The sequence below is a fragment of the Lycium ferocissimum genome, chromosome 2 (genome assembly GCF_029784015.1).
Source record: "Lycium ferocissimum isolate CSIRO_LF1 chromosome 2, AGI_CSIRO_Lferr_CH_V1, whole genome shotgun sequence".
Classification (NCBI taxonomy): domain Eukaryota; kingdom Viridiplantae; phylum Streptophyta; class Magnoliopsida; order Solanales; family Solanaceae; genus Lycium; species Lycium ferocissimum.
Genome location: NC_081343.1, coordinates 61,942,723 through 62,086,901, shown reverse-complemented (window position 1 = coordinate 62,086,901; position 144,179 = coordinate 61,942,723). Strand labels below are relative to the sequence as shown.

At 34.5% G+C, this 144,179-nt stretch overlaps 9 protein-coding genes across 12 annotated transcripts; 2 read left to right on the top strand and 7 right to left on the bottom strand.

Annotated features, from left to right (window-relative positions):
* Window positions 1–19,813: 19,813 nt before the first annotated feature.
* On the bottom strand, window positions 19,814–21,211 carry LOC132047845 (uncharacterized). The gene is made up of 3 exons (XM_059438824.1): window positions 20,952–21,211; window positions 20,633–20,894; window positions 19,814–20,422 (listed from the first exon to the last, which is right to left on the bottom strand). The coding sequence occupies exons 1-3, from the start codon at window positions 21,209–21,211 to the stop codon at window positions 19,814–19,816; spliced, it is 1,131 nt and encodes a 376-aa protein (XP_059294807.1).
* A 3,961-nt stretch (window positions 21,212–25,172) lies between these two features.
* Window positions 25,173–27,622, bottom strand: LOC132046611 (3-ketoacyl-CoA synthase 6). The gene is made up of 2 exons (XM_059437295.1): window positions 26,260–27,622; window positions 25,173–25,688 (listed from the first exon to the last, which is right to left on the bottom strand). The coding sequence occupies exons 1-2, from the start codon at window positions 27,524–27,526 to the stop codon at window positions 25,465–25,467; spliced, it is 1,491 nt and encodes a 496-aa protein (XP_059293278.1). The 5' UTR covers window positions 27,527–27,622; the 3' UTR covers window positions 25,173–25,464.
* A 12,915-nt stretch (window positions 27,623–40,537) lies between these two features.
* LOC132046610 (probable dolichyl pyrophosphate Man9GlcNAc2 alpha-1,3-glucosyltransferase) lies at window positions 40,538–47,532 on the bottom strand. Its single transcript, XM_059437294.1, has 6 exons — window positions 47,008–47,532; window positions 46,520–46,703; window positions 46,311–46,418; window positions 44,413–44,574; window positions 41,345–41,597; window positions 40,538–41,238 (listed from the first exon to the last, which is right to left on the bottom strand). The coding sequence occupies exons 1-6, from the start codon at window positions 47,397–47,399 to the stop codon at window positions 40,796–40,798; spliced, it is 1,542 nt and encodes a 513-aa protein (XP_059293277.1). The 5' UTR covers window positions 47,400–47,532; the 3' UTR covers window positions 40,538–40,795.
* A 4,369-nt stretch (window positions 47,533–51,901) lies between these two features.
* On the top strand, window positions 51,902–56,628 carry LOC132046608 (ubiquitin receptor RAD23d-like). Of its 2 annotated transcripts, XM_059437291.1 has the most exons (12): window positions 51,902–52,089; window positions 52,905–53,066; window positions 53,253–53,306; window positions 53,682–53,758; window positions 53,863–53,919; window positions 54,028–54,205; window positions 55,075–55,242; window positions 55,322–55,387; window positions 55,462–55,509; window positions 55,594–55,700; window positions 55,884–55,962; window positions 56,317–56,628. In XM_059437291.1, exons 1-12 carry the CDS (start codon window positions 52,024–52,026, stop codon window positions 56,431–56,433), a joined length of 1,179 nt encoding a protein of 392 aa, XP_059293274.1. In that variant the 5' UTR covers window positions 51,902–52,023; the 3' UTR covers window positions 56,434–56,628. The 2 variants fall into 2 exon arrangements, with proteins under 2 accessions (XP_059293274.1, XP_059293275.1); XM_059437292.1 differs by lacking the exon at window positions 53,253–53,306.
* On the top strand, window positions 56,508–59,704 carry LOC132046609 (uncharacterized). The gene is made up of 6 exons (XM_059437293.1): window positions 56,508–56,647; window positions 58,161–58,391; window positions 58,478–58,581; window positions 58,679–58,850; window positions 58,955–59,117; window positions 59,235–59,704. Exons 2-6 carry the CDS (start codon window positions 58,221–58,223, stop codon window positions 59,312–59,314), a joined length of 690 nt encoding a protein of 229 aa, XP_059293276.1. The 5' UTR covers window positions 56,508–56,647; window positions 58,161–58,220; the 3' UTR covers window positions 59,315–59,704.
* Window positions 59,705–59,965: 261 nt separating this feature from the next.
* LOC132046607 (NADPH-dependent diflavin oxidoreductase 1) lies at window positions 59,966–68,722 on the bottom strand. 3 transcript variants are annotated; one of them, XM_059437288.1, is made up of 14 exons: window positions 68,574–68,722; window positions 68,052–68,238; window positions 67,604–67,681; window positions 67,379–67,483; window positions 66,814–66,905; window positions 65,517–65,701; window positions 64,952–65,046; window positions 63,652–63,726; window positions 63,459–63,569; window positions 62,369–62,506; window positions 62,029–62,148; window positions 61,156–61,372; window positions 60,509–61,048; window positions 59,966–60,388 (listed from the first exon to the last, which is right to left on the bottom strand). In XM_059437288.1, the coding sequence occupies exons 2-13, from the start codon at window positions 68,187–68,189 to the stop codon at window positions 60,519–60,521; spliced, it is 1,884 nt and encodes a 627-aa protein (XP_059293271.1). In that variant the 5' UTR covers window positions 68,190–68,238; window positions 68,574–68,722; the 3' UTR covers window positions 59,966–60,388; window positions 60,509–60,518. The 3 variants fall into 3 exon arrangements, with proteins under 3 accessions (XP_059293271.1, XP_059293270.1, XP_059293272.1); XM_059437287.1 differs by having other exon boundaries at window positions 59,966–61,048; XM_059437289.1 differs by lacking the exons at window positions 63,459–63,569; window positions 63,652–63,726; window positions 64,952–65,046; ... (4 more) ...; window positions 68,052–68,238; window positions 68,574–68,722 and adding an exon at window positions 61,837–61,903 and having other exon boundaries at window positions 59,966–61,048.
* Window positions 68,723–69,597: 875 nt separating this feature from the next.
* On the bottom strand, window positions 69,598–101,881 carry LOC132046606 (protein SWEETIE). The gene is made up of 48 exons (XM_059437286.1): window positions 101,463–101,881; window positions 100,230–100,437; window positions 99,482–99,588; window positions 97,610–97,846; window positions 97,435–97,524; window positions 97,131–97,215; window positions 96,147–96,211; window positions 94,341–94,445; window positions 93,270–93,359; window positions 93,073–93,153; window positions 92,497–92,565; window positions 90,740–90,865; window positions 89,131–89,234; window positions 87,728–87,860; window positions 87,550–87,656; window positions 85,818–85,928; window positions 85,557–85,724; window positions 85,324–85,410; window positions 85,021–85,114; window positions 84,809–84,877; window positions 84,602–84,724; window positions 84,448–84,516; window positions 84,254–84,358; window positions 83,970–84,058; window positions 83,360–83,516; window positions 82,506–82,655; window positions 81,653–81,702; window positions 81,386–81,485; window positions 81,224–81,280; window positions 80,309–80,376; window positions 79,413–79,506; window positions 78,794–79,017; window positions 77,307–77,451; window positions 77,143–77,211; window positions 75,815–75,868; window positions 75,573–75,659; window positions 75,365–75,493; window positions 75,067–75,270; window positions 74,489–74,932; window positions 73,691–73,756; window positions 73,204–73,301; window positions 73,025–73,115; window positions 72,756–72,891; window positions 72,318–72,628; window positions 72,116–72,250; window positions 71,823–71,981; window positions 71,625–71,750; window positions 69,598–71,081 (listed from the first exon to the last, which is right to left on the bottom strand). Exons 1-48 carry the CDS (start codon window positions 101,628–101,630, stop codon window positions 69,921–69,923), a joined length of 7,005 nt encoding a protein of 2,334 aa, XP_059293269.1. The 5' UTR covers window positions 101,631–101,881; the 3' UTR covers window positions 69,598–69,920.
* A 3,377-nt stretch (window positions 101,882–105,258) lies between these two features.
* Window positions 105,259–106,600, bottom strand: LOC132048287 (probable carboxylesterase 17). The gene has a single exon (XM_059439194.1). The coding sequence runs from the start codon at window positions 106,590–106,592 to the stop codon at window positions 105,498–105,500; it is 1,095 nt and encodes a 364-aa protein (XP_059295177.1). The 5' UTR covers window positions 106,593–106,600; the 3' UTR covers window positions 105,259–105,497.
* Window positions 106,601–115,696: 9,096 nt separating this feature from the next.
* LOC132046604 (T-complex protein 1 subunit zeta 1-like) lies at window positions 115,697–122,576 on the bottom strand. The gene is made up of 15 exons (XM_059437285.1): window positions 122,378–122,576; window positions 122,230–122,293; window positions 121,212–121,347; window positions 120,644–120,795; window positions 120,497–120,544; window positions 120,051–120,143; window positions 119,162–119,268; window positions 118,971–119,085; window positions 118,801–118,884; window positions 117,596–117,800; window positions 117,374–117,468; window positions 116,792–116,860; window positions 116,570–116,677; window positions 116,333–116,451; window positions 115,697–116,111 (listed from the first exon to the last, which is right to left on the bottom strand). Exons 1-15 carry the CDS (start codon window positions 122,509–122,511, stop codon window positions 116,036–116,038), a joined length of 1,605 nt encoding a protein of 534 aa, XP_059293268.1. The 5' UTR covers window positions 122,512–122,576; the 3' UTR covers window positions 115,697–116,035.
* Window positions 122,577–144,179: the final 21,603 nt, after the last annotated feature.

The following is a 144,179-nucleotide window of genomic DNA, read 5'->3' as shown; positions in this document are numbered from 1 at the left end:
AAGTACCGAGTAGGATTGTTTAAACATTTGATAAAAATCACATTATATATATATATATATATATATATATATATATATATATATATATATAGGAGAGGTGCTTGCAATATGGTTAAGCCAAGTGGCAAGCTAATAACAAGCCACTTGACAATTTTAAGACAAAGTTAATGAGAATCAGGACAAAGTAAATTTAAAAGATAAATTTTTTTTAAACAAAAATTGAAAAATAAAGTTATTAAATTTGAATTGAAAGATAAGCACTAACAACATTAAATTCAAATTCAAAAATTATAAATCACCTCAAACCTTCTCCAATTTTACAAAATTCTATACGAATGAAAATAAACTTCAATTTTAATTAGAAAATATAAATTGAAATACTTAGACTATAGCCAATAAAACCCACGTTTTTGGCTCCTTTTTATAGCAATTAAATCACAAGGTTGTGTCTCCTTTTTATTTTGTTTTTTAGCATTGTAGTTATCCAAATCAACACAATTGAAATTTTTGAATTTGAAATACTTAATTTATGATATTATTTTTTAAAATAAGTTTAAAATTTTCAATTTGAAGACAATTATTTTAAAACAGGTAATAACAATAATAAACTAGATACTGTCATATAAATGATAGATGTTTATTTAATATTTTAAATAATTTTATTTTGAGATCAATTTAGATATTTGATTTGATTTGAAGTATACCAGTATTTAAATTTACAAAAGATATAAATCTCAATTGGGCTTGAAAAGTAAAATTGAATATGGATAAGCTTTGCTTCTTTTTTTCGTTAGACGAGAAAGAAAGAGAGAGGAGGAAAAAAGAAGAAGATAAAGTTGCACTTTGCGCACCATTTTGCTTGCATCATAGTATTGTGATAATCTTTTGATTTACATGTTAATTTAACTATATTTTTATATGTATCTATAATAATATCTTCTTTCCTTCACCTATTTAATCCCCTAAAATTTGAAGTACAAGCCGACATTTACAAAGCTCACTACGTTATTCATTGAAATGAGTATGGGAATTTTAGTTCTTATTGATTTATTGTTTTCAGTATTTACAAAGCTATTTGGTTATGCTTCTCATCAATTTTTTTGTTTGTTTGTGATATTCTCTTTACATGTGGCTTAATTTGGAATTCTTTTTTGGTCTATCGTGTTACAATTTGCTTTCCTTATTATTCATGTTTTTAGTTACTGTACTTTATGTTAATTACCTTATTGTTGCTTTTGGTGGTGCAGTTTAACCTTTTTATGTTAACTTTTCCCGCTTCTTCTATATGCAGTCATGCAACAACATCAAGTTTATTGTCAGTTTCTTATATGACGGTATATTAAATCTGCTAACTCTCTCTAAATGACTTTCCTCATATTTTGAATGCTTTTTTAAACTTGAAGAATGTTGCTCTATATTTTAATTTTCAGTTTTTTAAAAAAAAAAAAAATTAGAGTAGAGGCAAAAGGACACAACAAAAGGCAGAGAAGAGTACTTTTCTCTTTCGGCATATGAGATCCAACAAAAGGAGATGACACAAGCAAAGAAAATGATATTTTTTTATAGTGTTATTATGTATAACTGTGTAGATTCTATTTTCTTTTCAAGAATAAAATCTTTTTTCTCCGTGTATATTATATTGTCTATATGATCTTCACGTTAATTGTTGAATAAAAATATCAATACCATTGTTGCTAATGTTAAAAAGCTTTATTATAATATGTTTAATGGTTGTTTTTAATTAGTTGTAAATATGTCAAATTGGAGATGATAAAAGCATTAGTTTTACTAAATCAAAGTTTAGTTATATTAATATTTTATAAATTGAATATTTTATATATGTTAATGGGATATGATAGAAATGTTAGTTTTATTAGATGGAACGTGTAATGTAATTGCAACCGAGATATTTAATATTGAATTCTTTAATTGATAAAATAAAGTCTTAAAATTTAAAATGAAAGCTACTTTTCTAAAATGTTTTTCCTTGAATCGAGAGTTTATCGAAAAGGTCTACATATACTCTACCCTCTCCAGATCCCAGTTGGTGGATTATCTTTGGGGTTTTGTTGTTGTTGTTGTTAGATGCTAAATGTTTTACAATCATCAATACCGAAGAAATTAAAAGATGGCATTATCTTGAAACCTATAAATATAATACGTAGGCGGCCTTAAGTTTAAGCAACTCCACAATTTTAGGGCAGTATTTACTGTGGGTATTAGTAACATAAAATTTAAACTAAGAAATAAAGATTAAACTTCTCACATAGAAATTAAATAATTAAAATCAAAACTCAAATTTTATATCAAAAATAAAAGAGAGCATTTGAGTTTGAAATACCTACATATACGTTAAGATATTTGTTCTACTTTATTTATTATTTTATTAGATTTTTCTAGTATAAATCAAATATTTTATTAATTTTAGGAGTTAGAATTTAAAATTAGTTTGGTAATATAGTTCATACTAGTTGAATAAGATACAACTCTATTGGTCTATCCTCTTGAGAGTTTGTTTACCATTGAAACTTATATTATAATCTATTTAAAGTATTGAGTTGGCGTTGGCCATAGATTCCAAAATTTTCACTTTATTTGGAATTTATGGAATGAGTTACGAATGATTATATTTTATGAAAAGAATATTTGGAATTGTGTTCATGTTTAAATGTACTTAAATACAACTTCAAAAGTGAAAAATGAGTTGAAAAATAGGTTATGAGTCAAGTTTTCCAAATTTGAAATACAACTTCAAGTTGAATTTGAAATCTTCACGGCCAAAAACTCATTTTCAAATAAAGTGAAAAATTATTCCAAAAAAAGTAAACAATTTTAATGGCCAAACGGGTATGACTTTCTCCTAATTAATACAGATGAAAGTTTTTTTTTTAAAAAACAAATCAGATTTAATTTTTAAATTTGAATTCTAATCATAGTGTTTTATTATTAGTGACAAACATAATAATAATAATAATAATAATAATAATAATAATTATTATTATTATTATTATTATTATTATTATTATTCATGTTTAAATGTACTTAAATACAACTTCAAAAGTGAAAAATGAGTTGAAAAATAGGTTATGAGCTGTTTTCCAAATTTGAAATACAACTTCAAGTTGAATTTGAAATCTTCGCGGCCAAACACTAATTTTCAAATAAAGTGAAAAATTATTCCAAAAAAAGTAAACAATTTTAATGGCCAAACGGGTATGACTTTCTCCTAATTAATACAGATGAAAGTTTTTTTTTTTTTAAAACAAATCAGATTTAATTTTTAAATTTGAATTCTAATCATAGTGTTTTATTATTAGTGATAAACATACGTTTTGGCTAATAATAATAATAATAATAATAATAATAATGAAGAAGAAGAAGAAGAAGAGCTTATGATTCTGTAAAGGTTGATACAATCACTAGATCATACATTATGGAAAAAGTTGCTACAAAAGATAGGTTTATTTGCTATGTCAAGCAATATGTGACAATCACATTGGTTAATTATAAGGAGATCTAATAAATTTCAATCATACATGTGCGCGCGCGGGTGTGCGTAGTAGGCAAATAAGATTTAGCCAAATTACTTATTATAAAATCACATGGTAATTTATGGAAAATATTAACGGGCAATTGAATAACATGAAGTGTGTCTCATTTGATGATGTCATGTGAATCGCCAGAAACATGTGAATTAATTGGCTGACTCAATACCGAAAGTTTCGTAAGGGGACTGGAGCAGGATACCATGAGACAAATACTTTTTGAATTAAGTATGTTTATGATTTGAATTTGATCTGGAATACAATTTTTTAAAATTGAATATAGTTAGTTTCTCATTTAATTGAATATATAAAACATTTACGTTTGTATAAAGAAAAAATAATTATAGGAGTAACAATTTGAAAGACAAAAACATTAATATAGATTTTTTTTTTTCAAACAATAGTAACATGGATTGGAACGGGTAATTAATTGAAAGTAATACTTGTGAGTTGCCATCATATAATTTGTAAATTAAGGAAAAGCACTTTGAGATGTTTTGCATGACCCTAATTAGGTCAAAATTGCTGAATTTCCCCCCCAAAAAGCGCTTATTTTAAAAGAGTCTCCAACCCCTACCACACCTCCTTTACATGATGTTTTGTCACTAATTTTTCACGTGGTAAACAAATATGTGCCGCTTGTATTTATTTTACTTATAAGATGTTGGCCTCAAAAAAGTAATCTTAGGACGTATGATGATTCACGCAGGAGTGCAACTATTCACAACCTAAAATAGCTAATAATTCATGTATTTTTTTTAATTTTTTTTAATTTTTAAATACGTAAATTTTATTTTAATGATTCAAACGTACTATAAGTCGACATAGTTAATAATTCAAAATACTTAAAATAAATTAAAAAATTATAGTAAATGAAAAAACGATATGATTACCCAAATAATAATACATCACATAAAATGAGGTGGAAGGAATACTTTTTATCCTTAACAAACGAATACTTTCAAGCGACATATTGCACTATGCCACAATAAATCTACGAAGGCACATTAGACATTGTATGATTCTATCTTCTGAGATGGATATCACTAACACAGATAGTTATAAGTCTATTTATAGATATTATTCGTCTGTCTTGAGCTAAAAATATAGATTCCACTGTCATTATTTGTGACACTCCTCCAGAGATTTTAGAGTTTAACATTACCAAGAATAATTTGTGGAGTTTTAATATGATGAGCTTGCTATTGAAAGTAATGACTTTAGGATAACTAACAAAATCAGTGAATATAATTGTTCTTTGTTCTCTGAATGTTTAGCAAAGATAATAAACTAACCTCTAATTTTGAATTTCAACAATAAATATTAAAATTCTCAATGTGATAAAGCATAGTAAAGAAAATAACTTGTATATAAATGATTAGCTTCGTCGACAAATTATTGCTTTGTAATGCATAGTCTCCTTGCACATTATAATGCCACTAGTCACTATTAATAAATCATTATTTCTTTTTCCACTTGAAGTTGAAAATTATGTTAGCATTTTATGGAGCCCCAGATATCTTTTTGTAATAGTTGGGCAGTCAACATTGATTTAAATTCAGAAAAAAAATGAGTGAGATTAATCCAACATATATGTCGATGGTCTATCGGAAACAACCTCTCTACCTCCAAAGATAGGGGTAAGATCTCTACCTCTAAAGATAGGGGTAAGGTCTGCGTACACTCTACCTTCTCCAGATCCCACTTTGTGAAATTTCACCGGTAAGTTGTTGTATTAATCCAACATATGATAAAGTTTAATTTCAACTTTTAGATGTTATATTCTCAAAAACATTAAATGAAATAAAAAAGAGAATATATTTTAAATCATGCATTTGTTTGAAAATAAAAAGATATTCTTCCCTAATTTTCAAATACTTTTATACTATAATTTATTTTTTAGGAGTGTGCAGAAAATGTCGAACTACTCTTTCAATGACTTAATATCGTAAAGAGCGGGAAAAAAATAAAAACTAATTACGCATTTAATGTTTAATGTTAGTATTAAGCCTGGGCCGAATGACACTAGTGAAATATATAAAGGGAGACTTACATAAATAACTATTTTTTAGTGCTTGCTTTCAATCCGTAGCTACCTTTTTGCTATTTACAATTAGTAGCTACATTTAGGCAATTTCGCCGTATTTAATTGTATTTCAGATGTCACATGTATTTGTGTGTATTTGAATACATGTAACCTTAATTTTTTTGAATACATGTGTATTCAAATTGATTATATTCCAGTGCATTTAAATACACGATGGAGCTGTGTATTTTAGAGTGTGTGTGTATATATATATATATATATATATATATATATTGATCTATCCTTTTGTTTTGGCTGTATTTGAATGTATTTAAGCTTCGATCAGCAAGGTCGCCGCCGGACGTCGCAAGGTTAAATGTATTCGACTGTGAATGTATTTACACTAAAAAAAATGACGAAATTAAAAATACAATCAAATCTCCGGCGAAAATACAAAATGCACTATATTTAAAAAGGAAGAAAACAATCAAAACGGTCGAATTTCCGGCGAAATATAAAATATCACTGTATTTACACTCAAAGAATTGAAGATATATACAAAATTCCACCGTGTATACAAGCACCACTGGATCCAAAAAACATCAACAAATAATCATAAGCATTAGCAAAAGAAGAACAACTTCAACAGAACTTCAACAATGGAAGCCATGGAACAACTTCTGCTTCATTTTTTAAACACCAAAAGCCATGGAACTTCAACAATGGAACGTTAGTCAGAGTTTGGAACGGAGAGAATAGATGATGTGAAAGGCATATCTGGCTGGAAAAAGGTGTGGCGGTGCCCCGAAAAACAGTGTGGCAGTGTTGTGTTTTCTCAGATCTGGTGGTGTCTCGAATTTGTCGGTGTCGCCGTGGTGCTTTACATGGTGACCGATGAAGATGACCGGCGGCGACGGAGTTCCTGCAGCGGGGCAGCGGCGGTTGTGTTAGTGAATAGGAAGGAGGGAGAAAGTTTTTTAGAGTTTGGAGAAGATGAAAAATCTGAGATGTGTAGTGAGGGAGAATAGAGAGAAATATATGTATTTTGGTACAGCTACCAATGGTAATTTAGAAAATTAATTTAGTTACTAAATATAAATAAATTAAAAGATAGTTATTATTAATAATTACCTTTTAAAAAAAGCTACACCAAATAATTTTTTCATATATAGAAGCCATTTTTCCTTTCTGCAATGTAGGGCCGTTAGCCAAAGCATATCTACTATATAATTTTGAAACTAATTAGGTAGAAAAAGGTACAAATTTCCTTCTATCAGTAGAGAAAATATTATAACTATTAAATTTAATGTAGGATAATGATCCTGGGATCTTGGAGTCCGTCCTATCTTTTCAAATAAATCTATATATAATATAAAGCTAGGCATAGACAATCCTATGTGGCACCTCTCTATGACTTCTATTGGCATTTATCTTTTTTCTCCTTTTTTTGACCTTTTCCCCTTCATTTCTCTATTTTACTAAATAAAATAAAATATTAAACATTTCATCCCTCCACCCATAATAAAGACTCACTCACCATTAAATAGCATTATATTTTCCATCACTTCCACTATAATTATTGTGATTAATTTGTATTAAATTTATAAGTAAAAACAATGAACCTTATAAAGCTAGGCATAGACAATCCTATGTGGCACCTCTCTATGGCTTCTATTGGCATTTATCTTTTTTCTCCTTTTTTTGACCTTTTCCCCTTCATTTCTCTATTTTACTAAATAAAATAAAATATTAAACATTTCATCCCTCCACCCATAATAAAGACTCACTCACCATTAAATAGCATTATATTTTCCATCACTTCCACTATAATTATTGTGATTAATTTGTATTAAATTTATAAGTAAAAACAATGAACCTTCTCTCATTCTACTCATTCAATTCAATTAAACTCAATTCCTCCTTCCTTATAACGTTTTCTACTTCCAAATTGCAAAAAATTAAAGATTTCTTATTTATCTCTCTCCTCACTATTACTATATTTCCATAATTTTTTACTTTCCTGAATTCCTCTTACTTCCTTCTTATCCTCCCATTTTCATCTTCCCAAATTTATGCTTTTTCACCATGTTTCTGTTTTTTCCCACACATTTTTCTTTTTATTTTGAGAAGTCCAAAAGTCATTAGTCATTGTTTATGACTATTCAGACTAATTATAATGGTTATATCGGTTAATGATCGAAAAATAAATTCCGTTTCAAACTTCTTTGATAATTGATACGTTACTCAATTATCTCAACTCTTCCCCTTCCCTACAATTAACAATTACTACTAATACGTACTGGTGCTGCATCAGTTGTAATCCTGCAAAGTGGAAGAGATTGTGTGAGGACTGAGGAAAATGGTAGAGAGAAACACCTTTGTCTTATCAGCAAATGAAGATGAAGAACAGGAAGAATAAAAAACTTGTGGAGAAAAGGACGAAAAAATTAACTTTTCCTATTTGAATATATGTTGCTTTTTCTTTTCAGTATTATGATTGTTTTCTTACAATTTCTTACTCTACTATTGTAATATTATTGACAAAAAGGAAAGGAGGAAAATGGATTAATATTTATTAGCTTTCTCAATTGCCATCCAAAATGGTAGAAATTTTGCCTGCCATTGAGGATAACGTGAAGGTGAAGTTAGCCAATTGTGTGCAGACCTTGGCTTTGATCTTTTCTGTGAGTAGAATTTGAATTTTTCTTCTCCTTTTGGTCAAACTTTTGAGTCTTATCATTATAGTATTACATTTTCAGGTAAAGTGAAAAAAGAATATCTTCACATATGTCATTTTGTTATTTATCTCCTTATTACTTTTATTGTTCCGTCAAGTTGTTCACTTTATCCTGTTCCTAATTTTATTTGATTTTTGTTAATTACTTTGTTAATCTGAAGGTTGTAAATGCTTTAAATTCCATCTTTATTCTTTAATAGTATACACTTCCATTGGCTCCAAGGAGGAGAATAAATCGTAGAAGCGAAAGTCGGGAGAATCAATGTATAGAAGACAACTGCTAATTTGTAATACTCGTATGTAACCTTGTTATATCGATCGGGAGTTACGATTGTTTCTCTTTTCATTTTAATACCTATTTTGATCCATTTGTTTCTGAGTATAAAGTTTCACTTATCTCGACTCCATTTGATTTGATTTTCAACACAATTGATGTATTTTTTTCAAAATAATTTCTTTAATGTTTTAAATTTATTGGATTTAAACTAATTTGTTAGACTTCATTATTTGTGAAGAAAATGAACATCGAAATGTACTCTTAGTTTTAATAGGTTTCAACTATTTATTTCGGGATTTTGTTTAATTTTTTAATCTTCTTCAATTCTCTTTGCATTTTGGGAAGAAAATGAAATGGCAATTGAGTTTCGGTCTAAGTTGTGCGGACTCTTCACTTCGATGCCGCATCTGTGTCGGATTGCCTAAAAATACACTACTTTTAGAGAATCCTACACACATCCGTTGACATTTTTGAAGAGTCCGAGCAACATAGGTTTCAGTAGCATATCAAGTGATTTTTTTGGTGTTCTAAGAAGTATTTATGATTTGGTTATGATATTTTACTTTTAGTGTTACTCCATTTACTGTCTTTTCATCTACTTCCCTTTGTTTGATTTTCACTACTTAGTTTAATTTATGGTTTTACGGAATAGAAGAAGAGAGAGGGAGGTTAGTTAAGAAACATAAAAAGAGAGAAATGCAAAGCACATGCATTAACAATTGCCACGGAGGCACAGACACATACATATGAGCAAAAAAAAGTTCTTAAGTAGTATAAAAAAGAGATCTTTTCATAGGAATTCTTTTGGAAAGAAAATTTAATAACGAAAAATGTTCTTGATCTAAGCTTTAATTCTAATAAAGATATTTATATATATAATTAGCTTCTTTTTTTAATTATATACATGAAATCTATCTCTTCATCTCCAAAATTACAAATAATAATAATAATAATAAGCAACAAGATAATTTTCCAATTCATTAATATCTTTTTATAACCGCGCGAAGCGCGGACATATTCACTAGTACTGTGTATAATGTTAAACTCCAAAAGATATCATATTCATTGAAGTTCCAACTTATTAGCCTCTTATGTATACCCATCAGTAACACAAAAATCAATATAAAGTTTTCTCCTCGAAGTTACTCTCCTTGCCATACTGTCTTTTGCAATAGTTATTTGTTCTCCCTTTTTTCTTTTCTATCGATAGATGGTCTGTTAATGTATTCGTACATTGGTTAAAATAAGGTATCACCGTTTGTTTAAAATTATTTTATTGGTTTTTGTAGTATTTCATTGTGTGGAATGTCATGGCAAAGGATAAAGGCATGACTTTCCGTGTGAGCTGAGTGAGAATTTTTGTTTAGCTCCATTTTGAAAAAATGGTTAAATGTGGCTATATCATGTGATGAATATTTTATGCTCTAATTTCAAATAATTTTCTCCACTATTTTGTTAAATAGGTTACTTCCCCGTCTTGAACTTTTTGTCGATATCTCCGGATAAATCACATTGTAAGGTTTGTTCTTGTAAATCTGTTATTTCAATGCATGTCATATTGCTTCGTTATTTTTCCTATATTGTACTTCCAGAATTAAAGAAAAAGAGACTTTGGTAATAGCTTTTTATTTCAATACAGATTAAAATCTTCTATTCTTTGTCAAATTGTTATGCAGATTTTTGAGATCCTTAAAAGTATTCACATTAGATTATTTTTTGTTAAATTGTTATGCTTCAATTCCAGAGTAGATGACTGTTATAGATTCTTATGTGTGTGTGAGAGAGAGAACGAATTATGAGACTTTTCAAATAAAAAGGCGTGCAAATTTAGCGTAATCTTGAAAATTTCTTTGGCTTTCTTTATGCTTTCAATTTTGTGTGTGTGTATTACTAAACATAAATTCTTATACTTTATAGACCTTTTGATAATTCTGATAACATATACATACATCTTTTTCATTTTTTTCTCCATGGTTTCAGTTTTTATACGGATGTTACGGTTAAGACACTTAAAATAGTAATAGATAGATTTTAAGAAGTTAGAAGCTCCAATGTTAGACTCGATTTAATACGAAAAAGAAGCATTGAGTGAAGAAAATTTCAACAAGTTTTAGTTCATGCATGTGTAATGGTCGAATCTTCTCGATTGAAATATATTGGGATTGAAGTATGTTGTTTTTTATTCAATTTAATGCAGTTAAATATACCTTATTTAATTATTTTTATTAATTTTCATCGAATCAAATATACTTGCATTTTTCTTTGTCGTTGAATTTGTTTGCCATATTCTCACGTTTATTAAATTTCTTTATAAGTGCAAGTGAGAAATCAGGTTTGTATGGAATTACCAAAATAATAGAATTAGAAAATAATTTATCATTACTGTTACTAGCTAAAATTATATATGCTTTCGTCATGCATTTTGCTTTTCTGGCTCTCCAATAAAATATGTAATTCTTTAATTAGTTGTAATTCCATTTAATGCCTTTGTTATATGCATATGCGAAACTATTGTTTTAAAAAAACAAATTAAGAATTAAAATGAAAAAGAAAAAAGAGAAAAATGAGAAGTGCCTAACAAATTTAAATACCAAATATATACAGAGAGCCTCTTTGGAGAAAGTAACATGACAAATGAAAAGCTATGGTAAGTTTTTCAGCCTTGGGTATGGCGGAAGCTTGGAGGGAGAAAACTATAACACAATCAGAGAGAAAATTATTTACATTTGATATTTATATTACATTTCTAAAGGTATATGTATGTGGATTATCGTGGCTGCTGAGCGAGGACACCAAATCAAATGACAAATAAATAAAAAATGTTGTTTAACATTTTCGGATGATATTAATGCTTAATAACGTAATAACAAGATGACAATTGCGATTTTCTTAGAGCAACATAATCTAATATGATTTAACAAATGATTATAATGTGGTATGATTAATATTTTTTAATATTGACCATTCATCGCGTGGGTACGAATACTAGTTATTTCTAATAAATTGATTAATAGTGTTTGCATTTGCCCGAAGTAAAGATAAGTATGGAAGAAACTAAGGCCTCATTTGTTTGCACTTATTGGAGGTCTGAATCTGAATGGTTCAGACCTTAAGCCATTAAGTGCATTTGTTTGCATTAAGATCTAAGCACTTATTGGGTCTGAATAGGTCTTAATCATTAAGATCTTGAACCAAGTCTTAATATCATTAAGAAGTATTTTTGTATGGAACTTTTTTATCACCAGCTCCAACCCCAACCCTACCCCCACGCACTCTCGACTCCAACTCCACCCATCCACCTCAACCCGACCCCACCACCCACCCACCTTCCACTCCAAGCCCCCACTCCCCACCACGCCCACCCACCACCAATCCCACACCACCCACCCCCAACCCCCACCCCCACTACCTCCCACCCCTCACCCCAACCACCCACCACCCACTCACGCCTCCACCCCCACTCACCACCCACCACGACTACAAAACATCTCCACCATTACTAGTGAACATAAATGTTTCATTTTTTTAATCATATAATATTTTATTTTATTAAATTTGTATTTATTTTCTACTATTTAGTTACTTTTTAATTTGAATTGTATATTTATTATATTTAAATAAATACATTATGCACATTCGGTATTGAAAAAAAACAAGCCTTAATCATTCGGTGTTCGGCATCGAGGGACAACATCTTAATCATTCAGATGTGCATTCAGATTCAGATGTCTTAATCTTAATGAAAACAAATGAGGCCTAAATGCATTAGTGGCCGGGGTAACTAACCTTAAGGATAAGAAATATTTATTTACTGCTAAGAAAATGTTTTAAAAAGTATAATGTGCTGTATTTTGTGTAGTTGGAATTGAAAAATAAAAAGAGCGACGGCTCCAAATGTAGAACGTGGCCTCTTGTGTTTCACGAAGGGTCAAATGGAGACCTCATTCTGACTCGGGAAGACAAACTTCAGTAAACATGCAAGACACCTCAATTAACAATTAATTAATTAAAATTATTTAATTAAAGAGATCCTCTTAAAAGAAAAAAGAAACTCCTTTGTCAGTATATGCGAGCCTTCCGAAAAGGGAAAGGAAAAAAGAAAGAGCCAAAAAAAAAAGATTTTTCTTTGTCTAGGCATAGAAAGAGAATCTTAGTGTTACTCCCAAAATTAGGGTGAGACATGATAGACATTCAGATCTAAGTTATTAGTCGAGTTAATATTGAACTAATCTATTATGAGCATACTTTTAACGTTGGAATCAATATCATAAATACAATTAAGTGCGATGAAACGTATAACGCTGGCCAAACAGACTATATGCTTGGGTTTCCATTAATTTTAGAATATTTATTTTTTTATTAAATTTAGGATCTATAAGGAAAATAACATATTCTCCTTATTTTATTTATTTTTATTATTTATAAATATCAATATACTCTTCTATTTTCAAACAATACAATGAATCAATGCAATAAATTATCACCCAATCTCTTTTTGAATTTTCTCTCTAGTTTCTCCGATTTCTTAACACGGGGGATGCGGGGACCCGGGGGTTGGGGCGTGGGGAAGGGGTTCAAGTTATTAGTCTGTTAAATTGTTCAGTTTCATTTTTCCTCTCAGTGTTTTAAGTGTTAGGCTTTATAACTCTTTCTATCAAACCGAATTAGTGGACACTCATTAATTCAATTTAAATCAACATTATAGGTTGAAAGTGTCGTCTTTTTCGTAATGTTTGGCAGACTTCCTTTTCCCTTTTAAGTGTAACACATATGCTAGTTTTGATATTCATAGTGGTCTTACAGGAATGAGAATATTGATACGCAGTGTTAGAGGAGATTTCATAGTGGTCTCCTCTAATTAGTTGAATATCATAATCTTAGCATGTTATTTGCAGAGATTATGGACATACAGGAAGCTCTCAATTGGTTAATGAGTGGCTTTGCTAATACTCGTTTGGTAATTGAGACAGATTATTATGTAAGATACTAAATGAAGGGTTTTCAATTAGTGTATATTTCTCTAATCCCTAGTTAGAAAATCAGCGAATCAAGCTATTCACATTTTAGCTAGGGTTGTTGTTTATATGTCTGGTTCGATGGAATGGGGGTATGTCTCACCATCTTTTATTTTCGATGTATTTGCTTTTGATTTGAGTAATAGGAGCAACTGAAAAGCTCAAGACACCTTCTAAAAAGAAAATTATTAAAATCCTTTTTATACAAAAAAAAAAAAAAAAAAAAAAGAAGTGATGCATCATATTATTTCATTCTGGGAGGTTGATACAAGAATATCACGGGGATTGCTTTGTCTTGGTAGTTAATATTTTCTTTCTACATTTTCATTTCGCTATGTTATCATAATTTCATCACTGCCTCTAATATGGCCTGAGATTTTATGTCTTATTTTTAGTATGTTTTTAATTTTATTGGAGAAATTGAGGAGTTTAATATTGCTCAACCTCTATACAGCATTATTTTATAGTCCCTTTTACAGAATGTATTTTACAGTAACTTTAACAGAATGTCATGTAATAATTAAAAGTATAAAATTTTAGGGAATAGTATATTTATAATATAGTTGGGGCCTGATCTCTTCATTGGAACCATTTTGTCTGGCCATTCACTCCCCTTTTTTATTTTTAAGTTTGAAAAAAAAACTATTTTCTATTAATTAAAAATACACTTATGAAGAGTTATTTAACATATTGGCTAATAAAAGAAAATTAAAAAAAGAACAAATATGGGAAGATATGGCCTAAAAAGCTTCATGGGCACACAATGGTTCAAAAGTGAAGTGAGTGAATGATGGTGTCATTTGATGGAAACACCTCTTTTGAATTGTTTTCTAATTAATTTATTGAGAAGAAGTTGAATGCTCGTAATATATATATTTTATACATCAAGATAGAGAAAAAAGGAGATTTTAATTTTGAAGTGTTCTTTTAGCACTAAAATAAATATCTAACCTACTTTGAGTCCTTAGTTTCTTTCTCATTTTAGTGCTTAAAAATGTATTTTAATTCGTGGGCCAGGATTTTGTATAATACCTCGTCCTCCTCTAAAGTGAATTTTGGAAGGTTCTCAATATCCCTCTCATTGGCCCTTTAGTGCATTCTCAACTTTTTATTTAATTTATTTTCTCTTTATATTGCTATGTTGATTGAATAGAAATTCATTATTTAAGCTAAAATGCTCTGAAGATTTGACCCATGCCATAATTTTGGCTGGAATTCTTCTGCCTCATTGAATTTGAAAGAATTTGGCAGATCTTTTTACCAGCCAAATTAAACCTGTAATGCCTACTTTCTTTGATAATAGCTATCTAATAAGGCAGGTACAAATTTCTTCTTAATTGTGTCTACGCTAGTGAGTAGTTCAATGAGGACGTGTGTGATCTGAAAGCAAATACATGATAAACAAGTATTTAGAAATCGTTATTATAATAAAGCAAATAAAAGAGAGAAATCTAGTGAGAATCTCACCTTGAATCTTTGAAGAAAGTGGAATATGTCTTATAAGAACTCACCTCCCCCCCCCCCCCCACCCCACCACACTACTTTGAATTCTGATGATCGATGGAATAGTAGGAATTTACAGTTTCTAGCACCTCCCCATATCTGATAGTCCAAAATCTATGTTAAAGTTTTACCTCTTGTTGGGTTAAACTAGTCTAAATATATTATTAACATGCCGTGTTATTCTTTGCTTTCGATCAAATCTACATTATTTTCTGTAATAAGTCTTATACTATTAAAAGTATCCTAAGCTCAATCTGTAACTTTTTTTTTTCTTTTTTAAAATTTTTATAGCAATTCGCACACCTAACAATCTCCCTCAAGAGTCAAGTTTTACATAACTTTATCAGGCCAGTTATTGCCCTAAACTAGCCTAATGATACTCTTAAAATGATAGTGATATAATATGTCCTCTAAAATAAGTTCACACCTTTTCCTCAAAATATACCTCACACATGAATATTTCCCTTCACTTTATTTATAGCTTATTTTTCTTTTTAATTATCAATATGACTTTATTTCCACCTTTTGGTGGAAAGAGAGATGCCCTTTGACTTTATTAGGCGTCTAAGATTTGACTCCTAATATGATAGGCTATTAATTAAACATATCTTCTTGCTCGTCGTTCATCTTACTTTTGGGCTTGAGGCGCATTCTTTCTGATCACCATTTTGCAACTAGCCCTCAATATAATTTAATTATCGCCACCAGTGTAGTATTTTAAAACTTCGAAATAAAATAATTGGAACAGAGATTCAGATCGAATCAGATCGCATGCAGTGTCTATTATGACATATTCGTCATCATAACCCCTTCGATTATTCATTTTGATACCCAGAAGAAAAATAACCATTGTTTTCCTAATGTTATTCGTTAAGTTGAATTTGAACAAAAAGGTTAATTAGGAAAAAGAAGAGAAAGCATTAAGGGCTGTAAATTTCTACTGTTTCTTTTCGTCTTTATATATTTCAATATTCCATTTCGTATTTCAAGAATAGGATCTCTTTGGTATCATATATTGACATTTAGAACTACGCATGCAGTGAACTAAATTTTATTCCGTTTTATAAAATGGTACATTAGCACTGAATAATAACAAAGATGCTCATCTGCTTCGATCCCCCAAGAAGGATGGATATTACTCTGTAACTTCTTTAGATTGTTGAAATATAATGTCTTTTGACCTCTGAGATATGAGCAGACGTGACACCAATTCTATTAGGAGTACTAATTAATTATTATGAACTAGACGGGCAAGGCAGTCAGTGCACAAAGCATCCCGCATTAATGGGGTTCGGGGAAAGGCCACACCAGGAGTGTGATGTAAACAGTATACCCTAATGCAAGCATTGGCTGCTTTCACGGCTCGAACACGGGATCTATAGGTCTTACGGAGACAACTTTACCGTTGCTACAAGACTCCCCTTCTATTATGAACGAGACGATTCTATCAATTTCGTCAACCTAAATGAGCATAACTCGAATAGCTATTTCATTCTGGATCGCTTGACTTGTCATGGTTAATAGGAAATTAATGATTAGAAAAATAGCCCAATCAAATTTTTTATAGTTGGCTAAATTGCAGCGACATTATGAAAATTTTATTACGCATATAACTCTAAGCTTCTTTATTTTTTTGTTACAATCGATAGTCCATCCGTCCTCTCGATAAAATTACCATTAATATTAACTTCCATTTTCTTTGACTACTAGACAGATCACTTACATAAGATCAACTATTCCTTCTATACATGAAAATGTAAGTATCAGGACAATGAAAAAACACATACAAACATGGCAATGTTAATTATTCTTTAATTTCTCGTTTTCAAGCCCTTTCCGCCTTTGATGACATTTTTTTCACCACCTTAACTTTCTTACCCCAAATCTTGAATATCGTATCTGTGTTCTTTTTATCACTAAAGTTTACTCAATTCTTCTTTGTACTTTTACTATAAAGTAAAAAACATCCATTCTCTCTCTTCTTTTTTCCTTTGGACACCGACCTATATTCGTGATTCATATGTGCATATATGTAACATATTCAAAATTGCATGAGCTAGCTAGAGTGTGAACATATCTATAGAATTTTGACCCTTTTCTTTGTAACTGGATTCTGATGAGTTTCTAATGTGTTTTGCATGGTTTAAAAGAACTAAGTCTAAAGGAGATGGTCTGAATTTTCCTTGAACCTTTCGGCTTTCAGTTATCCTTGCATAATATTTTAATTCCGTTTATTCTTCAATCTAATGTTTGAAGGATTTGCATTCGGTTGGGAGGGAATTAAGATATTTTGTTCTCATTCAAAGTTTGTTAGAAAATAAACGTAAAAAGTTTGTGAATCTCACTTTCCACTATTCCTGTCGAATCAATTGCTCTCTCAATCGATCAAGTCATAATAAGATTAAAATTCATTACTTTCTTGACCCGTAGAACATGAATTAGTTGTTCTCTCACCGGTAATATAACAAATTGTTAATTATATATGCTTAAGAGATGAATTAGAAATTTTATTGTATCTTAATAAACTGCCTAGTGCCTACCGTAAGATGCAGGTTTTATTGTTTAATAATAAAATGTTGAGCCAAATCTGTCGAAGGGTTAATTCGGCGAGAATGAGAAGAATGTTATTGGATTTTCGTAGAAGATGGGCTAGGCCTATAATAAGCTTGGGTCAGTCCGTCAAGTGTTTGGAAAATGGGCTATCCAGCGGGTGTCTAAGCTGGGTCATTTGCACTTTTTCCGTATTTTGTGCTAGTCTTTAATTTTTATCTCTCAATGCAAATAACTTTTTTCGCGGCGCATAAATTTATATTTTAGCATTATAAAATTCACAAGTTATGCCCAATTCCCTTGAAAAACTTATGCTCCACTAGCATAAGTTTGATTTTGAAGGACAAAAATAAAGACAAGCCCATTTGAAGGGAAAACTAAAGACCGGCCCATTTGAAAGGCAAACCGTGCAATTTCTTCGTCTAAGCTACTTAGCGGGGACAATTTGCACGATTGCCCTTATTCGGGGGTAGTCTTTAATTTCTTTCCGTCAAATTTTTGATCTTTAATTTTTGCCCTTCGCATAAAATTTCTAGGTTCCGGGTTCGAACCCTTGCTCAATCAAACATTTTGAATAAAAAAAAAAAATCGCAAGGCAGAGTTTGACTTCAAACTTTACCTTAAGGGGGAGTTTGCCTCAATCTCTACCTTATCAGGCAAAGTTTGACTGCAAACTCTACTTAATGCAGAGTTTTGTAAAGGTTTACATTAAGGTAATTTTTTTTGTTTACTCAGCTGGAATTTTGCAAAACTCTGCCTTAAGGCCTAACTTTTGCCCGAATAGGCCTAACTTTGCTATGAAACTCTGCCTTCCGGTTTTTTTTCTTACTGAGCCGGGATTTGAATCCCAAACCTCAGAGTATTAGGGGAAGGACAAAAATTAAAGACCAGTGCCTTTGAAGGACAATCCGCGCGAAAAAATGACTTAGCAGGGGTGAGAATAATGGATTTTCATAGCAAATGGGCTTGGCCTATAATAGGCTTGGGTCAGTCCATCAAGAGTTGGCAAAATTCAACCGAAGAATGCTCAGCTTCAATTAAACATTTTTTTTTTAACTTTTTTTTTTTTTTTTTTTTTTTAATTTCATAGGAGTAGGGGAAGAGAAAATGGGGAAGGGGATTACAACGTGGGAATTCGACCCCTCACCAACAAGGTGAAAGTTCAGGTATCCAATTTGACTGAGTTTAAAGAGGTGTTGACACCAGAAAAACGAATCACCAATCTTCCTCAAATCGATGAATGACAACTGTAATTTTTTCCTTTTACATTGTCAATGTAGATAACTTAAATTCTATGTATAATCCCTACAATAGAGGCCAATCAATCGTCTATGTTTGCTGTCAGCTATCTCATGATAAATGTCGTGATCCAAAACATTCAAGAATGTTAGACAACAGTTTTGAAAATCTGGCTAATTGGTTAGGTTAGCCACTTAGCCTAACAACTGGTTTAATGTTTAAAAATAGGTTAGATTGTACTGAGTAGTGATAAAATAACCACATATATGTGTCATCACATTCCAATCATTATTATCAATTCAATTCAAGTCTAATACATTCAATTTACAGTTTTTAAGTCTATTTACCAGGTATTCCTTGGTCGCATGTGTTACAATATGCAGTTACCAATTTATTTAATTACAGATAAAGGGGAAGGGAAAACTAAAAAATGTAAATGTGTCACATAAAATTGGAACAAAGGTGGAATAATATGTTAAGACGATTTTTTTTTTTGGTAACAACTGTCAATATATTACTAGAACACCCAACAACCAGTACAAATGAAGAGCACCTACTTCCGGAAACAGAAGTTAGGCCTCCAACAAAACCAGAAAACTAGTTACAAAGTAAGTGTTGAACTAAACTCCTACATCTTTGTGCCTTCTTGGAATTTCTAAGTAAGTCTAATCTTCCTACAATTTCTTTTTTCACCTGTAAGACTACCTCTTCTCTATGTACATTTATACCTTTGTGTAACTTCCAATTCCTTGCTCGCCAGATGTGGTATAACACTGCTCCACACAGTGCAGCTATTATCTCCTTTTTAAATTGTTTCCCATGCTTCCTTCTAATGCCCTCCAAGACTTGTTTGATGCCTCCAGCCTGCACTGTTACACCTCTCCACTGGTTCACTTCATGCAATATAGCTTTAGTCCATTCTCACTCAACAAACAAGTGAGCAGTTGTCTCCATAACTTGAGCTGCAGATAAGCAGCAGTTTACTTCATCCACCTGGATATGAAGCTTAAGCATTCTTTCCTTTGTAAGTAGTCTTCCTTGGACTGCCAACCATGCTAGAAATCTGTGCTTAGGTTGAGCCATAGATGTCCAAATTAAATCAGTTGTCCTTAGCCTGACTTCTTGTCCCACAATTGCCAAATAACTTCTAGTAATGGTGTATTCACCCCTTTCTGTAAGGTGGTACCTGCCTTGAACATACCATCCTTGCATTCTGGCCTTAAGTGAATTAAGTTTCTTCCAATACCAACTACAATCTATGGGTGGTTTGTGTTCCCAAATATTAATGTTGTCCTTCATATAGATACCGTAAACCCATTTGACCCATAGTGATTCTTTACACATGATCAGTTGCCATAACAACTTACCCACAGAAGCGATGTTCCAGTCTCTACTACTTTTAATATTTAGTCCACCTTGTTTCTTAGGATAACAGATTCTTTCCCATGAAACTAGCGCAACTTTCTGCTTCTCCTCTGTTCTGCCCCACATATAAACTCTGCATATCTTGTCTACCTCTTTGAGAATGCTCTGGGGAAGTATGAAAACAGTTCCCCAGAAACTATGAATAGAAAACAAGACTGCAGTTATCACTTGTAGTCGACCAGCGTAAGACAGATGCTTGGAGTAAGTAACATTAATCCTTTATGTCATCTTCTCCTCCAGTAAGTGACAATCAAGCTTAGTCCATTTCTTAGGTGATAATGGCAACCCTAGATATCTCATAGGAAATGTACCTACTGTAAACCCAGTTCTTGCCAATAGTTGATCTCTGGTGCTATCATCTACTCCAGCCAAGAAAATGCTAGATTTATCCATATTAGCTACCAAACCAGTAGCTGCACTAAAATGAGCCAAAGCCTCCATGGCTCTACTTACTGAGCTCACATTTCCTTTACAGAATATCATCAAGTCGTCAGCAAATATGAGATGAGTTAGCTGCAAGGATTTACACATTGGATGAAATCTAAAATCAGGCAAATTACTCATTGTCTTCAAACACCTTGACAAATATTCCATCACCAGAACAAATAACAAAGGAGAGATAAGGTCTCCCTACCTAAGTCCTCTCTTACCAGCAAAATAACCATGTCTTTCACCACTAATCTTAACTGAAAATTTGGTAGTTGATACACATATCATGATCCACTGTATGAACTTATCAGGGAAACCAAACCCAGTTAATGCCTCTTCTAGAAATTCCCAACTCACCATGTCATATGCCTTTCTAAGGTCAATTTTCATGAGGCATCTAGAAGATGCATTCTTCCTATTGTAATGCCTTAGAAGATCAAGCCAGATCAATACATTATGCAACATCGACTTGCCTTGCACAAATGCAGATTGATTGTCTGCTACGATATGATTAACTGTTGCCTTTAGTCTACTACAGATCAGCTTGGATATGCACTTATAAATGACATTGCAATAGGAAATAGGTCTAAATTGACTTGCAAATTCTGGTACCTCTACCTTAGGAACGAGGGCTATATTTGTTGAGTTGATTTGCTTTAGTAATTTACCATTCTAAAAGAACTCAAGCACTGCATCTATAACATCTTGCCCTACTATCTGCCAAACTGCTTTGTTAAGACGATTATTATTACGGTATCTTTAAGTGGTTTTTAGAAAGTCGAATGCTTTAGAAGAAGCTTGTACAGTTACGGAGGGGGTTTTGATTGATTAAAAAAAAAAACTACTTCAACCGATATTTCCTTAGACACGGTCATACATTGAAATCACACTTGGAAAGGGCCCACCCCCGAGCATATGCTTCAACAGGAATCACACAAGGTAGATTAGAAACCTCTAACAAAATATATGCCCGTAACCCAACAGTTAAAGTACATTACATAGTCCTGGAATTGGCGACCTACCCATCTTGCTCCATAATAGTAGTATTCTAGGAATACACCATATCGTGGTCCGTGGAAACTTAATTTAGCAACTCAGCAGCATGCATTTAGTTGTTTTTTCATAACTAGATTCATGTGAACAAATCAGTTGCTCCATAACCAATTCCGATTTCTAATTAACTCTATAAATCTAAATTTGCTATATATTGCTTTGCTCCATGTCTATGATCTTTTTTTCTGAATATCGTCACTGCTTTTTACACGTCAATCTTTTTTTTTTTTTAAATGGGGGTAGAGAAAAGGTAAATGGGAAAGGGGATTACAAGGTGGGAATCGAGCCCTCACCAATAAGGTGAAAGTTCTGATAGTCAACCAACTGAGCTATTAGGATTCTCGTGTTCTCCACGTCTATGATCCTTTTTTCTGGGTTAAAACATTGCACATTTCCACCGGCCCAATATTACTGTTACTGGCCATTTATGGCGTTTGGCTAATTGGCAGCGATACTAGTTGGTTAATTAACGGCAATATTAATGAAGTAGAACTACGTGGTCCCTGCCCACCACCTTTTCAACGTGCAGTATTCGATTATGTTATCCTGTATATTTCCTCTGTTCACTTTTACTTGTCCAATATTTCAAATATAAATTTTTATTTTTACTTGTCATTTTTAGCCTATTAAGACAAGATAATTTCTTTTTTCCTGTTTTACCCTTAGTATTTGCTCACTTCATATTTTTCAAATCTAATAAAAATATGCATCAATTAATATGGCTACATTGGTAAATTGTGCATTTTATTTATTACTTATTTCTTAAGGGGTGTGTATAGTCAAAAGTAGACGAGTAAAATTAACGGAGGAGTATAACCTACCCATTCCAGCTCGTCCTATTTATTATATTGTGCTACAGCGCAAGTAGGAAAGAGTGGTCAACTAGCCAGCTAACCCATTAATCTCCCCTAGCTAGAATTGAGGCGGATTTTAAAGCGGCTTAATTCTGTGGGATCATCATAACTGAAATCATTGCTTTCGGTTCATATATATATATATATATATATAGCCGGAGCCGGAATTTGAAGCTTATGTGCGAGATTCTACAGGAATTGGACAAAAGTTATGTTGAAAATCTTACGGAAAATACCTGATTACGAACACTATACGGGATTCTTGGGAGCTTGAGGTGTGTCCGAAGATATTGTCCTTAAGGATATTTTACCACATGAACAGATCCCCGTGATTAAAGTTCTCTTCTAAGATAAAATTAAACCGTAATCGACAAAAAGATTAAAAAAAGTAACCCAGCAAAATAGAAAACGAGAAGAAGAAAATGTATCATTTGTCACCACCTCAAAGTCAAAACAAATCAGAATTTATAAGTGAACAGATAACCTCTTATTGTTGTTACCAAACGTTTAGATGTGATAATTAATATAAACGGAAAAGGGTCAAATATACCCCTGTATTATTAGAAAAGGATTAAATATACCCTTGTTATATTTTGGGTCCAAATATACCCTTCCGTTATACTTTGGGTTTAAATATACCCCTCCGTTATACTTTAGGTTCATATATACCCCTTCTCCGTTAAAATTGTTCATGACTAACATGAGATATGACGCAAGATCGACAACTTGCAGAAGCGTGACACCATACGCGACGCCGCCCCTCACCACACCAACCCATTTACCCCTCTCTTCCCCTTCTTCTTCCACCACTACCATCTCCTCCCCTCCATAACCTTTGCCACCATTAGCACCACCACACTACCATTAACTTGAAAGACTTTTTTCAATTTTAAACAGCCACATGACTTATTATGATTGACCACATATATTATTTAATTTTAAAAATAAACTTATTCACTTTTAAATCTAAATCGGTTGACCTGACCCGTTTATTCAATTTTCCGAAACACTTAATAGGTACCTCTCTCTCACTTTTTCCGCAGAATTGAGGATATCAAACTCGAAAATTTATAAACTCACAAATGATGAGATTATTCAGAAAATTGGTTTTTCCAAAGCAAATGATTTGAAGAGGCAGCTTCTCCTTGAATAACTTCTACTATATGCAACTAAATTAATTAACACATAGAACATCCTGCTCTCATATGTGGAAAGATAGAAAATAACTGGTTTCTGTACACATATATATCATCCAAACTCCCGCCCTCTATGGAAATCAAAATCATAAAGCCATAAGTAAGAAACCAAATTAAAAAGAGAGAACTATGGTACCACCAATGAAGAAAAAGGTTGTGGAGGGGAGGAGATGATAGTGGTGGAAGAAGAAGGGGAAGAGAGAGGTAAATGGGTGGGTGTGGTGAGGTGGCATACCATGTGGTGTCCATCTCACCGAGCCAAGCTTCACGTCATTTCAAGGCCCATTAACATTTTTAACTGAAGATAAGATATTCAAACCCAAAGATAAGGAGAGGATATACTTGAACCCAAAATATACTGCATGCAAAGATATTCTGGATCTAAAAAAGATAAATGAAAAAGATATTTAACTCTTTTCTGATAGTACAAGGATATATTTGACCATTCAATTATATTGAATGCTATTAAAAGACAATTCAAGTGACTAGAATGGAATATCAAAGCTCTAGAAGTTTGTTGTTCCGTAGTAATTAGAAGGATTAATGGCTAATTTAAGAGTTAGTCAACTTGAATAATAAGACTCATTTGAATCGTATTAAGAGGAATGAATTTAGACAATTTTTTTTTTTTTTTTTTTGAGGTATCATATGAATTTTTCAACAAGTAACTGGCTCATAATTCCGAACCCATAACATGCGCCGTAGCTCCGCCCTGTATGTATATATTTAAAAATAAAAACAAAATACCACACTAATTCTAAAATTCTGAATTTACTGAATCAGGATTCTAAATTCGTCTTTGCTCTCATATATATGTATCTCACTACTTTCAATTATATTTGCCAAGTGTTTGGTAAATTAACTTGTGTTGCTGGCACTACGCTACTTTCCTTCACATTCAATACTCAGCACCACTCTTGTTTGTTGCACCTGTCTTCCTGCTTTGTGGTTTTCGGACATGCTCATTTGCAAGCACATGTTTTTCCCAGCAGTAATTAATTTTAGGAGTTTTTAAGTTTTTGCATTATTCATGTATAGATTATTTAACTATCAAGTTAAGTTCACTGTAAGTAAATCTAAATAGCAAATCTGATATGGTAATATGAAAACTAGAATAACTGCAACAAAATTTTAATTGACCTGATGGTATAAAATTTCTTTACATATCTGTATATAACTTAAATCCTTAATTTTAGTGCTCGCACGAACAATTTTATTACTGATAAAAGGACTTCGGAATGAAGAACGGCACGACTATCAAGAAACAGTTTTCTTTCTGTTTTAGTGTATGCGATTCATTTATAACTGTTCTGAAAGGAGGGGTACATGATATAAATTCGTAGTAGCTGAGAAAAATAAATAATTATACAGCTTTTTCGGACACAGTAATAAATACCCTAAAACTAAATGCAAATGGTGTGTATGTTGCGGACATTTGACCAACTACCATTTTACATGTAGCCAAGAAAAAATCTACTCCAGCTGTTAAGGAAGAAAACTCAATCACACTTAGAAATTTTTAACAAAGAAAACTTGCTGAATAACACCCTAATATTCTTTTTTATTTTTTTTTAATATATAGCTTTGGAATTAAAGGGTGTGTGTACTTAAATTGTTACAGCTTGACAATCTCTGGGATGAACACTGGGTACCTATCAATGCAATCTGCCCATGGTCCATCCGTTGGTTTCTTGATTGTGCGATTACACTTCCAAACAGCACTGTTACACTTGAATCCACTTCCAAATGCAATTTGCCAAACTCTGTCACCTTTTTTCATCCTTCCTTTTGCCTCAATGTAATTCATCTCATACCATAGTGAAGAAGACGAAGTGTTACCTGTTGAGACATAATATAATTAAATAATCAGAAGAATGCTCAAAATGTAGATGTTTAAATTTTTAGATAAGGTAGTCACACCAGAGGTGGATCTAGAATTTAAAATTTATGGGTTACTACAAAAACATCAAGTTATATAAAAAAAAAAAAAACTAAAAAAAAAACATGGGTGTACAATCAAATATTTGTAGATATTTACTGAATTACTTAAGATATATTACAGAATATGGGTAAAAGTATTGGGTTCCTATGAACCCGTAAGTTTTCTTCTCGATCCGCCCTTGAGTCACACAGTTATTGTCTCACTGCCACACTTTTTTTTTTTTTCATGTGTTCATAGGCTTGTGAAAAAGAATCAAACACACTTGCGAGGGGACGTATTGAAACATAATAGAATTCCATCTGAACTCCCTTCTCTCAAATTAAACTGTATATACTAGGTTAGAGTTATTTTTTTATGTATATATAACAGATGTCCCCTAGACTTTTTTATTTACTTCTTTATATTTTGAATTGCTTCGTAGAAATGTTGGTTCCGCTAATGATTAAGTGCACTTAAAAGTATGCTTACCAAATTTGTGGAGAGTCATTCTTGAAGCCTCAACATGCTCAGCAGATAACTGGAGGTTCTTCTGAAGCTCATCAATAACAGCTCTTCCACCAGCATGGATACAAAAGTGTTCAAATGCTTGCTTGAAATCTGGAATATAAGCTTTCCATTTGGGGTTGAAAATTTTCCTTCCAATGAGAGTGAATAAGAAAAGAAGCTGCTCCGAGGCTGGAAGAACCAAAGGACCAATAGTAGTAATATTGGACTTCAAAGCTTCCCCTGCTATAACCATAAGGTCTTTTGAAAGATTAATACCAACTTTCCCTTGTGGATCTTCTTGTTGAAACACACATCTAAATGCCTTATCATCAGCACCTTTATGTGTTCTCACCACATGCATTAATCTGTACTTTGCTCTGTAACTATCTTTTCTTTTATTGGACAAAAGTATAGCAGCACCTCCCATTCTGAACAAACAATTTGGAAGTAACATTGCTCTCTCTGCGCCTTGGTAATAATTAGGAGTAATAATTTCAGTACTTACAACTAAAGCACATGAATTTGGAACCACTTGAAGAAGGTCCCTAGCCAAATCAATTGAAATTAAACCAGCACTACATCCCATACCAGAAAGATTGTAACTTTTTATGTTACTTCTCAACTTGTACTTGTTCACCACCATGGCAGATAAAGATGGAGTTGGAGAAAACAAGCTGCAGTTAACGATAAGAATATCGATATCTTTAGGCTTAAGTCCTGTTTTCTTCATCAAGTCATCAATAACAGTGAATATGACAACCTCAGCTTCTTGCCTAGCAGATTCCATTGTTGGTTGTGGAGGGATGTAATGAGTTGAAGGTGGCAAACATGTTTCTTCACCAAGGCCTGACCTTTCAAGAATTCGCATTTGGAATTCGACACTTTTGGGATTGTCTTTCAAGATTAAACGTGAGTGTTCCATGAAAGTTGAAAATGGTACTCTACAGGTAACGGGAGCCTTGTAACATGAGTAATCTACTAAGTAAATGGATCTTGGTTTTGACATGAAATAAACTGTGGCTACGAAAATGATGAGGAAAGAAGAACATAAGATTTGGACTAGATCAAAGTTGAGTGAATTCCAAATACTTAGTATTTCTTCAGGGCCTACTTTAATTACCTCCATGGAGAGCCCAGCCATTATAGGGACTAGCAAGAATGTCAGGAAATTATTCACAAGGTATTGGTACCCAAGCTTCACATATTTCAGCTTAACTGAGTTCGAGAAATTTGGGACTGGCTCTGGCATTTTGACAACAACAAAAAAATGAAGAGAAATTTTCTTAGGGAGATGAAAAAAGAAGAAAGGAGGAATATTGTTTGATTGTAGCTAAGACAATAGAAGGGAAAAATTGGTGGGAATTTAAAGAGTAAAATGAGGGGCAAAAAAATTAAATGAATGGAGGGGCAGATGAGAGGATTAAATGAACCAACTTTCACGTCACACAACTTCCTCTTAGCTAGAGATTTTTAAAATTTTTATTTGTCAATTTTGTATTATCGTGTTAAGATTATACTATGTTTATTTATTTTTACAAAATGATATGTCTATGTTTAAGGACCAAAAGTTTAATCGTATCTTGTGTGATTAACCAAACACATTTAATTAAAGATTGTGCTTCAAGTTTCAACAACTAGTCTACTACTAGAGAATTCTGATCAATCATCTTTAAGAATGATGATTAAGCAATTACCTTTGGATATATGGTGATGTGTGTCATGCACTTTAATTTATTACGTTTGTAATTAGAGATGAAATGATTGCCTTTTTACTCCACTCCCCAAACCCCCCCCCCCCCTCTCCCGGGGTCACAAAAATATGTCGTTTTATCAAACTGATTTTGTTTTATTAATATTTGACATTAAAACATGAACAAGAAGTCACTTATTAACCTTTTTCCCAATCTATTCTTTATACTGTTCAAATTAATTTAGTGTTAATTATGTACTTAGGACATTTAAGGAGATAAAATGTATTTAGATAAATATTGATTAGCACTATCAAATGTAGCTTGATATATAATACGTTGTTCGACGATCAAAACTCGGTCATTTTTAAGAGCGGTACGACTCTATCGATGTTTTCAAGCAGCAAATAGAATGGAGGATGTGCTTGAGGTTTTAAGTGAAAACGTTGATTCGAGATCACATGATTTAATTAATTAGTAACTCAAGAAAGAAGATAAAAATAATACTCCCTTTGTCCCAATTTATGTGATTCACCTTCCTTTTTAGTCTGTCCTAAAAAAAATGATACATTTCTATAGTTAGAAATAATTTAACTTAAAATTTTCCCTTTTACCCTTAATGAAATTATTTACGTACCACACAAATATCTATGACATGTTTTAAACCACAAGTTTCAAAAGTCTTCATTTCTTTCTTAAACTTCGTGCTTAGTCAAATTATATTATATAAATTTGGACGGAGGGAGTAATGGATAATTTGGCCAGAGTAGTTTCACTTTTTATTCTATGAATGGATAGATATATTGGCTTCAGGCTAAAGGAATGAACCAAAATCATAATTCATAGCCCGTTGCCCCGTTCTGATCTTGACAAGGTTAGATGCTCTAAGTCTCTACCTTCAACGTTCTTCTATTTTTTTCTTCCTTCTTTTTATTAATTTATTTATTCTTTTCTTTTTATTTATTTAATTAAAAACTCTTCCATTGTGGACTATAAGCCAAAACATTGAAAAATACAAGTATGAATATGCCGATGCTTCCCACATTTGACACAGGAACAGTGACCTTAATGATATAAAATGAAGTGGGAACAAATTGCTGGCCCATATATAGCATTAACTCTCTAATCATCTCACTTTAAGAACTTGTGAAATTCCAGAACTCATACATGCATCACCATACATGATCTTCTATGTTTCTTGGGGGGTGGGAGATTTTATATTTTCTCCTATTTCATACAGCAGAATAGGTGACCCTTTAACATTAGAAAAATGTAATAAAAACATATTGATCTTGAGAAGAGGGTCCAAAAATTAGAACGAAAGGACTGGGGGAAAATCAGTATATAACGTCCAGTTACTTTCCTATTAAAAATTGACATTAAAAGCATTTTGCCCCACAAATATGACTAAATAGCACCTTATTATCAGCTAAGGTTATGATATTGACACATTACCCCTTACTTCCCGTCAAGGTTTATAAATTGAAGGAAAATGTAGACAGTTGGGGTAGTTGTAAGTTGGGGTTGTGACCATCACCTTTTCTTCTCAATAGGAGTATTAAATTTCAGACCCATACAGCTAACCACTAATCTATTGAGCTAACATTATCGTCCTTTCTCGTAAAATGCACTCATTGTTACAATTTAGTTTGGCGAATATAGTTCCCATGGTGCAAAAAATAATCTTAGATGCCCGATAAATCAAAGTAATGCTCCGTATGTAATTGTTACTGTTTCTTTTAAACTTGGTTTTGCTTTTATTAGCAATGCTTTTGTGGTGGATATGATTAACCTTATTTGGAATACTATCACTAATCTATTTTTGGGGTTATTTGGTAATATAAGTCAAGAAATAGAAAAAAGAAAAAAAAATTAAGTACCTAAATTGCTTCTAATTAATTATGAATATGGTATTAATTAAGGCTCTATTTGATTTACTTGGTTAAAAACTCACTCCATCATTACTCATAGGACTATCTATAAAGGTTTTTCAGTACAAATATGCTTATGTTGACACGTGTATGTATCAGCCAAAGAAATTACAAGGAAAATAAGTACTCTACTTTAAGAAATAGACACAATATAAAAGTAGCGAACTAGAAGACCTTAGGTTTGCAGTAACATTGAAAGATACAATTGAGCAATTTCATTACTTCGCTCTTCAAAAATTTACCCAAACAAATTATCTAAGTGCTGGTCCGGCTTTCGTTTTTTTCCCTTCATTTTTTTGGTACAACTTTAATTTTATGGTCCCTGTTCAAATTTTTAGATACTATCAACTCCATCTTACATCGATAAAATGAGTCAACTGAGTCCATGTAAAGACACAAGTCAACCTTGTAACAAAGATCTACTAAACGAAAAAATAAAAATAAAAGCACCTCGAATCCAATAGTATTTGAAATGAGCTAGACATTCAGTTGGAATATCTAACTTAGTCAAATATATGTATAGTGTCGAATATATGTATAGAATCTTAGTGTCGTGGATTGGGCCAAAATGGTTGCTTAGTTGCTTCATTTTTATCATCCGAGTTATTTCAAAAGATTTATCAAGAAATTAATGAAAAAAATAGGAGAACAACATACTTGGCTTGAAGCGCAGTACAACCGAGGGTTAATTGTATGCTATGTTTGGGAGGAATGAATCACTTCCAGGAAAAATCTATATGTGTGTGTGTGTTGGGGGGTGGGTGGGGAGGGTTGGGGGGAATTTTTTCAGCTTTGAACCGATTAGTCAAAAGATAAAAAGGGAATAAAATCCTAAAAAACTGATTTTAGAACCGATGACCAAGTGGTTTCATTTAATGACCATGTTGTCAAGTAATCAATTGTCGTAGTCAGCAATGACTCTATGATCACACAATAGTGTTTCCAGTCGTGATATTGCTGTTTCTGTTTTTGTTCTGATAAGTTTCAAATTTGCAAAAATTGGACCATCAAGCTGGTTATGACTAATTCGCTGACAAAGATATGTTGCCACTTAAAACACTTATCAATACCAAAAGGATAACATGGATTACGGATTGAAATAATTACTACTTGCTTAAAAAGCGCTTACCAAGTTAAACCATTATTAATGAAGTTTCGTAAAAAACAAAGCTTGTTTCCCGTAAATCGTGAGTATTATTATGACCAACAACTTTCGTACAAGATGTAAATATTTCTGCGCTACAAATAAGTTACTATGAACAAGCCCACCAACTCTACCATTGACTTGGTGGAATATTTATGATGCATAATTTGTTTGAGCGCTGAGAAGCTAGCCTTTGAGCTCAATTAATATTTTGTGGAGGTACAAATTAATTTACAATTGGCTTCTTTTTTTCACTTGAACATCTGTTGTGAAACTTGAATGCGCTAGGTGCTGATCGCCAACCCTAATCAATTGTTCCCATCAATATTCAAGTCAGAACTATTAAAGTCCCTCTCGTTATTAATTCATCTACTTTCTTCTCCTTTTATTTAATTTGTCATCTAAAAGAAACACAATCATTGCTAAGAAAAATTCGGTTTATTTTTCTTGTCGCTATTTTTTTAGTATTTTGTTTTTTTCAGCTTCTAGAAGACATACTGATCTTCTTGTTAATGGTTTTCATGCGTGTTTACTATAAAATATTGACCTTTCTTGACATTTTTCCCATTTTTCTCACTTACGTAACCTGATGATGTTAAAAAAAGATGCACTATTTTCAACTTATAGGGTTGCAGAAGTTAATTTGGAAAATGAACAATGTAAAAAGGACAAAAGATTTTAACCAATGTTACATTTTTTCTTTTTTCATTGAATACAAGTGACAAAGTATTCATGGCGAGATAGCAAATAAACTGGAAACATGAGTTTTGGATATAGAAATATACTAGGCCCCATTTGTCATCGAAACCAAAAAAAAAAAAAAAATTCACTTTTTTTAGAATTTTGGAGCTGAAGTTGGAGTTGTGTTTGGCCATAGTTTTTGAAATTGTAGGTAGTTTTTAGTGAAATGTAGTTGTAAAAAATGAAAAAAAATGAAAAAATTTGAAAAATAAATTTTTGAGTTTTTGGTTCCGAAATACAACTTCAAGTTGTATTCGGAATTCTTATGGCCAAAAGCTGAAAAGTGAAAAAAGTGAAAAAAAAAATTTGGAATAAAGTGAATAATTCTTATGGCCAAATGCCTACTAACATTTGCCTACTTTTATTAATGTTAGTACGTTAGCTCAAAATGTGTAGCTTTCAGGTAGTGAGGTAATTGACATTAATTAAAAAGTTTCCACTTTCCACTCATAGCTAAATCTTCCAAACGTGAGACACACGTGGCACTTGAAGATGTAACTAATAAGGTCTCTTTACAATTACGGAAACGTTATAATTAACCCAACACTTCAGGTGTAAAAAATGTACGATCGAGTCTTGCATGAAAAATTAAATTATGTTCCAAACAGCTTAAGGTCACGGTTGCTCGTATAGTCTCTTTTTATTTTTATTTATTTTTTTTTTTTTTTTTTTTTTTTTGCTTTTCGATTAACTATATATGATTACTTAATATAGTTAATTAGTACATATATATTGTCATCTCAAGTTTATCACTACCTACTATAAACAAATATATTGTTTGATATAAAAAGTTTGTTTTTTTCCTGATATATATAGCAAGGGCACATAAACCTTGAATCCTCCTTAAGAATTTATTTACTCTTTGTTTATTTTTTTAACTATCCCTTAAATCACACCTAATTAACCCCCTTAACTTTTGTGTTTGTGAAACAATACCGCTTCACCTTTTGCAATATGGGCTAATCAACCCCCTTGATCATAAATCAACCATCAAATTTGCTTTCATGAAGCAAAACGAGGTTTTGAAGATCAAAGGAAGAAAAAATTAGAGGTATGAAAATTTAAAATTTTATACAATTCAATTGCTTAAAATTTTAAATTATTGAAAACAGTACATGCTATAATTCATTTTATAAATTGAGGACTATTTTTGACATTTTAAATATACATGCAATGATTCAATTCACGTTGGCCGTTAATTTTAAGATCGAGGGGTTTATTGTACCTTTTAAAAGGTAAAAGGGGTATTATATATATTGTTTCCCAAACTCAACATATTAAGGGCGTTAAGCGGAATATACTCTTAAATTAAATATGTTTTGAAGATTAAAACACATGTTTCCTAGAAAACAGGCGCATGCATTAAGATGAACTGAGGGTGTGCGTCCACTGTCAGACAATTTGTATTGACTATTGCTAGTTTAAAGGTGTGATAGAGGGAGGTTCAACCAATGCCGGTTCTGATCAAATGGATAAGATCTCTCAAGGTTAATCAGAGCTTGTGTTTGAGTTCTGGAAATTAAAAAAAAAAAAATGCCGAATGAATCCGAATCAATGCAGGACCCTAAAATGGATACCTCACACCAAATAAAAAGAAGGAACTTATGATCCTAAAGCTTTTGAACGAGCTCCATGGCTCTAACTCAAACAGCACTAATAAACCTTTCATGGCTCTAACTCAAACAGCACTAATAAACCTTTCATGGCTCTAACTCATACAGCACTGATAAAACCTTTCTTTTTCTTTCTTTTAGGATTTTCCCCAACTACATAGAAATACTTCCAATACTTACTTATATTTGGTATTAGTTGCGTAAAATTGCTACAACTACTTCGTAGATTACTCACTAGACAAAGAAAGTTATGCAAACATGTTTGATTACACGAAACCTGATAATGCATATATTAATTAATAGCATTTCCCTTTCCTTGTGTTAGGAAGTTCGTTTCGTGTGATTTTTAACTTTTACGTACGCCTAGTCATCCTGTGTCAAATCCAATGGGTGGTCAAATTTGATTTTACTAGTGACTTCATGAGGGACATTAATACTGAAAACCTCAATGGGCAATACTGAAAATTAGATCCATTTGTCAGTTTAAAATTACTATGGTTTAGGTGTCTCTCTCAACGATGGTTGAATCATCAATAGTACACCCCATAGAGACATTTATTTTAGTCACCCCTACTACCATACAGGGACCGTGGTTACATCTAGATAAGTATAGAGGTAAGTAATTATTTGCTATGATAAATTGCGTACACTGGTAACATAAATTTATGTGTATGATCAATATACATAATTTAAATCCATATCCTTTTACGCCTTATACATGTCATCAATATGTGACCCATTAGGTTTAACGGGTTGGTTCAATGACAGGGGCGGATCTACAGTGTCCGGTGGGGGTTCTCGGGAACCAACGTTTTCCCTGACCCTGTATTTATACTGTGAAATCTGTTGAATATATAAATATATTTCGCTGGGAACCACATCAAAGATGCGTTGTTGGTCCGATGGCGAAGAAATGGTTGGCTAAAGCTTTGTTGTCCATTGATCAGGGTTTGAAACTTGCTGGGCGGTTTTAAGCCCTGTTTCATTTTTTAACAAAACATCAGTTTTATTTCTTTTTTCCTCATTAAAAATCACAGAAGTCTAATTAAAAGAGACCATCCAAATTTAAAACTAATTAAAATAGACCATCCAAATTTAAAACTTGTTGAAGCCCAAATCTCAGGCGCTAATTCATTCTTCTTCCTCATTTTTTTGTTTTTTTTGGTTATTTTCCTCTTATATTGTAATACAACTATACAAGTTTTCATAATTTTTTCTAACCATTTCATGACCCTTCAAAATGGTTATGTATATATATATATATATATTTGAGATCGCTGGGAAACGTGAACCCATAAGTTTCAAATTCTGGATCCGCCTCTGTTCAATGATCAGGAGTTCGTTCATGAACTCAAAGGTCCTCCAAGTTTAGTATTTCCTTTACCAACCCCCTAATAGGGAAAACAAAATTAAAGAAGTAAAGGTGACACTTACTTGATTTTGATTATGCCTCTAACTTGTTACTCTTATGCTCCCTTAGCTTATGTGTTATATTTAGTCAATCAAGTTACTTATGAGATAATTACATAAAATAACAATTTGTAATTTGATTAAACTGGTAATTAACTGTTATAATAAATTAAATATATTGACCTTGTATACTTACCATTTGAGGTATAAAGTAATCCCCTTTTTTGCACAAAGCTTTATCTTGCAATCTCGTTTAAGGAGACAGTGGCATACCAACGGTTCTGGCACGAGAAAGGCATTTTGAATGCATGAACTCCGAAAACTACGTATACTATAGCTGTTCACATTTATTGTATTTGTGGTATTATGCTGAAATGTTGTATTTTATCTTTCTTTAGGATTCCTTTACCTAAGTACTTAAAAAGTTTCAAGAGAAACCTTACTGTCTGCAACAACTAACTATATAACTTTTTATTAATCCAAAACCTTAAAATTTCATATACATTGCAATTTTTTAAATGTAAATAAATAACTTTATACTATTTCCTAGCTTATTCTTGTTTAGATATCACCTTTACTTTTCCTTTCCATTCTAGCCAAAATCAACAACTAAAGCAACTTTTTCTTGAAATATATGTATGAGCGGTATAAATGTTTTCGTGATTTTAATTTTCTTTTATATTGTGGGCTCTGTGAAATGGGTTAAAACTGTAGCTTCACCTGATTAATTAGAGTGCGGAAAACTCCACCAAAAGACTATCACAATATGGTTTTGCTTTTCTTGGTTTAAACCATCCCAGTATTCGAAATTTCATTAGCTTGCCTAATTCATATTCATGTCCAGTAGGCCTACCAAGAGAGTAAAACGTTTTCTGCTGAAAGGTTCTTTATTCTCAAAACTCAAATTCGAAATACTAATTAAGAGAGGAGAGTTTCCATTTATCCCAGCCCACGACACTCCTCGGTAGTAATATTGCTCTATTTTTCTCTTTTTAGATTTGATTCAAGATAGTATAGTATACCTTTTCTTTTTTCTTTTAGGGGTCATTGTCCTCTCTTCCACATAGGCTACTTTAGTTACAATCATCAAGTTTTCTGCTACTTCTTCCAATCAACGTAAGATGTACACTTGGAAGACAACAAAGACACAAATGTTGTGGTCTTGAAATACAAACAGCAAGGCAATAAAGGCCTAAAGAAGAAAGGAAAAGGCAACTAAACAAACCAGTATGGATGCAAAAGCTACCATTTAATGGCAAGCGCAGCATATATTGCCACATAAATACTGCTGCATATACACATATACACACCATATAGAACTAAAAATGATTGAATTACAAACAAAATTTGCTGGCCAATAAATGCATGCATGCTGCTATATGCCCGGTCTGCCAGAGTGGGTGACTCAAATTTAACTCTCAACGTCGTTACCTTGCCCCTACTTTGGGGTGCTCATAGTCAATGCTCAACTTAAAATGTATGTCTAATTGAAAATAATTTTTAATAGTAGCATATATTTATGTTAAATTTGTATACTTGGCAGTTGGCACAAGAGAGTAATTAACAGTGCACCCATGGTCACAAAACAATACTCTCTCTAGTTCGTGTTATCTGTCTTTTAAGATTATTGCACACCCTTAAGAAAGAGATTGAATAACCTTTATCATAAGAAAATTAATCTAAACTACCACTTATCTATCGCTTAAGCGTTTCACTACATTGGAGCAGGAAAAGTGATTTAGAGAAATGAGTTATAAGTGACTTCTTATACATCGATCTAAAACACCTAATATTTTGAGGCCGAAAGATGTAATCTAAAAGAGTAAAAGGTACAACAAAACATAGGCACGCGCTGATTTAAAATTCTAAATCCGCCTATGTTCATCTTCCCCTTTGTTGCTCCTGCTTAGAGGATAGGGGAATAGTTGCAAGATTTGACAACCAATGGCAATTAGGTCAAGTAATCAACATCAAAATTAAGAGCAAAAGAGGAGTTAATGGAGTTGTATCCAACTCCCAACCACTTAACGTGATCGTCATATATATATATATCCCTTTCTGTACAGCACAAAAATGTGATCATTTTCAATAACGCTGCTAATAGGCAAATAGCTAGCCATATTTATTGCCCCTTCCCCACGGGGTTCTTTTGTCATATTTGGTATCTCAAACAAGTCAACCGCTCCGCAACTGTACATAAATTTACAACCATTGGTAGAAGCTTCTATGGAATTTCATATTGGCTTGGTTGTATTTTAAAAGGAACGGAAAAGGGCCAAAATTACCCTTGAACTATCCGAAATAGACCACATATACTCTCCGTTTGTTTTTGGTACCAAATATACCCTCACCGTCACTCCAAGGGACCACAAATGCCCCTCTACTTGATAGACCCATTTGGATGGCTGACGGGGCATTCCTACGCGGAAAATTTTTCCCACATGACCATCCACATAGGCAAATAACCCGACCCACCCATCCACATAGACAACTAACCCGCCCCACCCATCTTCTTATCCTTAATACAAACAAATGGATCGATTCACCCGTCAATTATGCTTTCTCTCTCTTCTTTTCTGTGGGAAAGATCATATATTATACATTAATATGCTTCAGTCTGTAGTATTTAACGTCTTTAATTTTTATAAAAAGAAATATGTACTCTTATACTATCCCACAATTTTCTTTTTCAGATTCAGTCTCCGTTTGTTATATGGTACTCTATCAATTATGCTTTCAATTTCATACTAAAAGATATGTTACTTTTCCGCCATTGTGGTTAACAAAACCTATCATTAGGATTTAGTGGTTTTAATCCATCTTCTCCTTAGTCAATTTTGTCGTCCACTTCAACTCCGATGGATAAACCACCGGATTCCGGCAGTGCTACGCTACTGTCACAGCCATCAAAATTGGTCCAAGCAGAGCAGAGACAAGTAACTGGAAACAAATTGCAAGAATTACCAACACATTTAAGGGACTCGATCATTGCCAATCTCCTCAAACTCTCTGACTCCCTCTCAGCATTCCAACGGTGCATCACTGAGCTACAACCACATATTGATTATTCTATGCAACTGCTCCCACCCCCACGTACAACTAATGCCAATTCGTTATCACCGCCACATGTGGAGGGATAAATTCCTTTTACCCCTTTAGTTAGAAGATGGGTGGGTCAGGTTAATTGTCTATGTGGATGGGTGGGTCGGGTTATTTGCCTGTGTGGATGGTCATGAGGGAAAAAATTTCCACGCAGGAATGCCCCGTCAACCATCCAAATGGGTCTGTCAAGTAGAGGGGCATTCGCGTCCTCCGAAAGCCTACGGGGATGATATTTGATCCAAAATAAACAGAGAGATATATGTGGTCTATTTTGGATAATTCAGGGATAATTTTGGCCCTTTCCCGTAAAAGGAAAAAACTACAAATGGGTCAAAACAAGAAACTTCTACCATGTTTTGTTTGCTACATCACACAACCCCCGACCCCAGAATAATATTTAAATAAGACTTTCACGGTGCATGCTGATAAGAATATGCCCAAAATAAATTTAAAAATAGAAGAGATAATCAATGAGAACAGACCCAATCTTCCCAAATGAAAGGTTTGAACAAGACGAAGAGTTAAAGTCAGCTTCATCCTCAAAGCCCTTAACTAGGGTGTTCACGGTTTGGTTAAAAACCGATCCAAACCGAAAATAAAAATCAAGCCAATTAAATAAATCGATATTTACTTGGGTTAGGTTTGGTTTGGTTTTGAATTTTTAAAAACCGATAATATTTAGTTTGATTTTGATTTTACTAAAAGCAAACCGAACCGAACCGACAGATTTTATACATAATTTTATAATTATATATATACAATATATTGATTTTTATAAATACTTTTGAATAATTTATATACTTTTTAAGAATTTTTTTATTTATCTCTAATAGGCTAATGAACATTATACCTTAAGCCGATTTTAAAGAAGAAATCCATAAATTCAAACTCATTTATTCAAGAAAACAACTATATGAGATTTACCTAGATTTATTTTTTGTATTTCTTATAAATTTTATTCACTTAATTAAAATCATAAATCCTAAGACATTTTCTCCGTAATGCAAGAAGCTATAGCTACAGCAATAAAAGGGTACTAACGGATTACAAGTTGGAAAATGATAGAAAATTCTCTCCTAATTGTAGGAAAAATATCATGAAAGAGAGAAATACTGTTAATTTTCTTAAAAACTGAAAAACCGAACCAAACCGACCTCAACCAAACCAATGAATATGTATTATATTTGATTTGGTTTGGTTTTAATAATTTTAGAAACCGACTATATTGGTTTGGTTTTGGTTTTAACCCAAAACGACCCATGAACACCCCTACTGGCCCTAACTATTCAACTTTTCTAATAATACAGCTAGGAACATTGATTAACTTGACTTGGTATCTGATACTGGCAGTCCTGGATGAAGTAATATGGAAAAGGACTTAAACCAAACTGGACTGAGAACCCCCCCAGTCATAACTGTCTTAGGGGTCGTTTGGTACGAAAGATAAACATAAATAGTCCTGGGATAAGAATTTAGCAATTCTTTATACCTCGTTTGGTCAGTAATCATGGGATAAGTTATCCCAGGACTAAAAATAGTGCTGGGATATCTTATACCTGCCATAGGGTGGAATAAGTTATCCCGAGATAAGGAAGAAACCTCTTCTTTTTAAGAAATTATCCAATGTATAATACTTTTAGTCCAACATACCAAAAAAAATAAAAATAACTCCGTAGATAACTAATCCGCATAACTTATCCCAACGTAATTAATCCCAGCATAACTTATCCCAGCGTAATTTGTTTTTGAACCAAACGACCCCTTAGAGTCTTAAGTTCCTTACTTCAGTCACCTCTACTTGACTTCAAAGTGCGAGCGGCTACACACATTCACAAGTACAATTACAACTACATCAATAAACCAACTGAATCCCTCAAACAAAAGAAGAGAGAACAAAACAAACTTGCTTGTGATTGTAGCCATTTCTGGAAGAGAGAGATCAGGTTAGATGCAATTTAGCTCGCACGAAGTGGAAGGGGTAATAGATTATTACTGTCCAAGTTACATGACAAACCAAGCATCATAAAGTCCCAAATTCTGCAAAGCGCTAAATCTCCATTATGTTGTATGATATATCAATCTTAAGCCATAGTGCATGATTCTCACTTGGTCATAGAAATGAAAGCGTTAACAGATTTTCCTGGAGTTAGAAGCTTTGGATAGAGCAAGTGAGAGAGCTTAGGCGAGTAGTTCTTACGCCCCGCCAAATATTTTTTTAAAAAGGAGAAAGGAACTTGATATCCATCCTGCTAGCTTCTATTCATTCTTTTCTTTTGGACAAGGTTAAAAGATCTATTCGTTCTTATGTTTTAGTTCCACTAAGACTGAAGGAAAGACCAGCTTATACATAGAGGCATGATTAATGCATTAGGGAAAGATTAACTCAGTTAAGGGGTACTGTTTCCTCATTTTTTCCTATTACTGGGTGTCTGATCTCCTCGAATGAAAAACATTCGTAACGAAGCATTCATTTTCGACGTAAGAGAATAATGTACAAAACATAGTTAACCACGTCACACACAAGAGAACTACGTACTGGATATCCATCTCTTACGACATGTAGACAACATGCAAACCCAAAAAAGGGGGTGCAAACAGAGAGAGCAGCGGGAGGGGCCAACAAAATAAAGGTAACTCTAAAAACAATGAAAATTGAGATACGGGCAATCACAATCCAGAGGAAATGGGCTAAAATAGGAGAGAGTCCCCTCCTAATAGTTCTGCTAAGCTCAGTCATACAAGGTAAATCACAAGTGCTTCTAAGACTTGAAAGTATAAGCATCTTTCCTATTTGGAAATGAAACTAAAAGCTTTCATTTACACATTTTCAACCGAGACAACTATATGACCCCTTCCAAAATGTAATACAAGAAAATCACCAAATACGTACTAAATATTTTTCTTTTCTCTAATTGTTTGACTTGAAAGCTTAAAAAACTCCCATTGTTTCATGTTTGTGTACATAAAAATAAAAAGAAACTGAGAGAAGCAGAGGAGCATAATTACTGCCTCAAAGAGGAATGGGTACCTTCTTGGTGGAGTTACCATCAAGTAAACGATATGCAGAAGAAGAGAGAAGGTGATGAGAAAATATTTTAAAGTTGTAAAACGAGAGCGGGTCTCCCTTGTGTCTTCTCTTTGAGCAGCAGGTGTGTTGTACAGGAGGACGAAGAGACCATATAAAGCAATATATGGAAGAATCAATTCATCACGCCTTAGAAGAGGGAACATAGAGAGCAAGGCAAAATAAGTTAGCCAGCGAAAAATAAGAGGCTCGTCAATCGCCAAGAAGCTTGCTGGAAGAAGAGGCAGCAGAATAGATTTCTCATGAACTGTAATGCAGCCACAAAAGGATCAACTAGAGTTATACTGAGATGAGAGAAGCATAATCACATAAGTAGAAATGCATCGACAAGGGAATCAGATCAATTTTTGTACCTTGAAATGAGAAGAAGTAGAATGATAAAGCACTGCTGAGCAGTCCAAACAGGAAGTTTCTTCTGCTCGGCACCAATATTAGCAGCATCATTGAGGGCAGGCATGTGGAAACAGTTGAAACAAGACTAAGAATCCTTAGTGATTGGGTACTGAACAATCTCTTCCACTTCACAATGACTGAAGTGGTGCACCAGAAGTTAGCCACGTAATCCTCGTATATGCCCCTCTCAAAAGGAGCTAGGCGGGAAAGAACCTGCATCAAAAGAAACTGATACAATAATCTCGCATATTGTGATGGAAATCTTTGCCAAACAAGATGGACAAGGACCCAATCCTCAATCAGGTCGGCTATTTCCATTTAGAAAAGAAGACACAAATATAATCAGGTCACAAATATAATCGCCTAGCAGTCAATAAAGTAGGATTGAAAATCATGAGAGATCAGATTTCAAACCCCACCCGAGGCAAAAAGAGCTAGGTGATTTCTTCCAACCTCCCCTAAGCCTTGGAGGAGAGAGTTACTCCAATACCTGTGTTGATGGGAGCTAACAAATACCCGGTGGAACAGTCAAGGAGTGCGCAAGCTAATCATATACCTCCATTGTCAAGAAAAATATAAATTGGTAACCGACTTCAATGGTACCTTCGCTTGACCTTTGAGACTTCTATGCATTTGATTTTGTTATGACCTAACAGCTAACACCTACGTGGGTCGAGAGAAAGTGGAATCGGATAATTACCAAGTTACAACAGAGGCATTGCTTGCTCTTAGTAAACACATCAGTTATGTCTCAATTTACAGTTTTAGTTCTTTTCTCTTCCCATGTGTTATCCACCAAATCCTCCTGGTGAACCTCAAGAGATACACCCAGATAAAGAGAAATAACTAGGTCAACTTTCATGAGAAATCCAAAAGCTTGAAGGAAGAAACAACCAGCAGGATTTCTCATTCCATAGACAAGTAACCCCAAATCAATTGCCCCAGAATATGACCATCTTACCAGTGTTCTCATTCACTCAAAACACCTCCCATCATCCATGCAAAAGCTGACCTCTTTGTGGAATTTTCCTCTTGTACTTTACTACTTAAAGGTTGTTGCTCATATATCTAAAATGAGAAGGCCCGCTATATGCTCCTGCAGTCATTCTCATTCTCCTATAGAACCAGTAAACGAGAACACATTCTGTCAAGGATACTTACCTTTCATCACTAGCTCATTCTTCCTTATTCATTTATTTAATATGACTAGAAATCAATGTTCTGATTTATATGCAAATTCCATCCTGTGTGTGAAATTAATCCTCCATGCAAAAGTCATTCCCAGGCCAACCTTCTGGGTAGTATGGTAACATCTGCAATTGCCCACTCTAACGCCATTGTGAGGCACTACATCACTTTTTTCATAAATCAAAAATGACATCCAGCACAATAAGAACTGTTCAAACGTCTATGTTGTTAAGAATTTCTAGCATAATCAATAGAGAAATCCTAAATTGTTTTTTACTGTACGCGCAAGTTTTACAGATGCAAGATGCAGATTCAAGAGAACAAGGTAGAACCATTATTTTAAAGGCAAAGGTATGACATTTTACCTCAATCTGGCACAGATATAAACCCTAAGGAAAGAGGCATGTAGAAAAATGAGTTTTAAAATTGTACACATTAGTACAATACATACTATCTGAATAAAGAAAAAATACTAAAAAGGTTAGAGATGAGGGAATGCTCAGCATTGCTAAAACCTGTTAATTTCTTTTTTATATAGGTTAAATTTTTGTTTCTTTTATAACCGAGAAATCCAAAAGGCACGTGGTGCACGGTTTGAGACCCGGTGGATAATGTCCACCCCACCCCCCAACCCAACCAACCTCTTCTACCCTTCACCACTTATACCAAGCTTTTGACTGTGGTAGGGTTCAACCCATGATGTGTGCCTAATCCACACAATCACGTCTTGCGCTCTTACCACTAGACCAAAGCTCTGGGGGCAAGAACATATTTGTTAAATTAGATGACCTTTGATTTGAATTGTTCTGTTCTTACAGAAATCAACTAAATGGTGACAAAACTCTAGAAAGAAAAGCTCCATTTTCAAATAAACCTAGAAACTAATATTGGCATTGGGACTTTCTGCACTCCTTTTTTAACATAAAGTGAATGTTTATGATACGATTATTAGATAGTTACAAGAAAAATTGTCATACTTGTCATGTAGTTTTGTTATTAGGGTAGAAGGCTAGTAAGTAGTCGGGCGTAGTTCTTTCCATTCCCAGAGTATTAGTATTATTCTTGTATTTACTAGATTTCTATTACTACTTGTTGTTTCTTTCGCCTCGATTATTGTATTATTAGATTTCTTATATTAAATCTAATATTATTATCTTGTTGTTGCTTCTGCTTGTTGCTACTGCCTTCTTTTTCGTCTTTCTCTGATCCGAGGGTCTATCGGAAACAGCCTCTCTACCTTCTCAGAGGTAGGGATAAGGTCTGTGTACACTCTACCCTCTCCAAACCCCATTTGTGGGATTACACTGGGTTGTTATTGTTGTTGTTGTTTGATGTACAATGTGCCTATAAAAATATGTCGCTTAGAAATTAGAATTCACATGTTCATTCAATTCTTCTCCCACTTCTCTTTTCATTTTTTTTATTTTTTTTTGAGGAACGGGTACTGTTGTATTCCTCAGCATTAAGGGTATGCTGGAGACCTCCAAAAACAGACTTTTCCCAATTTTCTTATTCTCAGAAAGATTTTAACATAAGTATATCACCTGTTTTCGTTATCCTTTTAGCAAAATTGAGACTCAAAAATCATCCTACTTGCTTAGGTTTTTGGGTTGAACAAAAAAAATAAGCCCGATGGAGCTAAATTTACCTCAAGCAAAATTTAGCATGAGTCATGAAATTGTATTTTGAAAAAACATATATAATAATGGTAATTCCTCCAATTATTAGCTGAGGAGATTTTAGGATATTGGATGTCATCTTTCAAACCAAAGGAACCAGTAACCCAAAGCACGTAAATCATGATTCGATGTACTTGTAATTTTAAGCACCGTTGTTTTACCTCCAAAGGTGCTTCCAAAGAATAAAGATATGGCCACCAAATAACAATGAACGTTCCTAACACCGCGAAACCCAATTTCAAGACCTCGAGAAAAGGATTCTGGCGCCTTAAGCACTTTCCAAAGAGATAGCCAAAAAATGCAGGTGCAAAATAGGCACTCATCTGCAGAAAGCAAGATCTGTAAGTAATACTTGATAATACAACGGAGCAGAGGACCAAACACCGATAACTTTAAAGAGTAACTCCCAATAAATCTAGTAGATAGTCAAGCATGATAACAAATCTCTGGGATAGTTTTATCATCACATCAAGTTACTCAAGCAAAATATCATAACTTCAACATCAACTTTAAATCACATAGCTAATTCCAGATAATTATTACCCTCCGTTTGATTTTATATGACAACATTTGACTGGGCATGGAGTTTAAGAAAGAAAGACTTATACATAAGCAAAGTATGCACAACATACCAACAATATCTCAGAATCTTCTAATCTTAGACATGTTATGTTATTCCTATAAGAAAGTGTCATAAAGGGTAAAATGGGAATTTTAAAAACTAAACATTTCAAGTATAAAAAGATATCAATCTTTTTGGAACAACCTAAAAAGGAAAAAAGTATCATATAAAATGATATGAAGGGGCTACTACCTTCTCCTCATTTCAGTTGACACTATTGGACAAGTTTAGGTGACTAAAGACCTGTTATGACTTGCATGCTTTATTCATGGTAGTGGATCATCAATTCTTAGTTAAAATCTATTTGATCCTTGATTCAGCAAACTTGAGAGCCATTTATTCAAAGAGGGAGAAGAAGGAACAGACAGCAGAGAAAGGGAAAGGTCCTACTCAAGCCATCTTGAGGAGATGTAGAACAAGCTTACATATTAATAAAGTCACAAGATGCACCTTTTTTCTCAAAGTCAGCTTTCTCCTCTTTTACTAGAAACTGACTGCTATTGTTGTTCGAATCTTGACTGGATCCGAATTCCCCAAGCTCTTTGGGGAACTCTACTATAGTTGCACCAGTCTTCCTTCATTTCTTGTGCACATGACTTCACTGCCAATAAATTGGCACATGAAAGCTAAGATCTTTTTACTAATGAGAATTATATGGTCCTACTGATCTTGATTCAACAGCTTCGTAACACAACCATATGTCCTACATTGGTTCAATCTGAAGTTACTTCATAAACTTCCTCCGTGCCGTTTAGTAAAATATACGTGGGAAGCTCATAGCAAATCCTAAAGGCTTAATCTTTATCACTTAGTCCAACACGTCTACTACACTCTTTTTACAAACATGTATAGTAGAACCTTTAAAACCTAGATCTTTGCACTTTTTTCCCTTTCTGTAAACTGCTTTGGTCATTGACTACTTCTTTATGCAGGCTTAGACCCTACTTCCTCTCTCCAGAAATTCGTTCCTTTTCATCTCTCCAGAATGACTCTACTTCCTCTCTATAGAAATTCTATCCTTTTCATCCCTGAAATTGGCTTCATCTTGTTAAGACTCCCACATTGGTTGAGGGTGTCGGATGTATTCTCTTTACATGGTCTTGGATAATTCTCACCTCATAAACTACCTTTTGGAGTTGAGTTAGATTCAAGATCTACTTCTCTTAGGGCATTAAGAATACTACCAAATACAAATTAGTATAGGTATTCAGTCACCACTCAGAAATCAAGCACGGCCAGCACCTCAACCGAGTACCAAGAGATACTATTTTTGTGACATTAGTATAATTATATATCTTAGTTTTTCCACCAAGAAATGAAAAGTTAACTTGCACATCGACAATTTGGTATTTCTATATCCAAGCACAGATATGTACAAATTACATGTTCAGATTTGCTATGTTAGTTGAGATAAATATGTACAGAAAGAAATGCTACCTGTTTATGGTTAAGAGCAAGAGTGAACAAGATTGAACCAACAATGTCTCTATCAGATAGGATTGCAGACACAGCTGCAACAGTAAGCCCCAAGCTAATACAATTGTACTGTCATCAAAGAAACTCAATCAAAGACCAAATCATTCAAACAAATGAAAAAGCACTTCAAATCCAACTGTCAAATCACAAACCAGGAGACATATTAGTACCTGAAAATGACCATGATCAATCAAAATAAGACACGGATTCAACAAAATCATGGCAAAGTGCCACGACATACCACTTTTCGACCCCTCATGAACACCAGAGTAATATACAATAACAAAATAAACAACAGCAGGAAAAAATATTAAGACATCGGATAATAACACTGTCCACCGCATCAACAATTTTCTGCATCAAAAACCAGCACACGTCAAATTCGTTTTATATCTCATCTTCCCGTAGATACTCCAAAAATAGAGTAGATGTCACAGATGGTCACTCAAGTAATAGTTATTATTTCAGAAAGCCACTTTCTGTGAAGGAAATTGAAATTAAGAAGAAAAGTGACTTCCTGAGATAATAATTACATTACTTAGAGTGACGAGAAATCAACGCCCCCACCCCTCCAACCAAAAAAAAAAAAATTGAAATCAAGAAAATAATAACTATTAGTTGAATATCAAAACTTTGAAATTGATCTTCCAGGGCATACCCAATATAAGATTCATAGCCACGAGAAGTGTAGAGTTCAACTGATTGTGGATCAAAATATCTTAGAAAAAGGCCATGAATGTAACTCTGATACGCTGTAAGAGGAGGATAATCAAGACCCCAATATTTCAGATCATTAACAGTGCTATTTCGGTACCACTCTTTAACAGGGAGATTAATGGTAATCTCCATCCAATGCCGCTGAGCTTCGTAATCTCCATACTTAGGAGGAGTTCCAGCGCCTGAATACGGGTGGATTGATACTGCAAGTCGCACAAAAATAGCAAAGAGAGTGATGCAAATGAAGGAAACTGTGGTGCTTCTTTGAGTCAGAAATGTGAAGATGTTGGATGAGGAATCGTTGTGTGTTGGCTTCGTTGCTTTCTTCTTCATTTTACTCACTGAAATTTCACTGAAGACAAAAAATTGGAACTCTAAACTCAAATTCGGGGAAGAATGAATTGGTTCAACCCGAGAAAGGAATTCGGGCTGCTCCTATAACGGAATTTTTTGCTTTTGCTTAAAGACAAGTCATTAGTATAAATTATAAATTATTGATTATGTAATGTTGAGGAAAGGAAATAAATGCTCCCTTAACTATAAGAGTAGATTCAAAATTACGGGTGGGCGTTCGGTTCTTCGGTTCGATTTTATCAAATTTTAATTTGGCTATTTCGGTTTCAGTTTTTTAAAGGTGGACACCGAACACCGAACCCAACTAATTCGGTTCGGTTCTTTCGGTTTCGGTTTTTTAAAGTTTGGTTTGGTTCGATTTCGGTTTTTTTTATATGATATTAGAAGCGATTCCATTTACACTAATTCATATTCTCAAAAGCAACAAAATATAAAACTAACAAATTAAAATCAAAATTAAACAAACAGGATACACAAGAACAAAAAACCATATCTATAATATAGGATTACTAGGTGTTATATACATACGGTAAGAATAATTAAGAAAACACATAAAGGACATACATTAATCCTAAAGCACGTCCCTAGTCACTTCTTTTTATGGATATTTAATTCTTTCAAGTGAAAAATTAGGGATACAAAAGCAAAAAAGAGCTTATTACAATTGAGTTTTTTTTTTTTTTTTTGGCTTAAACTTAATGGGTCTGGACTATTTTAATTTTTTTGGGTAATGTATAAATTTCGGTTCCTCGGTTCGGTTTCTTCAAAGTTCGGTTCGGCTATTTCGGTTTCGATTTTTTGAAAGTGAACATCAAACGCCGAACCAAACTAGTTCGATTCGGTTCTTTCGGTTTCGGTTTCTTGAAGTTCAGTCCAATTTTTTGATTTTCGGTATTTATACCCAACCCTATTCAAAATAGTCCCTTAATTTTGTGCTTAACGGCTTTGGTCCTTTAAATTTGCCACAAGTTAATAAAAATGGTCCCTTTACTATGAGGATTGATTAAAAATAGTCCCTTAAGTATGTACTTAACAATTTTAGTCTTTTAAGTTCGCCAAAAGTTAACACTTTTAGTCTCCGACAAAATATTCATTTGTTAGATTTGATGAGAACTATAAAAAAAGGAAAAAATCAGCGAGAACTCACATTTAGAGGTACACATTACTAAAGAAAATATCAAATATCTCGGGACAAAACCGATGGACGTCAGTAGATTATAGGAAAAACCTACAGAATTGATAATGTCAGAAAAAAGTGTCTCGAAATACAAATATCGATGAACTCTATCGATTAAAATCGAAGGAGTCCATCGGCTAAGTAAAACACACTAGACTCATTTTAACTGAAAATCCGGTATAAAAATAAATACTTCCATCGTAGTGATTCTTTTTTAAAAAAAGAAATAGTTTCCGCTCATTTTTCCTCAAAAATAACAAATGGGCGTCCATTGGTTTTTAAAAGTTAAAAAATAGTGTCCCTCGATTTTATCCATCGGTTTCCGTCCATCGTTTTTTCGCTTATTTTTAGTAGTGACAATTTTTGTAGTTTCTGCTATTTCTAATTTACTTACGTCGATTTTTTTCCTAGGTATTTGGCCTTTTCTTTAGTAATGTGTACCTCTAAATGTGAGTTCTCGCTAATTTTTTCCTTTTTTTCCATAGTTCTCGTCAAATCTAACAAATGAATATTTTGTCGGAGATTAAAAGTATTAATTTTTTGCGAACTTAAAGGACCAAAACTGTTAAGTGCATACTTAAAGGACTATTTTTAACAAACTCTCATAGTTAAGGGATCAGTTTTGTTAACTTGTGGCAAACTTAAAAGACCAAAACTGTTAAGTGCATAGTTAAGGGACTATTTTGAACCTACACTCATAGTTAAGGGACCATTTATGTTCTTTTCTCTATAATGTTCGTAAACTATTGTAAGGGTTAATTTTTTTCATTTTAGTATTTTTAGTTCATGCATTACTATTTTTTGCTTTATATTTTTTCTTCATAAAATAGTATACATATAGTTTTTCACATATTATTTATGATAAAATAAAATTAATTATTGAGCATTTTTATTACTAACATATTTTATGTGGAGATAAATCTTTTTAACGTGCCAATCAAATAACCCCTACACATATTTGTTAATAAAGTGATTATTGACCATGTGTTTAATTATAAAACATTATCTCTACTTTGAGAGTGAGATATTATTGCTCTATTGATATAACAACAACAACAACAACAACAATATTAATCTTAATAATAATAATAGTAATTAAAAAAAAAACACATTCCAATTGTGATTGCATCGTGATGCCTAAGTACAATGATCTAAGATCGTTGTACCAAGTACTTTGATCATAATCTTTTACCATAAAAATGGATGCACGTGTGGCAACACCAACTATGAGAAATTCGCTAATTGACATGTGGAGTGTGAATAATGACAGTTGTGTATCATAATCAGTAACTAGATGCGTGTAAGCGGGCATGAAATACATATGATCAGCAACAATAATAGTTAAAAGAGCATAATATAGTTAAATATAGAGATAGCATGTCATCACGTTGTTGAGATCTCATATAAAGATGTCCCTAACCTGTAAATGAACCTTTATGAGCTTCTAAGATATCTTTTAGTTCATAAGCAATAATATCTCGGTTATATACATGTGACCCATTATCGGGGTGAATTTTCTATCTTATCCAATGCTTTACAAAAATAAATTCCACAAACTAATCATGAATATTCGTCTTGAAAATACCGAATGCTTTACAAAAATAAATTCCACAAACTAATCATGAATATTCTGTCTTGAAAATATCAAGCCCCTGTCCACAAGTTATCCTTAGGCCAAATTAAATAACACTCACTATAATGTCATCTTTGGAAGGAAGAGTCGGGATTATCCTATAAGAGCTAGCCAAAAATGGCCAAAATGCTACTCTAGCACAATAAATTTTATTTTATTTGATTTTGTTATGTGATGTTTATCGTTAAGTTTTATATAGGATTGCATATAAGCAAATTAAAAGTGATAATAATTTGTTATGCAATCCTTGTTACCAAGACAAGATGAAAAAGAAAAAAAAATCCAATTCCTTATCCCTTCATAAGATTTAATTTTGAGGATAGAGATTATACAATTTCTATTCACGTGTGTATGTTTTTTTTTACTCCACGCAATTTATTGTTAGGATATCCAATTGATGCAACGAACATTTCACAATATGAAATTTAATATTTGGCTGAAGTAGCAATCACAAAAAAAAAAAAAAAAAAAAAAAAAAAAAAAAGACATAAGAATTAGTGATATTTCTCTCATTGATAAACTACATACATTATTTCCTAATATAAGCGCACTTTTGTCATTACGCCTAAGATTGTATGGCGAATTTAGAAACATTAGACATTATCCAACAATATTTTACAATAATAACGTTTATATTGTCGTCAACTCGATTACGTATCAAGTAGCTCTACTTGATACAAAAAGGTACAAATAACATAAGGCATTTCAATTCCCGACCATTTTACCATCTTAAGCCTATATATGGTTTGAATTTGATTTTTGAAGATTTAATATACAAGAAAATAAAAGACAACGTGATTAACTACGTAGCTGTACGAGGAGAATTTCGGATTTGACAGGTGAAAGAATCAGGTGATGACACATGGCAATAGGGGCATGTCTGAGTTGACAGAGAAATTCGGTTCATGTGCCCGATTAGCGTGCGTCTTGACCCAACGATCACTGAGATCATAGCTCTGGAGAAGAGGAACCGAGCATAGGGTATTGACTGGACAAGATAAGCCCTGGAGGTTAGCCATTATAAAAGATTCCTAGGACGTTGCCACCGTTACTCAACGTTGATAATGGACATTAAATGAGCTCAATGAAGAATGTGATTCATGAAAGAGATTTGAATTATGATCAAACATACGGGCATCACGCTTATGCTTGTAATTCTTGAAGTTCTTGCTCATCTTTAGTTTCATTTCATTATTGCGTTGCTCCCTTTGACAGCCGTTCCCGGCGGCTTTGTCAGCCTATAACATAAAAATTCAAACTACTTTTATTCAATTATATAATTCTTGTTATTTTGTCCTTCGGTCATACAATTTTATTACGTTTCTTGTCAATTCAATTTAATCATCTCAATCCTCGTGTTCACAAACCACGTGTACAAATTCAAACTGTACTATTTTAAGGATAACACTAGCATTTTAAGGAATCACACTGTTAAATCATGATGCATTCGTACAACACGTAAGCAGTATATGGAGCTTAAACTCCATCTTAAATGATATCAACATTGAACATAGATTATGGTCTTAGTTAGATACTGCTGATAACAGTAAACCGAAGATACAGTGAAGTTGCCCCCTACGTGGCATCATATTATTGGTCAAATAATTTGGGTTGCCAAAGGACGGGCAGTGACCAAATAATTGCCTTTGCTTGGACTATATAAACCACGACATAAACGTTTTCACAGTGGCTCCGACTTCACATTTTCCCCTCTCTGCGAACGTTCCCGCCGGCGACGGCCGGAATTTACACGTGGCTGTCAGTTGAGGAACGGGTTAAACAAGAGGTTGAAGATGAAGATTTTTGTGAAAACTTTGAAAGGCACTCATTTTGAGATCGAAGTAAAACCCGAAGATAATGTAATTAACTACTATTACTTTTTTCTCTTATATTTCTATTCGTTTATGCTGCTGGAACATGCTTATCCGTTTGTAATCTAATGTGTGTATCAAATTAAATGGCTCTTAGCGGCATTGGAGTCTGATTAGGGTTTTGAGTGGCAGCTCATGTGGTTTTAGGGCGTTACTTTGGTAGTAATGCTGAATGTGTATCTGTTTTTGTTCGAGGTTAAGTTATGCTCTTCAGTATACGTGTGAATGCTGCTTATTAATATTTTTTCGGGACATACATACATATGTGACTGCTTGAATACTACTTAATTTGGTGTTCCTTGGATAGTTGTTTCCTAGTTAGCAGTTTTAATTGCTGCACTGCAAATATTACACTACTGGACTGCTGGTGCTGTAAAACTGCTTTTGGTGCCATTGGCATAATGCCCACGGTAATTTGACTAGTTGCATACTAGTTAGGTTGCAAAAGAAAGCTTCAAGTTGTTGTTTGTTCAAGAGGTGTAAGCATGGGTATTCAACAACACACCCCAGTGTAATCCCACAAGAGGGGTTTGGGGAGGGTAGAATGTACGCAGACCTTACCCCTACCTTGGGACGTAGAGCTTGGGTATAGTTTATCTTTTTCTTTTTTTTGTTGGGGGGGTGGGGGGTGGGGTGGAGGTGGGAGGTGATCGTGGAATAGTTTTTCATTATCCAATGTATTCGAAGAATCGAAGCTGCATTATTCATTTCTATGGTAATGGTTCCTCTTCCCACTCCCCTCCCCTCCCCTGCTTTTTCTTTTTCCTTTTTGCATAAGCTAATGTACCAGTATGGCTATTCAGGTTGCAGATGTGAAGAAAAACATAGAATCAGTTCAGGGGCAAGCTGTCTACCCTGCTGCACAACAGATGCTTATCCATCAGGGTAAAGTTCTCAAGGACAGTACAACACTTGAGGAAAACAAAGTTGCTGAAAATAGTTTTGTGGTCATTATGCTTTCCAAGGTACCAACTATGCAGTTACATGCATGTGCTGAAACATCGGCTTTTCTATTGTTTGGCTTGAGAAAACCTGTTGTTTAAGGGAAGGATTTGAAATTGCAAGGGTAGTTTTTCTTCTGTGAGCTGTGCGAATGTCTTTTTATATGTTGGCTAATGCTGGCACTGTCCATATTTTCGTGGTCATTGTAGAATAAGGTCTCACCAACTGGAACCTCTTCTACACCGGCAGCTCCATCAAATACGGTGAGATCTTAATTACCTTCCTAGGTTCAGATCGTTCTCTTGCTTGCTTGCACCTCGACCACCCTTCTCTTTGCTTTCAGAACAAACATTTCTTTGCTTTAGATGCATTTATGCACTTCTAACTATTGGTGGGTGTGGCGATCTTCAGCCCTGGTTTGATGCTTGAGACTACATTTAAGTCATTTTTGTAACATAATTTATTGCGGGAAGAGAATAAGGACATTAGTGCTTTGAGAAGTGGCCATATTTTCATTCTCTTGTAGAGTATCAATTCACATGCCATTCCTGTGTAGCAAGTGTAACAATTCTTATTTAAACAATTGAAATGGTTATGTTAATCTAGATTTTGAGAGCTGATAACATCTGATTGAATAGGCACAACCTGCTGATTCCACTGACCAAGCTAGACAGACGATAACAGCACCTCAAGCTACTGCTGCAAGTGCTGCACCGTAAGTTTTTCATCCTTGATTTCGTCACTGGTCGGCTGCACCTTTTTTTTTTTTCCTTTTTGCTGTTTTTGTGGGTTTAGTTTTAAGATTTGTTTGCTCTGCAGTCCACAATCTGCTTCTGAGTCTGCTCCTACTCCTGCCTCTGTGCCTGCTGCTGCTAGGTGAACACATATGACATGCTTGTTTAGGGAATTGCCTATTGATTATATTCGTTTTTACTATGTGAGTAGTCTTATCTTTATTTGAGTATTAATCCTTTTTGCAAACAGTCCTGTAACAGATGTGTATGACCAAGCAGCATCAAACCTTGTTGCTGTAAGTAACTTGGAGGGCACAGTTCAACATATTCTTGATATGGGTGGTGGAAGCTGGGATAGGGATACAGTTGTGCGTGCTTTACGTGCTGCATATAACAATCCAGAGAGAGCTGTTGAATACTTGTATTCTGTGAGTCTGCAGCTAGCTTTTCTTTTGAGATCTTTCTTCGTGTTCATTTTCTTGCACCTCATTCCTGGTTAGAGTTTTCCATGAGGTAAACTCAAATTTATGCCGGTAGTGTTTGACTTATTCCCCTTTGTGCATATGGCCACCTTCCTTCCCTCTCTTTGGTGTCTGACCACCTTCCTTCCCTCTATTTGGTGTCTTCTTTTCCTGGCTTCTGCCTTCCAAATAATTGAGGAATTTTTTTTTTGATGACATGGGAACCCGCAGCCGCTACCCTTTTGGGTGCAATAGCTCGCAAACCACACAGGAGAGGTAACCCGCACTAAGCAAGCCCGGTGCGACGAGCTCGACCCAGAAGGCAAATCCCCTGCTGTCGTAGGCAGGGGGTTTCGAACTTGAGACCTCCATTATGAAAGCCCCATGCTCAACCAACTGAGCCACCCTTACGGGTATAATTGAGGAAATTTTTCTTTCACTATTCTTATTTTATTGGTTAATATGATGAATCAAATTGTCTGGCTAATGTGAGAGTGATGTAAGATTGATTCATCTTCTCCTAAAAAATGCCCTTCCATTGCGTTTCTTTCTAGGTCATCCAAAACACAGCCTCCTAAACCTTGTGCATTGCATTGCCTTTATAGTTTATTCATCCCTAGAGCTTCATATCCATCTAAACCTGTTTTGCTAGGAAATGGGACTGATTCATGAAGTAAGAAAATATAGTTATATGGTCCCAATGTTACCTTATTCAAAAAAAAAAAATAGTTATATGGTCCCAGTTTGTGCCCTTAGTAAGTCAGATACTGGTATGCTCCTTTATTTTCTGTGGTTGCATCTTTTACCTATCCTGAAAACACATGAATTTCTTTCAGGGTATTCCTGCTCAACCCGAAATCCCACCAGCTGCCCGTGCCCCCGCTGCTCCTGCCACTACTGATCCTACCAGTGGACAGGCTGTAAACCCTTCAGCTCAGGAGGCTTCACAAGCAACAGTTCCTCCCAGTGGACCAAATGCTAATCCTTTAGATCTGTTTCCTCAGGTAGTAAATATACCTGGAATTTTAAACTTGCCTAATTATTCGTTGTGGCCTTATCCTAAATTTGTATTTACCCAATCAGGGTCTGACAAATGTGGGCTCAAATGCTGGTGCTGGAAATTTGGATTTTCTTCGCAATAGTCCACAGGTGAGTTATACGCTTTCTCCAAATTAGATTTTATAAATTTGAAAGCATAATTTCTTATCCTTCTCCTTTTACAGTTCCAGGCCCTTCGCGCAATGGTGCAAGCCAATCCACAAATCTTGCAGGTATTGAAATTATGCTAAGATCAGTTGTTGTTTGCTCCTAGTATTTTCAGACTTGCTAGAACCATGACTTTTGTTTATCTGCAGCCTATGCTCCAAGAGTTGGGTAAGCAAAATCCGCATTTGATGCGACTTATTCAAGAGCATCAACCCGACTTCCTCCGCCTCATCAATGAACCTGTTGAAGGGGAGGGGTGAGAACGTTTGCTATTCTTCTTTTGATTTGAGACAAATCCATTTTTCTACTGAAAGTGCTTTTAATAGGACTGCATTTCAAAACTGGTTTTATGTGTCTTGAGTCATTCTATTCTAGATCCTTTCTTTACCATCTTGTGTCTGTATGCGAGACTGATTTCTCATTATATATGGAGTATCAGGAATGCGTTAGGGCAGACAGCGGGAGCAATACCACAAGCTGTGACTGTTACACCTGAAGAGCGTGAGGCTATTGAACGTGTATGTTACTTATTTGTTCTTTAGCTTCCATCAGATAAAGTGTTCTGTGGTAGAAGCTTATTTCGTAATAAATTCTATGAAGGGGTAGAGTTTCGTTGGGAACTTAAATGGGTGATTCACTGTTGCAAATATTTTGACGTAACACCAGGCCATATTGATAGTTGGCTTTTGGATTACTACACAACCATTTTGTGAAAGGAGACAGAGGCATTGCGTTTTGCAATTATTGATGGTTTACTGTGAATGCTTTTACTTTGATAGCTGAAAATGCTGATGGATCTGCGCGGCAAGATTGTCAGCTAACATACTTTTCTTGTACTTTGTTAATTATGGTTTGTGATATTGTTTTGGCAGCTTGAAGCTATGGGGTTCAATCGAGCTTTAGTATTGGAAGTATATTTCGCGTGCAACAAAAATGAGGAGCTGGCTGCAAACTATCTGTTAGATCACATGCATGAGTTTGATGAATGACATTGGTTAGAACAGGGTGCTATTTGACCTGTTTTAGTTTCCATTATACTAGTTTTGCTTCTCTTCATTTTAAATCTATGACACCCTATATATCTTGCCATGTGGAGTACATTTTATTTCCTGCAGCGGCTAACCTTGGATACTCGGACCCTTTGTATAATGGATCATTTATATCAGTAAAATCGTGCCGGCGAACTCTCTCGTCATTCCTCAAGTAAGACTAGGTATCACTGTCTTTTTCGATTTGGGTGGCTGCTAGTTATGGCTACTCAGTCGCCAAATCGATTTCTTGCCTTGGTGTCTTTTGTGTTTAATTTACAGGATGTGAACTTAATATCCCTTGTCTGACGTCTCAAATGCTGATAGTTACTTGACTAAGTACCTGGACATGAAACCCCCAGATTGTTATTTCTTCATTTATAGGGCAAGGAGAGGTGTACTATAATTTGTACTCCCCTCAAACAGATAGAAGTCATCTCGTATATAAATAGCAATTCCTTAAAGTGCAAGGAGTATATTAGTGGATATTCACTATTCAATCAAATGTGTAACGTTAATATAGTGAGATTACCACAGTCCAGAGGAGAGTTTCCTCCGAGCTGGCTCTCTGCTGTGACAATCAAACCCTTTTTGTTTTTTCCAACTTTCTAGTAAAAGAATTACTATGGAAGGGAAATTAGTCTACCCCTTGGGATATTATGATGGTCCTTTTTTATATATCTTCTGTTGCTTTTCACTACTATGATATAGGAGTGTCGGAAGGGAAAATAGGGAAAAAAGTACACTAAAATGTTGTACTTCCACCCACGCACTGAGCTACGCCACAATTCTTATATCTATGGTGTTTTTGGCACCGAACAAAATAAATAGAAACCTTCTCTACTTTATTTCCCATTATGTCAAATCTTATTTTTATATAGGTTACGCAAAACTATTGAGAACAACATATTTCACTTTAAACTTTTAGCAATGTATATTTGTCAATGAGTGGCTGCCAGTATAATTTTAAACGTATGTCATATAACATAGACACACTATTTCTTGCTTAATGGTCACTGCGAAAGGAAAAACCAAGCATGAAATAGCTTTGATTGTGCATTCAAAAAATTCGAAATTTTTAAAACCTGTTTACTTTTTTTAGTTCCTGGTGGTTTCTTACATGGTGGTTCAGAAATTTCACAATTGAAAAGATTAGTACAATTTCTTTGGTTGCCCCTTGGTGGTTGGAGAGGGTCGAATGATGGGAAGCTTCAACTAATCAACTACTATAAAATAAGTTTCTACAACATTCAACCTCTGAGTGAAGAAAGAAAAATATAACTGGAAAGTGAGAGCTTAAAAAAGAACGAAATCAATCATGCTGAACAGGTCACAAAATAGTTGTTGGACTGGTTAATAAACAGGAAAACGTCTTTATCTAAAAGTAAACAGGAAAAAGTGTAAAGAGACTGCCAGGTCTTGTCAGCGCTACCTAGTTCTTTAATCACTTGGCTTATGGAACACCAGCAAATCGAAGTATTCCTTCCACGACAGCCGTCAAGAATCCGTGAATTGAACTAAGTTGTTGACAACTTCAAAGGTTGAAAAAATAGATTTTAACACGTTATAAAAACAAAGGGAAATAAGAAATCAAATTGTCAACTACAACTGCTTTTCTTCAACATGACTTCTTCAATTGCATGTGTCTGTGTGTTGATATATAAACAAGATTTCACTCCATTTTGTAGTAAGTAGCAGCCTCTCTCAACACACTTCCTACTAGAATACCAAGAAACAATAACACAAACATGGGACTCTTTGGAAGAAAATTCAAGGCATCAAAAGTTACAGCAGTGGCTAACCTTGCCATTTCAAGGATTGCCATTCTCAAAAATCAGCACCAGGTTAGGTGCTCACTAGCCCGTTCTGACGTTACTCAGCTACTCCATCTTGGTCGCCAAGAAGACGCCCTTCATCGAGTAAGTCCCCAGAATATACCCCATTCCTCCTTTCTCTTCTACCTTTCTTGTGTTCTCCTCCTCACATGATCATTTTTACTTATCAGGTTGAACATGTTATCAAGGAACAGAACACTGTAGATGCACTTGCAATGATGGAAAACTACTGCCATCTCCTAATAGAAAAAAGGGTGCTGATAAAAACTCAAGGGTGAGTACTTCTCGTATCTTATTGATATATACGACTAGAAGAATCCTACCATCTTTTTTTCCAATGCTTGACAATTTACCCACCTATTTTTAAACAGGGAATGTCCTGAGGAGCTTGCAGAGGCAATCTCAAGCTTGATTTTTGTGGCTTCAAGATGGGGGGAGTTCCCAGAGCTACATGAACTTCGGGAGATTTTCACGTCAAGATATGGGAATGAATTTGCGGCTCAATGTGTTGAATTAAGAAATAATTGTAGCGTGCAGCCAAAGGTAGGATCTGAATGATTGTGCGCTTTATTTTCTCGTCCCCTCTAAAATGTATAATCTATAGGAGATTGAGTTCTCAAACTAATCTGATCATGAAATTTCTCCAGATGATACCCAAGCTATCAAAACGTCACTCAGGATCAGAGAAAAGAAAGAATATGCTTAATGATATTGCTGCTGATTGTGGTATCACTCAGTGTATAGAGGATGAGACTTCTCATGGATCACAATCGAGGCCAGAGGTTGACAGTGAGAATGAATGTGCTAAAGGTATTTTCTTGACTATTTATATTAGCAATTACTACTAGTGAGTGGAACTTCAAATTCTTACTTTATAAACAAAATGATTGAAACTTCAAATGGCATGACACTTTTTTACCATTACAGGTGAAGAGGGATCTCAACAAGGCACAGAAGCAGCTTCGGTGATCATATTGGAGGATAGTCAGATAGTACAAAATGCCTGATGCTTCTCTATCAGCAGCTAATGCAACAGCAGCACTAAGCAAGAGTTGTTTGGATTTATCCAAGCCTAACAAGGGAAATCATTAGGGCATGGTTGACTGGAAAGCATCTTTGCAATCATGCAACTGTAACACGTTCGGAAGGGACAAAGTCGTGAACGGATGCAACAGGGCTCAGGAAAAAAAAGCATCAGCACACAATGTTTCTGGAAAACAACGATAGAGCAGCTGCATGCGACAGATGCTATTCCGGAATGAACTGCACCTCCAGCATTAGACCCACTGGTGCTGCATCGAGTGCCTAGCTAGAGCTTCTTCATATTCTTTTCTTAGATAGGAATTTGCTTGTTTGTGTGTGGTGGAGTTGGTTTTGGGGGTGGGGGGTGGGGTAGGTAGGGGTGGGTAAGGGAGTTCGCAGAGCTCTAGCTTAATGTTTAAACCAGATCATTTCTGCAGACGGTTTATGCGGACAGACAACATGCGTATAGATATAGAACAGTAAACAATCACATTCTTTCTGCAAAATTTAGAGTTTGGGAGATGATACTTCTATTGGATAAAGAAAATGTGCAATTAGATCTTCAATCAGATAGATAAGTTAACAACACGAAATTTCTATCTCTATATGAAAGTCTGTCAAGCTGTATAAGCTTGAAGAATAGGTATAACACATAATCAATCAATAATACAATTTGCCAAATACATCCAAATTCAATGTAATGCTAAAGAAATCAACCACGCTACTTGAAAATATTGATATACTTTCTTTAGGTCCAGCCTTACTATTTTCTGTTTCTTCTTGGATTACATAAAAAGAATTGCGACATCTTAGTATCTTTAACCTCACATGAACTCAATTCACAAATCATGAATAGTAGTTCCCCAACATAATGTTGCACCATATTTGGGATTGCTCTGGATTTATAACTCCAATTTTAAACTCCATTTTGAACTTCTTCTGACAAGCAGATAAAAATCCTCTCCAACTGATAAGAGAACTTGTCCTTGGCAATAATTGGTTCTTCTTACTGGTGCATGTGTTCTCTGATCAATAGAGCCAGCTTCCAGCTGAGAACACTAGATACGAATTCCACAAATGAATATGGTAACTGAATCATGTAGAAATAACATGTCTGAAAAGGGCACGGATTTTTGGCTCCTCATCCCTATATTCTAAGGTGAAGATGGAAAAAATACAAAGCAGCGGTCAAGACCATGCCTCAACATGATACTTGCCTGCCTTTTCCAATGCCCTAAGCCATCTCACTGCAGCTTCCTTTGGAACCCCGCCTTCTTTAGATACAATTTCTTCAAATGCCAACAGCACATCGGAAGGCATTTTATTGGCAGAGCCTGCAACATACACAGCTGCCCCCTCGGTTAATAGATTCCATATTTTAAAGCTTTCCTCTCTCATTTTATGCTGCACATAGACTTTCTGTTGCTGGTCTCTGGAGAAGGCAGCAAAAAAGCCGCCACCTTTTTCTTCAGAAAGGACTCCACCCTTTTGTGAATGAAACAACCAAAAATCTTGGTATAAGAAGTCATTTTCTTCATTTCTACAACCAAAGAAGAAAAGAACGGGAGCAGTTGGACCAGATTGACTCTGAAGGGCTCTTTCCTCCACAAATCCACGAAAAGGTGCACACCCTGTGCCAGGTCCAACTAGAATAAGAGGAAGTGAAGGTGGAGGGGAAGGAAGGCAGCCTTTTTGAAACCATGCCGGTATGAGGACTCCTGTTTAGCATAATCCAAAAATCATCATAAAAGAGCTAAAAGAGGTGTATGACATAAATGAGTAAATGAATTAGGCCTTGTAAGTATAAATTACTCAAAAACCATACTTTTCTGAGGATCAAGCCCAGCCAGCCATGATGAGCAAAGACCCGTGCGCTTCCTCTTATAAGGTGTTGTCCACGACACCACACTAACTGTTAAATGCACTTGGTTTGGATGAGCTGAGTGAGAAGAAGAGATGGAAAAAGCCCTAGTTTTTAGTGGAGGTACCAACTGAACCAACCATTCAAACGGCATCTGAACGGATGGAAAATCTTCCAGTACCTGCAACACAATATGGGAAAGTAAAATATCAAACACTGAAAGAAAAAGAGATAATAACAGCAGAAACAGTTCTATAATTCACTTCCAAATCAACAAGTAATCTCCTGTGAATCGATAATTTAACCATAAAAAGGCATTATTAGTTAACAGAAGGAGCATTCCATATGAGAGGACCAAGTGCCTCCACGTTTTCATTTTCCTCCATGTTTTCGAAAATGAAAACGTGGAGTCTGTAGCTTGCTTTATCCCATACTTCAGCTAAAAATAGTGTTGGCTACCTAACTAACGTATCAAGCTTCCATTGCTTGCAAGTAAAGGGACTAGCGGAAGATGTGCTCATTCCCATATTTCACATTTAGAGAGTCCAATTGATTTCTAAACTGAATTAACAACTAGAGCTATTTTCTTATTTGACAATCAAGAAGCTGTAATGTGAATGTATGACAGGGTTGATGTTGGCTAACCAGTTTCGCTTCCAAAAGAACTGGGCCAACTTCTTGCTTCTTAGTATGTCTCCTTAAACTATAGTACCTATACATTCCATGAAATAAAAATCTACCATAAGAGAAACCATATTATTGAAGAACCCAACAGCAAGGGAAAATGTCAATGACCACTCAAAGGCAACTTCATTAAAATGGAAATATTCTCATCACCTCCAGTACAGTTCTTCTTTCCTTCTGATTGTAATCATAAAGATCATCTCTTCCTTCTGGTGAGACAAAATATTGAAGCCTCTCCTTCTCATGTTCGGCAGTGGCAAAATAACTCATAACCTGAAGAAGTCAACAATCCAAATGGCTTATCAAATTACTATGACATGTGGTGATAATGCATAACGTGCTATTCCACAAGCAGCACAAAGAAGATGAACACAAGATGCATCAGTGAATTCCATGCACATAACAAAGACAACAGCAGAAGATATTAATTATATAATGTCATGGGATATTACTGGTAAGAGCACATAAGAAATTCAGACCTTTCATGTCTTACCTCAAAGAAATATCGTCTAGGGGAAGCTGATGCAACATCCATTGCCAGTTCCACAAAAGTTTTTAATCTTACAGGGACCTTCGATGTGTTTCTCAGATCATAACTTTGTTCATTTTCTTTATTATCTTTGGGCTCAACCTGAAAAAATGTTCAAAGAGTAATATAAGAATTAAAGAGTTCATTCATGATAAATTCGACTTTTCAATTGATAAATAGCCAACATTGCAAACCCTAATCTCATCACAAAGAAGGGAAAAAAGGAAATAGACAATATCTGAAATTCCACATTGTATAACAGTCTCATTAGTCATTAACTTATCCAAAGCAAATGAACTTCAGCCACAGGGTTAGCACCATATTTGTTCTAGCTACACTAGGTTGGAGCACCAAGGACTTTGCCGGTTCATTCATGTCACTTAAGCCATAAGAAAAGACACTATCCTTTTTCTTTTTGTTTTGAAAATACAAGATCTTTAAATTTCATACTTTCCTATCAATAGCAGAACTAGTGTAGTGGACCTCTAAATATGGATACCCTGAGCTGACAAGGTCTTTCTCCAAAATAAAATAGATTGATTGGAACTCCTTATTTACATAATTGTATAAGTGATTTTAACTCCTTATTTACATAAATGTAGAAGAAGTAGCTTTAACTGCACCCCTTTAATTTTATTCTTTTTCGATATGGTATTGCAGTACCAAACTCCCTACCCTGGAGTCCCGTAATGTTCCTTCCCACTTGCTCCCTTGGTTACCCAAATCCCAACTTAGAGGTGCAGGGTCTTTGCCACTAGGGTATCGCTCCCTTGTCTACCGTGTCCCAAATCCTTTACAATACTTGTACACTTCTCTTTCAAGTTACGCTTTCACATTTATTTTTAAACAGGTAAATTTGGATGTTCTTAACACTTCAAAATACTTGGAATCCACATGATATATTAACATGGAAATGTAAATCGTGTTCCATAAAAAATTGCACAACAAAAACCTTCAAAGATGCATGCATAAAAAATAAAGTCTAGGAAGAAGATCTGAAGGATAGCAGGTACTAGTGACAGCAAGAGAGTCAAGAAAGTAGACAAGTACATACTTGGATGTGTGACTCAGGGTTCAAATTACAGCGCTTTATGAAAGCATCAACAGCTGCTGCATCTTGTCCAGGGAGAATATGAACAACATCACCAACCTCATACTCAATATTCTGAGATTACAAAGGAAATCATCAAATGGATCGTATAAGGTGAAAGGAGTAAAGACATACCAAAATGTACAACATGACTTACAGATGAAACAGCTTCAAATTCAAAATGGCGGACATCTTTCCCACAGTCAGCTTTACTTAACGGATCATTTTTAACCTACATCAATAGAGTGAATTAGAACGGGTATATCTGCCTACAGAAGAACCATCACATTGAGGAGAAAAAGATCTTACACCTCGAGGAGAGAAAGAGAGAGAGAGAGAGAGAGAGCATAAAAGCATCCTTCTGAAATGCGCATAAAATACAAAACTGCTTTGTAAAAAAAGAGGACACATTTCAGAAAACGCTCTTCTCTATTGATTAGTGTAATTCATTGACTAGAGGATTACCCTTATTTTAAGTGAAGGAAAGCAACCACTCGTCGTTGCACTGTTCCTTTGTTACAAGTCATGTTGGATTTTTTTTTTTTTCAGGTTGGAAATTTGATAACTCAATACACTATTTCCTGCAAGTTGAGTTACGTCTATATCCTTAAATCTTATGGCTTAAAATAGCAGTTACAGAGGCGTAGAATCATATTAGGTTGTAGATTCTCTACTTTTGGTATACTGCTTGTATACGAGAGATTTAACATTATTACTACAATTAATTACCTTCTCCAAAAAAGAAAGGTAGCAGAGGATACAGAGGCAAAACAAAATGGTAAATTATGGTTCTTCCAACATTTTGGCACAATTGATTTGTGTGAATTGTAAAAGGAATTTCAGGAAGGGATATATTCTCACTATGTGGATGGGATGGAGTGGTACTCTACGCTTGCCTATAGAGTAAGCTTGAAGGATTTTCGTGTGTGATAGCTTTAACATATTCAAACCAGTGGAGGCAACATCTTCTTTTAAGTGGGTTTTTGGTGGCATATTTTTCAGTAAGTAATGATGTGCACTTCTCACAAGGAAAAAACAATTATGTATCTTGTTGATGTAGTAGTTTAGAATCTAATCTTGTTGATGTAGTAGTTTAGAATCTATCTTAATGAAAAAAATAAAGTTCCCCAATTGAGTGACACAAGTTTTTATATATTCAAGGATGACATCAAATATATCTCATTTCTGTTGGAGCTAAGAGACGCCCAGTATATTATGCTACTCTTCTAGTGAGACTATCAATGTGTCACAATCACTTCAAAACCTCCATTATAGACCTTCCTGGTTAAGGACATCAATAGATGCTTTTAAGTAATGAACCTCACTTTTGCTTTGTACAAACCACAAGTGGATCCACAACCGAACTCCCTGTTTCAGAGACTAGGAGCTCTTCAACTTCTGCAGGCGACAGCTCCAGTGCATGCACTGGCACATAAATGTATATAGAGGTCACGTACCATTTTCAAGAAGCAATCAGGGCTGTGCTTTCCAGAAAGTTTTCCTGGCAATATGAAGCGCGTGCTCTCAATCTGCATCTCAAGGAGCTTAGAATCTGCAATTTTCACCGCTTTTATCATTATTACATGTTGAAAGACAACTACCAGAAACCTTTAGGCCAATAAAGCCATACAACAAATAGTGAGAAGCACAAACCTATTCAAAAATCAAATAGTGGAAATCACAAGGAACAATATTTAGATGCACTCATGCATCAAAATGATATCAAGAAAATGATTTTCCAAAGCTTTAAAGACAAGATAAAAGTAAGAATCTCACGGTACTCCTGATTGAAGCTACTCCAGAACAAACGACACAGACTTATGGATGAGTTCTCTTTAGTATTGTACAAGGTTTTAGAGATATTTACTGATCTTTCCTTTTTGAGGTAAGTTTCTATATAGTCCGGGTTTATAAATTCTTTCACGACTGATATTTTATCGACTGTCAGCCAGAACTCTAAACCCACAAGAACCTGAAGATGAAAATGAACGTTGATTCCTCAAGTCCAATTTAGTAAGTTACCTGGGGTAGATGAAAATTTTAAAGTCCCTTCATCAACATCATGATATGTAATCTGTACTTTAGGTTGATCCATCAAACTCATATTTGAAGTCATGAATTCTGGACCTTTAGGGAATAATTTTGGATCTTTTTGGTATAATGCCTTCCACAAGGTGGACATCCAAGGATCCAGAGCACCTTCATACCTGCAAAAAGAAATTCGATGCATCTATTAAACCTTTTAATAGAACAGCTGCTAAATAACAAGACATTCTTCGGGGTGCCCATGATAACCAGATGAACGGCATTATAAAGTGAAAAGAAGGCAAATAGCAGTTCGAACCTCGGTCAATAATGGGCCGCCCTCTCTACCCCCCTCCAACCCCCCCCCACCCCCCCCCCTCTAACGTGAAATTCTACTTGAGTATTTGAAGAAATTAAGAAGAAGGGAGGAAAGAGGAGTATTCGGACATAAGTAGGTGAGCCTCACCAAAGCAGTAAAGCTATTGTAGTCATAAAAAGAAGCTTCAACACATGTATTCCACCTCAATCACTCAGAGAGCAATGATTCTGGATCTTAAATTACCATATCCTACAAAACTAGGAAGATTCAAGATCCTAACATGTAATTCTTTTAGATCTGTCTCCTAAAGAATTAGATAGAAGAAATTTGATGCCATTCAATCCCTGTGGTTTAGTTAAATAAATGGAAAAATAATCATCCTGTACATCACATTGGATTCTCCTCCTTAACAACTTTAAAAGACAATGACAAAACATGCATCTGGTGGACTGTTTGGACAGAAGAAAACAAAAGATGCTTTGAAGATACTGTTAACTCAATCCAAAAGATCAAGCTTAATTGCATAATTTTGCTTTTTTTTTTTTTTTTTTTTTTTTTGGTTACTTAGTTTTGGCGGAAAGGAATTTGTAGATGAGGCTGAATCACAGTTAGCATTCATGAAATTCCTACAGGAATAGAAGGGAAAACTTTTGCTTTATACTATACCTGTAAAGAACTGTCAGCACCATCTTAGTGCCATACACTATAACCCTACTTTCTCCACAAAAGAAAAACGCAAAAGAAAAATAAAAAACAAAAGATGATGAAACAACACAAGAAAAGGACAGGCTAAACGGGAGAAGTAATGAAATTCAGATCCTATTTTGTTATGAGTGGTTTTCTGATTTTCAACCAATCTACAATACAATACGTGCATAAACAGTGCAGAAGGCCAGATCTTCATGCAGGAATTTCTGCAGATGATCAGGCAAAATAAATCTACTAGTCGTCTACAAGATTAAAGCATAACAATACCCTGAAGGGTGCTGATCATCTCCCAGACCTCTTTCCACCATTGCTGTCGCACCAAGATCTGAAAGTCTTTTGTCAAGTTTCTTTGCAACAAACTGCATCAATAAAATCCACACATCAACATCCAAAGATGGAATACGTAATTGTTAAAAGGTAATAGTTTTCTCAAGATTAAATACTCGGTGGGGAAACACCAGACAACAAGCAAAAAATCATCCAGAAACACAAAAAGCACAGAAATTGACCAGGATCACTACATGTCTTTGTTATAAAGAGACTAAATATATCTTATGGGAAGACAACGTTGAAAAGTAATTTCTATTAAAGAACTGATGAGCCTAAAACCTGAAGAGACGGGCCAGATTAGTTACATGAGTTGTTAGGAACCCATACATGGACTTCACTATGGAATCCCAATGAAATTGAAATTATAGACATCAAGTTTCTCCGGGCGAACTGAACCAGTTGAAACAAATTTTCAAATGAGACCGAGTTTCGTTCACAAACTCTTATGCTAAAATAGCAGTGAAACCATGAAGTGGAATCATTAGGTAGAGTCAGCGCGTACATTATATTTCTGGTAGCTCGAATCGCCCAAACCAAACACAGCATAGCTGACTCTGCTAAGCCAATTCTGGGTAAGATTCCTTCGCAAGAGAAACTTCCAAAAGACCTACAAGAAAGTTAAAGAAAACAAGTAATAGAGGTTCAAATATGTAGAGACATGTCTCCAGGTGTTACTTGAATATAGATAACCAGACGAGAAGCTTAACAGAGGTAATAACAAACAAACCTTAATAGAATCAGGGTTGTCCCCTTGACCTGTAGTTGAGACCACAAAGATGACAGTTTCCTGGTCCGGTAGAGAACTCTAACCAAAAAGAAAGAATAACTAGTCAAACAAAAGTCATTAACCACAATCTATAAGCTCAAAAGGAACTATCTAAGAAAGCAAAAACCATAAAAAAATCTGGGAAAGACGAGGAAAACTCCGGTGTGTAAACTTGACATAAAAAGAATCTAAATAAATACAACTCCCTCTGGCCCAATTTACGTGGAATTCAACTAATTCGGAGTTATAAACAGAATAATTAACAACTTAAAAAGGCATATAAAGAAAAGAAAAACGTGATTGACAGTCGAAAATCCAAGTGTGCGTGCCACATAAATTACGTACTACAAAACTGAGTTTAAGATAGAGGCATAATCGTTTTCGGAGAGGGGAAAGGAGAAATACATACAGGGTCAAAATCGTCAATGGAGAGCATGGAGACAGGGCATCCTCTACGCTCAGCTTCCCGGCCAACACGTTCAGCTGCGTCAATAGCATTACCAGTCTCAGATGCATACAAAATCAATACCTTCTTTCGCTTCTCCATAATTTGATTGAATGTCTCATAAAAATGGAGTCTTGACGACTAATGGGCATGTAGACTATTGGACCACGGAAACGGCAGCGCCTGCGGGCCGTGCCGTTTGAATTTGACTTATAAGTTGGTCAAATCAAGCTGTAAGTTACTCTTAACTTATTTAAGTATTCACTAAAAATAAAAAAAATAGTTTAAATTAAATTAAAAATATTTCAAATAAGTCAAAATCAAGAAGTTATTCAACTCTAACTTATTTTTTATCAATAACTTTATCCTTTTATCCTTTATATTTGTTGTTAATTCTAATACTGCTCTTACTTTTAAAAACCTTTAAGTACTTTTATCCAAATATGTAACTGCTTATTTATAAAATAATATTCAGTACTTTAAGCACTTATGCTTAAAAGTGACCCTTTTTCAGCTAATCCAAACGGGCTCTAGTTTATACGAGCGTCGTGAAAAGCTTTGCTCGATATTAGTTAACAAAAATTTCATATCAGTATTTTAATTATTTTTTGTATTGAGATATCATGGATGATGTAATTGAAGAAATTAAATGAAATGCGGTATTGTAAGTGTTAATGGAATAAATGAATAAAACAATTATGATTTGAAAATAAATAATTAAATTCAGATTTTAAAATGAATAATTAAATTGGGGTGATGAAGCAAATTACAGACGCGGATGAAACGGATAAGTAGTTAAGTACCATGAGTGAAATGAAGTACATAAATTAACAAAATTCAAACACAGAGTTTTACGAACTTCAAACAAAAATGTTTTAAGTCAAATTTCAAATATAAAAATGATTAAACTTTGAGATTACAAAGAAAATATTACAAAAATATCTAACATTTTAGTAATTTCTCTTAATAGCACACTGGTATCATCCATCATTTCAGCATTCTCTTGCCACATTTACGACAATCGCAAAGTCCCGTAAGATTTAGTTTTTCTTCTATTGTATGGCATAATTTTAGAAAAATATCACGTCTAAATATTAAACAAGTAACAGTTACGTCTTAAAAGCTGATGAGTTCCAAAAGAGAGTTAGGGACCTCAGAAAATATTTGAGTTCTAGTTAAATTCTTAACCATATAATAGTGGACGAGTTTATCATCCCAAACTTAAAGCATATTGTAGTCTACTTCCGTCTTTTCAAAATCAAAAGGCGAAATATTAAAAACGAGAGAGGCTATTTAAGTCTTTTTATTTTATAGTTCAAGGGTTTATTTGCGTCTACAGTTATTCAAGAGATTAGGTGAGATTATGTCGATAAGTTAAAAAGTTACCTTAAGTGTCAAAATAATCGAATCATGTGATAACAACCTACGTTCAAGTGACTCTTATGGCATAAGCGAAGCTTACGCTGCATCTCTGATCTCTATTTAGAAAAATCATTTAACTCATACACAATAGCTAACACTGTGAAGTACATTCATGGAGAACATCGTTACAATGGAAAAACCTTAACCTCACGCGGCACTAGAATAGTGATTCAATCTTCAACAAAAATTGGCATACAATGTCAACAATAATACTGCCTTTACATAAACCTATTGTAATGACCTTTCCTATTTTGGTGTCTGTATTTTAACTTAAATATACAGCCTACAGTGCCATCAAAGGCTTTTAAATGTTTCCTGCCAATCATATAGGGCTAATAGAGACCCTGGACTTTTGGAAGCGATTGAACGTGGTCATCATTTTTTGTCAAGGCTCACTTGTGCCTTACCTTCTTAATTTTTAGAAGACTGCTCGGACAAATCTATATTGGGACCTTGGTCTTCGTTTTCCGCTTTTCTCTCCTCATGGTGATCCTTGAGTGAGGTTATGTCTCTCACATCCTTCTCCTCATGGTGATCCTTGAGTGAGGTTTTGTCTTCCATATCCTTTTCCTCATGGTGATCCTTGACTGAGGTTATGTCTCTCATATCCTTCTCCTCATGGTGATCCTTGAGTGAGGTTACGTCTGCCATATCCTTTTCCTCATGGTGATCCTTGACTGAGGTTATGTCTCTCATATCCTTCTCCTCATGGTGATCATCAATTGCAGTTTGTTCTTTCATATCCTCATTAAAATCATCAAGTAGCATGCTTTCTGTTTCAGCAGGCTGAAGATTCGGCAAAGCACCTTCATTTGTTTCACTAGATTCCGCTCTACTGCTATGAGGATCCTCATAAGAGGAATCATGTGCTTTTACATCTTCAGCATGTTCCCCGAGTTCAGAAGACAAATTGCCACTGGTTCTCTTTTGGACCTCCAGGTTTTCACATGTTTCAGGGCCTTCTCCTACCTCAGACTGAGAATCAGGCAAGATCACATCATCATGGCGCAACGCTGCTCTATCCTTCTCAATGTGGTGAGCATCTGATAACTTGTCGTCATGGAAGCTATCTTGGGAACCATTAAGCTCCTGTGCCTGGTTGCTGCTATTGGCATTGCCCGACGGAGTCTTATCGTCACTACCCGTTTGATTTTCAGCAGCAATTTCTCCTACCGCATTCTCAGGTGTTGGAATAGTTTCTCCCTTAAAGTCACCATCTGAAGTTGTAGAAGTTGAAGCAGTAGTTTCTTCTACCTCATCCTGAGGTACAGAAATGAAGGCTCCCTTAAAGCCACCATCTGAAATTGTGTTTTCAACCGAGTGAGAATCCTGGAAGTCAGTTTTAGTTGGATCAACTTCAGTAGTAGAAGGAAAAGACTGAAAAGTATCCCAATCATCTTCTTCCTCTTCCTCGGAATTGTCCTCCACCTCTTCTCTGCAAGCAGCTGAAACAATATTTTCCTCTTTTTTAGATTCCTCTATTTTTGCAGGCAGCTTGATACTTAAAGACGATCCAGTGGAATTGACTTGTTTCTGATTCTGGTCTTGCATCACAGAAGCACGTATTATATCCTGTAAGCATATCATTTAATATGTGAATCTCTTTGTGGTTTCTGCTAAACCAAAACTGTATTACTCATATTGAGCCACTCAATACATGCATAAAATTATAAACCCTTTGAAGACATTGTTTATTGCCAGACTTCTAATGTTAGAGAGAGGAAAAAATCATTAATGCCTGACTTTCTAGGCAGTCAAAATCCCAAAAGAAGGTAAATGGGCTGCATTCCTACATAAGAGAAGCACTCCCTTGGCAACAATATCTGTGCTACACTTTTGAAACTCAGAAAATGTTTCACACTTCCAAATATAACTGTATTCTACTCAAGTTTCAAATTCATTTAACACAACAAACTTTAACCATGACCTGAGGTTTTTTCCACCAAAAACATTCGAACTGCTATAACATTTAATTAATACCAAAACTATGGTATGAAAGTAATACCAAGTTCTTAAACTCGACAGTGACCTTGCGTATCAATATTACCAAATCAAAGAACTAGAGAACATCAACAAAAGAGTGCATATTTCTCATGTTTATAATAAAGTTATCACCTGCAATTGTTGTCTTCTCATCATGGGCATTGTCAGTAAGACCTCCTTGATACAAGCGGATGAATCAGGGAGTTGAGCCAGTTGTGTAACCAATTTTACAGCTGTAATCTTCAAATCACGTGCTTCCTACAATGTAATCAAGAACAATCAGCCCGTGAAGGCAAATGAAGCAACTTTAAGTTTCATAAACAACAGAACCTGAGAAGAATTCTCTGATGTTGTAAAAAGGAGAACAGCCTCCAAAAACAGATTCATTAGGCATTTCTGACACTCATTAGTTCTTGAGAGAGTCTGAAGAAGCATTAAAATCTTCAAACACTCCCCAGCAATAGCCACCACTTCCCTGTTCATAGGGGTCTGCCATCAAGAGAAAACAATCAGGTTCTGTACGCACGTGAAATTCAAATCACTGGCTTCCCCCAGCCCCTGGCGCCAAAAACAAGAACTCAACTCCTGCACGTGGAAAATAAGTAAAACTGAACTTTGGCTACCTTAAAAAGTTTCTGGATTACAGATCCAAGGTCTTCAACAAGTTCCCCAACAAAGAACATAAGGAAAGAGTTAAACTCCGAATTGGTTTTTCTTGTTAGCATGCCTTTCAGTATTTGCAACCCTATTGCTTGGACCTGCAGTTGACAAATTTTGTTCATTAACCAGTGAACAAAATCATAACTCAAAATAAAATCTGCTTACCTGAATGTCAGAATCAGTAAGAGCACTCCTGAAGCACCGAGTGGCATTGCATATCATGGCATAGAATATTGGCTTACATCCTTGGTTTTCTTCAAGAAGTTGAATTTCAAAAGCTAGTTTAGCAAATGAGGTAGTCTGTTCAAGAGAGAGAGCAAGCTTCAAAAGCAGCAGTTTCTGTAAGTTGGACCTCTTATTCTCAAGCTGATGAATTCCTTTAGTGCAATTCTCAGCTAAAATAACACTCGCAGTCAGACAAGTTCTTGTTATTGTCATCAAGCACCCAACGCTATCATTTCCAAGTTTAGAGATATCTGCATTTAGAGCAAATAACCATTACCCAAGTATGCTAAATAAGTTATTGCGGACAACTTTAAGATTGGAAATTAATAAATAATCAAAAGAGGAAGAACCTGAATGCTCCTTATGAGAATTGCTTACCAGTAACATATGCTTTCATCACAGAAGTTAGACACTGGACAAAATCATGAACTCTTGAAAGAGAAATTTCGGTTGAAGCCCTTTCAATGCACTTGTAGCCAACCAAAAGAAAAGCCAGAATTGTTTTCAAACTCATCTGCATGAAAACCGTCAAAATGAAAAACATCAACTCTCAACGGATGAAAAATTGAGATGCAACGGAAGCAGTAGAAGCTTTAAAATATTTAACTAGAGACCAAAAGGAACTGTCTGTAAAACACGATACCCACCTTTGGCTCACATTTTTTTAGAAGTGTTGGTGCTGTGGTAAGTAAGACAGAAACAATATCGCCCCAGCTTGAATGGTATTGAGAAGTTGCACTGACAAACAGAAAGCAAGTTAGTTCAAAATTACTTTTTGTTACAGTTTCATGGATAAGATAATTTCACTTTCATTGAAAAGAAGTACCTTGTGAAAGATTTAAAAAGAAGCGCCAAATAAAGTTCTGATACTAAATACACAAAACTTTCGGTCTTTAGGAAATCCATGGGGCAGTTCTGCACAATCTACCAACCAACCAAAAGAACAATAAGTTCAAAGACAGATCTTTATGGGGCTTCTTATGCACATATAAATAAGCAATTGAAATATGTTCCTGCATCTAATATAAGAAAATACATTCAAATGAAGCCATAAAAGAACTTACCGGCATGAAGTCCTTTAGGTTACAGGAAAGATATTATACATGACAACAAAAGGCCGTACATAAAAGGAAATCATAAGTAATGCAGAAAGTCTACAGCAACATACATAAAACCAGGGTCTTATTAATTTCATTAATAAGTTGGTATACCATCTTGCTTTCAATGCAAAGGACCTTGACATGTAATAGAGACCCTATATTAACTACATCTTGAAAGTAATAGCGTGATCATGAGATGAAATGGAATGTTACCTGTGATAAAATAGAGATAGCAATATCGTCCCATGTATCTTCAATAAAAATGGAGAAAAAGCAAACCTGCATCCATTTGAATTTTGAGCATGATTAGACTTCACGAAAGGCACATCAAATAAGAATATCTAACCGAAGACTTCCTGCACATCCCAGTGTAGAAACTAAAAGGTTAATCCGCTGATTTTCCTTCTCCTTTTCACAAGTTTTTTTATTTAGCACTTTCCTATATCCCCCCTCCCAAAAACCGCATCAGAAAAGGATGATAACAAGGAACTCCAAATGATAGCTCTGGTAGCTCCATTCTTTTTTTTATCAGGTAGAGCTCTGGTGGCTCCATAATATCAAGCAACTAATTGGTTATGACTTTCATCACTCATTACCAAGTAAGCAATTTGCACAAAGCCACAAATAAAAAACACATCAGAAAAGTTCTAGATTCACTTGCAGAAGTTCGCACTTCGAACTTCATTAGAGATCATTATATGGAAATTTTTTGTTAAAGGACTAACACTAGAAGAAGAAAGAAAAACCATATATATGACATGCATGCCAAAAGAGATTTTGTTTGATGATAATCAAGGTTAAAAATTAGAATGTCAAACTGAAGAACCACAACATGGATAGTCTAAGAAGAAACCAAATTTATCAGTGTAGCAATAATTACAATCTATGTAAGAACCTTAAAATGCACACCCAAGAAAAATAGAAATAGTTGTCATATCCATAATGTGAATCAGATAGAACGCACAACTAATTTAGAGTTACTTAGCAGGAAGAACAAGACATTGAAAGTACCTGCAGCAGTTCTTGACAGGAATCCATAGTGAGAAATCCTACACTGAAGAATCTCTCCGCTAACAGGACTTGAAACACAGGCAGAGCAACTTCACACAACTCCAAAGCAATTGACTTTACTTCTTCACTAACACAGCCACCATTGACTGAACCAATATCTAGCCTAGATTCACCAAGAACCGAATCTTGCCCCTGAAATAGAAGAAGAAGAACAAAGCCCCACAAAAATCGAAATTCTTCTGAACCCAACTCGACCATGCTGTAACCAGAAATTAAGTCTGTAATAGACCGGTTCTCAGTTTCTGATGATCCTTTTATGTAAGTGGTTGAAGGAACTGCATCTAATGCCACGGCTTGCATGATCAGGGGCCAAGCTTCTTCCAGACATGCTAGCAACTTAGTTGAAACTAGGGTAGACTGAATCCCATCAAGAAATGGTTTCCACTGCATGTAGTGCATATTCCAACATGGGAAAGAAATTGCCAGAGTTAGAAGAGAGAGAGAGAGAGAGAAACTACTTAGAGTCCTACTAAAAGGAACAATTAATAAAGACAGAAACATAAGAACTATGAGCTCACATTTTCTTTAGGAAATGACCGAGTCCTGATATAGCTGTAGTCCTTCAGAAGACAGAGCCAGTAAATTCCAAGAATTTTTGAACTCTCAGAGAAAAGAGGCAATAAAGCTAAATATTCATCAGAAATCTCCTTCTGCTGATTTTTCAAGAATGCAAAGGTGTAACATTTCAGAGAGGCATGTGCTGTAAGGAGTCTCACTTTGATCTGGAAAGATAACATTGATTAATAGGTTATTAGATAAGAGATAATTTGGCTATCCTAAAGAAATTTTAAATATTTTGGACATAAGTGAACCAACCTTGCATGAGACCCATTCTGCAAAGGATGGATAGTAAAGGTCACTGAATTCATTTAGAGGGCGTGAAATCAATGAAAATATCCGTTTTACAGCAAGTTGATCCCGACTAACAATTTTACATGTCAATATCTGCAATATTCACACGTGATCCTGTTTAAACTTACATCAATTAAATTACACCAATAAATGCATCTCGGTAATCAACAACCTTTGTGGCGAGCTGCAAGCCGGCTTCCAATAGGACAGGACCGGAGGACGAGTCCAATGCAGTTCGAACTGCAGAAACCAATTGCGCCTGAATAGTAGTGACATGACTAGCTTAGTTGAGCTAATATCAGTAAGGATTTTGCATCATTTTGAATTGTGCCTTTAAACTCGATTATTTAAGATATTGAGGAAGTATCCTAGCTGCTCAGCAGGATAAACTGAAAGAATGATCCAAGGACTTGCCTGATACTGTTCTAGAAGAAGGTGACCAGGAAGCTCAGGGTCCAATGTTCCAAACTGAAATTTATAGTAACAGCATTGACAACACATGATAAGCATGACAAACTACAAATGAGCTCAACAAAGATAAAGTAAGAAAGGACATAAGGATCTTGGTGCGCCAATTATATGCGGCACTAAAATGAGCAGCAATGACCAAAGATGTAACAGCAAACTTTGCAAAGTATCTTTGTGCAAAGAATAATCAGCATTAGTCCTCTCGAGGAAGACAAGAGAAACTTTTATCAGAGTCGTGCATAAGCAGTTGAACCAAATGCTCATCTACTAAAATAGTTACCAATAAGATGCAAATCAGGGAAGATAGGTGAATTTTGACAGAAACATGACCCAGGCTTGGTACTATCCACTGTCAAAACTGAGAGGTAATTGAAAAGACAAAGGAAGAGGAAACCATCTTACATGAAAAAGGCTGACAGTGTAAGTATGTGAGCCCTGCAACTAATATTCTGATCTCAGAGCACTTAATGTTTTGAGGTGTTCAGAAGTCATAAGCCACTGCTTTCAGAAACAATGTGAAGCCATGTCTTTTCTTCACATATTACTATCCTACCTTTAGCCCTCTTGTAAATGCATACTGTCAGTCTTGACAGATATATGAAAGAACTAGTAAATACTTAGCTCAAACAAAAACGTACCCTCAGTTTCAAGCATTACTCATAATGCAAAGTTCTGCTTAATACAGACAATTTATTTACCGCTTTCCCCAGCTCATGTTAGTCCATTAAGTAGATGGGGAATCAATGAATGGCTTTTACAGACCAGCAGTTACCCGAAAAGGAAAAGGAAAGAAGGGAAAAACTAACCCTCATATTGAAAAGATAAGGGAGCTGAAACTGTTCAGTACGTCTACAACTAATATTACTAATTTCGATACACTAAAAGTCAAGGTTCTTCGAAGTCCCATATAACATCATTCAATCAAAATTAATCAATCAACCTTGCCTCTGTCCCAAGTCAGTTGAGGCTGACTATATCATCTAACCATAGCGCTCTAGCTCCATTTCATTCCAATACTAAATAATTTTCCTTTTAATGTAAATCAGGGTTTATTGAAATTCCAACATAATATAAAATGAGAAATTTGTTTGTGTCTAGGAATGTCTTGAAAATGTTCATATATATTTAGCATTACAGTTCTTCCTGTTTGAAGGTTAACTAGATCTATAAAACCAAATTCAAAGTCTGATGTCTAATAGATGATGCTATACCAGTTGAAATGACCGTAAGTGAATAAGTCTAACCAACTAATTGAATGAGCATTGAAGCAGTACCTTATCAATAATAGTACTCAGTAGGGTCACACCAACTGGCCGCATGTTCTCAAATTGAATTGTGCTAATCTGTAAGAGGTGATGGGAGAGAATCAATTTTTTTCCTTCAACAAAGCTGACTTTAATAGCATCAGTCCAACAAGGTTTGATTTCAAATTTAGCACCTGATAAGCAAGTGAAACTAGTTCTTGCAATTGAAGAACCAGCCAGTCTCCAGAAGTCGATCCACCGGCAGGCTGCTTTCTTGCCAACGCTATGTCAAAATGCGCTGGATTCTTTCCAACTGCTGCAGGAAGATGACTCAAACACCTAAAAGCCGGAGAAGATTATTCAGAAGGATACATTTTATGTAATATATGAGAAAGATTCTCTCTGGAAGAATCAAAGAGAATATGAGAAGGTACGGCACATAAAATGGAACTAAATGAGGATTCTGTTTTCATTGTAATTTGAAGCGCAGATAAGCTTGTGGATCTGGAGAACTTCGTATGAAATCGCATCAATTCACCAATCCTAGATCTTGATGCACTCACGATATGAATGAGCAAAAGCAGTTCTGAAAGGCTAATCCCATGAATAACTTATTTGGATTGAGCACAAGATATAACCATATTACTTGGCTACAAGCTTCCAAGTGAACCTATCAAAAAAGCACTCCTAGATAAGTTTACTGAGTTAGTTAACTGCACTTATTGTTGTTGACCTTTAGCCGCATTTCAGTTGCCGCATAAAGAACTGGGATATCAAGAGTTACAAGCGGAAACAAATTGCCTTCTGTATCACCCTCTTAGGGCTGTTATTGCAGATTGCAGATACTTGCTAGAAACCACCAAGACAAATATCATACACATCTGGAGAGAGGCTAACCAATGTTCAGATCTTAAAGAAGGTAACAAACATGAACAAGAGCTGCTAGTTTGGGAGGACGCATTGAAGGATATGGAGTTTTTGCTCCTGGCAAATTTAAGTAATGTAGCTTTCGAAAGATCTTAGTTGTTCTATTTAGTTCTTTCCAGTGTACCCAAAAAAAATCATTCTTTTCCTTCTCAAAAAAAAAAAAATTAAGAAAAAATCATTCGTTTGGGCACTTCTTTTTGTGAAGAATAGTATAGCTATACATCCATCTGAAAGAAAAAGGGTAAGGTAATAATAAGGTACAGCAGGATGACATATAAAATTTGTGTAATCTTAACAAAGCGACAGCAAATTTCATTATAGAAAACAAATTTCAGCTGGGAATTGAATATAAAGAACCTTAATACTATCTAAATAGCAACCTATAGTGTGAGGTAAAGTTGGACACCAAAATTGTAGAAAATAGATGCCTTCCATATTCTGTTTATTTCATTTCCTCTGCTTCTTTGGCATTGATGATTTACCGTCTCTGTTCTTGACATTTCATTATCCTTTAGGAATTGTTTTATATTGTTCATAAGAATAAGAACTCTGTTGGCTGATTATACAAGTTTGAACGGTGTGTTGCAGGGAACATTGAACATCTAGATGATGTCAAAAGAAAATGCTTACAAATGGCATACAGGAGAGCTGCAGTTCTAGGAAACTGAGAGCCGAGCATAAAACCAAAATCGCTCAGAGAGTGGAATAAGCTAATATCAGTCACAATACACCAGGAAAACAACTGGCTACTCACTCTGCAGCAAAAACTCTTGTTCGATATCTGAGGTGCTTGTCCCTAGGAGGATAGGCAATCGGATGATTGCTTCCATAACCTTGAAAGGTTCGGTTTTGGGAGCTAGACACCATGTTCTCATCGTCATCTCCGATATTCAGTCTAGTATCACCATCCAGACCACTTGAAGAATCATTCTGTGAACTGTCACTGGTGCTGATCACTCTTGAGGATGACGAAAGAATCTAGGCACAATAAATAGTTTCAGTGAAGCATTTGGATCACGCTAGAAAAAACGAAGAAAAGGAAGCTTAACGCGCCATGTTTCAGAAAGCAAAAATGCTAGACAGGCAAGGTATAGATTAGGGAGAGCATAAATGCTCGACTCAGGGCTGTGAATCACAAGCAGTCATATGATAACTGATCTAACTTGCTACATAATCCTTGAATAAGATCATAAATATTTAACAGAGGAGTTTTGAAGAATCAATTTACCCTGTTCAGTCTAGCTTAATTTTAGAAAATGTAAAATGGTTTCATATGATAACTGCAAACTTTCAATTTTCGGAATAGCTTAACTAGTCCCGGAAGATGTTGGCCAGATTAGAAGAATCAGTAGGCGATACAGATGATAAATTACCATGTTGCGGCAAATTGATAGCCATTGTGATGGCCGTAATGGACAAGATGCATAAAGCAACCGCATAACGGTGGTCCGTGCTAAGCTTCCAATCCTGCAAAAATTGGAAGAATTCTAAGTAAAGTGCAAGATTAGTACCAAAAATTTGGAAGCATCAACTTATAGATAAAAGGCAAAAGTTGAGACAATTAAAGCAAAAAGGTGTAGCAAACACAAAGCAAATGTAAATCTATCCAGGTAAGATTATTATAGAGCACTCTGACAGGCAAGCTAGCAACAAAAAAATAAATACAGCAAACACTGCTCATGGGGGTAAAGAAAGAAGATGCATGGTAATAAAAACTAGTCTCATTCAAATAGCTACTCCCTTAGTCCCAATATATGATGATATCAATATTTTGGGAGTCAACTATTGTTTCTTTTTCTTTTTTTCTTTTTTATGACAAGGGAACCCACAGCCGCAACCCTTCAGGTGCGCCCAGGGTAAACCCCACTCCTGTGCAATAGCCCGCAAACCACAAGAAGAGATAACCCGCACTAGGCAAGCCCCATGCGAAGAGCTCGACCCAGAAGGCAAATCCCCTGCTGTCGTAGGTGAGACCTCCATTATGGAATCCCAAATGCTCAACCAATTAAGCCACCCTTGCGGTCAACTATTATTTCTTTGACTACAATTTTCTCAAGAATTACACTAGTTAAAAATTTGGAAGTTGGTTATGTTGTCCTTGTATATGAATCTATAACTCATATCCAAAATTAGAAAACCAACACCAGATGCTAGACCTAAAACTAATAAACCTAGCCCAAACAAACAGAGAGAGAAGCAATCACCAAATTAGAGAACAATTAATGGAGAAAAGGGTTAGGATAGGCTTGTGTGGGCATAATCAACTTACTCAGCATCAGTTTCCTCATCCAGCATATGGAACAATGTATCTTCAATATGCTCATTCATGATGGATCCCTGCATAAATTCAAGCATCTGTACTAAGATATAGCGTAAAGCAGACAAATTTGAACTATCTCCTGAAATTTATATACTTATTGCTCTTCATAAACTCTTCTCAAATACACGTTACATTACTCATTTGAAGAGTTTGTTCTTAGCATTATGATTTACACATGTTGTGTTTTCCATGCGGAAAGAATTATGAGAGCAGTTTGATGGAAAGAAGGTTTCTTCTGGATTCAGAATGTTTCTAATTCTACGGGTTTCTTGGGAGGACTACTTAAGGACGCTAAGAGAATGTACAGCGCGTGCTTTGCGAGCCATATGCTGAGGATAAAGTAAAGGGTATCTTCAAAAGAAGAGATGAAAGTTTGAAGAAGAAGATTGACCTTGTTATATGCAAAAAAAATTCATTCCTTTCACCGGTTCAGTGGATGTCGTCAATGAATACGTGTAACCTCTTGGTGTTTTTAGTTTCATACATGGGATATATATACTTTAGATAGGGTTAAAGGGATCTGAACCCAATTGATGTTTTGCTCTTGCAGGATATTCAAGAATTTAGACTTGTGAAGAGTATATTTTATTGCCTACAACACCATAAAAATAAAAAATAAAAAAATACCATATTCCTGTTTGACATAGATTTGAACAGAGAAATAGTGTTACTAGAGCTTAAGCAATTAATTTGACTATTGAATATTAGCCTGTCTTGATTAGTATTTGAGCAAGCTATATAGTAAACAACAAAGGGGTTTAAAGCATAAAAACTGCTATAGTTCCGTCCATATCCCTGACAACTTCCATAACCTAGCCTTAAGGCATCAAAATATCTAAAGCACATAGAAGTCAAATTACTTACTGGATCCTTTTCAATGAGATGTCTCAGAGTGGATAGAGCTAAACGTCGCAGTGTTGGCTGTTGTAAATAAAATTCAGATGTTTCAGTACCCACATGATTATCTAAGAAAGGAGTCACTCCCAGACCCCCGGACCACCTTTTCCATGGGAGAGAAAGCACTACCTGTCTTGAGGATAGAGTTGGGAGCAGTGTCTGCACATTGTAATGCACAGTAACAGCTTGTGGTGCAAAAAGAACCAGCTGCTGAGTAAATCGGACATTCCTTCAAATTAACAAGAAAAATAACATAAACTCCAAACACTCAAGAAATTCAACATGAATATTACAAAGCTAGATGAAGTCAAATGACTTTCATGTGCCCCTGAGACCTAAACCACACCGGTCTCAAAACTATTGATTCTTATTTGGTTTATAGACAAGTGGCCATACTCATAAAGTGTTGCAATCTCTTGCCGGGAGCTGACCTCTGCAATGACAGACTGAAGAAGAACAAAAGATTAGAATGAAACTGGAAAAGTAAAGTTAGAAATCTACTAAATAAAAGAGAATCAGTGCTACTGAAGTACAAAGCCACTTCAAAATGATGTATATGCTAACAAACCTAATATGGCAGAAGATTTATTCGCTGCATGTGTTACCGGGAGAAAATATTTTATACCTATTAGATACCTTCTTGTTATAATTTTCATTTATACTTATGAGTTTACCTAACCAGAAAATTGCTAAAAGATAAATGGTTGAGATTAAAAAGACAACCCCCAAAGTTGATAGTTTGATGTTCAAACTCACAAAAACGATGTGAAATATTAATAATTGAAAGCTTTAATACACCCACAAAGACACACACACTAGAAATTTCATACATCTTTCATAACATGATTGAAATTATAAATAATGATTTCATAACAAATAGTACATTATAAATCCGACATTTGTCTCAGTTAAATTTGACTACATATATAGAAACTCTAACAAACATGATGAGTTTAATGAATGTCTAGAGACTTATGATACAATTGTAACCCATATGACTTTTATTTATCAATAAAATATACTTAGTTGCACATATGAGACCAAAAAAGGTAGTAATGAAATGACATAAACATTTCTCAATTCTAGAAACTTATTAATCTTAGAAAGTTTGCTTAACATTAAACTAGCTTCCTAGCATATGCATGTGAGTTTTGTGAAGTTCTTGCACTTATGTTTTCTTAAGGTATTGCTGATGTCTTTTATATAGATCAATTATACAGATATAAGCTTATATATTGAATTGACTAACCTTGCAGCGCGAGAAGAAAATGCTGCCAGGGGAAAGTTCAGGACCAAGGACAGCAACAATAGCATTTATAAGGCGGCCCACTGCCTGCTGCAAGTTAGTCGAACCAATCTCATTTGACAACAGAATATCCATCGCAAGGCTAAGTGTCGCCTGAAAGTCAAAGAAGATCAGAAACTTCAGTTTCAAACAAAAAAGTTGAATTAAAACCTAGAGGTGCCAAATAACAAATCCAGCCTTCCTTGTTTATCATATCAGAGGGTAACCTCTTGCCGCACTGTGAACATCAAAACATCAAATGGCTAATAAAAAAGGAAGTAATAACATATCAGGCAGAGAAGCTTTAAAGGCCTAACAGTGAACTCAAGAAAATTGCTGAATCAAGAATTCATCTTGATCAGGCTTCAATAGGAGGAGCAATGAGGAAGGATGATCACCCACTAACAAATCTCAAGATGACACAAAACCAAATGCTCTGGATAACGGAGCAATAAATTAGTAGAATGAACAAAAGTGCGTCTCCGAACAGAGGTAGCCAAGTAAATTTTAATGGATCTATTAACAAGACACGTTTATTGATATCCAAAGGTCCCTTCTTCAAAACTGTTAATGTCGACTTTTTCCATTAGATCCAACATGATAATTAGTTTCTTGATAAGGAAGATGTTCAAGAGAGAGCCATAAGCAGCTGGCTGAAGTTTGAGAGTTTCTAGCATTTATCACTTTGTTCAAGAGATACGTCTGACCTCCAATAAATCAGAAGATGGATAACTGATGTTAGCCATGATAATTTAAAAAAAAGTAGATAACTGATGAACACTGAGACACTGATGCATCATATTAGAGAATATAGTCACCTGAACATGAGAAATATAGGATAATCCAGCAGCCTCCACAGTTAACAGTAGACCATGCAAAGACCAAATTTGTAAGCCAGTGTTTGAACTTTTAGCCAGAGAAGAGAGAGAATTAACAGTAGCAGGAACCAAACTTGACAATGCAATTCCTCCTGCGCTGTAAGAAGGATTAAAAGAATGAGGACTTTGACAACTAACAAGCAACAATTCAAACAGCATACTCAGACAGACCTTTAAGCGTGGGAAGATAATTTTAGTTTCCAGAATGCATTATACTCAGACAATCAGTTATTACCATTACACATTTATTCACCTTAAATGCTGCTTTGCACATCAATTTGATATGTTGCCTCATGGACAAGTAGAATTATGGTGCATTCATACTTGAAACACTCAGCATAATTACCAACATCAAAGATCTGTTCTTTGGTGGGAAGGGGAGAAAAAAAGAAAACAGTAGCACCTCCAGATTCCTTAATGCTGAGGAATACAAATTTAACAATCTCAAAACAAAAAACAAAAAAGCCATAGCACCTCGAGATTATCAGAAGATGTGGAAGAAATGTTCATGCAAGAAAGGTAAATGCTAAGTTACATCACCCAAGCTTACCTGCGATGAATGCAACCAAGTGACAGAGCAACTGAACCAGCGTAGTTTGAATCAACGGCTGAATTTATATCACCAAGGAGCACTCTTGTCTGCAATGACACGTACCAGTTGGAATGACAACAGAAGATGAACATTTATTGGATAATTGAGGTTCTTAGGAACTCATTGTGTAACTAGGGTTCTTAGGGATTCAATAAGACTAGTTGTTGCATGACACTACAAGATGCAACTCAGAAAGCTGTCCTAGAACCAGAAGGTTATGAAAAGATACAAAAGGAACTAACCAATCTAGCAGTGAACACATCATTTCCTAGACGAGCTAATAGACCAAGTCCTTCAGATGATGCTCTGCGTTGAGAAGCACAGATGTCACCCTCAGCCAGAATGCTCTGTCAAAGTAAACATCCAAAGCTAAGAAACACTGAAAATGGTAAAGAAAGGCAATAGCACCAAAATAGCATTCAAAATAGAGAAGAACCTGAAAGATAGACTGTGCCAAACTAAGTACTTCCAATGGTAAGGGTTCAGGACGTAAAGCAAGCAAGGCCTGCGGGGAAGGTCAGCACAAGAGAAGCAGATGTAAGGCATGTAAAACTCCAGATAAGACAGAAAAAGTCTAATATTTAAATCACCTTCAGGCCAGATAGCAGGCCCACACATATGTTTGTAACACTGGTCGCATGCCATGCTTGTTTCTTTCCAGCTCTCAGACACTGCTCAACCATTTCTAGGAGTGAGAGCATTCCACCAATATCCTGAGAAGAACAATGACATACTAAGTTGCAAGCTACCAATGCCTCCATATCTACTTGGCCAGGGTACCAACCATATTCGCTTACCTCGGACGCAAATATGTTTCCAAAACAAAGGAGCTTCTGATTCACTAACATTTTGCTTATAGTCTCCGGCTTCATGATCAATAACACGTATTAGTAATGGATATCAAACAACGGGAAAAAATTGAAAACCTCTTCAGGACTTCTGAAGTTACATGGCGTCAATCAAATTATATTTTTCCTTCAAAGTCAATCTCTTCATGAAAGTTCTTTACCTTAGGAAAGCTCGGAAGCTCGTTATCCCATACACATGGCACGAGACCATCCTTTCCACCTTGAAATGAGCGAAGTTCATCCTCAAACAAATCCCTGGTTGAACAATGAACAAGATGAATGACTAATATCTACATTGGATTATAATTTATAACTTATAACTACCAAGTCAGAAGGAGACAACATTATGTATGATGTGCACATCATTAACCATACCATGATTAAGAAAACAAACTACTCACACAGAAATAACAAATGATCCATAGAAAGAAAGGAACAAGTTCCATGATTTTAGTGCTAAGTACCTGCCAGGGTTCCAAGGACCCAGCCAAGCATCTCTTTTGTCTAACAGCACCCGCAAGCATGAACTTTCCTCACATTTTGAAGCTTCCCTGTCCCAAAAAGAAAAAAGAATAATGAAATTGCTCTTCCAACAATGAAAAGAAAAAAGAGGAACATACATGCCCTTGTAGAAAAGAAATGGAAAATGGAGTGACCCTGCCAGAGAAATACATAATGAGCTGGATCAAACATTCACCTATAAGGAGTTGCACATATCTGAATAAGACGGGTATGGTCTCTTCGATATGCAGTTGGCTCTGAAATTGACTGATAGGCTATTAGTGTCTTGATGATAAATAGGTCTGATGCCTGTTTGACACTCAATTGGTCTTTGGCTGCCAACAGCAATATATATGATAGAGCCCTATATTAACAAATTCCACAAACATAAGTGACAGCTCCATAAGACTTTACATGCATAAACATCTATAAGAACATTTTTCACATGTATCATTACCTACTAAGGTATAGCAAAATTGGTTCAAGTAAGATCCCCTTGTTCACAGCACCAGAAGAGACAAAAGTCTTTATAAATGCTGTCAATGCATCCAGTGCAGCAGACCATACACTACAAATAACAAGGAAAAGAGCTTCACAAGGTCATATATAGTCACAGACTTCACAAAACAACATGAAAGTTTTATGAATTAAAATTGTACAGCAACACAAGGTGACATTTGCTTGAACACATTTTATCAAGTACACAATGCTGCAATGAGAAACATAATGAGAGAGAAGTTTAGAAATTATACTAATGATACCCAGCAGAGCATCAAATATTATCTGCTTTCCTAGCAAACATATGTCAACAATAGAAATGCAACTACACATTAGGTGAGTGAAATATATGAATTGTCTATATCCATTTCACTAGATTTAGGCCTGTTTCATTCACTACTCAATTGCCTTTTAGAACAAATTAGAGATTCTCTTAAAGTCAGGATTCTTTGCATTTCACACCTATCCCGCCAATGTAATACAATATCCGGCAAAAATTAAAGACTCCTGAATAATGCGAGTGTGTCAATAACATCCAAACCTAAGAAAGCGAGTTGGTATCAACTCTAGGGGTATTTTGCCGCCATTGTGTTTCTTCTATTTTCTAAGTTTGCATGAATTCCAAGTAGCAAAACATTCTTTTTTGATAACCGAGAAATCTCAAGGGCTAGTGACACACAGTTCAAAACTCGGTGATAGTGGGCCAGCTCCACTCATCTACCCTTTTCCACTTAAATACCAGCCTTCTGTCTGTTGCAAGGTTCAAACCAATGTCGTATGCCTAACCCACACGTCATGCGCTATTACCACTCGACCAAAGGAGTTTTCCGGAGAAACAAATGAAAAGAGGAAGGGGGGGGGGGGGGGGGGGGTTTGCCGGAGTAAGATGAAGAGGTAATCCATCGAATAAGAAACAATCACGTAAAAGGGGCTGGATTTGTTTGAATGTGTGTACATAATATATGCATGTATCTACTTCCTCCATATCAACACTGCTGGCCAATAGAATTAGCTAATCGGAACGACAGTATGGCCTTCAGGCTTCATCAAGCTGGTTAGGATTGATAGGGATACAATATTCACCCACAAATCTCTTTGCCTATCTAATCTCTCCCATTTGGTGCATTACGTGCAAGCACGGCAGCACGGGTCAAGGACATCTGTTCCTGCATTCACTCTCTTACAAAGAAGACTTCATCGTTAGGTATCCCCTATAAACCAAATCTGACTTCATCAATCTTGAAGTTCATTTCTCTCTATTATTTTTTGGCAATTGACACACTTGACAGCGAAAAGCCTGGACGACATATGCAGCACTTTTAGCTGTTTATGTTTCTGACAATAAATCTCTCATAGTTATCGTATCCATCCATCTAATGTGGGTTCGAGTTGTGATATACCGGCTTATCCAAAATTTAGGTTATCTAGGCTGACTAAAATGATATTGAATAGAAGATATGCACACAAGGTCACTGTATCATTACCCAGATGCATTTTTTCCTAAAATCCTACCAATATATTAATAAATATTTCTATATAGTTTAACATATCTTTTTTTTTAGGAAAAAATTACACTTGGCAGGTCAGATATGTTATAAATTACATATGGCAGGTTAAGTATGTCAAATTAATATAACTTAACATATCTAACCTGCCATGTATCAATTTTCCTCAAATTTTACATATCTAACCTTATGGTAGATTGGAGATCTTTTGCTTCACTGATATGGCGTTCGGGATTTCCTTGGAATGCGGAAGCCCACAAAGAAAGAATATCAAAAACTTGATCCTCAAGTTCCTGCACCGAATGAAATAGCACCATGAGAAACAAAAGAGGAGACATTACATCTACTAAACCAATTACTGTACCTCTTTTGGCATGCACGCAAGCAGTGAGGATAAGAGCATCCATCCAGCCTCTTTTTCAAAGGCTGCGGCCATAGGATTCCGACTTGATTCCATTATCATTTTCTTAGACAGTTCAACTACTGATCTGGGCAAACTGCATAAGGTCCCCAAAGAAAAGACAAGAAAAGATAAAGAAAAGTATGAAAGGACATGAATATATGATAATGCGAACAACCATAAAAATGCCTTTGACTGGAAAGATAAGGAGGCAGAGATAATAGTTGTAGTGACGGAGCAGATGACAAATCAAGGGAGAAAAGTCTACAGTCCTGTCGAATCTGTTTTCAGATAATTTCGAGTAGTGTTACTTCGGATGCCTAATATCAGAAGGACAGAAATAGGTAACTCGAAGAGAAATGGATTTCAGAAAGAACAATACAGCAGAGAAAAAAATCCGAGGAAATATACAGCTCAGTAACACTCTAAATGCGAGACAACCATGACAATGATACAACTGTTACCCATTATTCGTCAGAACAATATGAATGCCTAAACAAAGTAAATATTATGTATGTCAAATTTTAATGACAGCTAGGCACAGATACAACTTGAAAACAAGAATTCACTGAGGAATTAGTTAATCTACAGCAACGGGAAGCCAAAAAGTATGCTTAGCAAGATTTGCTAAATATTGTTTTCTTCTAATAACCGATCTGCTAAATATTGTTTTCAGTCAAATTTTCAGCGATACAAAGATTTAAAAGTATGCTAAATACTGTTTCCTGTCAAATAAATCTTCTCACTTTTCCCGGTAAAACCTATCGTCGCCCTTAAACAATAATAGTCCACTTTATAGCAATATGTTTGCAATAACATCTTCAGAAATGTTCAATACTATCACAAAATATTCCGCTAATTAGCGGAGATCATGAACTTCAAAGTTTCAAATATAAGGTCAGACTAGTTGTTCATGGCTGACTAATCTATGAAAAGTAGTGAGATTTCTACAGCTAGCCTACTCTTATATCATATTAATTTGCACATGTGCTTTAACCGAAAAGCAATTCAAAGAGCTATGGAGGAAAATCTGAATTTAACACTTTAATCAGAAAAGCTGTCCGCACAAAAAAGAATCAGCTTAGCAGGTGAGAAATATTTAAACGTCTCTCAGTTAAGTAGATTGAAGCTTTCTAGGAGTCAGGACTATATAAATTTCCCAAGGCGTCTATAAATGGGAAGCTCGTATTATAAGGACGAGACTAAGGTAGATATGCTAATAAGGAAACAAAGGCAAAACTGCAGAGATTCTGCAAACTGAAGAAAGTACATAAGGAAAACTAATTAATAGTCATAACTCGCATGGGTTATGCTTTTTGTTGGGAGAAAGTTGTAAAAGCTTGTACATAAATGGAGGAAGCCATTACCGAGATGGATAACCAAGAGGTAAGTTTGGTGAAATAGACACCAAAGCTGCCAAAACCGCAGCCTGACCATCTAGACACTCCAGTTCATACTTTAGATTAGTTCCCTGTAAATCACACGGAAAAATAGACCATTAAACTGGTTAGTCGCTGTAATAGGACATGATGCACAGCTGGTTTCAGGAGGAGGAGAGAAGGCATGGGACATAGCTGCTTTGACCCTAATTTGGTTACTATGGAGTGGGAGGAATAGGAGAGCGTTTTTCAGCGAGAAGAGTTGCAACTTATAGTACTTTTCATGTAGTTTTTGAATATCTAAATTATAATTTTAAAATATTAAATTGATCTAATCCAATTTAGAGCCTGTTTGGCTTAGCTTAAAAAAAAGTGCCTTATAAGCTGGTTTGACCAAAAAACAGCTTATAAGCCCAAAAAAAAAATAAGTTGCGGCAAAAAAAATAAGTTGGGCCACCGCAACTTCTTTTTTTTTGGCTCATTCTAAGCACTTTTTTAGCTTATAAGCTGGTTTGCCAAACATCTAAAAAACCAAAAAACAGCTTATAAGCTGTTTTGACCACTTATAAGCCAATCCAAAAGGGCTCTTAGCTCCAAAGATTGGTCAACTTGACTCACGAAAAGCGAAACAGGACAACTAATATGGGACAGAGGGAGTACACTAGCAAAACAAAATGTTGTCAATCACCTTGATGACAAGGACACGATAACAGTATCATGCCAAAAAGCTGAAAGGCCAGAGTTTGTCAGAGAAGAAAAACCAACTCAACAGAAACACATCTTGAGGAAAGTTTTTGGTGAAAAGACAAAGACACACCTCGAGGAATTTGAATTGAGGTCTTATTGAAAGTGGAACGTAAAATATTCCATTTTTTCATTTTATATGAAGATATTTAACAGCCTGGGTAAGGTCTGCGTACACTCTACCCTCCCCAGACCCCACTTGTCGGATTACACTAGGTTTTTTGTTGTTGTATATTTGAATGGAACTAGAGTCCAAAATGTTAAATTGACTTGCGTACTATATTAGAGGAACAGAAGAAAACATTAAAGTAAATTTTCTCAAGAAAAAAAAATATAGTTGAAGTAATGGTTGAAAAGTTTGTCTGATTGAGAAAATATCACCGCAAAAGTTTAAAATTCAAATAGTTAATTGATCTGAATTCTGGACAGTTGCATAAAATAATACTACTAATGAATGTAAGAACATCTCAAAAATGAAAACAATGTCATAAAAAATGAAGTGCAGGAACTCAGGAAGTATAAGCAAAAGCACAATAATTAACAGGCGAATCAAGACTATGATTAAGAAAAAGAGACAAACCAACGTAAGTTCCATTTGTAGAAATATTAGGACTTTATCTTTAACTTTAGCGGTGTGGTTGGCTGGCCTAGTGCATGGACCATAATAACAGTTAGACAAGACATGCATAACCTATTTCCACCAAGACATGCAACTTGGAGCGATTGGATAAAGATGTTGAACAGAGTACAACCATCATGACAACCAAAAGCACTGAGAAATACAAAATTAAACCTGCTGATACAGCCAGGACAAACTAGAGAATTGGGTACTAAGTATTTATCTTGGCTTTACCTTTTCAAATGAAATATTTTCTCTAACTGCTCCAAGCATTGTTATTGCATAAGAAATCAAACCACCAATACATGTAGGATCAACCTCAGCTAACGCACGCAAGGTCAGAGCAGCCTCAACACGCACCTAATAAAGCAATAATCAAGGGGTTAGGAAACGGTTAGCAACCACCAATGAATTAAAGTAAATTATGGATTCAATAAAAGACCTTGGGTGTTCCAACTTGGAAGTATATAAACATATTATTACAAGTCTAAGGCATAAACAGGATCTCTTTCCATCCTTCCCTACTCGGCCTAACTCAACCCCAAAAGCTAGCTCATGAGATGTACTGAGAATATTGTAAATAGGTGAGATATATAGATAGCCTTCTAAAGTTGCCATCAACTACCAACGAGACACCTTAACTTTCCAAAGTGACTAAATACACACCTCTAATTGGCATATGTGCGCCTCGTAGATACCTGGATCTGACCTAGTACCACGTGCGTGTATCTAAGTGCTAGTTTTTCTCAAGCAATAACTTTTTTCTTATTTATCATAAAAAGAACTTACTATTATTTAGCACCATGATAGAAACGAGTCATTTCTGCACAAGTTAAAATAAATTGCAAATTTTGCTAGACACAACTGGGCTTATGGCACCTGATTTATAGATTCTCTTGACGTGCTTGTCCTTGAAAACTAAAGTCTTGAAACATGCTAGTATCTACTACCGTATCAAGGAAGCCTCATTTCTACTATATTAGAAGAGTGGTTGGATCGTCGTCCACCCACTCTTCTTTTCTACTGTATTAGAAGAGTGGGTTGGATCGCCGTCCACCCACTCCTCTAATATAGTTAAAACAAAATAAAATAAGGTGGGGCCCACTCTTCTACAATAGTAGAATTTTTTTTTTTTTAAAATTAAGGTGGGGTCCACGTGAACAATTAGGAGACAATTGGAAAAAAAAAAAAGGACATTTAAATAATGATAATAAGTTCAGAAACTGGTAAAGGTACGCTTAGAGAAAATTTAAAAAAGATAAATTCATGAAAAAAGAAATAACGATTTAAATTGAACACAAAAACCGCTAAAGAAGTCACAAAACCAAAAGATTTAAAACTTATACACACATACGTCTCACACAAATAATGAGGAATAACATCAAGAAGACGAAATATAAACGGTCAAGAAACGTATACACATAATTTCTTAAAATGATGAAGTTGGTCTATACTTAAAAATTTAAGACTACAACAGATGCTAACATATGAAAGCGCTTTTCAATGTTGTTGAGTAGAAAGAGATGATGGCATGAAACTCGGTAGGAGAAGGTGTATTTCAAATCTTTCAATTGGAGAACCAAACCAGGAAAGTCATATATGGGAGAAGCGGACTAAGTAAAATAATTTATTGATATTTTCAATTAATTGAATTATAATACTTTCTATAATAAAAATTCCATAATTATATTACTAAAAGGTACCCTCTCTGTCCTAATTTATGTGACATAGTTTGACTAGGCACGAAGTTTAAAATAGAAAGGAAAGATCTTTGAAACTTGTGATCTAAAACAAGTCATAGATATTTGTGCGGATTTAAATTATTTCATTAAAGGGTAAAAGGGGAAGTTTCAAGTTAAATGATTTCTAAACATAAAAATATATCATTCTTTTTAAGACGGACTAAAAAGAAAAGTGTGGTACTATTTTTTGTGTTGGGCCCGTGCTAGCACGGGCTTTCATCATCTAGTACCAACATAGTAGAAGCTTACCAATGGTTCATGATGGGAAACTGCAGAAACAACTGTGTTATCAAGAACTTCCTTAAATTCAGCGGGAACCTGCATAATGGACATACCAATTACTAACCAATCACTAGTTCTACAAAGCAATCTAAACATACTTATCATAGACCAAAAGAGCTTCTTGGAAAAAAATGTATGCAGAGCCAAACATGAATTTCAATTAATTATGCAAGCAATAAGCTCAAATCAATTCATCCTAGAAACAGATAACAAGAGACCCAAAGACCTATCACCTCCCTGCTTCAATCCTGTTAAAGGATAGGTGAATATCAGCCAAGTCAAACCAAGCAATAGCATCAGCTGGCAGACTCGTGCTCAAAATATTTTCATTTTCGAGCACAGGTTAGCAGGTAAAGATGAAATTCTCACTCTCACATAGCAAAATAAAGTCCACATTATTCAGACCAAATCAAGCTGCATAGAATCCCCAATCCCCAATCCCCAATCAGAGACAATAAGTGGACCAAGCAAATCATATACATGTTTAGTAAAGTGGACAAATAACAGTTAACCATAAGCAAAGCAGAGAATATTGTCCTTCACCTCCCCTAGTGTTTTCAAAGCATACGACATGGTGCGCAAAGCAGCAACTCGCATGGAAGGAGTAGCATCAGGCGATTGGAGCTGCAGAAAGAAACTGTTAGAGCAGCTCAGGTGACAACACACTGCATAAGATCCATCCAAAACACCGCCAAGAACTTCAACACGAAACTTTCAAAAAACAATTCACTAGGACAAACCTGCTTGCCCAAAATAACCAACAGGCCTCTCTGAGTAGGTTCGCTCATTTGATCAGTTATGCCCACTCGAAGGATGTATAAAATGCATGCCTTCAATTATTCAATAAAACTGGTGAGGACATTGAGTCTACAATCTCGAAATCAAAAAAGCATATATTACGAAGCAATGAAGATGACAAACCCTGGAATAAAATTTAAGGTAAAGACCAAGTGGATACAACTTGAATAGACACCAGTCTAACCATTTGGCATTTAGAAATAAGATTTTATGAATTTACCTTTTGGTGATTGTATAACACTACATTCAGCTTCTTTTTTTTACAGCTAAAAACGCCATGCTTAAATTAGATTTCCTCCAGAAATTTCACTAGCTAATTCGGAGTTGGTGAGTCCACAATAGAGCAAAGTTAGTATCTGAGCAACTTTGTACTTAAAAGCAAGTCTTTCTAGAGATAAGGTGCAGTATCATAACATAGATTTTATTCTGAGTTACAAATCACATAAGGTGTAGTATCATAACGTAGATTTTATTCTGAGTTACAAACCAAATTAGAATGTTCATTGAAATCCATAAGCATTTTGATTGACAATTATATTGATCAAATTCAAGCCACACCAAGAGCATGCAATGATCAGAGTTCCTGAATTATCAATTTGAATCTAGGCTTCAGTCAAGTATATTACAGATGTAAATCTTATTTCACATAATAACGTCTATAAGTCAATTCTTGAAGCTATGAGGAATTATTAATTATTAATTCTTAAGCATTCTTAGAACTTTTGACGTAATGATGAAAACTCTCATTCAGAAACAGCACGAACGCATTATATTGAACAGCAATTTCGTGCAAATGAATAAAAACAGGGTGAGGGAAGGGCTATAACCAAGATTTGTCAGACATTAGCAATTAGACAGTTTTACACTTCATCATTTGCTTCCTGTAGTGGAATAAACTCTCTTCACTTCAGCAAAGACAAAAAGACAATATAGCAATGAGACTAGTCATCAACTAGTCAAATGAAATGCCACAATTGAATGAAAATTTTGTGTAGTAAAAATGGACTGCATACCAGTGCTTGAGCATCAAATAAACTATCAGCACGAAGCATATCCATCACTTGAAAAATGTACTTTTCAAGCTCAGTATCAGGCTGAAGATACTTCAAGCGGATTGCCTGAAAAGAGGAACTCATAAATGGTATGCTCTGCTAACATCCTTTGCATTAAATTCTTCTTCTTCTTCTTTTTTTTTTTTTTTTTTTTTTTTGGTTGGGGGGGGGGGGGGGTCAGGGGTTTTGTGTAAAAGATTGTATCATATAGATTGCACCAAGGAGCTATGAAAATGCACGATCGAAAAAATGAGGCACATCAACAGAAAAAATCTTGAAATATGTTTTGTTTTTCTAGACAAAAGATACAAAGTCAATCTTCTATTTTTGATAAAGTACAAAGTCAATATATTATATCTGCACAAAGTTCAGATTAGAGAAGCATATTTGTGGCTATCAGACCATGAACACAAACCAAACTCATCAATTATTGGTATATTCTTCATTAAGCTAACATCCTCATTTCAACATTAGTCGAGCAATAGATACACATGAGCCCTGAGTTGCTGTCGGAAAAGAATTAAGAGCCAATAATATGTGAAGACCAGTACACATGAAAGAAGCTGACATGAGGATTGTAAAGCTTTCACTTTCGAGTAATATTCTGAAACTATACAAAATTATTTGAGTCTTCAGCTAGCATCACTGCGGAAGTAGACAAAAGGGACAAAGAACAACCTGAATTGAATGAAGTCATACGTCTGCAGATGCTGCTACAAACTAATACCAGTGTCACAACATCACTCAGTAAAGGTGCGGACTGATATCACCGGTAGCTGTTGGAGAAAAGCAAGAAGAACTGACTACAATTTTGATGCGATAAAACTGAGAGTTGAATGGGGTTGGATTTACTAGCCTAAGGAAAGTAACTATCAACACACATGTGATATTATTGAGGACAATAGTCCAAGAGTTGGTGGGTGCTTCAGATTTGGAAAGAACAAGAAAACGTTGGCTGTAATATAAGAGCTCGGTTTTATTGAATTTTAGGTTGCATTTGTAGGTATGGGAAAATTACTACTCGTTAACATATTTGGTGGATCCAAGGACTTAAAGAATTTGAATGTCAGAGAGTTAGGAATAGAAGCAATTTCTATCTTCCTCTATATATAACAAGAGTAACTAAAGAGACGACTTTATGCCTAACAAGGTTTTATGCCTCAAAATGGCTATCTAGCCTATAATTTTGGATCCCAATACCAAAACTTTCTATCATACTCGCACTTCATTGTGGTAATAATAAATAATAGAAATATATTCAATTAGTTTAAGAGAACTTAGGATAAAACAAACAAGAAACAAACTACTGGTTTATATGAATCATTAACAAGTGAAGGTGTCCTCTACCCTCCCCAGACCCCACTTGTGGGATTACACTAGGTATGTTGTTGCTGTTGTAGTAATAAGTGAAGGTGTCATATTCAGACAAATAATTCCCACCATGCATCCAACTCGATAATCTCAAAAAATGACAGAGCACCACAAGCATTGAAACTAACTACTTTTCTAGGAAAAAATTTGCTCTGCTTTTCCCAGCTTCAATTATAGTGGAGGCGGGACATTAAACCCTATTTTATCAAAAGAGGACAACGCCTGTATAATCATGCTTGATGGCTACAAAAGTATTCACATATAAAAACTTGGACAGACATCCACATGCATACGTACCTATGATACTCCAAACAGTATAAATTTTTATCCACCGTCCCAGTGGGTGAGGGAAAAGGAAGTTTGAATATAAAAGAGGATTTATTGATTCATCGTTACCTGGAGAAAAGAAACCCACGACAAGGTTAGGCCAACTCGCAGAACTTTTGCCCGAGGCCCACTAGCTGCAGTTTAATCAACTAATCAGAAACTGACAAATCATTGTAAATCTTCCCAGGATTTTCAAGCAAGCAATACACGCACTGAAACATAGAATCATGAAACAATGAAAATAATGTGGAGAGGAAGAGAGACAAACATGTCAAGTTACACTTTGCAAACATAAGACTAAGAAATCAAGCATGGAGATGTTAAATCTGACTTTTCAATGTGAATAGTCTTTCCCATGCAAGTTCATTGTTCTGGCAGAAAATTACAACGATTAGACATGATACTTCTCTGGAGCAGCAACTACTTATAGTTGGAGCAGCAACTACTTATAGTTGGAACAGAAGGGACAAAAGAATAAAGAAAAAGAAGGAAGGGGGGAAGGGGGCATGAATTTCCAGCCCCTCCTGTTCCAGTTCTGTTCCTTCAGTGTAAGTCGGAAAGAGAATCTTGTCACTCCACCAAGAAATACACTAGCAATCTCCTTTGGTTATGGATTTGTAACTAATAAGGATACTGGCGTCTGACCTAGACAGATCCACTCACCAATCACCATTATAATGGAGCAGGACAATCAACTTCGCTAATGCTCAATTATTATTATTTTTTGAAAGATGAGCAAAACTGAGAACCGCACGAGAAGGAAGCTCCCCATTTCTTGTTTGAAATTTGATTTTAATACAGAATTTTTACTAAAAGTTGAAAAATTTACGTCGTCTCACTAAAAATGGTTGCGTTTCTATAAGACAGTCAATTCCCTCAGGAAGAGCTGAAGAACGAAAAGGTCACACCAGCATATATTATGTTTAACGCTCTGAATAAGTAGCACATGCCATCTTTCAACATTGACTAAATTCACCGCAATGATTTTTCTGGCAATTTTAACATATATATTACAGTTTACTGAAAAGGATATTGGTGAGATGTTAAATGTACCTTTTACAAATGGCGAAGTTAAGTGTCTCTCTAAACCCCCATCAAGTTTCTTGGGAGTAAAATGACTTTTTCCCCTTGGTTGTACCTAATGAGCATAAGCAAAGTTAGATTAAGCAATATAAAATCTTTTTAAAGCACTTCGAATATATTTCTCTCCTTCTCCAATTCGAGGGTTTCTTTTTGCCCAGATTTTCTTGCCTTTCTTTCTGGGGTCCGTCATCTTGGTATATTTCTCTTTTAATCATATAATTTTCCTTCTTCTAATGAAATTTTCTTACATAATCAAAAAAAAAACGCTTATAACCTGTGCATCAGGATTCATCCCAAGACCAAGCAATGCTCCCAGAGCTTCGGCGAATGCATCCCTTACTGACGATAGAGGATCTTCAAGGGCCTGCAAAATACAGATTTAGAGTTTCAGTGTTTATTTCCAATAAGGTGAGAAGAAGTATCCACGTTAAAAAGAGAAATTCACCGACCTTGACACAAGAAGAAGAAGCATTATCAAGTTCTCCAACCCCTAATCCTGGCCCTCCGATGTTTGCAAATGCTTTTAGACATCTAGCTGCAGCTACCCTAACGATAGATGATTTGTCCACGATCCCAGTTCGCATAATGATACGAAATGCATCAGTATATGCTGCGGCGGCGGCACCGCCACCAGAGCCTTCCAAAGCATTTTGAAGCATCTGTAAAGCCTCTTCTCTAACAAAGTCCTGAATGAGCAAATGGTCAAATAATATAACACCAAATTTGAAATAATAAACAGTTTTTTTTTTTCCACAAGTCAAATAAACGTTTGAAAAGTTACACGTGAGCTTGAAGGAAAAAGAATAGGAGATTTTGTGCAACATATGGACATACCGTCAGAGGTTCAGCCAGAAATTCTATAATGCGTCAACGAAATTATTATTCAAAGAACTTTTGATAATACCAAATGATTAATACCGTAAGACATACAACTACCACTTACGCACCAAAGCAAAATACCCAAGAGTTCTCCATAAAATCAACCAAACTTCTTTCAGCTCCCTTAGCCTATAATGACAGCTCACATCTCAATCTCCCACAAGTGCACACCACTCACCAGAGTCCTAAAACTAATCTTTGGTTGGACATTATAAATGCAATACACTATTTGCATCATAGGCATAAGGATTTTTCAATTTCTTTTTCTTTTTTATGAAGAAGGATTTTTTTTTACAATACTTATTTGAATAGGAGAAATGGTGTTTTTAAGTGGCCTATGCAGGTCATAACTTAAGGATTTATTAAGGCTTCAACGGAATCATAACCACAGGCTCTGAAAGTGATGACAAGTCCAAAGTAGAACAGTTGGGACAAATATAATAAAACATTAAATAGCAATATCTGCAACATTATTGGACTTTACAATCCCCCGATATAGTCTATTCTTGATTCCCAACTTTAACTGAAGCAGTGAACAAAATACTATCTTGGACATGCATTCAAATGGGTAAGAGACCAGGAACAATACGCAAGTACCAGTTTGAAGTTCAAGGACAAAACGGACAGCCTGTAAAGTAAGATCTTTTATTAATTCAGGGTATAAGGTCCTACATGGCCCACTATTAACTACCCTCCCCCCCCCCCCCCCCACCAAGAAGCAAAGCGTTGGCAGAATCCGTCATGTGACCTGGAGGTCATGGGTTCAAACCACGAAAATTAATCTCTTGCAGAAATGCAAGGTAAGGTTGCCTACATAAGTTCGCGGGAGCTTAGTGCACTGAGCTTAAACAACCACCTCCCCCCCCCAACCCTCTTCCCCTTTTCTCTTTTTCTTGGCGAGTACGTTTTTTGGATTGGTAACAGATAGGGTATATTTTATTAATGATATAGTGCCAAGTAGTACATTCTTTACACGAAATGCCCACTGCTGTCACCTCCAGAAAGCTTAGGAAGCTCATCTACTCTGTATCGCATCTGATCTTCTCATGTCTCAAGCCCATTACAGAAGTAGTATATACTAACTTTCTGCTACACATTTACTCAACGCTCTGAATTGGAAGTTATCTTTTGGTTGAGACTGGATTTATCAAAAAATCAAAAACAACTTCTGAAAGGTGGTCAGCTTTTCTTCGGTATCTAATTGCTTTAAGGGACAGCAATTTCAAAACCCAATTTCACCAGTAGCCCTCTGAAAGGACCCAAAATCAAGCTACACAACAACAGAATAGCATTAAAAATGGCTTTCTGACTCACACTACTCTGACGAAGTTAACTAGATTGTACTGAAAAAATAATCTAGCAAATTACTATTCCTAAACAAAGAGATTCATGCATGACCGCATACTTTGGATAGCCATCGAATGATAAAGAAATCTCAGTACCTCATTAAATTTCAGCAGTTTTGCAACAATCGTGGTTGTTTCAAGTAAGCCTGAAGTGATTCGTCTCCCAAAATAGCGATACAATTCTCCCAAGCACTCAGCAGCACCTAAAATACAGTGACTCACACAATATAGCAACTCTTGTATACTGAAGGAAAGCTCATAATGCATATGAAGAAACATAACACCACAGGGCGTAGGTCCTACATATCAAATATAACAACGAAAACAAGAGGCAGCCTGAAAATAAAGACACCAAAAATTGATACTATTCCGTTTAGATAGTTATTGGATTGTTGAATCTATAAACTAGAGTTATCAGGCATAAAATAACATGGGCATATTTGGATGAGTAACTACAACAAATTAATAAGGCTTTTTAATAACCACCAGATAATAACTAGAAAGGAAAAAAAAAATCTTGATGACATGGGAACCCGCAGCCGCTACCCTTTTGGGTGCGCACAGGGTAAACCCAGCTCCTGTGCAATAGCTCACAAACCACACAGGAGAGGCAAACCGCACTAGGCAAGCCCGGTGCAACGAGCTCGACCCAGAAGGCAAATCCCCTGCTGTCATAGGCAGGAGGTTTCGAACTTGAAACCTCCATTATGAAAGCCCCATGCTCAACCAACTGAGCCACCCTTGCGGGTATAACTAGAAAGGAAATTTATCCTGCAAATATGCAATTATCAATGAACTAAAGCATAAATAACAGAAATCGAAGTCTTAGCGATTCTTGACGCACCCGCGATTCGCTGAGGCTCGCTCTTCTTTCCATCAGAGAGAAATCCCTGCAAACTGCTAGCCCTAGAGTATATTGAAATACTGTCACCCTTTTGTATAATCCTTGCCATTGCCACTGAGGCCAAATGACGCACCGGTTTCCTTGCCCCTAGCACAAGCAGAGAATAAAGTGCATCCTCACATTTCCTTTGACACAGCAGTATAGAGTCCTGAAATTTTACAACTTTAGGTATCCACTAATCCAACTTCCTCCACCCGCCCCCCACCCCAACAAAACCAAATCTACATCATGTTAAACTGGATTAACAACGATTCAAATAAGAATTTTGAGATTAATCAAACAATGAGTTCAAACTGGACCAAAATATACATTCATTAGATCATGTGAAGGACATTTAAGAAAAAAGCACATTATTAAAAATGTAATTGTTGGTACTTGTACATACTTCTCAGCATTTTCGTAATGCTGGCAATCTATGACACTATCTTTTACTGATCAAAAAAAGCATCAAGAGAAAAAAAAGAAAAAAAAAATACCTAGAAGTCATCAACAAATCAAGAAGAAACCCATTCACTCCATATTGGTCAACAATGGATTAATTTCAATTGAACCCTTTATACGTACTCCTTTCTTTGCAATATCTTTTAAAAGAGAGTCACCCTTTGTACTCCGGAAAAGGCCAAATAATATGAAACCATCAACTACTTCCCTTTCAAAATTTAGTTTTACTTCGTCATTGAAAGGGGAAACAGAATGCAGCACCCCAACCAAACAGCCCCAAGTGCATCACATTTTCCAAGAATTGTCAACGTTGATATGCAATACATTCGCCCAAAGAAAATTCAAACATTTGAAACCACTTTATTAACCAAGAAAACGTAGATGTGAACTTAGTAAAAAAAAAAAAAATCACGAATCCTTTATTTAGAGAGTTTAAGACAAGATTAGTTGGTTTGAGACTAGGAAAGTAAAGAGAAGTTAAGACGTTGATAAGTAAGATACACTGGGTATGTTGTTGTTGTTTGTATACCAACAGATAATATATTATACTACATAAATATCAAAGATCGAGAATTGATAAGTAGCTAGTTGATAGATTGATTGATTCACATATATCTATTTGGGAGATGAATTTGCAGATAGACATAGTAAAAAGAAGTTAGCTTTCCTTTCTTGTATAAGTAAAGTTAAGTTAATAGAATTATAGTGAGTGAATGTAAGAAAAAGAGTGACCTTGGACTCTTCAGCAATGGCAGAGATGAGATCAGAGAGAAGATCAAAACAGAGTAGAGGGTCAGGTGACTTGTGAGTTACTGAGGCAACTATAGATTCCAATTGCGCCACCAACACTCCAAATCTTGATAATGGCACCACATCATCTCTCACCAATTTCTTCGCCATTGTAATTTAGGGTTTTAGAAAGTTCCTCATTCGTTGGAATCCGGAAAAATGAAATTAGTACTAAGATGGAAACGCAATGGGGAAAGGAGTGAGTGAGTGATATAGTTCAAGAAATCAAATATGGGTAGCCTGGGATCGGGGTTTGGCAACTCTGTCTCGAAAGGACTACGCGGTCATTATGGAAATTGCAACGTTGGAAATATGATGTCTCAATGTTTGATGAATACAGTGTTAACGTGAATGGTCAGTGCTAAACTTTCTGTTTGCTTTATTTAAGTATATGATATGAATATACTAGGGTGGTGGGCATAGTTTGGATCAACCCGAAATTCAAATTGAAATTTGAAATTTTTGGATATGTCAATTGGATTTTTTTGATTATGGATTGGACTTCAGATATTATTTTAAAATTTTTGGATTTCGGATTGGATATCAAATTTAGTACGTTATCCGAAAATCCAAAATTTCCACACTTTATATTTAGCCTTACTCATATTATATGTGTCCAATACTAATTAGTCCTAAAGTCCAGTACAATATTATGTCCAATATAGAATTTTCTATTAAATTAAATATAATATAGCTTGCAAAGCTCGAATTTACTTCACTACTTTAAGAATAAGGCAGCTTCCATTGAAACAAAGGAAACAATATAGAACTTAGCAATGTGACTCGATACCTTTTGGTTTAGTGGTAACAATTTTTTGCTGAATCTACATATTTGATTTCACATTATGCTAAGACGTGTAACTTGTAACTGAGGCACATGAATTTCGTTACTAATAAGCCAGCATTAAAGGCTCAAAGCAAAATCGAAAATCCGAAATATCCAAACCAATTAATCCAAAACCGAACTTAAAAAATCCAATCCAATCCGAGCTTATTTGGATTGGATTTGGATTGTAATTTGTTCAATCCGAAAATTGAAAATTCAAATCGAAATTTTTATATCCAATCCGACAGCACGAACGCCCACCCTAACATATACTATGATCAACAAAGTTCATGATTGGCTAAATAACTGTTTGGGAAATAAGAAAACACTAAGGTAGTTTATTAATAAGAAATTATAATTAATCTAATACTAATATATTTCTCCATTCTAAGCGGAGGGTCGATTTATTTTCTTTTGACTCCTGGCCAAATTTTTCTTGCAATCATAAATTACCAGTAGAACCTAGAGTTAGAGGTTGGACTTAACACTTAGGGTGGTTTGGTTGGGAAATAAGTTATTCTAGAATTACTTATCCTAGAATTAATTATTTCACCCTCCACATAGATAAAATAACACTACAATCCGGGGATAACTAATCCTGAAATTAGTTATACAGCGATTTTATCCCAACCAAATGCGGAATAAACTCATCTCAAATTTAATCCCGTGATTATTTATTCCTTATCTCTCGTCTGCAGACGAGCCCTTAGATACTCATTTTAGTAATCTTCGTGAAAAAATAGCCAATATAATGTATACTTTCGGTGTATGACTGCTGTTAAAATTATCGCTATTATTTATTTTTATTTTTTTTCTTTTGTATGTATCCCTCAAAAATAGGGTGGTTTATATGTTTTACTGCATCGCCATTGTCATGAAGGTGTACCCTTTTTTACAATCGCTCAAATCTTAGCTTAGTTTGTCCAGATCAGTCACTAAGAGCGGTATGTAATCATTTTTCGATAATTACTTTTTCTCCGTCATAATTCAAGTTTGAGACTATTGTTGATGATGGAATAAAGAATGGTGTTTTATTAAATGAAGCTTTAGTGCAGAATTTTTTTGGTACAACTAACTAAAATCAAGCAAGAAATCTGAGAATATAGAACATAAAAATAGACGGAACAACAATCAAACATGAATGAGAACTTCAAAGAGCACACCTGTTGTGTGTAATAATAACCTTCCTTCAATTGATAAACTCTCCTATTTTATATTTCAATATTAAAATTAATGGGAGATTATTGAATAAACTTCTATCCCATGATCAAGAAAGCGGTCATTACTTCTTTTTGTCCGCTCAACTATGATCTACCCTACTATTTGCCTACTAATTAAATTGTCCACTAAACCCGCTATCACATTTTCTTACTAATTTATTGGGATAAGGCACCATTACCCCCCTGAACTATACCCGAATTTGCTACGACACACCTTACCTTTCCCTGAGCCCTATTACCCCCCTAAACTTATTTAAAACGGAATAATTACCCCCTAAACGATGTGGCAAAGAGAGTGTGTTTCACTCTCTTTGAGAGAGTGAAAACGTAAAAAAGGGGGAAAACTTAATTTTTTTTCTTAAAAATCTGCATTTTCTTAAAAATTTGAAAATAAATCTAGTCTTCCACATTTAGTTTTAAAAAACGGGTTTTCCACATGTTAAGAAAATAATTAATTTTTTCAAAATTTTATAAAAATTCAGTTTTTTTCACATTTTGGCAAGAAAAACATTTTTTCGGATTTTATTTGAAAAATAAAAGTGTCCTAAGAAAATGAAATCAAGATTTTTTAAGACATTTTAAAAAAATAATCAAGTTTTCCATATTTTTAACAAATCCATTTTTCCATATTTAAAAAAAAAAAATCATTTTTCGGTTTTTTTTTTCTTTTTCAAAAACGGGTTTTAAAAAAAAAAAAAAAATCAATTTTTTTTTTTAAAAAGGGTTTTAAAAATCCTTTTTTAAAAGAAAATTCAGTTTTTTAATCCATGTTTTTAGTTTTTTTTTTTTTTTTTAATGGGTTTAAAAAAAATCAAATTTTCAAATTAAAAAAAAGACGGGTTTTAAAACTCATTTTTTTTAATGAAAATTCAGTTTTTTATTTTTATTTTAAAAAAAATTGACACGTAAGCTGAAAAATTTAAAAAAAAAAAAAAAAACAAATAAATACACATGTGGCAAGGAGAGTGTATGTCACTCTCCCATATGAGTAGCGTCGGCGTTTAGGGGGGTAATTATTCCGTTTTAAATAAGTTTAGGGGGGTAATAGGACACAGGAAAGATAAGGTGTGTCGTAGTAAATTCGGGTATAGTTCAGGGGGGTAACGGTGCCTTATCCCTAATTTATTTATCTACTACCATCTTATTCATTCCATGGAAAAACTCCTACGCAATATAAATAGGAGCTTTTCATTTTTGTATTGGTGGATCAAACTGTGTGCATGTAAAAGTGAGGTCGATAGTGTGAGAATAGATAATTTGAGAAAGAAAAAAAGTCTAAGTCTCCAATTTATTCACTACAAAAGAGAGGTTTATTTTATTGAAGAAAGGTGTTCTTAATTATCGGTAAAGCTTTGAACTCAATAACTAGTCTTTGTTCAAGTGATATCACATGGTCAGACTGTTAAGTCAAAAGTTGTACCACTGAATCAGTGAAAATTTTGTTGCAGTAGCTTGAATCTAGCTCATTAAAAAGAGCGAGGTATATATCAAAACCTGAGAATATTTATTTTTCTCATTTATTTTTCAAGTGTCATTAATTTTCGCAAATAGAAATTATGTGTTCACGCTGCTTTATGATCAACGTCAGCTTCAATAACCATATATGTAACTGAACTTTTGACTTTCTTAGTTCATGAAAGATCTTTATGAGATCCTCTGTCTTCATGAGTTAATGACGTTATAGAAATTAAACTTGGACAGACTGAAATTTTATATTAATTCACATTAACAACAATCACCAGAAATAGTTGAAGGCTTGACCAACTACAAGACATGCTACAACACCTGCACTCCTGTCCTAGTTAGCTATATATCTAAGCCATAACATCACAACATTAATTTGCACACTAAATAGAGATAGATATAATTAAATCATATAGATATAATTAAATCATTCTACATATCCAACAATTACTACTAAATACTCTTAAGTTAATGATTGTTGACAAAAGCCTTGAGATGAGACATCATGTCTTGAGTTCTTGGCTGAGAGAGTGGAGAATTATGCAGAATCTGAAATGCATGACCTACACCTTTATAAACCTGCTTTTCCACTTTAATTCCAGCATCTGCCAGTACACTGCACATTTCCAAATTCCTATCTTTGAGTATGTCCATCTCCGATATACAGATCAACACAGACGGCAGTTTCATATTATTACTCAGTCTTGGCCTACACCATGGATGGTCACGATTCGAACCCACTGGCAACGCCAGTCTCCAGAAAGTATCCGAAGTAGATAAATTCAAAGCAGAATATGAAGGCTGAACTGAATATTTCTCAGAGTGAGTCCGTGATTCGCCTCCGAAAAATGGTTGGATTAAAATAAGTCCTTTGAGACACAAAGGCTTGAGATTATACGAATTTAGCCTAATGGCTACGTGATAAGCAATATTAGCACCAGCACTGTCACCACTTAGGAACATGTTGGAAAAATTGCATTTGCTGGACCACCAATTTTGTTCTTTGTAATTGGCTAGCGCTTGATTTTTTAGCCACGTTATGGCGTGGAATCCATCGTCGTAAGCAGCAGGAAGACGATTTTCGGGTGCTAAACGATAATTAACTGACATAATTACACAGCCAATTTTCGAAGCAAGATTTGCTAAGAAATCATGGTAACATTTCCATGCAGCAGAGCCTACAGAGAAACCGCCTCCGTGAAAGTAAACAAGCAAAGGCAGTTTATTTGCAGTGTTGGGAAGGTAAATTCGGGACCATAAATTAGTTGGATTGTGTAAAATGACATCTTTGGCTATGACGTTGAGTTCTTGATTAGGCAGGGAATTAGATGGAACATTTGGGACAATAGGTGGTCTTTCAATGTGGCCATTGTTGTAAACTTTTATAAGACCTTCAACTTCTTCGACTACAACTATTCCATGATGATGGTCTTTTCTTACGTTGTGATTTTTCCTTGGATCGTTTGAAACGGCAGTCACCATTTTTCTTCTTCTAGAGGGTGATACTCCTATCTCTGTAGTGAGTAATTTAATTGGTTTCTTGTTTTGGGTTTGGTGATTCATATGTTAGGACTTTGGAGTCCTTTTATAGAGAGGTTCCGAGGCTTGTACAGTTTGTGGCATATCCTATATCCCACTTCGTAAAAAGTGAAGTAAGAAAAGTGAGGGATCCTTTGGCACAACACGGAATTTTATTTTACTTTTGGGTCAATGTAGTTAATATGTTTTCATTATATTTGATTTTAAAACTCGATTGTTCAAACTTGCCTTGCATACCGAAATTACTTCATACTCATTATATTGATTATTAAAATGGACTGTACTTTTTCATTCTTAACAAGAGACTTCGGGTTCGAGACATAGAAATTGAATACTTTTGATATGAATAACTTTACTCCCAAAGTAAATTTCCTAATGAAAATCCAGGTTAGTCAGCCCCGGATACCCAACACCAAGGGAAAAAACACTATTTTTTCTAGAATTTGCTGTGACGTGCATTGACAGCCCATAATGTTTATACCAGTGTTTTAAAAGGCGTTTTCGGAGCGAGCCCCGGGGCGAGTCCTGGGGCGGGGCGTACCAAAAATGCCCCGGGGCGATGGGTCGGGGCGAAAGTCCCCAAGGCGTACGCCCGCAATTCGGGGCGTACGCCCGGCGTTTGGGCGAGTTTTTTTTTTGTTGGGGCGTGTTGGGCCGTAAGCCCAGAAAACTTCTTCAAACTAAAACGAAATTTGTTAAATAAGTCCTTAATATAATGCCCAAATTCTCAAAAGTCAACATGTAATTACTCAAATGTTTAAAAAGCAACTGAAGCATTAAATTTAAAAGTCAAGACCTTTTTTTATTGCTAGAATGCCTAATATATATTCTTTTTCAATTATTTATCTTGTCTTCTACTATCTCAAAAAAGTATCGAGCAGCCACTTGTACTTGTAAGTAGCGTATAATAGATTGTTCTAATTAGTTTTTTTGTGAGGGTGGAGTGTATATATATATATATATATATATATATATATATGCTCCACCCCCAAAAAAAAAACTAATTAGAACAATCTATTTTATATATATATCACTTATTTATAGTTTTCTTCAATTTTTTACGCTATTTCACCTATTTAAAAGTATTTATTATAATTATATCATTTTATAAAATACTAAAAATTAAAATCCCATGGGGCTTACGCCCGTGCCTCTTAGGCTTACGCCTCAAGCGTGACGTAAAACGCCCCGCCTTACGCCCTCGCCTTTTAAAATATTGGTTTATACACCATTAGATTTAGCACAATAACTAGTGACTACTTTAGTAAACCCACAAAAATATGTAAATGACATTTTATAATCAGTTAAATTGCAATAATAAGATATAAATTATTTACTATTCAATATATATAATTTAATAGTTTCTCTATTGATCAGGTGAACGAGTATGGTCGGAGATACGGAATAAATACTCCTACCATGGGGGAATCACTGTGTGCCCAAATTAAGAACAGCTTAATATTCATAAATCTCCCGCATAAGTAGTTACGCGAATGTCGGCATGTGTAATAGTAATTCTTCGGCTTTGTAAATGAGGTGTATCTAGATTCTAAAGGGTTTAAATTATTCCTAGAATTTGTACCAACTGTTGAAGATTATCATTCGTAATGATTTTTTTTTTTTTTGGGTAATAAGTTAAATAATCACGTACTTCAATATAAACAAAAATTCTGAGTTCAAATTTAACCACCATCGACAAAAGAATTTTGATGTGTTTGCCTCCATATCCCAAATAACACAAGCATATCATACATAGATAAACTGGATCTGAAGTTACTAGAAATGCATTGAATCTATATTGGAAAGTTTAAGAACTTTCCCTATATATGTAAGTCACGACGATACTCTTCTGTTTGTAACCTCCTTTTCATAAGTAATTACTATTTACGAAGTGTTAGCTCTACTTTAATTAATTAAGATTCTCCAAAGAGCATTTGACTACCTTTTCTAGAAATACCAGGCCGATTATATGTATATCTTTTGGTAAGGAGGGGGATCCAAGACTTCGAAGGGAATATAATGTATACTCCCTCATGAGTGCACCATGCATGTATCAAATCAGGATCATCTAAATTGAGTTTTTTGAAAATTAAGATTGGAAAATGAAAAACTATATCCGTCTCGCGTGGCTAATTAATTTGTGTATGTGCACCAAGAGTGGATAGATTCGTTTCCTGTAATTTAGATATGAATCTATATATCCTTTTCTCCACTTTATATGATACAATCATTATTCGTTAAATCAATATCATTTTTTAATATAATATTATTACATTTTTATTATGAATAATATGGTTTATGGTAACAATTTCTGAATTTGTTAATTTGGAACTTTTTTTGTCTATTCCATAAAGATTGACAAACTGTGATCAACTTTTACATTCTTATTTTGCCATTAACATGACTTGTTGTATACAATCGGATAAAAAGGAAAAAAATTGAAACAAAAGCAACTCAAATGCTTTCTAATCCAATCTGAAGTTAAAGAAAAGATAAAAACCACTGAAAAAAGCCAAGGGTCGAGAACCTTCCATTAAACACCCAGAGCAAACAAAGGGGAGCCTATCTATTTCGTGGTCTCTTTTTTTAATTCCCCACTTGCATTTGGACTGGATCAATCTTTACCATAAGTTAAGGAATCGGTACACATGACACAACTTATAGAAAGAAAAAAAAAAACTTAAGTTCTACGCACATAATGCATGCACTTTTTCACGATTAGCTTAAGTTGACTTACGTACAATAATAAGTAATTTTTCATAGCAAGTCTGAAATGGTAAGTAGAAATAAATAACAATGACTATTGTATCTAACTAAATTGTACTAATGTTTAGTATAAAACCTAATTTAAACTGTAAGAGCATATATATTACTATTTAACTTGCATACAAAAAGCGTGTGATAACTGCAAAGACGACAAAGGATGAAAAGCTAAGGATAACCAATAAAAAGAGATTTCTTTATCCTTAGAGATATACAAATGCAACTATGCAATAGGGACAAGTGAGTTGGTCAAAAAGGAAATGGCGAATATTTGAAGATCATAAAGATGGCATACCCAGTTGCAGGTACGTACTTGAGGTCTGAGAGAAAATGTAGTGGAATCCTAATTCTGTGAGGCTGTGACCTTTGTGCATGCAAAGAGTCCCTGACTAGAAAACATTTTTTTTTTTAGTATGACCATTTGGTATCTTGAATTCACTGAACGGACTAATTCAATTTTGAGTCGCGTAAGGTCATTTAAGAGAGAAACGCCGGAAATTTCTAGGACTCAAAATCCTTTATCTCATTGGAAAAGATAAGAAATACTACTCTATCAGCTAGGCGCTAGCTATGAGAATTGAAAAGATCTGTTTGGATAATTGAATACTTTTGTGGAGTACTTTTGTTTATGCATGGCATAACCGCACACGGCACATCCTATAAGTCTTTGTGATTCCAGCAGCCTTACATCTTTAGAATAAAATCTTCTGCTTGGGACCTACTAAATTTCGGAGCTATATTTGGTACAATGCAAGTTCAAATTTGGTGAGTCTTGTCCAAATTTGGTGATGCCTATTTTGTAACACGCTAGGAAAAGTAGATTCCACTAAATATTTTCGGACAGATGTAAAAAAAAAACGTTAAGTTAATATTTTATTTTCTGTCTAAGTTTTGATGAACATAGTTACTACTTAATACTTATGTTGTAGAAGATAGCTGAATAAATTAATCTAAGTACGTGCAAACTGGTCAATTCATACACCACTATATTTTTAAAATCACACACCCAATATTTCAAAAAATGATAGTAATAATAAAAGCAAAACATTACATGCTAAGCAACCAAAATGCTCACATGATTGTAAGTTACTGACACACAATATACACCCATACCCCTCTAAACTAACTGACAATTTTAGTTAAGCAAATACCATCATTTTAAACCAATCAGTATAAGAATCGTGTTTGGCGAAAATTTATCCAAAGGTTGCTTTTGCCAAAACATGAAAATTCACAATTGAAGAGTCCAAAATATGAACGTGCATGATCCATTGTGTCAAACTTCACATTTGATTCGAACTTCCGTATTTCCGTCACAATTCACAAATATGCCTAACATGAAAAGTCAAGTACCTTGGATCTCGTGCACTTTACCGACGGCTAGGCTAGAGCCTTCACTCACTTTCCTTCATATATGATAAGTATTTATGGTAGTAAATAACATATGTGAAATTTGTTTGTGGTTGAAAGTTGTGAGATTTTTTTGTTGGATTAGACATTTTTGTTTTATTGTAGAGAAGAGTCACTATTGATTTAAGCTTTATCGAATGTCAATTGGGCGGTTCACAAAACTATTCTTTGACATTGTTTCGACGTGCGAATATACATAATAATATGGAACTTATCCCATTCAAATGTATCTGTAAGGCACCTCATTTACACAAAGGTCGAGTGGGCTAATTCCACAAATCACAATGTCAACGTTGCATATCAATCGTTTTCAAATCTACTATACCTATCAATAAGATAGCTTTTGCAAAAGACAAAACAGTTGACTATGTTTTGCCTCCCTATTTTCTCGAAGTCCTACAACATTTCATGAACAAACTTTTATTTGCTACAAGGTAAATAAATATTATATATTATTACTTTACTTATACGTAATAAGGGATGATCGAACAATTTTTGTCGTCCTCAAGTTACATTGTAACTAGGCTCCCCAACCGAAAAAGCTCCCTCTTTTAAATTTACCCCTATCTCTACCCTTTATTGCTTCAAACTACTAAGGTGTGTTGGTGTAAATAAAGGCACTTTGAAGTCTTTTTCGGTTATTCCAAACCCCTCAAGACTAATGGTTTGCAGGTGAAGTCACATGCGGCCATGTGCTATAGTGCATCTTTATATGCCTCAATATTACCCCTACTTTGGTTATTTATTACTTAATTGCCATTATTCAATTAGATAAAAGTTTAAAAACTTTTGGGCCCTTTAGAAATACTTATAATTTGTGAATTGTGAAGATTCTACACGTTACTATGCAAAACTTTTAACGTTACTCTGTAAATGATACATTTCACCCGGTGCATTATGAAATTATTTTTAAAATTCTCCGCATCCTGTTTTTGTGTAGTATTTTTTTAATTTTGAAAATATCAAATTAGGTATGATATTCTAAATTGATGTTCCCGAAAAATAAGAAGCAGAATCAGACTATAATTAGCTACTTTTTTTTAACATGTTGTAACTGTTTAAAAATGGGATAATACTCCATCCATATTTGGTATTACCCTAAGTAAAGCATGTACAGTACTGCACCGAAGAACAATGAAAATTTTTTGCTTAACAGCTAATAGAATTTTCAATTGTTTAATGTGAGGCTTTTAGAATTTAACAAGAAATTTGATCTTTATATTAAACATCGTTGGCTAACTTACTTATTATTCAATTTTTTATAGGAACGTTGGGATTCAAATCTTTTTATTGGGAAATTGTGTTGGTTTATAATTGATGAGTTATTTATCTCATGTTTAACAAAATTAACTTACCATATAGTACGTGGTCAACCAGTTACATTTTTGTACGAATTCATATATTAGTTTCTTAACATTTTAAATTTTCACTTTAAAATTACACGAAAAGGACTACAATCTCAACTTTATAGTTCAAAATGTTAATCCAGAGATTAGTACTCATATTAGTGCAATTAATTTTTAGTAGATTAACCAAGAGTGTATCAGAATATTTTATTAAGAATTAACAAACTGACATCATTTGAAAAAAATATAAGACAAGAATATTAATAGAAAAAAAAAAAGGCGAAAGGGTAAAACTCTCCTGAATTTTGGTGATTGTATGATTCATCTAAAATTAAGCTTAAATTACCACATTTAACGACCATAAATCCTTGCCACATAAAATTCATAGTGAAAAAGTAATAAATACCAAAAGAAATCTATTTCTTCCATAGCTAAAGAATTATATGCTCACAAATTTATAGAAATGCCAAATGTTCCCAATTTATGATCTTCGATCAGTTATAATTATTTACTCGTAAATCTTTTTACTTTGTAGTATATCGAATCACGTGTGTCCCTTTATTATTTACTAATTCTCTTCCAAACTTGCTTCTTCCTACAAAAATATCACTTTTAAAGATTATCCAATATGTGACTAATAAACTTTGATTCTTATGAGAACTTATCGACAAGACATGATTAACGCGCTACTACCATAAATCTATTATCCGAAAGAAAAGTATGATTCAAATTATACAATAACTGAATCTAGAACTTTTAAATTTTAAGTCTGGCCTGCTTGAACTAGTTTTAAATTATAATTTCTATCTTTTAGAAGGAGAGCCTTGGAGCAACAATAAAATTGTCTCTGCGTGACCTATAAGACAGGGGTTTGAGTCGTGAAAGTAGCAGACTAACTTTGCATTACGGTGGTATCTACAAGACACCCCTGAGTCATGCCTTTTCGCGAACCTTCTAAAAGTTATGGGATGTTTTGTCAATGCCGCCCTATATTTTATATACTAATTTGTAATATTTCAACCAAACATCAAACAAGAAATAAATTCATACATCACAATCTTTGCCATGTGTAACAATTCCTGTGTTATTGATCCGTGCATAGCAATCCAAACCAAACGATTAAGTGTTTAACCTAAATTAACTAAATTTATAGCAATAATACCTGAAACAATCAATTTGATTTAGATATGGGTCGTGATTCGGTCTGAGAAACTTATACATATTCTAGTTCTAGATCTAAGGAAAACGAAGCACCACTACAAAATAAAATGTCAACGTCAGTAGAAGACAAGGATCAAAGTAAAATCATTCCCCACTGTCACGTGTGAATTGTTAGAAGCACATATTCACGAAAAACTTTAAAATAGATGACGCATAAATATGACATGGTGTGTACCCCATCACTTTATGCTCTACCTATTCTTCTTTTCTTCTTTTCTTCTTTCACGTTTTTTTGTCATTTCTCTCTCCTCTCTCCTATTTTTTCATTAATTTTAAAATCAATTTTATTATACGTTGATCAAATTTTTTCAAGATATTCTTCCGTTTTATTATTTAGCTTTTCAATTTTTCTTAAAAAATCAGTTAAACTCCGTACAAGTTTAAAAGAAAATAATTGGCACTCCAAAAAAAAAAAATTAATGTAAAAATTGATAACCAAAAATGAATGTAGGATACTTTTAAAAGTAAAAACACCTTAGGAAATTTATTGGAATTATTTTTTTTTTCCTTTTTCTTTTGGTATATATTATTCAAAGTTACTACATTCTGTACCCGAGAAATTCAAAGTTCTAAGTGTCATCAAAGTAGACCCTGAATTTAGTGGTGTGCAAAAATTGGTTTAATCGATAAACTGAACCAAAAAAAAAAGTTATATGTTTAGCAATCTATCTGGTTAATGATTTTTTAAGTTTTATGGACTACCGGCTCGATTTCAAATTTTAAGTTCTATTAACAGTTAAATCGATAACCCAATGAGGACATAAGATCTTACTAAAATTACCTTTAATAAGCATGTTTTAGTGATATTTTCTCTGTGAAAAATATAGGAGGCCAAATCAATTGTGTTCGAAGACAATTGGTTTAACGTAACCGAACCGAACGTGTTTGAACCTATGTCCTTATTGGGTTATCGGTTTAACGTTAATAGAACTTAAAAATGAAATCGAGCTGGTAGTCCGATAAAATTTTAAAAATCATTAACCAAATAAATTGCTAAACCAATAACGTTTTTTCTGTTCAGTTTATCGGTTAAACCAATTTTTGCACACCCCTAAATTCAGGGTCTACTTTGATGACACTTAGGACTTTGAATTTCTCGACTGTTGAATGTAGCAACTTTGAATTGAATATATACTAAAAGAAAAAGAAAATTCTTATGTAGCAACTTTGAATTGAATATATACAAAAAAAAAAGAGAATTCCAATAAATTTCCTGATAATAGAACTTAAAATTTGAAATCGAGCTGGTAGTCCATAAAACTTAAAAAATCATTAACCAAATAGATTGCTAAACCAATAACTTTTTTTTCGGTTCAGTTTATCGGTTAAACCGATTTTTGCACACTACTAAATTCAGGGTCTACTTTGATGACACTTAGAACTTTGAATTTCTCAAGTACAGAATGTAGCAACTTTGAATAATATATACCAAAAGAAAAAGGGAAAAAGGAAAAAAAGAATTCCAATAAATTTCCTAAAGTGTTTTTACTGTTAAAAGTATCCTACATTCATTTTTGATTATCAGTTTTTACATTCATTTTTTTTTTTTTTTGAGTGCCAATTATTTTCTTTTAAATTGTATAGAGTTTAACTAATTTTTTAAGAAAAATTGAAAAGCTAAATAATAAAATGGAAGAATATCTTAAAATAATTTGATCAATATATAATAGAATTGGTTTTAAAATTGATGAAAAAAAGAAAATGAGAAAAAATAGGAGAGAGAAGAGAGAAATGACAAAAAAACGTGGAAGAAGAAAAAAAGAGTAGGATGAGCATAAAGTGGTGAGGCCCATAATATAATGGTAATAAAATACTCCCTCACACATCATGTCATATTTATATCTTACGCATTGTAAAGTTTTTCCACATTCACTTGCGTCCAGAACCAGAAAATAACCTTCTCGAGATAGAATGTCCACTCGATAAATTTATGATCAAGGTCAAGCAGACGTGCCCGAAAAGACCCAATTAGCATCGTCCTAATGTTAAAAGACTTGTTCACACTCAGTGTCTGACTAATGACACGTTAAAAACTTATCACTTAACCTTGGTAAATTGTATACAATCTAACCTAATATTATCACCTAACCATGGTTACTATCATAATAATTTGGTGTAAACAAAAAAATATAAGTGTTTTATTCCATGATAGCCTAAAATTGCAACTTCCGATCCGTAAGCCCTTCGAAATTCCACGGGCAACCCCGGACGCCCACCCATCAAACTCCTGACCAGAAAAATTAGTCTTTAACATCTTTTGACAAGGAATGAATCTCTCATGAACACAACGAATACAGACGACTCATACATCCACAAATTTGAGATTAAGAGAGAGTTGCCCGATTGATTTAAACATATTCTAATAACGATTTAGTGCAGAAATTCAAGTACAGAAGATGTGGTTAGATATAATAATGGTTCCAATTGTGGAATAGAAGACATGCTAAAATAAGCAACTGATGAACAAAATTCTTCACGACCATGAAAAAGAAATTCACAACCCTTGGCTCATTTCCCCTGTGCATGGGAAGAAATATTATCCTATATGCAAATCCAAGCACAAAATAACGCTCATTTCACAGACAACCTCGTCTTGTACGACTAACTCCATCCATTCGGCTTGCCTATCATCTTTCCTTTTTCAGTCTTTCCCCAAGAAATACCAAATGAACACCAGAAAAAAGTAAATCACTGTCCTACAGATATAAATGTACATGAAAAGAAAACCTAAGTTGGTTTCCGCATGTTACGTCCTGCACGAATTACTTCATCAACAAGTAGCAGCTGAGATGCTATGACAGGGCTGCAAAGGAAAAATAGAATATTGATCAGATCCAATCCAGCGAAAACTCGCCTTTTGTAGGGTTGGCGAATTTAATGGGCAAAGGAAAAAAAATATAGCAACAAATATCAAGCTCCAACGCTCACTGAAAAGAAGATTTCACAAAGAATATTGACATTGGAACATGAATTACCACATGCTCATACAGCAGAACACACAAGTAATGAGTAACTTCCACATACCCAGAATTCACAATCTGACGCTTAACAGCATAATTGTCAAATATCCCCTCCATTTGGGGATCTATAGGTTCTCCAGTGTGCTGATTTAGTCCAACAATGTTTCCCTTGTCATGCTCTCCCTGCAAAAAGATGAGATGTCAGGATGATAATTGAATTACTTTTTCTAATAAGTAGGATGATAATTGAATTAATTATTGTTGCATTCATGAACATGGAGCTAGAGTAGTATTCAGATACCGTCAGTGCTATAATCACATCTTGAGTATCAAGGCCAGAGTTCTCAGCAAGTGTTTTTGGTATCACAAGGAGGGCATTAGCAAAAGCTTCCACACCAAGTTGGGCACGCTTAACAGATAATTCGTCATAGACCAAAGAAAGTCAGAAGATATATACAAATATACAGCACTTCGTATATCTTGCAGAGGGAAGTATTTAGACAGCAATAAACTGTGCACATACCCCTTTAACAGTTTTCTTCACTTCGTTGACCAGGTATTGTCGAGCTGCAACTTCAAAGGCCCCAGCACCCTTAAAGTAATCACACAAGAATATACCCTCAGGAACAGAAGATGCATATCACTTCATTCTCATGATATGAAGAGAATTCACTACTTAAAACAAGTGAATGCTCAAATTTTATTATCAAATACAGGCACATGGATGAGAATTCATACAGAGAGTAACATCTACCTTCTTCTTTTTTGAAATAAAGGGAGTAACATCTACTAATTAGAGATGGAGCTCCAGTTGTGAAGTCTAATAATGCCTTCCTTTTCATATTGCCGTAAAAAATAAAACTTCAAGATAACAGATGACAGTTCCATTTATTCCAGTAAAGACCAAGAAGAAGCACATCAATACCTAGGAGCCAACATGTTTATATAAATGCATGTAAGCGTCATACTTCCATGCACACAAATTTTGGTCCAAAGATAGATAGACAGTGCAAAATAATACACAACTAAAGAAAAAACCATCAAGTGAAGGCACTTCTACATGGAAATCACACATATTCCTTTTCTAGAGTTCCAGGTAACAAACCAGTATAACTGCTTCGTCTTCAATGGTATTTTTGACTGCCCTTAGTCCATCACGAACAGCATCTTTAATTTGTGCTATTGTGTGGTCATTTGGCCCTGGATAGGAAAAAACAATGTTTAACAAGACCAATTCCTCAAACAGTTACATTACATGGACCACCACAGCAAAACAATAGAGTTCATATGAAAAAGCATCAAGCGAAAACCAAACAAGTCACAATACCTTTTATAAGAATAGTGCAGGAATGAGGATTTTTGACATTTTCTACAAATGTGTACTTCTCTTCACCAAGAACATGCTCATAGACCAGACCAGCCCAGCCAAGGCACTCAGGAGTAAGCTCGTCAACAGAGTTAACTGCGTCACCACCACATGCCAAAACCAAGCGTTCCATATTTCTCCTCTTCGCTCTACGAAGAGCAATTATCTAGAACATGAAACAGGAATGATACTCTGTAAGTTGGAAGGTGAAAATAAGAATCTTAAAGGGCACACATCATTCAACATTTTTTTGATAAGGTAAAATCACACATATTTCAGATGAAACATTTGTCGCAAAATCTCCAGTTTGGCATCTCAAATCGCTATTATGGAGCTTTAGGAAACAGCCTCCGATACAGAATGCATGTTTCGTGTGGAGAGATGTGACAATGCATTAACATTTATTAAAGATTAAAGATAAAAAGAGAAAATTGTATAAAAAAGAAAATGGAGAAGAAATGCTAAAACGGACACAATTGTATTCAAACATTCAACGGCCGACCTTGGTCTGCTTAGGACAAAGAAACTTCTGATGAACTGTCAACTAAGAAAATGCAATACCCTAATATTTCTTTTTTGAGAATGTTCTTTTTTCCTTTCCTTTTTTTTTTTTTTTTTTTTTTTTTTTTTTTTTTTTTTTTGAGAATGTTAATACCCTAATATTTCTATCTGTGCCCACCCTTGGATATAAATGGGATGGCAAAGGGATCGGTGCCTGTGTTCTCCTGGAACTTTCAGTTTAGTCTAACAATAGAAAGGGATAATGTGACCATCTCATTTTTGTATGCAGAGAATGTGCAGTTCCACAAATTTTTCTTGTTCTCTTGATTAAAAGAGAAGGATTAAAAGATAAAGGGTACAAGCCCCCATCATAGCTGCTCTCTTTCCTTTTTTCCTTGTAGGACTAAACAAAAGAATTAAGCAGGGAACACATGGGATCTGGGACTAGTATATTATCTTTTCAGAAACACCTCAAGTGGGGTAGGAGTTAGCTGATAGAGACCAGTTACCCAGAAGTTCTAACATGGCAACAGAAGTAGCCCGCATGTGTCTAGGCAGAGCAAGCATGCAAAACCAAGTTGAAGAAACCACACGCTTTCGACAACTAAATGATTCAGCTTGATAATTTATTAAAAACTGAATAAAGTAGAGTGAAGACAACTTACTCCTTCCCGAGCAAGAAGGTCAAGGGATATAGGATCAATCCCTTTCTGGTTGATAATAACAAAGTTCTCATTCCCTGAACAAACCTGCACAAAACCAGGAATGAAGGCCGAAATAAATATTTCATTACATTAAAACACACAGGACAAATACCCCTAACTGAAGTGCATACCTTGTTTTTAAGATCAATGATCTTTTGCACTCTCTCATCAACCGAGCGCCTTTCAGCAGCAACCATTGCCTCTCTCTGCTCCGCATTCGAGTAGAAAAACCCTGCATTTACTTCACTGAAAGAGAAGTGCATCAACTATGTGAACTTAATAAGCCCAAGTAAATACATGTAATATGAAGCTGTATAATCACCTCTTCTCATATTCCAACGATACATTACAAGTCAGAATGTAACAGTTCTCAGCTCGTCTTTTCATGTCTGGATGTCTTGAACCATGGTCGAGCACAAGACCCTCAACCTTACAGCAGCAAGAAAGCATGAGTACTGCAATATGTTGAATCCATACTCACGAAGTTCTTCAATTTTCAGTTTTCATTATCACAGAATGGAAGGGTCTGTGGTTGACGCTGTTCTAAAGAAACACGTCCTAGGTTGATGAAATTAATAAGCTGACCAATTGGAATAACACCAATTTGATTTTTTCCAGCTTTCCTCATAATTTGCTTGTTTCTATGTTATTTTCCTTCCATTCCCTTATTTTGTATTGCAAATATCTAGAATTAAAGATAGTTGTTTCAAGCATTCAAATTTAAATTAAAAAAAGGGTAAATAAGCAAAGAATGAATTGAAGTCCACATCTTTTGGCTTTTCATGAATCATCAAAATCCCCACTAATTTATGTTTTTCTGAAGGTAGCTCCACCAAACTGGTAGGATTTGTTTTTGAGAAAAGAAGGAAATATCCAGGGTCATCTAGACAAGTTTTCTTGAAGTTAGGGAAATATAGAAAGGTGCAGGAAACTTTGACCCATAGTCAATTGGCTGTTAGGCAAACCCAAGAATTATGAGAATGAAAGGAAAGAGCCAAAGCAGCTAATGGATGAAGATACATGATGTTCAATTACAGAGGGAAAGGGAAAAGTTACAGTGTAGGCATTTCTTGAAGTTACATACCTACTTAAGGAAATCATATGATATTATCAGTATCCTATTCTTTAATGTAATGCCAAACAATGTAACACGAGTCACTCTGTGGAAATGACAACCAATATTCAGAAGTTATAAGTAGCATTTCACATACCAAACGAGTGTCTACATCAAACTTATGGCGCATGTGCATTATTTCAACCATGAAAAGATCAATAGGTTCTTCAGGCTTGCGGATGCAGAGCACCTGTCACACAAGTTGCAGGAATTGTAATAAATCATCAGGAGAGGGGAGTCACACCCCCGGAAAAATATAACAAAAAAGAAAGCTAACATTTGAAAAGATGGAAAGACAGATAACAAGTAATGTCAGTGTACCACGTATCAGTAAGCAAAAGAATATTCACAAACATGCTATCTATTACCAGTTGTTCTTCTTCTTCATTTTTTTTTTTTTTTTTTTTTTTTTTTACAACAAACTGGTCTAAATAGATAGATGAGAGTCTGTCACAACAATATTTCACTTCGTAAAATGATATTATCAGTCTTATTTGGTCCTTCCCTCTGTCTAAATGCCTAGAAGCAAAGAGTAGCACTTACAGCATTCGCAACAATGTCCGTCAGTTGATCAGCCAACGATTCATACAACTGCACAAAACCGTAAATTGGTATAAGCACCAACAATAAAGGAAGGGCATTTAAGCAGGGGGATTATAATCGACATCACATTCAAAGTGCAGAAGCAACCTTTGTTCTCAATGTTGTTCTTGCTACCATCTTCAATATCTCTTTATCTGGCTCGTCACCCATCACTACAGGAGTCTTAAATTTTTCAAGAAATTGCAGTGTTGCTCTTTTGGCAATTTCAAAACCATCAACTAGCACACGAGGATGCATCCCTGCAAAAAAGTTCCAAACACATACAACCTAAGTTAGAATATATTTGACGAGGAGACAGCAACAGTCATCTTTGGCAGGGGCGCAACCAAGACATGACCTGAATATGAAAACTCAACAGATCACCCAAACATTAAATTATCCCAGAACGTGTGTATGAACAGACAAGTAAAATATAATCATGAAATAGTTAGCTGCAACACGAACTTTTCACTACACATCTCCACAATTAATTTTCTGAATCTTCCTGGATTATCCATTAAGGTTGGATTTCATATTACATCAGGTAGCTCAACTGACATTTTATAATCAGATGAGTGCTTAGCTTTTCGTAATAACGTCTCTTTTATATCACGGATGCCAAGGATACCAAAAGACAACACAACAAAGTTGCTGGGAAAGAAAATATATGGCAAACCTTCATCTATGCAACGCTCAGATTGTTTCATCAGCTCCCCAATGAAAAGCACTGTAGATGTAGTACCATCACCACTTGTATCATCTTGAGCAACAGCAGTCCTAGCAATCATTACTGCAGTTGGGTTTTGTATTTGCTGCAATTTTTTCACGCAGAAAATTATCAATACCAACAACACAATGCTTATCTTTTTAGTCGTTTACAATTAACATCTTCAAATTAATATTCTTCATTTAGCTACATAAAATGAACAACAATGGAAGATGCTCCACATAACCAAGACCTACTTCCATACTAAAAAGTTGTAATCCTATTACAGGGCCCAATTTCAACTTCCATCAGAGCTATAACAGATGAACCACAAAGGAAGATCCTCTATGTAAACAACAATATCTTAAAAAATGTGCCCACCAAACAAAAAGATGGCATGCATTATCATCTCTAATCTTCGGTGTGAACGGGCTAGTCCCCGAAAATGCCCGTTACTTTAGCGCTGGGAGGCAAGTAAGATTATTATCCGATTTAACCGTCATCACTATCACAAACTGAATATCCGACTAATGTGCCAGCCCTTCCAATCCCATTTCAAGAGTGATCATAGCTCTTTTGGACTTATACATGCAGCACGAATTGGGACATCAATTTCTGGATTAAATTTAACATATTTAGTGAGTACTTAAAAAGAACTATCAATCACAATCTTTATAGTTGTAGATTATTTTATATGTGTCCTAATCTCTATAGTTATAGATATTTGAAAATGTTTAGGCAAACTATTGTAGTCCTCTAGAAGGAATAATAGTACCATGATTCATCTTGTTGCTAAATCGACTTCCATGAACAAACTTAACTCTACATCTCAAATACCATCCACACCAATATCAAGTAATTTTCAGGACACTTAAAGTGCAACATTTGACTACAAAAGTTACACACCAAAGAGGACCAACCTGTTTGATACTTAAAATACGTAAACCATACAGCAAAAAAACATTTCCTTAAAACAAGGAGAACTCACCATTTCCTTCAATAATGTATTACCATCCTTAGTAAGTTTAATATCACCGGCACCACCAACAAGCCTAGCAAATACAAGTAAACAAATCTCCATAAAAATGACCTAGAAAAAACATATAGCTTAAAGCAAAACCGAAGAGCTAACTCACATTTTAATGGTGCCCTTAGGGCCAAGATTAGTCTTGAGGACATCCTGTAAACCCTTGGCGGCATTGATGTTCATGTGAAGGGCAGCAGACTTGTTGAGTACCTCAGCATTTGGATTCAAAATCTTAACAGACATATCTGCACTTACTAAGAATGGAGGCTAAGCAGATCGCACAAAAATTTAATGAGGGTGAGTATGGAAGAGTGAAGGCCTTTCTGGAAGGGTTTTATTGTGGACCGATCCGGTTTAAACTTTTATAAACCGCCTCGCCCTAGGTCACCCTTTTTCCTCTCTTTCTTTTTCTTACCACATATTTTTTCAAATACTTTGAATTGCTAATTATTATTATATTGTTATAAATTACTATTATATTATTATATATATATATATTTTATTATATATGTGAGGACTTTTCTAGTCCTCACAATAATTTCCCAAATTTTTAAAAACTTTTTCATTAATTACTTTTATGTCCTAATTTTATTTATTTAAGTCAATTTTTTTGTTTTTTTTTGTTTTTAAAGTTACTTTTCAAGTTTATCGAAATTTGACTTTTGTAGTCCTTACAATAATTTGCAAATTTTTTTAAAACTTTTTAATTAATTACTTTTAGGTCCTAATTTTATTTATTTATGTCAATTTTTTTGTTTTTGTTTTTAAAATCTACTTTTCAAAAGCTATCGAACCTCCTACCTCATTTTTCACGTTCTTTGATTTTCTTGGTGCTCGATATCCGCATTTGAGCCCAATTAATCCAGATAATTGCATCGCATCGCGCTTTATTCGGGGGGAGCGCTTCCTCCAAAGATTTTTTTCCATATCCATGTTCGAACCCCTAATCCCAAATTAGAGAGGAGTTAGCCTCCATCCGTCGCACAAGTTAAATTATGTATTTGTCTTAAAAGTTCATTAACTATGTATAGATTATTTATTTAGAATTAAATAACTTCAGAAAATTAGGATACATAAGTTATAATGTCAAATTTCGGTTCCAAATTTGATTTGAATTAAATAATTTCATCAAAATGGAAGTTAAAATATTAAAGGAGTGGAATGAAAATTTTGCTTTTATATAACTACCCACTTGTGGGACTACAATTGGTATATGGTTGTTGTTGTTGTTATTGTACACTTGTACTAACACAAATTATATTTCTTTAGTTAAAATATCTGCTTTTATATTGAGTTTGGGCCAAGACGGCCTCACATAACTAGTATTATTTATTATTGTGAATGTCTATTTTTAAGAGAAATATTGAGGTTAGTGATTTTGGGATCAGGTCACTTTTTTTTCTATATTTCACTTTTTTTCTATAAATATAGAGGTTCTCCTTCATTGAATCAATCTCTCAAGAGAAATAAGAACTCTTCTCTCTTTCTCTGCAATATTCTTTTTGTAGCTTTATTATTTTATAACATGTTATCAGCTCGAGTCTCTAATTTTTTATTGAAGTTTAATCTATATTAATACTACCGTTTTTGAGAACTTAACAGTACCACCCGTGGCTTACTGGAAATCTAAGGTATCATCCCTCCTATTCGTAGTGGTATATATTGATTCTGTTATTTATGATGGTTGTTGCAGTGAAAAAACGGCGGTAAATTCTCTATGTGGAGGAGAACGGTTTAGCGTATGTGATAATACTAGCGGTCTATGCCCGTGCTGCGCACGGGCCCAACACTTTAGATTATAGTGCATCTATGTGTATATAGTTGTCTTTGAATGGTGATTATATATATATATATATATATATATATATATATATTATGTTCAAAGCACAATTAATATAACATTGTAGTTTGTGCTCCGTATCTAAAATTTTATTATATTAATGGTTGCTACGAATACAAAATCGGCAAATTTATTAATATTTTTTAAAAGAGAAGACTTGTTTAAAAAGAAACTATTTTCGTCTCTTTGAGATAAAATAATAGCAATATTTAAGCATCAGTTGATACTTTTAATTTAATTCGATTAATTTAAAAGTGTAAAATACTTATTATTTTTTATCAAATTTTGATTTGGATAATTCTAATTTAAATTATTAAATTAATTTTACATGTTTAAAACAAAACAAAGTAGAAATTGATTTTCTATTTAAACGAAGAAATACTATTTTTTAATTTTTGGTAAATATTCTCGGTTTTAGTTCATTTTACTTGTCATGTTATCTTTTGCATGGTTTTTTAAGAAAACGTCGATTAGAATTATGATTTGACTAATTTACCTTATTCATTATTTGATTTCCATTTGATATATATTTTTCTACGACATTAATCTCTTTCACATTTATTGGAGTAAGAATAAAAATAAAAAAGTAATTAAATTCTATCTTATTTTAAAATATAAATATTTTAAGTATATTTATTTTAGTAAACATAACAAATAAATGACATGGCGGAATAGCAAATACAACAATTTAATAATAGATTAGATCTCGCTAATATAAAAAAAGAAAGAAAATTGTATGGTTTGACTACCTAACCTTTTGAAGAAAAGCAATTTCATTTGCTCCCACTAATGAATTGATACGCGCGCAGAATGAATCCATCATTATTGACTCAATGAGATACTTTGGAAATTACATGAATATTGTTTGATTTTTTAATATGGGGTGCATTTTTTTTTTGGACATTATTAATTTGCACTATTTTTATGCATATATATATATATATATATATACACACACTATGTTCAAAATACGATTAATATACATTGTAGTTTGTAGATTCGTATCTAAAACTTTATTATATTAGTGTTTACTACGAATACAAAGTCTGCACTTTTTTTTTGACATTATTTTTTTTTAATATGGGGTTCACTTTTTTTTTATATTGCTTGATTTTGTTAATATGGGGTCCACTTTTTTTATCGTGAGTTTGGAGATGGTGGATTCCACTTTTTTTTTTTTTTTTTTTTTTATATATATATTGCTTGATGTTGTTTAGTATGGGGTCCACCCTTTATGAGGCGCACTTTTTTTTTTTGGACATTATTAGTTAGAGATTATTTTTATGCATATAATATATATACATATATTATATTCAAAACACGATTAATATAACATTGTAGTTTTGTGCCGTATCTAAAACTTTATTATATTAGTGTTTGCTACGAATAAAAAGTCTGCACTTCTTTTTTTAATATTATATTTTTTTTTAATATGGGGTTCAATTTTTTTTTTTTAATATTACTTGATTTCGTTAATATGGGGTCCACTTTATTTTTTTCCATGAGTTTGGAGATGGTGAGTTCCAATTTTTTTCTTTGCTCGGTGTTATTTAGTATGGGGCCCACCCTTTTTTTTTTTTTAAGGACAACGGACGATGAAGCATGAGTCTAAACCCATGCTTTATATAGTTTCTTCCTTTTTTTTATTTTCATTTTTTATATTGCTTGGTGTTATTTAGTATGGGGCCCACCCTTTTGGACATTATTAGTTTGCACTATTTTTATGCATATATATATATATATATAGACTATGTTCAAAATACGATTAATATAATTGTAGTTTGTCTTCGTATCTAAATCTTTATTATATTAGTGTTTTTGCTACGAATACGCATCGTGTTTAATATGGGGCCACATTTTTTTTAATAGTGTTTGTTTTTTAAATATGGGATTCACTTTTTTTCAATATTGCTTGATTTTGTTAATATGGGGTCCACTTTTTTTTCCTACGATTTTGGATGTGGTGAGTCCACTTTTTTTTTTAATACTCGATGTTGTTTAATATGGGCCCATAATTTTTTTTTTTTAAGGGCTTGATTAATATGGGGCCCAAAAAAAAATTTTTTTTTTTTACAATTTTTTTTTTTTTTTTTTTAGGGGTTGATTAATATGGGGCCCTAAAAAATTTTTTTTTTTTTATGGGGGGTCCACAGACGGACGACGAAGGTGCCACTTTTTTTTAATACTCAATTTTTTTTTTTAATATTGCTTGATTTCGTTAATATGGGGTCCACTTTATTTTTTTCCATGAGTTTGGAGATGGTGAGTTCCAATTTTTTTCTTTGCTCGGTGTTATTTAGTATGGGGCCCACCCCTTTTTTTTTTTTTTAAGGGACAACGGACGATGAAGCGTGAGTCTAAACCACGTGCTTTATATAGTTTCTTCCTTTTTTTTATTTTCATTTTTTATATTGCTTGGTGTTATTTAGTATGGGGCCCACCCTTTTGGACATTATTAGTTTGCACTATTTTTATGCATATATATATATATATAGACTATGTTCAAAATACGATTAATATAACATTGTAGTTTGTGCTTCGTATCTAAATCTTTATTATATTAGTGTTTGCTACGAATACGCATCGTGTTTAATATGGGGCCCACATTTTTTTTAATAGTGTTTGTTTTTTAAATATGGGATTCATTTTTTTTCAATATTGCTTGATTTTGTTAATATGGGGCCCACTTTTTTTTTTCCTCCTCGATTTTGGATGTGGTGAGTTCCACTTTTTTTTAATACTCGATGTTGTTTAATATGGGGCCCATAATTTTTTTTTTAAGGGCTTGATTAATATGGGGCCCAAAAAAATTTTTTTTTTTTTTTACAATTTTTTTTTTTTTTTTTTAGGGGTTGATTAATATGGGGCCCTAAAAATTTTTTTTTTTTATGGGGGGTCCACAGACGGACGACGAAGGTGCCACTTACTGGCTCTTCTAAAGGATAGAAATTTTTCAATCCTTCATGAGGTATTGAGGTCGGTGGCTCCTACTAAATTACTATATATACATGTACGTTTTAGTATACTATCATTATTTTGATCCTATTAACATATTACTCTAGAGTAGTTGAGGTACGTGATTCTTTGGATTAATACCCCTCCTAAACAATTTGATTGGATAAATTTCTATCTTTATAGTCCATTATCTTGTATCGTTTAAATATATGTACATCATGCGTTGTATTTTATATTCAAAGATGTACTAAACTTTGGTAGTTTACAAGAATATTTGACCACCCGCAGTGGTAAATATTTTCACAGGCCTTTATTATGATTATTATGAAAAATATATCAAAAAAAAAAAAGAAATTCTCTACATTATATGTACGCCTCTATCTGCTCCTGAAGTAGCAATATTTTAAAAGAGATTCTAAGCTATTACGATTTAATATGCTTAAGGCACGTTCAGATAATTATATTCTATTCCTGAAGAATGAGTACTTTTGATTAATGTTATAAATACAAATCCATTCCCTGAAGTGAATGTGACGGTATTTAGTAAAATCTTATAAATACAGACGTGTGTTATCACGACTCATCTCCAGAAGAGGTAGAATAATTGAGAAGAAATATTCTGAATATTCTACGCTTTACTCCCGATATATGTCAGGGTAATGTTTCATAGTACAAAATTAATTAAGGACTCCAGAAGAGCTAACTATTTATCTAGAAGATCATGGCACTAGTAGTGTCCAAACAATATGTGATTATGAGAATAAATTAAAGGCTCCTGAACAGCTTACATACTATTATGTAATTCTTTCTAGATTGTAATATACGAAGTTGTTATGATCGAAACACAAGTTGTAGTAAACTCGAAGTTTACTCAAATAAATGGCTATCATATTAAAGTTATAAATGATAGGAGGATTAAATAGCATCAAAATCATGGTTGGTAAGAAATATCTATGTGAAAGGTCACACGCCTTATTCTCCAAATTGTACTACACAAATATAAGCATGATGAAATCACATGTCACGGTAACCAGAAGTTTATCGATGCGAAAAAGAATTCATGTCATAGTAAATCAGAAGTTTACTAAAACAAATAGCACATGGCATGGTAAACCTGAAGTTTACTAGTATAGATAATTTTATCAGTTGGCATGAGCAATTTGGCCATCCCGAATCAACTATGATGTGCAGATTAAGTATTCGACATATATTGAAGAACTAGAAGATTCTTCAAGAATTTATTTGTGCCGCTTATTCTCATTACAAGTTGATTATACTAGCTAATATTTGGATTGAATTCCCTAAATTCTGAAAAAATATAAAAGGCGAATATGGGCCCATTCACATGGTATGCGATACCAAATAGATGTATCAATGAGATAATCACATGTGCGTTTATTGTCAACCTGCAGTTTGACATTTACAAAATTACTTGCTCAAAATAATTGAGTTAAGAGCACAATTTTCAGATTATGTAATCAAGACAATCCATCTTGATAATGCTGGTTTATATCCAAGCTTGTTTGGCGTTAAATGCCTCCAATAAATAGCTAAACCGTTGCTTATGAGAACAAAGTTTCAAGTGCTAGTTTGAGATATGATATCTTGTATACAACATCACTTGTATGCTCCAGACCAATAAATTATGATAAATTCTCCCCTCACAATTGGTTCAAGGTTGGGAACCAGATATTTCCATCTAACAGTTTTTTATGTGTGGTATATGATGATTAATTAATCTATTATGATGCACAAAGATGGATTCCCCCAAAGAAGATGGGATATGTGTTAGTTTTTCTAACATAAGGGGAAGAGAATAAGCAGCTGAGAAATATGTTATGAATTATCATTAGTATGATCCTCATTTAAGAAATAATTCAAGTCAAATGCTAGAAGCATTTGTTGAACCAAAACTAAATTCATATTTCAACTGCAAAATGCTTCTATTAATATAAATGTCACTGAAGGACAGAGTCTACAACATGCATGAAGCATGCTAGATCAATCGGTTCCAAACGCAATAATCATTGAAAAGAAAGAGAAGCAAATGATCAATGATCATTATAAGGAGGCAATGTGCTCTTGAAGAGCTTACAACATAACACTTTATGAAATCTCATGAGAGGTTTAGGTACCTAAAAATAATAGAAGTGATGAGATCTCAATAAGTTATGTCACGTTGTGAACCGATACAAATGATATATCGTCGACGATATCTTTGGCACAATATTGTAAAAGATTGTGAGGATCTAAATTCTATGTCTACTAACGCATCCTAATGTAAAAATTATTATCAAGTGAAATGACGCATCTTGGTAAGCCTAATCTTATTGAACCTGCTGTCCAGACACCAGAAGATGTCACATATTTAAATAGAAATAGATGTTGTCACAGCCTATATGAATTACTTGACAAAATTATATGAAAATTCCTGAAGAATTTTAAATGCCTAAAGCATATACAAGTTGTAGAAATTTGTTCATAATTCTTATATGAATTAAGCTAAGCAAGGTGAACGCGATTTTATCACCTTAATGAATATTTACCGACTAAGGGCACAAATGACTCTATTTATCCTTACGTCTTTGTGAAAATCAAAATCTGTCATATTGTTGGTGCAAGTTGATTACTTGAATATTATTGAAACTCTTGAAGAGTTCTCAAAAGCAATATATTATCTGTTGAAATGAGAAACTTGCAGAATTATTTAGTCTTGAACTGCCATATCTTTATGCAATTGATGCATATATATATATATATTTTGCTATGACTGTGAGGGATTATAGTCATATGATGTTGTTCTACATAACAGTCAAATCATATAAAGATAACATATGTTTATAAAGCAAGTCAGGAATGCAATTGGAGTGATTTCAATAATATTATATACCAATGTAACTTTATCCAAAGACTGAAGATGCAACAGTATACATAGCCCAACTAAAGAGAGGATTCATAAAAGCACAAGGCATGTTTCACCAAAGTTGTTCTCCACACACGAGCTCCAAAATAATGGTGGTATCGATGTGCAAGAGATTTGTTCGAGCGATAATATGACTGATTTATTCACCAAGTCTCTACCAACTGCAACTTTCGAGAAGATGGTGCACAAGATTGAGATGTGAAGATTCAAGTTTTCGGATTGAAGTTCTCAGCAGGGGGAGTTAATACGAGTTGTACTCTTTTTTCCTTTCAAGGTTTTTGTCCCATTGGGTTTTTCCTTGTAAGGTTTTTAATGAGGCAACCAAATGGCGTATTATTAGAAATGTGTACTCTTTTTCCTTCAATAGAATTTTTCCCACTGGGTTTTTTCTAGTAAGGTTTTAACGAGACACATTATCTATCAAATAGACATCCGGGGGGGGGGTGTTATAAATATTATTTATTATTGTGGATGTCTATCTTTAGGAGAAATACTAGGGTTAGTGACTTTGAGATCAAGTCACTTTTTCCCTATAAATAAAGAGGTTCTCCTTCATTATAAATCAATCCCTCAAGAGAAATAAAAACTCTTCTCTCTTTCTCTGCAACATTCTTTTCGTAGCTTTATTATTTTATAACATATATAGTTTTTAAATATAAATTTAAAATTACAAATTTTATGTCCAAATTTACATAAAAATTTAGTTACTTTACTTTCTTATAGTCCAAATTAGGTCACATAGAATAAAACGGAAGGAATAATAGTTAAGAAGTAATTTATATGAATGTATTTGATAGTAATTGTTTTTTTTTTTTTTTTTGCATCTATCATCTAGTTTTTTGGCTAGTACGTGTGTGGAGCTCTTATCAATAGGCACAAAAAAATTAAAATTTACGAAACTGAATTTAAGCAATTAAATTAAAATTAATTAAAAAGTGCAAATCCTAGAAAATGATGAATGTTGATTGTATTTAGGTAATCAATAGAGGGAGAACACATTATATAATCGTATGCCAAGATATAAAAGTACGTACAACATTATATATTTTTTATTTAAATAGTGATTTATTAACTTGTTCGAAAGGAGATATATTTCGTATTAGTACATGCGGCAAGACTTTTATCCATCAAAACCCGATATGAGGTTTATTTAACTATACCTAACAATAGAATTAGAGCCATCAAAATCGGCTTGGTCCGCGGGGCAACCTAACCCAACCCACTACTTGGGTAGGGTTGGGTTATGAATTTTCAAACCCATTTAAAATTGAGGCTTATAGGCCCAACCCAAGTTAGCTCGTTGGCCCTCGAGGCTTGACCAATATTGGACCTAGGCTGGCCATGGCTAAAATAATTTAATTCCAATTTAATACTTAAAAAAAAAAAAAAAAAGTAAAAACTAAAAAAGAGTTAATACTTAAGTGTTGACTAATAGTCCCAATCCAAGATATCCTTTTGCTGTTCAATTTCAAGTTCCCAGCAACGCATCATTGGAATCGGACAACTAGGGTTGTTCACAGTTTTGGTTAAAATCAAAATCAAACAGAAAATTTAACCAAACCGAATAAAAAAATCGAAATTTGGTTTGGTTTTAAATTTTAAAAACCGATAATATTTGGTTCTTTTAATAAATAACCAACCAAACCAATAAATTATATACATAAATTTTATAATTATTTATATGTATAATATTAGTTTTTCATAAATAATTATAGATATTTTATACCTTTTAATCATTAATTTGATTTTTGGTCTACTTATTTCACATGATTATTTAAGGCCCATGTTTTTAAGAATATGTCCAATCTCATGTCTTTAAGTCTTTTAACTCTTTTAAGTGTAAACCTACTAAAAGAAGCTCACGTTAGAGTCTAATGTCTTTAACTAAAATTTTTAGCCTTTCTTTGTCAGCCATTTGATTTTAGGTTGTTTTTTCTTTTTTTTTTCGAATTTATACCTTTTTTTTTTATGAATGGGTCCTAAACTTGTGACATCGCATTTCCGCAACTCAAGCACATGGTAATGCCCTAATACTTCTTCCGTGGGTAATCCTCCTAAAAAAGCGAGAAAGAACAACTCCTTGTAGTGAGACCCTAGCCTTGGGGATAATAATAGAAAAACATCTGAAGTTTGGGATCATTACACAAAGTTTGAATTGAGGGCAAAATGCAAATCGCCCCAAAGTTTGGGATCATTACACAAAGTTTTTTTATTTCATATATTTTCATTTTAATTTTAGGTAGTCTTTATGTTTAATTAATATGTATGTTTGTAACAACAACTAAAAGCTCTATGCTCTACTTTATTTCCGGTATGTGTATTAAGATGACAAAAATGGTGCAGCCACTACTAAGTTAGTTTTTAGCTCTATATGTAATAGTTTAGCAACTTTAGGTAACTTGAGTACTACACTATCACTAATAGTGAAAATGTTTATGTGATGTATGTCCCACCTTAAACTATAAATAAAAGTTATCGTTTGAACAAAAAAAAAAAAAAACATGTCTTTTTCAACTTTTTAATGCTTTACTGATAAGTCTCATGGCTGCAAGTCATAAACCGAAAAATTGAACCAAATCGACCATAACCAAACCGATGGTTATTATTTTATTTGGTTTGGTTATGATTTTAGACATTTAAAAACCGACTAAATTGGTTTGGTTATGATTTTAATCAATAACCGGCCCAAACCGAACCATGAACACCCTTACGGACAACCACCGAGCCGTCATTACCGAGGACACCTCTGTATGCTTGATGATGTGGTAAAGCGGGATTCACTATGAGTGTCCGTGAAAGTTTTCTGAGGATTTTGTTTGATTAAGTTTTTTTATTTTTTTTTATTTTTGTGATGTCACCAGTTTAATGAATTAAACATTGTCCTCTTTTGTTATGTAATGATGTGTTATTTTGTGATGTCATTAGTTTGTTTGACTAAGTTTTTTTGAAGTTAATTGAAAGCTCTGCATCAATTTCAAAGTCTTTATACACTATTTAAGAAGTTAGGGTTAGAAACTAGTGCAAAGTTCAATGGAGTTTCAAACCGGTACTTCCTTATACATGCATTATTAATTAGTGATATGATTAGGGCATTATGTTCCAAAGAAAACTCTTAAATATCAAAAAAATAAAAAAATGAATGGCTAGCCCATGACCCTTTTAGGGCTGGGTTGAACTGATCATTCATAGGTCCTTTCAAATGAAGGAACGCCTCGTCCTAACCCACCAAATTCTCTTACTCGCGAGGCTTGGGCTAACCCATTGACAACTCTAGTAAAAGTCCTTTTTTTTTTTTTTTTTGCGCAGATTACCCTTCATTTGGGGTGGTCTTTAATTTTTGCACTTCAAATTGGTGGTCTTTAAGTTTTGCTCTTCGCCTAATACCCCGAGGTTGTGGGTTCGAACTTGTAGACATCGAAATTTTGTGGGACTCTACAAGGTGAGCCCAACATGTGTTAGGGTTTCTTGGAGACTACTCTACCCTAAATCCTATATTAAGCCTATATAAAGGACACATATTCACTTGAAGAGGTATCTTAAATATCCCATAAAATTATGGGTATTCAAAAAGAGGTCAATATGTGGCCGGATATTTCTTGACAACCAAATACTTCAAGAAGATCCACAATATCCTTTCATGGAGATCAAATACATCCCAAGAAAGTCCACATATCCATATCCAAATCCAAATCATCCTACGTTCGAGAAATAAGCTACTAAAGACCCTCGAATTACGGAGAAATATTAGGAGAGAAGAATCAAGGGAGTAACAGATCTTGTACTCGCAATATTCATCAATAAAATCTCTATTTCTTCATACTTTGTTTGTGGTTGTAATTTATTTCCGCTTATTAGAATTTGTTGCAAACAAATTGGCACGCCCAGTGGGACCAAGTCCGCCCTTCATCTCTTCTCTCCCAAATCAAATATCTAAAACCGCAAGGATGGACGCACGTAATCGGGGGCAACTCTGACCGATGAAATCTAACAATTCTGATTTTCAGTGTAATTGAAGTTTATTCAAATTAGATCTCTATGAGTTCTGGATTTGCATTCATTCTTGTCCTATGTGGATTGGGTGCTACTCTTTAATGAAAAGGGAGATTACCTCAATTCATGTCCGATGCGGGTACATCTATTCTTACCGATCAAAGGCCAAAAGGCCTTTGGAAAAAATTAAAGCAGCCTAGAGCATCTCTTAAACCACACGGCAGTACTCCAAAACGGACATGTAAAATGCGTCGGAAAAAGTGGATTGGAGAATTGGTCTTCACATTTGAGACGGTTTTCATCTTTCACTATTATTTCAAGTCTTGTCTTTGAATTTTGTCAAGCCTACACCCAGACAAGCCTTGAAGTAGGGGGCATTTGTAGATATCGAAATTTTTTGGGACTCTAAAAGGTGAGCTCAATATGTGTTAAGATTTCTTGGAGACTACTCTACCCTAAACCCTATATTAAGCCTATATAAAGGACACATATTCACTTGAAGAGGTATCTCAAATATCCCATAAACTCATGGGTATTCAAAAGAGGTCAATATGTGGCCGGATATTTCTTGACAACCAAATACTTCAAGAAGATCCACAATATCCTTTCACGGAGATCAAATACATTCCAAGAAAGTTCACATATCCAAATCCAAATCATCCTACGTTCGAGAAACTAACGAACCTCGAATTACGGAGAAATATTACGAGAGAAGAATCAAGGGAGTAACAGATCTTGTACCCGCATTCTTTATCAATAAAATCTTTATTTCTTCATATTTTGTTTGTGCTTGTAATTTATTTTCACATATTAAAATTTGTTGCAAACAGAACTCCAGCTCAGTAAAAAATATAAAAAAAACGTAAGGCAGAATTTGTAATCTGGGCCTTAAGGGAAAAAGTTAAAAACCACCAATTAGAGGGGAAAAAATTAAAGACCACCCCCAGCGAAGAATAATCCTGCAAATTTCCCTATATAGAAGTTTCCGAAGGTCGCTGATTATGAAAAAGTTATGTAACACAAATCTGAAACAATTTATAAACTTCAAAGAAGTAGAAAAGTAACTCATCTTTCCCAACACAATTATAAAAACAACTATGTACTAATCAAATAACATTTTACATTTTACATAGCCTCGATCCACTTGTACAATTATATCGGTCCACTCAAACTTAAACTAAGTTTTGATTTATAAAAAATTAATAGATCGTAAATAATTTAATAAATTGGAGCAAAAATCATGGCCTTTAAATTTTGTTTAGCTAGTTTACATAGCAAAGTGCTTCCTCACGTTGGAGCTGAAATAATAATTCCGTACTGATTTGAATTAATCATGCACTTTCTGTTTGAATAAGATTTCGACTAGAAGCACTGTAATGTGTTTCTCCATGGGTATCTGATAACCATGAGTGTAGGGGATTAAAAATCCAATATAAGAAATAATTTTCAAAATTCAAACTGATATTTCATAATTTAGGCGAGAAGTGGTGGGATATGTTCTCCTATGATTGTCTAGTTGTTGTTAGTGTATATATGTATCCGTGCGATGCACGGGCCCAACATGTTTATTCACGTTAATTAGCTAGTCTTTAAGGTTTGTATTTTGTAAATAACTTATAATAACATTCTAATTATTATTATATATAGCAACATATATAAAATGTATTTTACGTACCATCACTTTAGTTATAATTAAAAAATGGAGTTTAAAAATTAAAAACATATGATGGAATTAAGCCTTTGAGATGGAAAGAGTCAGACTTTTTTCTCATTGTCCTGACAATGAAAGTTGTTCATCGATGTGAAAAAGAAAATTAGTAAGAATATGAGGGAAAATTAATATTTTGATTCTAGATTTTTTCTTTTAAATTCTTTAGTATCTTATATGTATACCGACAGGTTAATATCCATCACCATTAACTAACTGTTCAAATCTAAACATAAGAACCATTGTTGTATATATTGGATTTTTTTAAAAAAAACTAATAAAATATTTTTATTAAATTAATTAAAAAATATGTTAATAAGGGGTAAATTAGTTACATTATATATTAACAATTATAGATAAAATGAATCGTTACAAAGAAATCAAAACTAGAAAGATATATGTTATATCGTAAATCGCGAAATTTTAATTTCGAAATTAAAAAAAAAGTAATATATTTTATAAATGTAAAGAAATAATAACCAGAGAATGCAAAGGAGAGTAAAATAAGTAAAGTATTGACAAAGAAGGAAAATGGGGATAGAGTTCACTCCCTCCCTTCACTTTTACTTGTCCACGTTAATATATCAAGAGAAAGAAAAAAAAATCTTGAAAGAAAAAAAAATTCTTCTTATTTTACCCTTCACATTAATTACTCATTTTCAAATCATTTTCTAATGATATTGAGTCTATACACCAATAAATATGGAAATTATGATAAAATATATGCTTCACTTATTAATTCTTAAGGAACGTGAAAAGTCAGAAGTGGATAAGTAAAAGTGCACGGAGGGAATAAATATGTGTAGGAGAATTACAATTGAAGTATACACGAGAAGAGAATAAATACTCAGTACTATGACATATGTCCAAGTGAGATAAAAAGTAGTTGGTTAAAGTGTACAATTTATATAACTTTTGGTACAAATTGCATTGCTATTTTTCATCCTCTCTTCAAGAATAGAAGTCACTCCCTCCGTTCACTTTTACTTATCCACGTTAACATATCAAGAGAAAGAAATTTTTCTTCTTCTTATTAATTCTACCCTTCACATTAATTACTCATTTTCAAATCATTTTCTAAGGCTATTGAGACTATACACCAATAAATATGAATATTATGGTAAAATATATGCTCTCTCCATCCCATCTTACTTGCCCACTTTCCCTTTTGCACACCCCTTAAGAAATCATAAATAAAATTTTGGTAAAATATATACTCCCTCCGTCCCATATCACTTGCTCATTTCCTTTCGCACGCCCCTTAAGAAATCATAAATAAAAGATGTATTTTACTATCTTACCTTTATCTCTCTCCAATAAATACATTCTAATCAAATTGATAATTTTGAAGAACATTTAATACTAAGGGTAAGATGGGAAAGAATTAATTAATTTTATCTTGGTTTTGTAAATGAACAAGTAATTTGGACATATCTTTTAGTAATATGGCCAAGTAATAGGAGACGGAGGGAGTACTTCATTTATTAAATTGAAGCGTATATGTGTATACATGAGAATAGAATAAATATTCAGTAATATGACATATGTCCACGTGAGATGAAAAATTAGTTGGTTAAAGTGTACAACTTATATAACTTGTGGTACAAATTTGCATTGCTATGTTCGTCCTCTCTTTACGTTTATATATATATATATATATATAAAAATATGCCATTTACCTCCTTGAAATGAATTTCGGATTTCTTATCTTTGTGTGTTTTTCATTGTAACAGACTCTTGTGTAGCATTTACCCTAAGTGCGTCACTTGGAGCATTGGTTGTATCGGATCAGCCTCATACACATGATGTTCCTGAGTTCTCAAGGCAGAAAATGGTTGACTACCTCCCAATCGAGCGCGAAGGGATCACCTATGAAGAGGGCTATAACTACGTTCTTACATCTGGTTTGCATACGGAGAAAGACTATCCGTATGTGAATGACTATCGTGTTTGCCGGTGTTCTGAGATACGGGTAAGTTGTATGCATATTTGTTTCTTTCAAAATATCAATTTAAAATTATACTAACATTTATTATAACTCATGTACATTAGGGGTGGCCCAAACATTCTATTTCGCGTTTTACTTTCATCCGTTGTGAAAAGGAGGTCTATGAGGCTTTACGTCGCCATCCCCTCACAGGGGCAATTCATATTTATGAAAGTCTCAAGATGCATCATACCCCTTACAAATCTCGAGCAGATCTATTGGTAACCTTTTCAGTACTTTTCTCATTTTTTTTATGAATTGCTTTCATTAAAAAGCATCAAGAAGCAGAAGCGGAGCCAGGATTTGAGGTTTGGGGGTTCAGAATTTTGAGACAAAACAACGACCTCAAGCTAATGTATAACAACTAAGGGCGTCTCAATAAAATTAATGGCCAAAAGTTAAATTTTAACCAGAGACCTAAAATATATACACATACATAAAAAATAAAAAAATAAAAAATCTAGTCTTGCCTTCTTTTTTTTTTTTTCTTTTATAATTGTTGCATTTACTTCACATTACATTATTATTAATATTTATAATAGTGAGGATTAATTCAAGTTAATAAGATGTTAGTCATGTATTTTAAATACATTACCTTGGATGTTGTGGTAAAAACTTTATTTAATAATATGAAGATTTTGAGTAATTTAGTTCAAAGTTCTAAAATATTTCTCTTAAAAAGTAGATAGTTTTTTTCCTTCTTTTATTATATAAATTTTGTACTTCTTTTTACAATCTTCAATATTGTCTAAGAAAAAATAAAATCATAAAATTTATCCGTAAACTTTTTGGGGCCTTAAAAGTTTGGGGGGCTAAAGCAAATGTTTACTAGCTTCACCCTTGAGCCACCCCCTGATAACAACCATCAAACTAACGAACAAGTATCAATATTTAATATATTTTGAAAAATCTAATTTTGGGTTTGGCTTTGTGAAAGAAAACGACGAAAAAGAATGATAGCAGCACTTATCGGGAGAATTCCGTTTGCTTTTTGCTTAGTGATTTATCAATTTTATATTTTGTTTTTAAAATATAAAGTGTTAAAAGAAGTTCCATATAATATTCCCAAAGGAAAAGAACTGCACGAGTTTAATTTATACGTTTTTCTAATTTTAAAAAGTGAATTGAAAGAAAATCTTGCTTATTATAACAAAAAAGCGAAAAAACATAGGTACTGGTGGGGTTTTGAACCCACATCTCTGGAAAGAGAGAGCTTCTCTAGCCTTTGCATTACCGCTAAACCGTCCGCTTATTTGTATATATGGGTTCGCAAGTAAATAATATCTACCTTTACTGTTTTTCTATAGTAAAAATATAGGGTCTACAGAAAAGCTACTGGGTTCACCCGAACCCCCCTTTAACACTATAGCCCCGCCCCTATCAAGAAGATGTGGTAGTTACAGGATTTGTCATTGGGCTTTTATGCAAAAAATAGACTATGCCAGGGATAAAGAACTAATGAAATCCAGAATTTAATCTGAATTATTAGCATAGTACAAACTGAACCAAGAAAGTAAACTAGCAATATATTTGGCCTTTAAAGACCCCATAGGAGTTGAGACCCCGTTAAAACACTCTCCTATTTCTTTCTGTCCAAGTACACCGAAATGTGCAAATAGGTATCATTCTCCATATACTCTTCATGGCTTTATCAACTCTCTAAAATCACCAACTCCTATAAGCTTCCCTTAATAAGTAGGGAGTGGACCAGTTGAGTCCCGTGATGCACAAAAACATGCTCCAGATGCCTGAGCAACTTCATAGTGAATAAATAGATGTCCAAGACTTTCAGCATCCATTTTTCACATGTAGCATTTGTTGGGAAGTTGAAACTGAAAAGTGATTCTGAGTGAGGTAGGCCTCATTGGGGACTATCTAGGTGAACCAGATGAGCTTAGGAGGTAACTCATTTTGAAGTAGGGAATTGCTAGAGCACAATTAATGATAGCTCAGTTTGACAGTGTAGATGTACACTACTTGATTGCCCCATTTTAGTCTAGCTGCACTGCTGTATGTTTGTGTACAGGCTCAACAGTTCGAACTCCCAATTATGCAAGTCTGTTCTAAGTATGAAATTCCAATCAGCCCTTTCCCTATATGTGGCTATGACAACATCAATGTCTTGGGCTAAATTGAAAAAAGTGGGAAGACATCTTGGATGGTGGTATCGCCTGTCCATTTGTCTTTCCAGAACCTAGTTAAGGTACCATTCCCTACTTCAAACTGAGTGTTCTGAGCAAAGGTGCTTCAGAGTTTCCTAATGCCCTTCCAAAGGCCAACTCTATAAGGTGCCTTTGACCGATGTCAGGACCAATTATCCAATTCTCCATGTTTAGCCTCAATTACCTCCTTTCATAACCCAATATCTTCCTGGCTTTATCTCCATAACCACTTCATCATATTGCTCATATTGTGGGCATTAAGGCCCTTCATTTCCAGACCTCCTAGGAATTCTGGTGGAGTGACTTTTCTCCATTTGATCAAATGAAACTTGTGCCCCTGGTTGTTTCCCTCCGTCAAAACATTCCTTCTTAATGTATAAAGTTCTAGTACCTTGAATGGAATTTGGAATAGGAACATATAGTGTGTAGGGATGCCATCCAAGACACTGTTTATTTGTGTTGGTCTGCCCCCTTATTGCATTTGCCAAGTAACCATCTTCTTTTCAAATTTCTCTATGATCCCATTACTGCATTTAGCACCCAAGGGTAGGCCTAGGTTATTGGAAGCAAATGAGCCAATGTTGCAGCCCATAAGACCTGTCAGTTCCTCCAAGTTGGGGAAATCATTTACCGGGTAGATGGTGCTTTTAAGCATGTTCATATTAACCCTGAAATAGCTTAAAAAATAAACAAGGTTAGATTTGAATGGATTACTTGGGATCTCTCAGCTCCACAAAAGATCAGTGTATCATCTGCATAAAGCAAGCGGGAGACGTGGCTTGGGATCCCACATTCCTTCCAATTTTGAAGAAGCGTTTTGTTGAGCCCTTCCATAGCGTAATAAAGAGAAAAGGTGAGATTAGATCACCCGCCTGATGCCTCTCTGGGGAGAGAAAAATCTCACTAGCCCCTATTCACCAAAACAGAGTATTTGTTCTAGAGAGAGAAGCTCTTACTTCTCTCTAGAATCTAGGAAGAGGGAGAACATGACTTTCAAGAGAGCTTTAGCATGGCCTTATTTAGATCTTGGAGGAAGATGCAAGAGGAAGGATTCTTTGAGTGAGCCATCATTCTCTCTGTCTGCGGAAAACACTATGAAAAGAAAAGGTTTCTTAAAATCTTGTTTGGTTGGTTCTTTTGTGAAGTGGGTGGGTTCTTCGGAGGCTATTAGAAACTGGGCTGTCGAGGAATGGGGAGTAGCAGGAGGGCTGAAGATTACGCAACTTAACGACTCTCAATTCTTGTTCCGATTTGTGAACGAGGAGCAAGCCTTGAAGATTCTTAATGGAAGTAAAATATGGTTTGATGGCAATTTCTTGAAACCAGAGAGATGCATGGAGAATGAAGGCTGCTTGGATCCTCGTTTTTCCGGCGACACTAGCACGGTCAACATGGTGGGTCTTCCAGTCCAGCTTTGGTGTATTGATCTCTTTAGAAAGGTCGAGGACCTATGTGGGGGATTCGTGAATGTAATTTGTAGTATGCACGACATGTCTAAGGTGAGAATCATGGTGAGAAAGAGAGGTAAGGTGCCTGCCTCGGTAATGGTGGATGATGGTGAAAGAGAGTATAGAATTTGGTTATCCCTAAAATTTCGACCTGTACAGCTGCCCCTGAAGGTGGAAGAAGGTATTGGTATTGCAAGGAGGGGAGCAGTAGGTGGAGGTAGGAAGGAGAGTGGTTTGGCTGGAAAAAAACTCCACTGTTGTATGATAGAAAGCTGGACTTTGTGGAGAGGAAGAAGATGGACGGCGACAAGTTTGAATTTGAACAAGGGCGCAAAAACCCTAATTTGGGGAAAAGCCTTTCGTACCCTTGGGTTAGTGAACCGGGTTGGAGGAAAAGATTGGGTCGGTTTAATAGTAGAAAACATGAGCCGACCGGACCTAACTCTCAAAGGGGACTCGACCGCCGGAACCCTACTGTCCCGCCACTTAAAATTATCCAAAACAGCATGAGATCTCAAGAACGAGGCTTGATTTCGCGTCGTGAGTCCAGTACAGAGAAAGAGTCTTCGAAACATGCAGCGGGGTGTGACAGATCTTAAGATCTGGAGATCTCATAAGGCCAGCCGACTGAAATCACCTTTTCGGCTAACTGGATTCTGTAGATCTAGGGCGGAAGGGGTTACAATCTGGATTTTCGAAGGGGGATATCCATCCAATTGTGCTATTTCTAAAGGGTTAGGGGCTGTTGGTCATGTCTTTGTTAACCGTCAATTGATTCCGGGCTCTAGTAGTGGTTGTTATGATGTGCACGGAGTTGATGTGTTGCCTTTAGCATGTGTTGAGGAAGGTGGTAATGTGATTAGTTGTAAGGGATCAAAATTCTTGAAGTTTAGAGAGTTTTTGGGAGTGGACTTTGAAGGAAAGGAGGGTAGGGTGTTAGAACTTATCATGGACATTGAAGAAGAGGCAAAAGGTGTTAGAGAGAAGGAGATAGATGAATCGAGGGAGGGAAAGGAGTTTGGGGAAAGATAAAGAGGAAGAATGTAATGTGATGGTGTACCAGAGGAGAGGGAGGAGCAGAAGTAAGAGTGGTAGACTGGGAGATCAGAGAAGTGGGGGTGAGGGTAAAGATGTTGATCATAGAAGTTAAAATTATTTCTTGGAATGTGAGGAGGATGAATGACCCTAATAAAAGGGACATTATCAAAACGGGAGTTAGAGAATGGGGGGTGGATCTCTTGTGCTTTCAAGAGACTAAAATGGAGGTGGTGAAAGATGCAGTGGCGAGAAGTCTTTGGGGGGTAAAATATGATTGGGTACCGGCATTAGGAAATGCAGGGGGTATCATAGTATTATGGGATGAAAGAAAAACGGAAGTGATGGAGGTAAGTAAGGGGAAGCTCATGATTGCAATAAGGGTAAAAATGTTGGTAGTGGCGAAGAGTGGGGTTTTGGTGGGGTGTACAACCCGGTAGGGGAGGCAAGTAAGGAGAGGTTTTGGGAAGAGATGACCACTATGATGGTAGGGTGGGAGATCCCTTGGACGTTAGGAAGGGTTTTAATATAATAAGATTCCCGGAGGAGAGGGTGGACTATAGGGTGATCTCCCGGGCAATAGAGGAGTTCTCGGAGTTTATTAATAACCAGGGTCTTATTGATCTTTCTTTGATAGGGGCAAATTTTACTTGGGCCAGAGCAGGAGATTCCACATCAAAATCTAGACTTGATAGATTCTTGGTGTCCACTGATTGGGAGGAGTTAGTTCCAGGTTGCAAGTTCCACTTCCGAGATTAACCTCAGATCATACGCCTATCTTGCTAGATGGGAGTAGAAAGAGGAGTTTGCGCATTCCGTTTAGATTCGAGAACATGTGGCTCAGAGCACCAAATTTTGTGGATAGAGTAAATATATGGTGGAATGGGTATGAAGTTTTTGGGACACCTTATTTTCGACTTTCTTATAAGTTGAAAATACTGAAACGAGATATAAGAAGGTGGAACAATGAGGTGTTCAGGAGGCTGGAAGTTAAGATGAGGGAGTTAATAAATGAGGTGGGGGAGATAGAGATTGCGGAAGGGTTGAAGGAGTTAGAAGAGAGGGAGAAGGAGAAGGCGAAGGGGGAGCTTGGTGCATTAGCAGTTGCCCAAGAAAAGTATACACATATTTTCTTAAAATGATGAAGTTGGTTTATACTTAAAAATTTAAGACTACAATAGATGCTAACACATGAAAGCGTTTTTCAGTGTTATTGAGTAGAAAGAAATGATGGCATGAAACTCGGTAGGAGAAGGTGTATTTCAAATCTTTCAATTGAAGAACCAAACCAGGAAAGTCATATATGGGAGAAGCGGACTAAGTAAAATAATTTATTGATATTTTCAATTAATTGAATTATAATACTTTCTATAATAAAAATTCCATAATTATATTACTAAAATGTACTCTCTCTGTCCTAATTTATGTGACATAGTTTGACTAGGCACGAAGTTTAAAAAAGAAAGGAAAGATCTTTGAAACTTGTGGTCTAAAACAAGTCATACATATTTGTGTAGATTTAAATCATTTCATTAAAGGGAAAAGGGGAAGTTTCAAGTTAAATGATTTCTAAATATAAAAATATATCATTCTTTTTTAGATAGACTAAAAAAAAAAAAAGTGTAGTACTATTTTTTGTGTTGGACGGGCTTTCATCATCTAGTTTTATGTATATGCATACAAAAATTCATTCTAAAGCTTTATGAGATACAAATATAAATATTATTATTAAAATCAGAGCTAATATTATTATACAAAAATTCATTCTAAAGCTTTCTTTTTTCTTTTTCTAAAATTTAGGATTTTTTTTTCTTTTTCTATAATTTAGGATTGTTCTTTATCCTCTTCCCTTCAAATCCTTGA

Excerpts from the sequence above, each read along its gene's own strand:
- LOC132048287 (XM_059439194.1), bottom strand. The coding sequence starts at position 106,592 with ATGAATCACCAAACCCAAAACAAGAAACCAATTAAATTACTCACTACA.
- LOC132046610 (XM_059437294.1), bottom strand. The coding sequence starts at position 47,399 with ATGAAGAAGAAAGCAACGAAGCCAACACACAACGATTCCTCATCCAAC. Across the intron at positions 46,704-47,007 it reads GGCTATGAATCTTATATTGG|AAAATTGTTGATGCGGTGGA; the intron begins GTATGCCCTGGA and ends TTTTTGATGCAG. Across the intron at positions 41,598-44,412 it reads CTTTGGAAGCACCTTTGGAG|GTTCTTTCCCGCCTAGCTCC; the intron begins GTAAAACAACGG and ends CTTTTGATGCAG.
- LOC132046607 (XM_059437287.1), bottom strand. The coding sequence starts at position 68,189 with ATGGAGAAGCGAAAGAAGGTATTGATTTTGTATGCATCTGAGACTGGT. Across the intron at positions 63,727-64,951 it reads CTGATTGCTTCTTGAAAATG|GTTAAAAATGATCCGTTAAG; the intron begins GTACGTGACCTC and ends CTATTGATGTAG. Across the intron at positions 61,049-61,155 it reads TGGGCTTGATCCTCAGAAAA|GAGTCCTCATACCGGCATGG; the intron begins GTATGGTTTTTG and ends TATGCTAAACAG.
- LOC132046608 (XM_059437291.1), top strand. The coding sequence starts at position 52,024 with ATGAAGATTTTTGTGAAAACTTTGAAAGGCACTCATTTTGAGATCGAA. Across the intron at positions 53,067-53,252 it reads TGGTCATTATGCTTTCCAAG|AATAAGGTCTCACCAACTGG; the intron begins GTACCAACTATG and ends TGGTCATTGTAG. Across the intron at positions 55,243-55,321 it reads CTTTAGATCTGTTTCCTCAG|GGTCTGACAAATGTGGGCTC; the intron begins GTAGTAAATATA and ends TTACCCAATCAG.
- LOC132046606 (XM_059437286.1), bottom strand. The coding sequence starts at position 101,630 with ATGGCGAAGAAATTGGTGAGAGATGATGTGGTGCCATTATCAAGATTT. Across the intron at positions 97,847-99,481 it reads AACTGCTGAAATTTAATGAG|GACTTTGTTAGAGAAGAGGC; the intron begins GTACTGAGATTT and ends TTGCTCATTCAG. Across the intron at positions 90,866-92,496 it reads TTTCCCATCATGAACCATTG|GTGCGTGTTGAGGCTGCTCT; the intron begins GTAAGCTTCTAC and ends TTGCTTTATTAG.
- LOC132047845 (XM_059438824.1), bottom strand. The coding sequence starts at position 21,211 with ATGTTGCATAATGTATTGATCTGGCTTGATCTTCTAAGGCATTACAAT. Across the intron at positions 20,895-20,951 it reads GCTGGTAAGAGAGGACTTAG|GTGTTTGAAGACAATGAGTA; the intron begins GTAGGGAGACCT and ends ATATTTGTCAAG. Across the intron at positions 20,423-20,632 it reads TGGCAAGAACTGGGTTTACA|AGCATTCTCAAAGAGGTAGA; the intron begins GTAGGTACATTT and ends ATACTTCCCCAG.
- LOC132046609 (XM_059437293.1), top strand. The coding sequence starts at position 58,221 with ATGGGACTCTTTGGAAGAAAATTCAAGGCATCAAAAGTTACAGCAGTG. Across the intron at positions 58,392-58,477 it reads AAGAAGACGCCCTTCATCGA|GTTGAACATGTTATCAAGGA; the intron begins GTAAGTCCCCAG and ends TTTACTTATCAG. Across the intron at positions 58,851-58,954 it reads ATTGTAGCGTGCAGCCAAAG|ATGATACCCAAGCTATCAAA; the intron begins GTAGGATCTGAA and ends AAATTTCTCCAG.
- LOC132046604 (XM_059437285.1), bottom strand. The coding sequence starts at position 122,511 with ATGTCTGTTAAGATTTTGAATCCAAATGCTGAGGTACTCAACAAGTCT. Across the intron at positions 119,086-119,161 it reads TCGTTGGAATATGAGAAGAG|TGAAGTAAATGCAGGGTTTT; the intron begins GTGATTATACAG and ends CTTCTCTTTCAG. Across the intron at positions 116,678-116,791 it reads TGAAGAAAACTGTTAAAGGG|CGTGCCCAACTTGGTGTGGA; the intron begins GTATGTGCACAG and ends TTATCTGTTAAG.
- LOC132046611 (XM_059437295.1), bottom strand. The coding sequence starts at position 27,526 with ATGCCAGAGCCAGTCCCAAATTTCTCGAACTCAGTTAAGCTGAAATAT. Across the intron at positions 25,689-26,259 it reads AATGACTCTCCACAAATTTG|GTAACACTTCGTCTTCTTCA; the intron begins GTAAGCATACTT and ends ATGTCTCAACAG.